General features: G+C 46.4%; 1 protein-coding gene and 3 long non-coding RNA genes across 8 annotated transcripts; 2 read left to right on the plus strand and 2 right to left on the minus strand.

Annotated features, from left to right (window-relative positions):
- Positions 1-56,030: 56,030 nt before the first annotated feature.
- LOC144133597 (putative small nuclear ribonucleoprotein E) lies at positions 56,031-74,881 on the minus strand. 2 transcript variants are annotated; one of them, XM_077666791.1, is made up of 6 exons: positions 74,500-74,871; positions 72,918-72,944; positions 67,004-67,117; positions 62,733-62,795; positions 58,034-58,112; positions 56,031-56,229 (listed from the first exon to the last, which is right to left on the minus strand). In XM_077666791.1, the coding sequence occupies exons 1-6, from the start codon at positions 74,554-74,556 to the stop codon at positions 56,171-56,173; spliced, it is 399 nt and encodes a 132-aa protein (XP_077522917.1). In that variant the 5' UTR covers positions 74,557-74,871; the 3' UTR covers positions 56,031-56,170. The 2 variants fall into 2 exon arrangements, with proteins under 2 accessions (XP_077522917.1, XP_077522918.1); XM_077666792.1 differs by lacking the exon at positions 67,004-67,117 and having other exon boundaries at positions 74,500-74,881.
- A 151-nt stretch (positions 74,882-75,032) lies between these two features.
- LOC144133598 (uncharacterized) lies at positions 75,033-80,599 on the plus strand. Of its 2 annotated transcripts, none has more exons than XR_013315080.1 (3): positions 75,033-77,181; positions 78,177-78,402; positions 78,642-80,599. It is a non-coding gene; the product is annotated as an uncharacterized LOC144133598 (long non-coding RNA). The 2 variants fall into 2 exon arrangements; XR_013315079.1 differs by lacking the exon at positions 78,642-80,599 and having other exon boundaries at positions 75,033-75,988; positions 76,387-77,181; positions 78,177-78,631.
- A 10,349-nt stretch (positions 80,600-90,948) lies between these two features.
- LOC144133599 (uncharacterized) lies at positions 90,949-100,475 on the minus strand. 2 transcript variants are annotated; one of them, XR_013315081.1, is made up of 3 exons: positions 100,336-100,475; positions 98,747-98,773; positions 90,949-92,947 (listed from the first exon to the last, which is right to left on the minus strand). It is a non-coding gene; the product is annotated as an uncharacterized LOC144133599 (long non-coding RNA). The 2 variants fall into 2 exon arrangements; XR_013315082.1 differs by lacking the exon at positions 90,949-92,947 and adding an exon at positions 92,957-93,498.
- A 393-nt stretch (positions 100,476-100,868) lies between these two features.
- On the plus strand, positions 100,869-106,435 carry LOC144133600 (uncharacterized). Of its 2 annotated transcripts, none has more exons than XR_013315084.1 (3): positions 100,869-103,017; positions 104,013-104,238; positions 104,478-106,435. It is a non-coding gene; the product is annotated as an uncharacterized LOC144133600 (long non-coding RNA). The 2 variants fall into 2 exon arrangements; XR_013315083.1 differs by lacking the exon at positions 104,478-106,435 and having other exon boundaries at positions 100,869-101,824; positions 102,223-103,017; positions 104,013-104,467.
- The last annotated feature ends 37,744 nt before the right edge of the window (positions 106,436-144,179 follow it).

The raw sequence follows: 144,179 nt of genomic DNA on the forward strand, positions 1-144,179 counted from the left end.
CAAGAATTTGAAACAAGTTTTGCACTTGATTGCAAAGGCTGGATTGAAGTTGAATGACAAATGCATTTTTAATGTGCAAGAAGTCGACTTCCTTGGTCACAGGATCAGTCACAAGGGAATACGCCCTTTACAAAGTAACATTGACGCCATCAAGGCTGTGCCAGCCCCAAGAAATGTCGGTACTCTGCGCTCATTCTTGGGCATGGTAGGCTACTACGCCAAATTTATACCTGACTATGCGGTGGTTGTCGAGCCTCTTCGAGAGTTGCTACGTAAGAATGCCACATTCACATGGAACCCTGCAAGACAAGCTTGTTTCGAGCAACTGAAATGTTCCCTGGCCACAAGATGTTTACAGCTATTTGATCCTGCGGGTGACATTATTGTCACTACGGATGCCTCATCCATTGGCTTGGGAGCAGTGTTGCAACAGACAAGGAATGATGAACTGGTGACGATTGCTTTTGCTTCTCGCAGGCTTACTTCACAGGAACAGAAGTATTCTGTAGGGGAATTGGAAGCCCTTGCTTGCTTGTGGGCATGCGAATATTGGAGAGTGTACCTTTGGGGTCGTTCATTTATATTACGCACCGATCACCAGGCTCTGGTCACACTCCTTAGTACAAAGGGAGTAGGTCGCCGACCGTTCCGGATTGCGAGGTGGCACGCCAGACTGTTGGCATACAACTTCACGATTGAATTTCACAAGGGTGACAAGAATACTGTTGCTGATGCTCTTTCAAGGATGCCCCTTCCAGGTCGTGTGGAGGAAGAGGAAGAAGAGACTGTTTGTGTTGTCTCAACATGCATTACTCATGAAGAGTTTGTCATTGAAACGATGCAGGGCCCGTTGCTGCAGCAGGTTATAAAGTGGGTGACATCGGCATGGCCCGCAGTGAAGATGTTGCCTGCCGAAGCAGTTCCGTTCTACCGGGTGCAAACTGAGCTCTCAGTCGTTGGAGACCTCCTGCTTCGTGGTGACAAATTTGTAGTACCTTCGTCCCTCGTAGCACGGCTTCTTGACGCAGCCCACGAGTCTCATCCGGGAATAACGAGGACAAAGCAGCGACTACGTGAGCAATACTGGTGGCCTGCTATGTGCAAGCAAGTAGAACAATTCATTGCATCCTGCGCGGTATGCCAATCTGTTGACAAGTCTGCAAAACCCGTGACACCACCTCTGCAGCCAGTTGCATTCCCATCTGCACCATGGCAGAAGCTAGGCATCGATATTGTGGGCCCTTTTTCCGAAGTGCCGGCAGATTGCCGTTTTGCCATTACAGCCATCGATTACTACAGCAAGTGGCCTGAGGTTTGTTTCTCAGCAAGGGTGACAACTGCAACAGTCATCTCCTTTCTGCGAAGCATCTTCAGCAGGGAAGGATATCCAGACGAGATTGTGAGTGATCATGGTGCTCAGTTGACAGCCTTGGAGTTTGACAGTTTCCTCAAAGAACGTGGCATCGCTCATACGTATTCGGCAGTCTATCATCCGCAAGCTAACGGGCAGGTAGAGAGGTTTAATCGAGTACTCAAAGAGTACGTTCAAGTCTGCGCACAAGAACATCGGCCTTTGAAGGAAGCTATCACCGAATACCTGGGAGTCTACCGTTTCACACCGCATGCGACCACAGGAGTGAAGCCTTCCGTCCTTCTTCACGGCCGTCATCCCAGAACAAAACTTGATCTTGTAGGAGCGCCAGGTAAAGAGTTTTTTCAAGATCCGCAGGCAGCGATGAAGTCCATCCACAGCAGAGTAGCACAAAGGCAACAAGCAAGTAAGACTTACACTGACCGTCGACGAGCTGCAAAGTACTCTCCATTAACAACAGGTCAACCGGTGAGAGTCAAGTTGCCTGGTCACGTGCTAAGGGCGCTCTGAGCTACTCGAGTCCATTCACCATTGTGGACCAATGTGGTCAAGATACCTACAAGCTCAATGATGGCCGCACATGGAATCGGAGTCGGCTGGTACCTTGCCCCCAACCAGTTCCACCACCTACAGTTCCGAAAAGTTGTTCGCCTGAATCAGCAAAACCACTTGGCGAACCACAGCAGGAGAACCACGACCCACCCCAGCAGCCATTTGTTCAGACGCCAGTTGAAAGGGACGTTCCAGGACTGAGGCATTCGACGAGACAAAGAAGACCACCAGTGTGGTTTAAAGACTATGAAAGACATTGAGTGTTTGTGTTTTTCCAGTGTTAGTTGCTAACTCTTTTGAGGGGGAATAATGTGGTATTGTATTCTGTAGTTATGTTTGTATAAACTAGGTGGCGCTAGGCATGCGCCCTATCTGGTCAGCTGACTCGCACATCTGTATATATATTCATCATTGAACTGGAATAAAAGGGGAGTTGGTCGAGGTATGTATGTGGCGGGTGCTTGACGTGGTGGTGCTCCGGCTGCTCCGGGCAGTCGGACCGGGCAGTTCCCCAACGGTACGGGATACAACAAACTGCACACGTTGCGTTGACTTCCCAAACGTGACATTGGCTGTTGCCACACCGTTAGGGCTGAAAGCTTGACCAGTCAGCGTCTTGAACCGTACTGAAGTTCCCTCCAGAGGCAGATGAGAGAGATGCGCTTCGTACGTGGTTCTTGGCACAAGAGAATACTTGGATCCAGTGTCCATCTCCATTTCCAATGTGTGCCCTTCGATCTGTGGCTTCAGCCAGATCGGACTGCTTTTGTTCCCAATGTCGACATGTGCCAGAAGTTCAAATGCATCACTGTCTTGTTCAATGGCATGCACTTGACTTTTTGAAGCCTGCCTATTCTTGTAAGTAAGGCTTGACCGGCGTGGTGCTCTATTGGCGTCGCTTGACTTGCTTTTACACGCGGTACTAATGTGGCCAACTTTATTGCACTTGTGGCAAACACTTGTGAGAAACTTGCATTTGGACGGTGTATGCCCCTTGCGGTCACACCTGTAACATCGTCGTGCTTCCTTCTCGACATGAGCCACGGAAGCCGGCACTTCTTCCCTGCTTTTGAATTCGGCGATGTCCTTCACGGCAAGTTCATGTGCTACTGCTTCGTCAAGGGCGTGCTCTAGCGTAACCTTTTTTGCGGTTAGCAATCTCTGCTGGACTTGCACGTAGCGAAGACCGCACACAAATTTATCCCGCAGTGCCTGGTCCAAAAATGACCCAAAGTTGCAGCTCTGTGAAAGCCGCCGCAGTTCTGCCATATATTCGTTAGCAGACTCGCCTTCTCTCTGAAGTCTCTTGTAGAACCGATGTCGCTCAGACATTTCAAGAGGCACAGGTGAAAAGTAGTCTCCCAGGTACTTTTTAATGTCTGCGTACGTTTTCTCTGAGGGTTTGTTCGGCGTGGTCAGCTTGCGAAGGATAGCGTAAGTTTTCGCTCCCATGCTTGTAATTATAGCCGCTACCTTCTTCTCTTCCGGTAAGCTGTTGAGCGCGAAGTATTCGTCCGCCCTTTCTATATACGACGACCAGTCTTCAACAGTGTCATCGAAACTGTCGAGCTTACCGATTAGCGCTGCTTGAGCTGCCATTGTTCTCCCGCCCAGCGTAGGGCTCGCAGAGTTAGGCCTGACACTTCGTGTTTGTCAATGCTCTTCTTGCGGCTGCCAGTTACTGTCGCTTGATGTGGTGATCTTCAGGCCGTTCTTGGAGCGTTCTTGATCCCATCCTCGTCGCCATTTGTTGTGTCTGCGCTTCATTTATTGCACAACTAAGAACATGGTACAATACTGACACACAACATTGAAGCCATGCCGCCGGCACCCACACACCACACACAGCGTCAATACGCACGCATGCAGCTTGTGTCCACGGTTGCCAACACACGCACGGTACGCCGCTGCTTTTGGCACACAACACAGCCAAAGGCAGCTCACGTGATACCGCGCAGCAAGAAACCCTTGCAGCTCCGATGCAGTGTACATGAAAGCTCTGCGATGTCTAGAAAATGTGCAGAAAATTGTAAATTGTGGGGCACGTTGTCGATGAGGGACGCCGTAGTGAAGGGCTCTGGATTAATTTCGACCACCTGAGAGTCTGATATTTCACAGCACATTCCTGTCTTAAATTTCGCCTTCATCGAAACGCGCGGCCGCGTTATTGAACCCGAGTCGTCGGCTCGGTCGCCTCGAGCGCTCTTAAGTACCACTGATCCGGCGCAACAGGTGTTTAAAAAGTACCGATATTCCTCCAAGGATTTGCATGATATAAGCTCTCTTCGCAGCCATTTACAAAAAGCGGTCGCTCGTAATGTTGGGCAGCCGGTGCTGGTACATCAAATATTCAGCTCCGCGCTGTAGCAACTCGCGCTGCGACAATATATAACAGGCCAACTTGCAGCGAGTGAATGAAGCGTCCTAAACCACTGCCCAAACTTAAGCGCGAACAGACGACGCACGCCGAAAAGTTCGCACTTGAATTTTTATTCAAGAATTACCCCGCATTGCCCGAAGGTGTTATAGCAGTATAGCATGGTCCCGGATTGGCAGAAAACACGTCTTCGTTTACAGCGCACACTAGGACCTCCGAAAGTCGATTCCACTGTTGCAAAGTTTCAACCAAAAATGAATTCGCGAACAAGTTCGTGACGGTACTCGCGAATTTTACAAGAATGGTCATGTCGTTTAGAAGCGGCAAGACTTTCCCACGTCAAGACATTATTCACTATCCCTGCGCCCGTACCTGCCCGAGACGAATCTTGCTGCCCTGTTGTGAATTTTCTCCAATGTGTCAATTAATAATTGCTGTGCAGGGTCCCTTACAATAGAGAGGCATATTAAATAAAGGGACGAACACAGGACAGAGAAAGTTTTCTTGAGGTTTGGCCGTGAAAATTCATTAGCGGGAATTGAAACAGCTTGACAGCGCCGTAATTACAAGCGCACATAACCGAAAGACCCGGAATACAGATTGAAGTACTTTTTTCAATCAATTGCGTTAACGCGTTTTGGCGGGCTAGTTGGTTAAGCATCTTGAATAAACAGAGCGAACAAAGACGACGTCTTTGTTCCCGCTGTTTATTCAAGACAATCAATTGCGCCAACATGAGTAACGGTTGCGTTTAATTTTGCGATTAGTTTTTTTTTTATAATGCAAATTAAAATGCAATTTTTGCGAGCACGTTGCTTCAGGGAATTTAGCATGTCATCTCTCTTGCATAAAAGCTTGTATAACAGGTGGAGAAACAAACCTAAATTACACGTTAGCAAGAAGTTGTAGCGTTGCAAGTGCCGCCTGTTAAACGATGCATAGGTACGAATTTTCTTTTTAATAAAATGTGCCAAACTAACTAATGTTTGTTTTTGTTTTGCTACTAGTTTAATTTACTTTAAATAAAATGGAATTTAAGTAGGCAAAATACGAGGGAAGCTTGGACTACTGCTGTAAGTACGGCTGCTTCAGACAATTGAAGTTGTCATCAATCTTGTATTTTACTTTGTAAAATACATGGAGAGACAAACATGACATAGCACATAGCAAGAAGTTGTTGCTTTGCAAGTGTCCTCTTTTGAAAGTTGCAAAGGTAAGTATTTTTTATATCAAATCCGCCAACGCAAATAATGTTTGCGTTTAGTTTGCTATTAATCGTTTTTTTTATTACTGCAAATAATTCGTGCCTTTCGGAGGTAGATTGCTTCAGGCAATTTGGCTTGCTATCTCTCTTGAAGAAAAATTTGTATAACATATGGAGAAACAAAACTAAAATAACCCTTCGTACGAAGTTGTAGTCCTGCTTGTGGCCTCTGATAAAAGTTGCAAAGGTACGTTTTACCGAAAATATTGTCTGTTTTTGTGTTGCTATTAGTTTGTTTTTACTTCTGGAAACAAAAATAGAATTTAAGCAGATAGATACGTGGGACGTTCGTACTTCTGCTGCTAGCAGGGTTGCTTCAGACAATTAAACATTTCATCTCTGTTGCATTCAACTTTATATACCAATGGAAAAACAAACACAACTTAGCAAATTGGAAGAAGTTGTTGCTTTCGAAGTGCCCTCTGTTCAAAGTTGCAAAGGTAAGTTCTCCTTAGATCAAATGCGCCAAAGTAAATAATGCTTGCGCTTCAAAGTGCTTTAACTTGAACGGCCTTTTGCAGCGAGAACTACACTGGGCTACCAGTCGAGCATTTTGCGGTACATGGGAGAGGCCAGTTGGGATTCAAAATTGCGGAGTCTCTTAAGTTGTATCCACCCGGCGCTGGTTTGAGGCTTGTTGTCGTGTTCCGCCATCTATCAGCGGGCAGCAAAACCGCGAGACTACTCGCGCAACGTCCGGAGCACAAGGCAAGCGGCGCCGTTGGTACACCTATCCTTACACCGTGCTCTCGGCCTTCACCGTGTGCTGTTACGTAATATTTATAACGCGTAATCTTTAAGCAGCGACACCACAAACTGTGTACGCTCAGTGCGCGCGGCTGTGATATTTTGTTGCAGTTGGTGCCATCCCATGTGGGAGTGCCAGGAAACGAAGCTGCTGACCGACTCGCCAAGGCAGCCCACTCCAACCCAGCAGCTCCAGTTTGTGAGGCTATCTCGGCCTTTGACGCAGCGCGTCACATACTGCGCCACAAGGTTGCACTTTGCCACCCAGACCCCCGCGTCGCATCCGGCAAGCTCCCAAGGCCTGTCCCATACCTTGCCTTCGGACGCGCGGCATACTCTTTACTCCTGCGCATCAGGATTGGTTGTGTCTTCACGGCAGACCGACGCCACCGCCTCATGGGAGAGGCCGACACAAACTGTATTGACTGCGCAGAGACAGAAACAGTTGAGCACCTGCTCTGTGAATGCCCCGCTCATGCTAACGTGCGCTCCATAATGTGCGCCGAATACAGCAAGCTCGGCCTGCCGTCTGCCACTGCCGGCGACCTAGTCTTCCCTGAGGCATCGCCACACAAAAGGAAAGCTGCCCTGTCCGCTCTCGTCTCCTTCGTCGATGAGGCATGCCTTCGCAGGCGCATCTAGTGTCACCCTAGTTCTTGGTGCTGCATGCTGTGAACACAAACCTGTGCATTGTGCTCCAGTGTGCTGAATTTTCACCATCGCGCGCTACATTGTGTGTGCCAGCAAACCCCTTTCAAGAGACTCTTTGGCGTCTCCACTTCCCCTCGTCCTGCATTTAGAAACATACTGTGATCAATGAGTGCATCGGCGTCTTCTGACTCACACCAGTGCGCGCTTCGCAATGTGTGCCCGCCCACTGTTTCTCGTGCCTGTGTATCGCGCTTTTCGTGCCGCATTCTACCGTGCACTTGCCGCCCTTTCCGCCTCCTGATCCGTCCTCTATTCTATCTCTTTAACTCCCCTCCCCCTACCCTGTGCAGTGCAGCGAAGGTGTTCTCGAAGAAACAGTTGCACGCCCTGCACACAAATTTTTCGCCAACAACCAGAACCACTTACGACAGTTAAAGACAGAGCCTGGTGACACTCCCGTGTCAGCGTGTCACCAGGCACTGCAGTGTTAAAAGTGTGGTGGAAGTAATGCCAAAATTTAGGCTTAGAAAGTCGGGCCATTAGCAAAGTTGTCGTTTTTGCTATGAAAAATTGGGCCACTAACAACAGCGTACTGCTTCATTATTGCAAAGGGCCCGGGAGCGGTGGGTGCGAGTAGCCCGAGTTTTTTTCTCGGTGGCGGCGAATGGGCTTTCGAGGTGTAGTGCTCGGCTTTGCCTTGCGCCTGAAAGTCGTCTCGCCTCGCAGCGGTACGCACTCATTGAGGATTACTTCTGGATGTGTCGAATCGCCGTTTAGCGGCAATTTTTCTCGTCAAAGTTAGTGCGGTGATGCGGAGCGATTGGGCTGTGCGGCACCGAGCCGTTGCTTTCTTCAGCAGCCTACTGCATCCTTTCGAACTATGCAGACGTGCAGAGGCTTTCAGCGTTTTCCACGTTGCCTTGCTGTGTGTCAAAAGCACGCTTTTGCGATCGTATTCCTCGGCGTCGGAAGGGCTGCCGGCGGCTCTACGCCCGTGCGAGGGAAACGACTGCGGCGGGTTGCGCGCTTTTGAGGCACCTTATTTCTCGAAGCCCTTAAAACAACGGTCGTCCGGCCACTGCAGCCCGCAACGGCTCAGCGCTCTGCACTTGATCCCATTGCATTCGCACGATCATCTGTGTCTGAAATGGATCGCCTTGCGCTTTGGTGTAAATACTAATTGCGCTGTACCGACTGCTGCAACGCTAAACGCTCACAGTAAAATGCTTGTCTCTGTTACGCTCGCTTATTCTCGCTGGAATTTCACTCGGAGATCGTATACGACAGTCAATACCAAGCTTATAAATCCGTGTCGTCCGGAGCGCAGGCGCCCCCCCCCCCCCCAAGTAGTATTCGCACAGTGCGCGTTTAGCACTGCGACACTATGTATATATAGATTAAGTGAAAAACCTCTCTGAATGCGCCGCTGCCATGAGCGCGAGACCACACGAGCCCTGTATAATACGCGCGCATGCAACTCGGCTTCAGTCGCATGGGGTTATTAATTGTTAACCCCATAGCTACACTGTCGGACCAAACCCAGCTCTGTCATGCAGTTATTCTGCAGCATAACCTCAATGGTGCTCACCTAGTCAGTATTCTCATTCAGCCGATAAATTTCAACTGGGCTAACATATATGCCTGTTCAGAATAAACGACACAGCGTAGCCGACAGACAGACAGACAGAAAAACTTTATTCAGCAAGTGAGTTTTAGACCCAGCTGGGTCCCTGGGCCACTGCGCGGTCCCGCACTGCATCAGGTAGGTCATGCCGGGACATGACGTCGGGAGCCCGAGTCACCGCAGCAAGCTGCGATGTCGGGTCTGCAGACATAAGCAGGACCTCACAGTCCTCCCAGCTCGAGATGGCGTGCTGTCCCCACGGGGGAGGGTCAGCAGGGCAGCCGAAAAGGATATGAGAGAGTGTGGCGTGGGGGTCACCACATAGGGAGCATGCAGGGGATGTGCCGCAATAGTGGGATAAAAGCTGAGGGGATGACAGAGAGCGGGTCTGGAGGCGTCTGAAGAGGATCTGTTGGGAGTGCGTAAGAGAGGGGTGGGGAGGAGGGTAAGTCCGACGGTCCAAACGGGGTATTTGCATGAGCTCTGCAAAGGTGTGCGCCCGCTCCCTCGAGAATCCTGGATCGAGACTGTCCTGGGCCCGGCAAATCAGACCTCGGGCCAATTTATCGGCAGCCTCGTTTCCAGGGTTCCCAGAGTGAGCCGGCACCCACTGAAGCTCTACCCTGCGCGGTAAATTTTGGGTAGGGATGTTCAACAATTGCCAGGCAGGGGCGTGAATCCTGCCCCTGGCAAAGTTGGACAGAGCCGTTTTGGAGTCGCTGAAGATGTATTGGGCGTCCAAATGTGCAAGGGCTAGGGCGATGGCGGTCTCCTCTGCCTCCTCGGGCGTAGAGCCCGAGGGAAGACGGTGAGTTAGGGGGTGAGGTAGGGTTGGATTGTGGGCATCTGCTGTACATGCGCTGTACATGCGGCATCTGCCCAAACGGCATCGTGGACTTGCCCATAGTACTTATGGAGGGCATTAGCGCGAGCTACACGGCGAGGGATGTGATATTGGGGATGGACGTTTCGAGGAAGGGGTTTCACGAGAGGTGTATGGATGTGTCGAGGGATGGGTATAAGGGTTGACTGGTTAGCGGGTATGTTGATGCGAAGGGAGGAGAGTATATGGCAGCCAGTGGCGCTCGTGGCAAGTCTAAGGTACTGTGTCTGAAGGTGCGCGTCAACTAGTTCCTGAATGGTGCTATGCATGCCTAGTGCAAGAAGTTTGGCTGTGCTAGTGCTACGAGGTAGGTTTAGGGCTGCCTTAGTCGCAAGGCGGATCATTGTGTTCACGCGTTCGGTTCAATTTGAGATATGGAGTTGCGTACAGAATGCGGCTAAGCGTAAATGCGTGCACTACTTTCATGTTGTCCGCTTCGTCTAAACCCTTTTTAAGGGAGGACACTCGGCGTAGAAGGTGCAACACGGATTGCGTGGAGGCCTTGAGCCTTTTGAGGGTATGTTCATTTCGTCCAGAATCCTGCAAGTGGAGGCCAAGGATGCGGAGGGTGGGTGTGATGGGGATAGGGGATCCTTTTAAATTGATTTGGATGGGCGAGTTAGCGCTAGATTTTGCCTAAATAGGAAGAGCGCGGACTTGGATGGGGAACATTCGAGCCCGATGGATGACGCGTGAGAGGAGATGGTGTCTGCTGCTAACTGAAGAGCTTCCTCAATTTCCCCGTCAGAGCCATGAGTGGCCCATGTGGTAATATCATCAGCGTACAGGGTATGCTTTAGGTGTGGGATTAGAGCCAGTTTGTGAGCTAGGGGGATGAGAGCAACGTTAAAGAAAAGGGGAGAAAGGACCGCCCCTTGAGGGGTTCCGAGCTCTCCGAGTGTATAAGAGGATGTGGTAATCTGATCTATGTGCAGGGAGGCAGTGCGGCCCGAGAGAAACGCGCGATCGTAATTGTAGGTACGACCTAGCTGTGCAACTTGCACCACCTTTCTCAACCTTGTTTACAAATCCCCAAGATATTGCTGCAGGAACTAATGTAGAAATGGTTCTTTTTGGTCATACCAGCAAGAGGCCCCGTTGACTTACCTTAATCTCCACCTCTTGTTGAAAGGATTTCATCACTTCGTGCTGGCCTGCAGGGCCTGTTTACACAAAGTTTAGTGCATGACCAAATGTATAATAGTGAAAGTAAAGCAGTGACACCATGTTGCATAGTCAGAAACATTTATTTGGGCTCTTGACCAACCAATACGGCCAGTAAGCAAATATAGGAGGCATTATTTACATTATCAGCATGCAATAAAACAATAGTTAAATATACATGGTAAATGCTATGCACAAAAATAAAGGGGGTTCAGGGTTTACTAACCAGTCATTGACGAGTGTGAGCTGAACAAAAAATTTATCCGCAAAAACTAGCAGAGGATTCAGACTGAGGAGTTATGACTATTGCAAGATTAAACTACTGGCCACAGTACATAGCCAGAACCCTCCTGATATGATAATAACCCCTTCCCCCTCTCTCCCACATGATGCTCCACTGGACATGCATTCCTTTGCCTCACAGTTTCGGAAAGAAACTTGTAGCTATATGCCCGCTACTGGCCCTTAAACTGGGTAAGCTTCCTAAAAATTTGTCGCACATTGCTATCCTGGAAGCTTTCTGTGACCTTCTTGCCTACGTGATAGAGCCTATGTTTAAAAAGCACCCTGCAACGCTCTGCACTAGAAGGACATAATGATCCTCAAGTGGAAACATGTGGTCATGAAGCTCCAGAAACAGATCTCTTTGCTGGAATGAAACCGAAACTTCATGCACAGGGTTAGTTAACAAAGTATTTGATGACAGGTTTTTACTGTGCGATGGCAATCGAACAAGAGAATCAGAATTACGACAGATTTTAATTACACTCTCTCTCTCTCTCTGATGGGCAGCTCAGCCATCCGCTACTTTTTCTCTGAATGAAAGAGTATGTGTTACCCTGTGGCCGAGATGCAAACAACGCTGCCGCGCACTGTTCACACATCGGCTTAGTATGCAACTTGTGTGAAACGTAACCAGCCAGGTACGTCACTACTCTGTATCCCCATTCAGTATTATGCTCTGGATGTGAGATATAGTCGTGATCTCTGGCTAATTGGTGCTGCGCAGCAGTGTCCGCATCCAAGATGCGCCTCCTGTCTTTTGACGCGTTTAGTGTCTCAGTTGCTGAAGCAATAATAGCACTACCGCAGGACAAGATTGCTGCAGTTTCTAAAGGTAAGCAGTTTCCTGTTGCTACATCAGCGAGCTCATTGTGAACTACTACTTTTCTGAAAGCAGCACGAAACTGTACAGTAGTTGGGTGGTCGTTGTGGCCTCCGTGGGACCTGACAAGTCTGAAAAAAAGTTCCAGCAGTCTTGACAAATTTTGTGTTCCGATGTATATTTGAGGACTTTCTTTTCCATGACAGTGATATTGTAGAGTGCAAGTAAGCTTTTCATACATCTGATGAAATCTAAAAATCCCGTTTTTTGTGCCGTCTCAATCATGCTGTGGCCACTGGTAGACTTCCTCAGTGATGACAGGTAATTGATGGAGGCTCTAAACATGGCTTCATCTTTGAAATTTCACTCATTTAAAACTTTCTTGAAACCCTTTTGCTGTATGCTCCTTCAATTTTACGCATCAAAGGTATTGTTAATGCACCTCAAAAATTCTTCACTTGGCTGTGAGTCGGCAAAACCTTCTACTTTGAGCACTCAACATTCAGCATGTGTTGTGGCTGCAGAAGTGCTCGTAGCTTGGGTCGCACGCCTGACCTTCCTCGGCTGCCCCTGCCATTCAATATGCGCTCTGTGCAGCTTGTTGGCCAAGTGAAGCCCTTCTTTTTGTTGCAAACTATGTAGCCGCTCAATATGCTGCCATGCCACCGTGTTTCCCTTGTTGATTTTTTGTGCGATAGAGCATTTGTGACAAGTTTTAACATACCGCTGGCTTTTGGGTGGCAGGATGAGAGATTGTCGTCTTCAGTTGGTCTACATTTTTGAAGCGGCAGCCCAGCTCCTGTGACATGGCTGTATTTGCTGGAGCTCCAGCGCATGTTAGAGCTACAACCATTGCCCCAGCATCGTGGGCAAGAAGCAGGCTTTGTGTATATCACTAAATTAGCTCACTGCTCGCCGACAAGACCATCTACAAAAAAGTATCCTGGCGGCAGCTTCCACCGTCCGTTAATGGCTATTGCCATTGCAACAAAATGCAGCTTTTGCCTGTGGCAGGCAGTCACCATCAACTCCTGTGCCCTTTTTCCACTGAACCTGCTGCCTGATTGACATTTCATCAGTGATCAGACTGCATGCAGTTTGGTGGCCTCGGCTGCTCATCTCGGTGCATTTCATTTTTACAGCATTGAATGCCTCAGTTAAAAAGCCAGCATTTACCACTCTTGCAGTGTTCTTTGGTGGGGCAAGCAGGTGTCGAAGACCTGTCTCGCGTAATTGTATGCTCGTGGCGGGTAGAAATTGAGTGCCAGCGCAAAGGCCCTGAGCTCAGGTGAAAATTGCCTCGGCACGTCCCGGCCAGAGCGCTTGGATATCTGTCTTTTAGGGAGGAGTTGATTGGCTATTCCAAGGGTGTCAAGCATGGCCACCTGATCCTTCAGCACGATGTTTTGCCTATGTATCATGTGAAGCACAGCCTTCAATTCAAGCGTTTTTTTTTTTTTTTTCTGCGGTCTTCTCCTAGACTGCTGCAGCCGCTTGATCTGCTTTCGAGTCTTTATGCGCTCCGAGGCAAACTTTGCTGCACGTGCTCTCAAGAAAGCTTTCTCCGGAGTGTCAACCTATAAAGCAGAATCAAAATTTAGTCACCTACAATCACAAGCTGCCCGGTTCCAGCCACATGTACTTTCTTCAGAGGGAACAAACATGCAGGAGGTTCGCACTGAGGTGTAGGAACAAAAATTTCCATTGCACTCGCCGTTGCTTGTGTTGCTGGACACCCATTTCCAAGCCGAGAGATCTGGCAGGGGCTCCCCCTCAGCTTGATGTGGAGGACACTCACACACTAAAAAATTGATTGGTTTATTGATAAAAAAAAAAGGCATACAAATGTTTTAAGTGTGTTAGCAAGAGTCATGGGTGTAAAATCAAGCTGATCCAGTCACTCCAGACCCCTTACCTATGCGCTGTAAATGGGTTGCAGGAATAAAAACATGCCAGAAATAAGCCATTCACACACACACATGTGAAAGCTCTGGTGTTGTATGTTGTTTTCAGGTTAACCTTGCCTGCCTGCCTTGCTTACCATCGCTTGTTTTCTCTTTTCTGGTGTTTGAACAGAACTCGAAGTTTGTGGAGGCAACATTCCCTGCACAAATTGATGTTAAAAGGGCATTATTTAATTGCAAAGATATCCTTTGCCAGATTAAGAGAAGTATACGGTATACAGAAGATCATTTTGTAGTGACAGCTTGTAATTTTGCTCACATCGTGTCCATTGTCTGAAGATTAATTTTCCTATTGAAGCTTACCTAACAGAAAAGAAATGTCACAGTATATCAGCCATAATCAGCACGCATATAATTTAAAGAATGGCAGTTAGCTTCCCCAGACAGCACATGGAAACCAAAAAAAAGATAATTCTGTTGGGGTACAAACAGCAATTACCCATGTGAAAAGGTTTTTTTACTTTAACAACATCTCAAACATTTTCAAACAAATTAATACCGTGGAAAAAAGAAGAATGTATAATTCACTGTGCAACTCACAAAACGATATTCTATTACCTCTGCAAGGGCCCTCTGCCTTGATGGGAAACAACATTGATATTACATTCTGAATCTACTGAATATTTCTAAGGACCCTATAAAACAAAGCATTTATTTTAGTACTTTCTTTTTTATCTACGAAATGTAGCAACCAGCATTGGGAAATCAAAAACAGGAATTCGTAACATTCGGAGCTGCAACGGATATACATATGGCATGCAATGTCCCGCACCACCATGCAGTCTCTGAAATGCATTGCAGTGCATATTTATGTTTGGTTAATTCTGCGTGTGTGTGAGCAAGGTTCTCATACATGCACCAAAGCTTCAGTAAGTGGACTTTGGCATAGTTGCTGTGTCACTTGCCCATAAGGCCCTGAACGCACATTAGTAGAGGTTTTCAGCCACATAGTCTCGGTGCATGCTTGCTAAGGCATAATATGTGCGTCAAAAAGAAAACAGTAGCACTGAAAATGCAAGACATTTGTCATGCTGTTGCATTTTTGTATTACAGCCGCATTGAAATTTAGTAGCTTGAGACAGTTGTTTAGCATGGAAGTTTCTGGAATAAATTATATGCCCTAAGCCATAGCAAATATTGAACAAAAGCAGTTAATTCTGACAGGGGCATGTACCGACAGGAAAGCAGACTGTGTGACTAGGAAAGGTTGTGAAGCTGGTAAGCACACAAAACTTTCTAGAGGAAGAACTCAACGTGCCGCATGTACCAATTTTAGCACAGAAACTAAAATGCAGTGTACCTTGCTTGCAGCCTGTTGTGTCTGCACTTCATTTATTGCACAACTAAGAACATGGTACAATACTGACACACAACGTTGAAGCCATGCCGCCGGCACCCACACACCACACACAGCGTCAATACGCACGCATGCAGCTTGTGTCCACGGTTGCCAACACACGCACGGTACGCCGCTGCTTTTGGCACACAACACTTCCTCCCTTGTAATTTTTTTTTACAAGTCCAGTTTCGATGGTGGTCGACGTACCCTCACTGGGCGACCTGTGATAGGATCAGGGAGGCTCACGGGAACTGCTACCCGAGGAGTATTAAGTTTGTCTTCTGGTGCACTCACACATGGATCACGTCGAGGTGATGCAGATTTGTTTTCATCTGGAACACAAGCAGGTGATGTCTCGCTGTCCGGGGAGGTTTGCATACTGGGTAGGAATTCAGGTTCCGGATCCAGATGGCGTTTGTCGTCGGTGTGACCCTTGCGCAGTTGATCAGTGTGACGTTTCCAGGTTGTTCCCCCAACTTCCACTTCATATGATAGAGGCCCTGTTCTGGTTGCGATTGTTCCGGGCACCCATTTACTTGTACCGGTATAGGAGCGCACAGAAACTTCTTCCCCCTCAGAAAAGGAGCGCTGAGGCTTACTTGGTTGAGATGACCCTTGTTTCTCATACGTACGTCCACCTGGTTGTGGGCGTAATAGTGCCAGTCGAGTGCGTAGCTCGCGCCCGAGATAAAGGTTTGCTGGTGTCTCACCAGTAGCACAGTGGGGTGTCGTACGGTATGCCAAAAGGAAGTTTGTCAACTTCTTGATGATGGATCCCTCTCCTTTCATGGCCTTCATACTGTGCTTGAAGGACTGCACGAACCTTTCTGCGAGACCGTTCGTCGCCGGGTGATATGGCGCGCTAAATGTGTGTCGCACACCATTCTGCATGAGAAAGGTCCGAAGCTCTTCCGATGTGAACTGAGGACCATTGTCCGTGACAATGCGTTCTGGAATGCCGTGAGATGCAAACATAACGCGCAGTGCATCCACGGTGCACTCTGCCGTAGTTGAACTCATCACATGTATTTCAGGCCATTTTGAGAATGAGTCAACAGCGATAAGAAACATTTTGCCCAGGAATGGCCCTGCAAAGTCTAAATGAACTCGGCGCCATGGTCCACTCGGCACTTCCCACGGGTGCAGAGAGACCTTTGGTGGCATGTTGCTCTCGCTGGAGCACCCTGCACATTTCTTAGTGATGGCTTCGATATCGGTGTCAACAGATGGCCACCACACAAACGAACGTGCAAGCGCTTTCATTTTCACAGTGCCTTGATGTCCAGAGTGCAGGTCGTTGAGGACTGTTTCTCGCAATACAGCTGGAATGACAGTTCTTATGCCCCAAACAATGATGCCGTGGTGTAAAGAGAGTTCATCTCTACGCCTGTAGAATGGAAGGATTTCGTTGTCTTGTTTGCACGAGTCCCACCCGTTCAAAACATGGTAGCGGACTCTCGATAGCAGACGGTCACGCTCTGTGGCTTGTCTGACTTGATGAGCTGTTACAGGTAGTTGCTCCATTTGGTTCAGGTAGAAAAGTTCAGCTTCATCTGGTTTGTCTTCAGGACTGTCTGGAAGAGGAAGGCGTGACAATGTATCTGCATTGGCATTATCCGATGACTTGCGGTACTGTATCTCGTAGTCGAGCCCAGCTAGAAACAAGGCATAACGTTGAATGCGTGCAGCTTGCATCGCAGGAACACTGCTGGTTGGGCCAAAGATATGTGTCAGAGGCTGATGATCTGTGATCAGCTTGAAGTGTCTTCCATACAGGTATGCATAGAACTTTTGTATACCCCAGACAATGGCTAGTGCTTCTTTATCTATCTGAGAGTACTGCTTTTCCGAAGCCTTCAAGGTTCGAGATGCAAATGCGATGGGTCTTTCACTCCCATTAGGCATTTTGTGCGAAAGGACTGCTCCGAGTCCGTGGGGGCCAGCATCACATGCTAGACGTAGTTCCAGGTTCGGGTTGTAGTACACAAGGACAGTTTCTGAGGCTATAATCTTCTTTGCTTGCTGAAATGCCACCTCACATTCTTTTGTCCACTTCCATGGTGATGATTTCTCCAGAAGTGCATGCAGTGGTCTGAGAAGATTAGCACTGTCTGGAATAAACTTCCCGTAATAGTTCACAAGGCCAAGGAATGACCTCAACTCAGACGTGGACTTGGGTGTAGGGGCACGTATCACTGCCTTGATCTTGTCCTCTGTCTTGTGTAACCCGGTTCCATCGAGCTTGTAACCACAGTATGTTACGGAGTCTTCAAAGAACGAACATTTCTGGAGGTTAGCTCTGAGCCCATACTCTTGCAGTCTTCTGAGCACTAGCTCTAGGTTCTTGAGATGAGAATCTTCTGACTCACCAGTGACAAGAATGTCATCTTGAGTAGCATGGCACATTGGGATTCCCTGCAGGATTTGGTCTATTGTTCTCTGCCACACAGCTGGTGCAGAAGAGATGCCAAAAATCATTCTGTTGTACTGATACAGCCCTTTTTCTGTGTTGATGGTCAAGAGCGGCTTGGACTCATCGTCTACTTCCATTCGTAGGTAGGCTTGTCTCAGATCTATCTTTGAAAACTTCTGTCCTCCTGCTAACTTTGCAAAGATGTCCTCAATGCGGGGTAAGGGATACTGGTCCACCACCAAGTGAGGGTTGATTGTGGTTTTGAAGTCTCCACATATGCGGACAGTTCCATTTGCTTTCACTACAGGCACTACGGGCGTGGCCCAATCACTGTGATTCACTTTTGTCAGGATGCCGACTGCTTCCAACCGTTCAAGCTCAGTGTTCACTTTCTCCTTCAAGGCATAAGGCACCTGTCGTGGCCTGCAGAACTTCGGTTGCACACCACTTTGAAGACGCAGTTTCAGTTTGTTGTGCTTGAGTTTTCCAATGCTATCATCGAAGACGTCCCTGTGTTCTGCGAGGATCTTGTTCAGTTGATCTGCACGTGGCCCCAGTTGGTTGTCGATCCTCAATACACTGCTCAGCTCGAGAAGGTTGAAACGATTAATCCAGTCTCTTCCAAAGAGCGGAGGTCCTGGAGTGTCAACTACAAAGAACTGTGTGGTATTGTATTCTGTAGTTATGTTTGTATAAACTAGGTGGCGCTAGGCATGCGCCCTATCTGGTCAGCTGACTCGCACATCTGTATATATATTCATCATTGAACTGGAATAAAAGGGGAGTTGGTCGAAGTATGTATGTGGCGGGTGCTTGACGTGGTGGTGCTCCGGCTGCTCCGGGCAGTTCCCCAACGGTACGGGATACAACAGTTGGCGACGAGTGGTGAAGTAACCGAACGCGGAAGCAATGAGCCTGCATCAACCGCCCGAGTTCCTGCCGACGCCCGGGAAGCCCGCCATTCCTTGGACGCAGTGGCACCGCCTTTTCAAGAACTATCTCCTGGCGTCCGGGAGCGACGCTCACCCACCTGCGCGCCGTAAAGCTTTGCTGCTACACTGTTTGGGTGTGGAAGGCCAACGCTTGTACTACGCGTTGCCGGAGGAGAAATCGTCGACGCCGCCTACAGAAGGAAAGGAAGGAAGCGGTACGAGCGACGAGTACGATGCAGCGGTGGCTACGTTGGACGCTTACTTCACTTCTAAAACGAACGTCGTCGTGGAGCGGCATCGGTTCGGACAACGCACCCAACTGCCCGGGGAGACTGCAACAGCGTTCGTCACGGCGTTGCGTGAGCTGGCATTAAGTTGCGACTTCGGTAAGCAGGCTGACGATTTTATTCGTGACCAACTTGTAGCGAAAACGTGCAACCCTGTTCTTCGGGAACGCTTACTGCTTGAAGGCACTTCGCTCACTCTTGAACGCGCACTGGCTATTGCAAACAGTATCGAAGAAGCCACGAAATACTCACTTGAGCTGCAGTCATCGGCTGCGAGCGTTCAAAAGGTCGAAAAACATCGGATGCCATGCCGCTCAGAAACGCAGTTACCGCGTTCGCAGCAGCCGAAGTCCTGTTTCCGTTGCGGGTCTTCAGGGCATCTTGCAGATTCCAAGACATGCAAGGCGCGGGGTAAAACTTGCAGCAAATGTGGCAAACGAGGACATTTTCAGCGTGTCTGTAGAAGCGGCATGCCTGACGAAAGGGCCCTTGCTGTCCGAGAAGTCGACACCTGCAGTGCATCCGGCGATCTCAACGTGTTGCTTCTCGACCGGCAGTGCAAAGGAGGGATACACACAGAAGTCTTCGTACAAGATGTTCCTATACGTTTCCTCGTAGACACGGGTTCTGCTGTCTCCATTCTGTCGAACGCCACGTATTCAAGGTTGAAACGCTTCCCTTTGCAGCCAACATCAGCGTCACTCTACGATTTCTCTCGCCGCAGAATAACCATCGAGGGGTGTTTCACGGCGCCAGTCATCTTCCAGGATCGGCAGGCCGACATTCTCTTCTACGTCGTCAAGGACGGTACTGACATTCTCGGCATCGACGCTGTCGAAACGCTGCGTCTGCAAATCAACGGTACGTCATTGCAATGCACCCATATTACGCAAGCGCCAGAAGGCCTTGACCGTGAACTGTTTTGCCAGTTTCCGCACTTGTTTGATGGCAAGTTAGGGCTTGCAACAAATTTTGTCCATAAGGTCAAGATAAGAGAAGGAATCACGCCTGTTGTTGCTAAGTTGCGGCGTTTGCCATTTTCAATGCGAGACCGAGTACGCGAAGAGCTGCAGCGCCTTGAGCAAGAAGATGTCATAGAAAAGATTGACACGTCTGAATGGGTGTCTCCAATCGTAGTAGTAGCAAAGAAAAACGGCAAGATAAGAATTTGTGTCGATCTGCGCGAACCAAACAAAGCGATTGTCGTTGACAAATTTCCACTGCCGCACACGGAAGAAATATTGCACAAACTTCATGGCGCAAATTACTTTTCAAAGATTGATTTAGCAGCTGCATATCACCAAGTTCTGCTAAGCCCTGAAAGCAGGGAACTGACTACCTTCATAACCGATAGTGGACTGTACAGATTCAAGCGCGTCTGTTTCGGTCTTGCATCAGCACCGTCTGCGTTTCAGAAAATGATGGCCACTATTTTGCAGAACTGCAAAAACACTTTGTGCTACATAGATGATGTCATTGTGTACGGAAGCACACGTGAAGAGCACTTCAAGAATTTGAAACAAGTTTTGCACTTGATTGCAAAGGCTGGATTGAAGTTGAATGACAAATGCATTTTTAATGTGCAAGAAGTCGACTTCCTTGGTCACAGGATCAGTCACAAGGGAATACGCCCTTTACAAAGTAACATTGACGCCATCAAGGCTGTGCCAGCCCCAAGAAATGTCGGTACTCTGCGCTCATTCTTGGGCATGGTAGGCTACTACGCCAAATTTATACCTGACTATGCGGTGGTTGTCGAGCCTCTTCGAGAGTTGCTACGTAAGAATGCCACATTCACATGGAACCCTGCAAGACAAGCTTGTTTCGAGCAACTGAAATGTTCCCTGGCCACAAGATGTTTACAGCTATTTGATCCTGCGGGTGACATTATTGTCACTACGGATGCCTCATCCATTGGCTTGGGAGCAGTGTTGCAACAGACAAGGAATGATGAACTGGTGACGATTGCTTTTGCTTCTCGCAGGCTTACTTCACAGGAACAGAAGTATTCTGTAGGGGAATTGGAAGCCCTTGCTTGCTTGTGGGCATGCGAATATTGGAGAGTGTACCTTTGGGGTCGTTCATTTATATTACGCACCGATCACCAGGCTCTGGTCACACTCCTTAGTACAAAGGGAGTAGGTCGCCGACCGTTCCGGATTGCGAGGTGGCACGCCAGACTGTTGGCATACAACTTCACGATTGAATTTCACAAGGGTGACAAGAATACTGTTGCTGATGCTCTTTCAAGGATGCCCCTTCCAGGTCGTGTGGAGGAAGAGGAAGAAGAGACTGTTTGTGTTGTCTCAACATGCATTACTCATGAAGAGTTTGTCATTGAAACGATGCAGGGCCCGTTGCTGCAGCAGGTTATAAAGTGGGTGACATCGGCATGGCCCGCAGTGAAGATGTTGCCTGCCGAAGCAGTTCCGTTCTACCGGGTGCAAACTGAGCTCTCAGTCGTTGGAGACCTCCTGCTTCGTGGTGACAAATTTGTAGTACCTTCGTCCCTCGTAGCACGGCTTCTTGACGCAGCCCACGAGTCTCATCCGGGAATAACGAGGACAAAGCAGCGACTACGTGAGCAATACTGGTGGCCTGCTATGTGCAAGCAAGTAGAACAATTCATTGCATCCTGCGCGGTATGCCAATCTGTTGACAAGTCTGCAAAACCCGTGACACCACCTCTGCAGCCAGTTGCATTCCCATCTGCACCATGGCAGAAGCTAGGCATCGATATTGTGGGCCCTTTTTCCGAAGTGCCGGCAGATTGCCGTTTTGCCATTACAGCCATCGATTACTACAGCAAGTGGCCTGAGGTTTGTTTCTCAGCAAGGGTGACAACTGCAACAGTCATCTCCTTTCTGCGAAGCATCTTCAGCAGGGAAGGATATCCAGACGAGATTGTGAGTGATCATGGTGCTCAGTTGACAGCCTTGGAGTTTGACAGTTTCCTCAAAGAACGTGGCATCGCTCATACGTATTCGGCAGTCTATCATCCGCAAGCTAACGGGCAGGTAGAGAGGTTTAATCGAGTACTCAAAGAGTACGTTCAAGTCTGCGCACAAGAACATCGGCCTTTGAAGGAAGCTATCACCGAATACCTGGGAGTCTACCGTTTCACACCGCATGCGACCACAGGAGTGAAGCCTTCCGTCCTTCTTCACGGCCGTCATCCCAGAACAAAACTTGATCTTGTAGGAGCGCCAGGTAAAGAGTTTTTTCAAGATCCGCAGGCAGCGATGAAGTCCATCCACAGCAGAGTAGCACAAAGGCAACAAGCAAGTAAGACTTACACTGACCGTCGACGAGCTGCAAAGTACTCTCCATTAACAACAGGTCAACCGGTGAGAGTCAAGTTGCCTGGTCACGTGCTAAGGGCGCTCTGAGCTACTCGAGTCCATTCACCATTGTGGACCAATGTGGTCAAGATACCTACAAGCTCAATGATGGCCGCACATGGAATCGGAGTCGGCTGGTACCTTGCCCCCAACCAGTTCCACCACCTACAGTTCCGAAAAGTTGTTCGCCTGAATCAGCAAAACCACTTGGCGAACCACAGCAGGAGAACCACGACCCACCCCAGCAGCCATTTGTTCAGACGCCAGTTGAAAGGGACGTTCCAGGACTGAGGCATTCGACGAGACAAAGAAGACCACCAGTGTGGTTTAAAGACTATGAAAGACATTGAGTGTTTGTGTTTTTCCAGTGTTAGTTGCTAACTCTTTTGAGGGGGAATAATGTGGTATTGTATTCTGTAGTTATGTTTGTATAAACTAGGTGGCGCTAGGCATGCGCCCTATCTGGTCAGCTGACTCGCACATCTGTATATATATTCATCATTGAACTGGAATAAAAGGGGAGTTGGTCGAGGTATGTATGTGGCGGGTGCTTGACGTGGTGGTGCTCCGGCTGCTCCGGGCAGTCGGACCGGGCAGTTCCCCAACGGTACGGGATACAACAAACTGCACACGTTGCGTTGACTTCCCAAACGTGACATTGGCTGTTGCCACACCGTTAGGGCTGAAAGCTTGACCAGTCAGCGTCTTGAACCGTACTGAAGTTCCCTCCAGAGGCAGATGAGAGAGATGCGCTTCGTACGTGGTTCTTGGCACAAGAGAATACTTGGATCCAGTGTCCATCTCCATTTCCAATGTGTGCCCTTCGATCTGTGGCTTCAGCCAGATCGGACTGCTTTTGTTCCCAATGTCGACATGTGCCAGAAGTTCAAATGCATCACTGTCTTGTTCAATGGCATGCACTTGACTTTTTGAAGCCTGCCTATTCTTGTAAGTAAGGCTTGACCGGCGTGGTGCTCTATTGGCGTCGCTTGACTTGCTTTTACACGCGGTACTAATGTGGCCAACTTTATTGCACTTGTGGCAAACACTTGTGAGAAACTTGCATTTGGACGGTGTATGCCCCTTGCGGTCACACCTGTAACATCGTCGTGCTTCCTTCTCGACATGAGCCACGGAAGCCGGCACTTCTTCCCTGCTTTTGAATTCGGCGATGTCCTTCACGGCAAGTTCATGTGCTACTGCTTCGTCAAGGGCGTGCTCTAGCGTAACCTTTTTTGCGGTTAGCAATCTCTGCTGGACTTGCACGTAGCGAAGACCGCACACAAATTTATCCCGCAGTGCCTGGTCCAAAAATGACCCAAAGTTGCAGCTCTGTGAAAGCCGCCGCAGTTCTGCCATATATTCGTTAGCAGACTCGCCTTCTCTCTGAAGTCTCTTGTAGAACCGATGTCGCTCAGACATTTCAAGAGGCACAGGTGAAAAGTAGTCTCCCAGGTACTTTTTAATGTCTGCGTACGTTTTCTCTGAGGGTTTGTTCGGCGTGGTCAGCTTGCGAAGGATAGCGTAAGTTTTCGCTCCCATGCTTGTAATTATAGCCGCTACCTTCTTCTCTTCCGGTAAGCTGTTGAGCGCGAAGTATTCGTCCGCCCTTTCTATATACGACGACCAGTCTTCAACAGTGTCATCGAAACTGTCGAGCTTACCGATTAGCGCTGCTTGAGCTGCCATTGTTCTCCCGCCCAGCGTAGGGCTCGCAGAGTTAGGCCTGACACTTCGTGTTTGTCAATGCTCTTCTTGCGGCTGCCAGTTACTGTCGCTTGATGTGGTGATCTTCAGGCCGTTCTTGGAGCGTTCTTGATCCCATCCTCGTCGCCATTTGTTGTGTCTGCGCTTCATTTATTGCACAACTAAGAACATGGTACAATACTGACACACAACATTGAAGCCATGCCGCCGGCACCCACACACCACACACAGCGTCAATACGCACGCATGCAGCTTGTGTCCACGGTTGCCAACACACGCACGGTACGCCGCTGCTTTTGGCACACAACACAGCCAAAGGCAGCTCACGTGATACCGCGCAGCAAGAAACCCTTGCAGCTCCGATGCAGTGTACATGAAAGCTCTGCGATGTCTAGAAAATGTGCAGAAAATTGTAAATTGTGGGGCACGTTGTCGATGAGGGACGCCGTAGTGAAGGGCTCTGGATTAATTTCGACCACCTGAGAGTCTGATATTTCACAGCACATTCCTGTCTTAAATTTCGCCTTCATCGAAACGCGCGGCCGCGTTATTGAACCCGAGTCGTCGGCTCGGTCGCCTCGAGCGCTCTTAAGTACCACTGATCCGGCGCAACAGGTGTTTAAAAAGTACCGATATTCCTCCAAGGATTTGCATGATATAAGCTCTCTTCGCAGCCATTTACAAAAAGCGGTCGCTCGTAATGTTGGGCAGCCGGTGCTGGTACATCAAATATTCAGCTCCGCGCTGTAGCAACTCGCGCTGCGACAATATATAACAGGCCAACTTGCAGCGAGTGAATGAAGCGTCCTAAACCACTGCCCAAACTTAAGCGCGAACAGACGACGCACGCCGAAAAGTTCGCACTTGAATTTTTATTCAAGAATTACCCCGCATTGCCCGAAGGTGTTATAGCAGTATAGCATGGTCCCGGATTGGCAGAAAACACGTCTTCGTTTACAGCGCACACTAGGACCTCCGAAAGTCGATTCCACTGTTGCAAAGTTTCAACCAAAAATGAATTCGCGAACAAGTTCGTGACGGTACTCGCGAATTTTACAAGAATGGTCATGTCGTTTAGAAGCGGCAAGACTTTCCCACGTCAAGACATTATTCACTATCCCTGCGCCCGTACCTGCCCGAGACGAATCTTGCTGCCCTGTTGTGAATTTTCTCCAATGTGTCAATTAATAATTGCTGTGCAGGGTCCCTTACAATAGAGAGGCATATTAAATAAAGGGACGAACACAGGACAGAGAAAGTTTTCTTGAGGTTTGGCCGTGAAAATTCATTAGCGGGAATTGAAACAGCTTGACAGCGCCGTAATTACAAGCGCACATAACCGAAAGACCCGGAATACAGATTGAAGTACTTTTTTCAATCAATTGCGTTAACGCGTTTTGGCGGGCTAGTTGGTTAAGCATCTTGAATAAACAGAGCGAACAAAGACGACGTCTTTGTTCCCGCTGTTTATTCAAGACAATCAATTGCGCCAACATGAGTAACGGTTGCGTTTAATTTTGCGATTAGTTTTTTTTTTATAATGCAAATTAAAATGCAATTTTTGCGAGCACGTTGCTTCAGGGAATTTAGCATGTCATCTCTCTTGCATAAAAGCTTGTATAACAGGTGGAGAAACAAACCTAAATTACACGTTAGCAAGAAGTTGTAGCGTTGCAAGTGCCGCCTGTTAAACGATGCATAGGTACGAATTTTCTTTTTAATAAAATGTGCCAAACTAACTAATGTTTGTTTTTGTTTTGCTACTAGTTTAATTTACTTTAAATAAAATGGAATTTAAGTAGGCAAAATACGAGGGAAGCTTGGACTACTGCTGTAAGTACGGCTGCTTCAGACAATTGAAGTTGTCATCAATCTTGTATTTTACTTTGTAAAATACATGGAGAGACAAACATGACATAGCACATAGCAAGAAGTTGTTGCTTTGCAAGTGTCCTCTTTTGAAAGTTGCAAAGGTAAGTATTTTTTATATCAAATCCGCCAACGCAAATAATGTTTGCGTTTAGTTTGCTATTAATCGTTTTTTTTATTACTGCAAATAATTCGTGCCTTTCGGAGGTAGATTGCTTCAGGCAATTTGGCTTGCTATCTCTCTTGAAGAAAAATTTGTATAACATATGGAGAAACAAAACTAAAATAACCCTTCGTACGAAGTTGTAGTCCTGCTTGTGGCCTCTGATAAAAGTTGCAAAGGTACGTTTTACCGAAAATATTGTCTGTTTTTGTGTTGCTATTAGTTTGTTTTTACTTCTGGAAACAAAAATAGAATTTAAGCAGATAGATACGTGGGACGTTCGTACTTCTGCTGCTAGCAGGGTTGCTTCAGACAATTAAACATTTCATCTCTGTTGCATTCAACTTTATATACCAATGGAAAAACAAACACAACTTAGCAAATTGGAAGAAGTTGTTGCTTTCGAAGTGCCCTCTGTTCAAAGTTGCAAAGGTAAGTTCTCCTTAGATCAAATGCGCCAAAGTAAATAATGCTTGCGCTTCAAAGTGCTTTAACTTGAACGGCCTTTTGCAGCGAGAACTACACTGGGCTACCAGTCGAGCATTTTGCGGTACATGGGAGAGGCCAGTTGGGATTCAAAATTGCGGAGTCTCTTAAGTTGTATCCACCCGGCGCTGGTTTGAGGCTTGTTGTCGTGTTCCGCCATCTATCAGCGGGCAGCAAAACCGCGAGACTACTCGCGCAACGTCCGGAGCACAAGGCAAGCGGCGCCGTTGGTACACCTATCCTTACACCGTGCTCTCGGCCTTCACCGTGTGCTGTTACGTAATATTTATAACGCGTAATCTTTAAGCAGCGACACCACAAACTGTGTACGCTCAGTGCGCGCGGCTGTGATATTTTGTTGCAGTTGGTGCCATCCCATGTGGGAGTGCCAGGAAACGAAGCTGCTGACCGACTCGCCAAGGCAGCCCACTCCAACCCAGCAGCTCCAGTTTGTGAGGCTATCTCGGCCTTTGACGCAGCGCGTCACATACTGCGCCACAAGGTTGCACTTTGCCACCCAGACCCCCGCGTCGCATCCGGCAAGCTCCCAAGGCCTGTCCCATACCTTGCCTTCGGACGCGCGGCATACTCTTTACTCCTGCGCATCAGGATTGGTTGTGTCTTCACGGCAGACCGACGCCACCGCCTCATGGGAGAGGCCGACACAAACTGTATTGACTGCGCAGAGACAGAAACAGTTGAGCACCTGCTCTGTGAATGCCCCGCTCATGCTAACGTGCGCTCCATAATGTGCGCCGAATACAGCAAGCTCGGCCTGCCGTCTGCCACTGCCGGCGACCTAGTCTTCCCTGAGGCATCGCCACACAAAAGGAAAGCTGCCCTGTCCGCTCTCGTCTCCTTCGTCGATGAGGCATGCCTTCGCAGGCGCATCTAGTGTCACCCTAGTTCTTGGTGCTGCATGCTGTGAACACAAACCTGTGCATTGTGCTCCAGTGTGCTGAATTTTCACCATCGCGCGCTACATTGTGTGTGCCAGCAAACCCCTTTCAAGAGACTCTTTGGCGTCTCCACTTCCCCTCGTCCTGCATTTAGAAACATACTGTGATCAATGAGTGCATCGGCGTCTTCTGACTCACACCAGTGCGCGCTTCGCAATGTGTGCCCGCCCACTGTTTCTCGTGCCTGTGTATCGCGCTTTTCGTGCCGCATTCTACCGTGCACTTGCCGCCCTTTCCGCCTCCTGATCCGTCCTCTATTCTATCTCTTTAACTCCCCTCCCCCTACCCTGTGCAGTGCAGCGAAGGTGTTCTCGAAGAAACAGTTGCACGCCCTGCACACAAATTTTTCGCCAACAACCAGAACCACTTACGACAGTTAAAGACAGAGCCTGGTGACACTCCCGTGTCAGCGTGTCACCAGGCACTGCAGTGTTAAAAGTGTGGTGGAAGTAATGCCAAAATTTAGGCTTAGAAAGTCGGGCCATTAGCAAAGTTGTCGTTTTTGCTATGAAAAATTGGGCCACTAACAACAGCGTACTGCTTCATTATTGCAAAGGGCCCGGGAGCGGTGGGTGCGAGTAGCCCGAGTTTTTTTCTCGGTGGCGGCGAATGGGCTTTCGAGGTGTAGTGCTCGGCTTTGCCTTGCGCCTGAAAGTCGTCTCGCCTCGCAGCGGTACGCACTCATTGAGGATTACTTCTGGATGTGTCGAATCGCCGTTTAGCGGCAATTTTTCTCGTCAAAGTTAGTGCGGTGATGCGGAGCGATTGGGCTGTGCGGCACCGAGCCGTTGCTTTCTTCAGCAGCCTACTGCATCCTTTCGAACTATGCAGACGTGCAGAGGCTTTCAGCGTTTTCCACGTTGCCTTGCTGTGTGTCAAAAGCACGCTTTTGCGATCGTATTCCTCGGCGTCGGAAGGGCTGCCGGCGGCTCTACGCCCGTGCGAGGGAAACGACTGCGGCGGGTTGCGCGCTTTTGAGGCACCTTATTTCTCGAAGCCCTTAAAACAACGGTCGTCCGGCCACTGCAGCCCGCAACGGCTCAGCGCTCTGCACTTGATCCCATTGCATTCGCACGATCATCTGTGTCTGAAATGGATCGCCTTGCGCTTTGGTGTAAATACTAATTGCGCTGTACCGACTGCTGCAACGCTAAACGCTCACAGTAAAATGCTTGTCTCTGTTACGCTCGCTTATTCTCGCTGGAATTTCACTCGGAGATCGTATACGACAGTCAATACCAAGCTTATAAATCCGTGTCGTCCGGAGCGCAGGCGCCCCCCCCCCCCCCAAGTAGTATTCGCACAGTGCGCGTTTAGCACTGCGACACTATGTATATATAGATTAAGTGAAAAACCTCTCTGAATGCGCCGCTGCCATGAGCGCGAGACCACACGAGCCCTGTATAATACGCGCGCATGCAACTCGGCTTCAGTCGCATGGGGTTATTAATTGTTAACCCCATAGCTACACTGTCGGACCAAACCCAGCTCTGTCATGCAGTTATTCTGCAGCATAACCTCAATGGTGCTCACCTAGTCAGTATTCTCATTCAGCCGATAAATTTCAACTGGGCTAACATATATGCCTGTTCAGAATAAACGACACAGCGTAGCCGACAGACAGACAGACAGAAAAACTTTATTCAGCAAGTGAGTTTTAGACCCAGCTGGGTCCCTGGGCCACTGCGCGGTCCCGCACTGCATCAGGTAGGTCATGCCGGGACATGACGTCGGGAGCCCGAGTCACCGCAGCAAGCTGCGATGTCGGGTCTGCAGACATAAGCAGGACCTCACAGTCCTCCCAGCTCGAGATGGCGTGCTGTCCCCACGGGGGAGGGTCAGCAGGGCAGCCGAAAAGGATATGAGAGAGTGTGGCGTGGGGGTCACCACATAGGGAGCATGCAGGGGATGTGCCGCAATAGTGGGATAAAAGCTGAGGGGATGACAGAGAGCGGGTCTGGAGGCGTCTGAAGAGGATCTGTTGGGAGTGCGTAAGAGAGGGGTGGGGAGGAGGGTAAGTCCGACGGTCCAAACGGGGTATTTGCATGAGCTCTGCAAAGGTGTGCGCCCGCTCCCTCGAGAATCCTGGATCGAGACTGTCCTGGGCCCGGCAAATCAGACCTCGGGCCAATTTATCGGCAGCCTCGTTTCCAGGGTTCCCAGAGTGAGCCGGCACCCACTGAAGCTCTACCCTGCGCGGTAAATTTTGGGTAGGGATGTTCAACAATTGCCAGGCAGGGGCGTGAATCCTGCCCCTGGCAAAGTTGGACAGAGCCGTTTTGGAGTCGCTGAAGATGTATTGGGCGTCCAAATGTGCAAGGGCTAGGGCGATGGCGGTCTCCTCTGCCTCCTCGGGCGTAGAGCCCGAGGGAAGACGGTGAGTTAGGGGGTGAGGTAGGGTTGGATTGTGGGCATCTGCTGTACATGCGCTGTACATGCGGCATCTGCCCAAACGGCATCGTGGACTTGCCCATAGTACTTATGGAGGGCATTAGCGCGAGCTACACGGCGAGGGATGTGATATTGGGGATGGACGTTTCGAGGAAGGGGTTTCACGAGAGGTGTATGGATGTGTCGAGGGATGGGTATAAGGGTTGACTGGTTAGCGGGTATGTTGATGCGAAGGGAGGAGAGTATATGGCAGCCAGTGGCGCTCGTGGCAAGTCTAAGGTACTGTGTCTGAAGGTGCGCGTCAACTAGTTCCTGAATGGTGCTATGCATGCCTAGTGCAAGAAGTTTGGCTGTGCTAGTGCTACGAGGTAGGTTTAGGGCTGCCTTAGTCGCAAGGCGGATCATTGTGTTCACGCGTTCGGTTCAATTTGAGATATGGAGTTGCGTACAGAATGCGGCTAAGCGTAAATGCGTGCACTACTTTCATGTTGTCCGCTTCGTCTAAACCCTTTTTAAGGGAGGACACTCGGCGTAGAAGGTGCAACACGGATTGCGTGGAGGCCTTGAGCCTTTTGAGGGTATGTTCATTTCGTCCAGAATCCTGCAAGTGGAGGCCAAGGATGCGGAGGGTGGGTGTGATGGGGATAGGGGATCCTTTTAAATTGATTTGGATGGGCGAGTTAGCGCTAGATTTTGCCTAAATAGGAAGAGCGCGGACTTGGATGGGGAACATTCGAGCCCGATGGATGACGCGTGAGAGGAGATGGTGTCTGCTGCTAACTGAAGAGCTTCCTCAATTTCCCCGTCAGAGCCATGAGTGGCCCATGTGGTAATATCATCAGCGTACAGGGTATGCTTTAGGTGTGGGATTAGAGCCAGTTTGTGAGCTAGGGGGATGAGAGCAACGTTAAAGAAAAGGGGAGAAAGGACCGCCCCTTGAGGGGTTCCGAGCTCTCCGAGTGTATAAGAGGATGTGGTAATCTGATCTATGTGCAGGGAGGCAGTGCGGCCCGAGAGAAACGCGCGATCGTAATTGTAGGTACGACCTAGCTGTGCAACTTGCACCACCTTTCTCAACCTTGTTTACAAATCCCCAAGATATTGCTGCAGGAACTAATGTAGAAATGGTTCTTTTTGGTCATACCAGCAAGAGGCCCCGTTGACTTACCTTAATCTCCACCTCTTGTTGAAAGGATTTCATCACTTCGTGCTGGCCTGCAGGGCCTGTTTACACAAAGTTTAGTGCATGACCAAATGTATAATAGTGAAAGTAAAGCAGTGACACCATGTTGCATAGTCAGAAACATTTATTTGGGCTCTTGACCAACCAATACGGCCAGTAAGCAAATATAGGAGGCATTATTTACATTATCAGCATGCAATAAAACAATAGTTAAATATACATGGTAAATGCTATGCACAAAAATAAAGGGGGTTCAGGGTTTACTAACCAGTCATTGACGAGTGTGAGCTGAACAAAAAATTTATCCGCAAAAACTAGCAGAGGATTCAGACTGAGGAGTTATGACTATTGCAAGATTAAACTACTGGCCACAGTACATAGCCAGAACCCTCCTGATATGATAATAACCCCTTCCCCCTCTCTCCCACATGATGCTCCACTGGACATGCATTCCTTTGCCTCACAGTTTCGGAAAGAAACTTGTAGCTATATGCCCGCTACTGGCCCTTAAACTGGGTAAGCTTCCTAAAAATTTGTCGCACATTGCTATCCTGGAAGCTTTCTGTGACCTTCTTGCCTACGTGATAGAGCCTATGTTTAAAAAGCACCCTGCAACGCTCTGCACTAGAAGGACATAATGATCCTCAAGTGGAAACATGTGGTCATGAAGCTCCAGAAACAGATCTCTTTGCTGGAATGAAACCGAAACTTCATGCACAGGGTTAGTTAACAAAGTATTTGATGACAGGTTTTTACTGTGCGATGGCAATCGAACAAGAGAATCAGAATTACGACAGATTTTAATTACACTCTCTCTCTCTCTCTGATGGGCAGCTCAGCCATCCGCTACTTTTTCTCTGAATGAAAGAGTATGTGTTACCCTGTGGCCGAGATGCAAACAACGCTGCCGCGCACTGTTCACACATCGGCTTAGTATGCAACTTGTGTGAAACGTAACCAGCCAGGTACGTCACTACTCTGTATCCCCATTCAGTATTATGCTCTGGATGTGAGATATAGTCGTGATCTCTGGCTAATTGGTGCTGCGCAGCAGTGTCCGCATCCAAGATGCGCCTCCTGTCTTTTGACGCGTTTAGTGTCTCAGTTGCTGAAGCAATAATAGCACTACCGCAGGACAAGATTGCTGCAGTTTCTAAAGGTAAGCAGTTTCCTGTTGCTACATCAGCGAGCTCATTGTGAACTACTACTTTTCTGAAAGCAGCACGAAACTGTACAGTAGTTGGGTGGTCGTTGTGGCCTCCGTGGGACCTGACAAGTCTGAAAAAAAGTTCCAGCAGTCTTGACAAATTTTGTGTTCCGATGTATATTTGAGGACTTTCTTTTCCATGACAGTGATATTGTAGAGTGCAAGTAAGCTTTTCATACATCTGATGAAATCTAAAAATCCCGTTTTTTGTGCCGTCTCAATCATGCTGTGGCCACTGGTAGACTTCCTCAGTGATGACAGGTAATTGATGGAGGCTCTAAACATGGCTTCATCTTTGAAATTTCACTCATTTAAAACTTTCTTGAAACCCTTTTGCTGTATGCTCCTTCAATTTTACGCATCAAAGGTATTGTTAATGCACCTCAAAAATTCTTCACTTGGCTGTGAGTCGGCAAAACCTTCTACTTTGAGCACTCAACATTCAGCATGTGTTGTGGCTGCAGAAGTGCTCGTAGCTTGGGTCGCACGCCTGACCTTCCTCGGCTGCCCCTGCCATTCAATATGCGCTCTGTGCAGCTTGTTGGCCAAGTGAAGCCCTTCTTTTTGTTGCAAACTATGTAGCCGCTCAATATGCTGCCATGCCACCGTGTTTCCCTTGTTGATTTTTTGTGCGATAGAGCATTTGTGACAAGTTTTAACATACCGCTGGCTTTTGGGTGGCAGGATGAGAGATTGTCGTCTTCAGTTGGTCTACATTTTTGAAGCGGCAGCCCAGCTCCTGTGACATGGCTGTATTTGCTGGAGCTCCAGCGCATGTTAGAGCTACAACCATTGCCCCAGCATCGTGGGCAAGAAGCAGGCTTTGTGTATATCACTAAATTAGCTCACTGCTCGCCGACAAGACTATCTACAAAAAAGTATCCTGGCGGCAGCTTCCACCGTCCGTTAATGGCTATTGCCATTGCAACAAAATGCAGCTTTTGCCTGTGGCAGGCAGTCACCATCAACTCCTGTGCCCTTTTTCCACTGAACCTGCTGCCTGATTGACATTTCATCAGTGATCAGACTGCATGCAGTTTGGTGGCCTCGGCTGCTCATCTCGGTGCATTTCATTTTTACAGCATTGAATGCCTCAGTTAAAAAGCCAGCATTTACCACTCTTGCAGTGTTCTTTGGTGGGGCAAGCAGGTGTCGAAGACCTGTCTCGCGTAATTGTATGCTCGTGGCGGGTAGAAATTGAGTGCCAGCGCAAAGGCCCTGAGCTCAGGTGAAAATTGCCTCGGCACGTCCCGGCCAGAGCGCTTGGATATCTGTCTTTTAGGGAGGAGTTGATTGGCTATTCCAAGGGTGTCAAGCATGGCCACCTGATCCTTCAGCACGATGTTTTGCCTATGTATCATGTGAAGCACAGCCTTCAATTCAAGCGTTTTTTTTTTTTTTTTCTGCGGTCTTCTCCTAGACTGCTGCAGCCGCTTGATCTGCTTTCGAGTCTTTATGCGCTCCGAGGCAAACTTTGCTGCACGTGCTCTCAAGAAAGCTTTCTCCGGAGTGTCAACCTATAAAGCAGAATCAAAATTTAGTCACCTACAATCACAAGCTGCCCGGTTCCAGCCACATGTACTTTCTTCAGAGGGAACAAACATGCAGGAGGTTCGCACTGAGGTGTAGGAACAAAAATTTCCATTGCACTCGCCGTTGCTTGTGTTGCTGGACACCCATTTCCAAGCCGAGAGATCTGGCAGGGGCTCCCCCTCAGCTTGATGTGGAGGACACTCACACACTAAAAAATTGATTGGTTTATTGATAAAAAAAAAAGGCATACAAATGTTTTAAGTGTGTTAGCAAGAGTCATGGGTGTAAAATCAAGCTGATCCAGTCACTCCAGACCCCTTACCTATGCGCTGTAAATGGGTTGCAGGAATAAAAACATGCCAGAAATAAGCCATTCACACACACACATGTGAAAGCTCTGGTGTTGTATGTTGTTTTCAGGTTAACCTTGCCTGCCTGCCTTGCTTACCATCGCTTGTTTTCTCTTTTCTGGTGTTTGAACAGAACTCGAAGTTTGTGGAGGCAACATTCCCTGCACAAATTGATGTTAAAAGGGCATTATTTAATTGCAAAGATATCCTTTGCCAGATTAAGAGAAGTATACGGTATACAGAAGATCATTTTGTAGTGACAGCTTGTAATTTTGCTCACATCGTGTCCATTGTCTGAAGATTAATTTTCCTATTGAAGCTTACCTAACAGAAAAGAAATGTCACAGTATATCAGCCATAATCAGCACGCATATAATTTAAAGAATGGCAGTTAGCTTCCCCAGACAGCACATGGAAACCAAAAAAAAGATAATTCTGTTGGGGTACAAACAGCAATTACCCATGTGAAAAGGTTTTTTTACTTTAACAACATCTCAAACATTTTCAAACAAATTAATACCGTGGAAAAAAGAAGAATGTATAATTCACTGTGCAACTCACAAAACGATATTCTATTACCTCTGCAAGGGCCCTCTGCCTTGATGGGAAACAACATTGATATTACATTCTGAATCTACTGAATATTTCTAAGGACCCTATAAAACAAAGCATTTATTTTAGTACTTTCTTTTTTATCTACGAAATGTAGCAACCAGCATTGGGAAATCAAAAACAGGAATTCGTAACATTCGGAGCTGCAACGGATATACATATGGCATGCAATGTCCCGCACCACCATGCAGTCTCTGAAATGCATTGCAGTGCATATTTATGTTTGGTTAATTCTGCGTGTGTGTGAGCAAGGTTCTCATACATGCACCAAAGCTTCAGTAAGTGGACTTTGGCATAGTTGCTGTGTCACTTGCCCATAAGGCCCTGAACGCACATTAGTAGAGGTTTTCAGCCACATAGTCTCGGTGCATGCTTGCTAAGGCATAATATGTGCGTCAAAAAGAAAACAGTAGCACTGAAAATGCAAGACATTTGTCATGCTGTTGCATTTTTGTATTACAGCCGCATTGAAATTTAGTAGCTTGAGACAGTTGTTTAGCATGGAAGTTTCTGGAATAAATTATATGCCCTAAGCCATAGCAAATATTGAACAAAAGCAGTTAATTCTGACAGGGGCATGTACCGACAGGAAAGCAGACTGTGTGACTAGGAAAGGTTGTGAAGCTGGTAAGCACACAAAACTTTCTAGAGGAAGAACTCAACGTGCCGCATGTACCAATTTTAGCACAGAAACTAAAATGCGGTGTACCTTACTTGCAGCCAAAGGCAGCTCACGTGATACCGCGCAGCAAGAAACCCTTGCAGCTCCGATGCGGTGTACATGAAAGCTCTGCGATGTCTAGAAAATGTGCAAAAAATTGTAAATTGTGGGGCACGTTGTCGATGAGGGACGCCGTAGTGAAGGGCTCTGGATTAATTTCGACCACCTGAGAGTCTGATATTTCACAGCACATTCCTGTCTTAAATTTCGCCTTCATCGAAACGCGCGGCCGCGTTATTGAACCCGAGTCGTCGGCTCGGTCGCCTCGAGCGCTCTTAAGTACCACTGATCCGGCGCAACAGGTGTTTAAAAAGTACCGATATTCCTCCAAGGATTTGCATGATATAAGCTCTCTTCGCAGCCATTTACAAAAAGCGGTCGCTCGTAATGTTGGGCAGCCGGTGCTGGTACATCAAATATTCAGCTCCGCGCTGTAGCAACTCGCGCTGCGACAATATATAACAGGCCAACTTGCAGCGAGTGAATGAAGCGTCCTAAACCACTGCCCAAACTTAAGCGCGAACAGACGACGCACGCAGAAAAGTTCGCACTTGAATTTTTATTCAAGAATTACCCCGCATTGCCCGAAGGTGTTATAGCAGTATAGCACGGTCCCGGATTCACGGATTGGCAGAAAACACGTCTTCGTTTACAGCGCACACTTGGACCTCCGAAAGTCGATTCCACTGTTGCAAAGTTTCAACAAAAAATGAATTCGCGAACAAGTTCGTGACGGTACTCGCGAATTTTACAAGAATGGTCTTGTCGTTTAGAAGCAGCAAGACTTTCCCACGTCAAGACATTATTCACTATCCCTGCGCCCGTGCCTGCCCGAGACGAATCTTGCTGCCCTGTTGTGAATTTTCTCCAATGTGTCAATTAATAATTGCTGTGCAGGGTCCCTTACAATCGAGAGGCATATTAAATAAAGGGACGAACACAGGACAGAGAATGTTTTCTTGAGGTTTGGCCGTGAAAATTCATTAGCGGGAATTGAAACAGCTTGACAGCGCCGTAATTACAAGCGCACATAACCGAAAGACCCGGAATACAGATTGAAGTACTTTTTTCAATCAATTGCGCCAACATGAGTAATGGTTGCGTTTAATTTTGCGATTAGTTTTTTGTTATAATGCAAATTAAAATGCAATTTTTGCGAGCACGTTGCTTCAGGGAATTTAGCATGTCATCTCTCTTGCATAAAAGCTTGTATAACAGGTGGAGAAACAAACCTAAAATACACGTTAGCAAGAAGTTGTAGCGTTGCTAGTGCCCCTTGTTAAACGTTGCATAGGTACGAATTTTCTTTTTAATAAATTGTGCCAAACTAACTAATGTTTGTTTTTGTTTGGCTATTAGTTTAATTTACTCCAAATAAAATAGAATTTAAGTAGGCAGAATACGAGGGAAGCTTGGACTGCTGCTGTAGGTACGGCTGCTTCAGACAATGGAAGTTGTCATCAATCTTGTATAATACTTTGTAAAATACATGGAGAGACAAACGTGACATAGCACTTAGCAAGAAGTTGTTGCTTTGCGATTGCCCTCTTTTGAAAGTTGCAAAGGTAAGTATTTTTTATAACAAATCCGCCAACGCAAATAATGTTTGCGTTTAGTTTGCTATTAATCGTTTTTTTTATTACTGCAAATAAATCGTGCCTTTCGGAGGTAGATTGCTTCAGGCAATTTGGCTTGTTATCTCTCTTGAAGAAAAATTTGTATAACATATGGAGAAACAAAACTAAAATAACCCTTCGTACGAAGTTGTAGTCCTGCTTGTGGCCTCTGATAAAAGTTGCAAAGGTACGTATTACCGAAAATATTGTCTGTTTTTGTGTTGCTATTAGTTTGTTTTTACTTCTGGAAACAAAAATAGAATTTAAGCAGATAGATACGTGGGACGTTCGTACTTCTGCTGCTAGCAGGGTTGCTTCAGACAATTAAACATTTCATCTCTCTTGCATTCAACTTTATATAACAATGGAAAAACAAACACAACTTAGCAAATTGCAAGAAGTTGTTGCTTTCGAAGTGCCCTCTGTTCAAAGTTGCAAAGGTAAGTTTTCCTTAGATCAAATGCGCCAAAGTAAATAATGCTTGCGCTTCAAAGTGCTTTAACTTGAACGGCCTTTTGCAACGAGAACTACACTGGGCTACCAGTCGAGCATTTTGCGGTACATGGGAGAGGCCAATTGGGATTCAAAATGGCGGAGTCTCTTAAGTTGTATCCACCCGGCGCTGGTTTGAGGCTTGTTGTCGTATTCCGCCATCTATCAGCGGGCAGCAAAACTGCGAGACTCCTCGCGCAACGTCCGGAGCACAAGGCAAGCGGCGCCGTTGGTACACCTATCCTTACACCGTGCTCTCGGCCTTCACCGTGTGCTGTTACGTAATATTTATAACGCGTAATCTTTAAACAGCGACACCACAAACTGTGTACGCTCAGTGCGCGCGGCTGTGATATTTTGTTGCAATTGGTGCCATACCATGTGGAAGTGCCTGGAAACGAAGCTGCTGACCGACTCGCCAAGGCAGCCCACTCCAACCCAGCAGCTCCAGTTTGTGAGGCTATCTCGGCCTTTGACGCAGCGCGTCACATACTGCGCCACAAGGTTGCACTTTGCCACCCAGACCCCCGCGTCGCATCCGGCAAGATCCCAAGGCCTGTGCCATACCTTGCCTTCGGACGCGCGGCATACTCTTTACTCCTACGCATCAGGATTGGTTGTGTCTTCACGGCAGACCGACGCCACCGCCTCATGGGAGAGGCCGACACAAACTGTATTGACTGCGCAGAGACAGAAACAGTTGAGCACCTGCTCTGTGAATGCCCCGCTCGTGCTAACGTGCGCTCCATAATGCGCGCCGAATACAGCAAGCTCGGCCTGCCGTCTGCAACTGCCGGCGACCTAGTCTTCCCTGAGGCATCGCCACACAAAAGGAAAGCTGCCCTGTCCGCTCTCGTCTCCTTCGTCGATGAGGCATGCCTTCGCAGGCGCATCTAGTGTCACCCTAGTTCTTGGTGCTGCATGCTGTGAACACAAACCTGTGCATTGTGCTCCAGTGTGCTGAATTTTCACCATCGCGCGCTACATTGTGTGTGCCAGCAAACCCCTTTCCAGAGACTCTTTGGCGTCTCCACTTCCCCTCGTCCTGCATTTAGAAACATACTGTGATCAATGAGTGCATGGGGGTCTTCTGACTCACACCAGTGCGCGCTTCGCAATGTGTGCCCGCCCACTGTTTCTCGTGCCTGTGTATCGCGCTTTTCGTGCCGCATTCTACCGTGCACTTGCCGCCCTTTCCGCCTCCTGATCCGTCCTCTATTCTATCTCTTTAACTCCCCTCCCCCTACCCTGTGCAGTGCAGCGAAGGTGTTCTCGAAGAAACAGTTGCACGCCCTGCACACAAATTTTTCGCCAACAACCAGAACCACTTACGACAGTTAAAGGCAGAGCCTGGTGACACTCCCGTGTCAGCGTGTCACCAGGCACTGCAGTGTTAAAAATGTGGTGGAAGCAATGCCAAAATTTAGGCTTAGAAAGTCGGGCCATTAGCAAAGTTGTCGTTTTTGCTATGAAAAATTGGGCCACTAACAACAGCGTACTGCGTCATTATTGCAAAGGGCCCGGGAGCGGTGGGTGCGAGTACCCCGAGTTTTTTTCTCGGTGGCGGCGAGTGGGCTTTCGAGGTGATGTGCTCGGCTTTGCCTTGCGCCTGAAAGTCGTCTCGCGTCGCAGCGGTACGCACTCATTGAGGATTACTTCTGGATGTGTCGAATCGCCGTTTAGCGGCAATTTTTCTCGTCAAAGCTAGTGCGGTGATGCGGAGCGATTGGGCTGTGCGGCACCGAGCCGTTGCTTTCTTCAGCAGCCTACTGCATCCTTTCGAACTATGCAGACGTGCAGAGGCTTTCAGCGTTTTCCACGTTGCCTTGCTGTGTGTCAAAAGCACGCTTTTGCGATCGTATTCCTCGGCGTCGGAAGGGCTGCCGGCGGCTCTACGCCCGTGCGAGGGAAACGACTGCGGCGGGCTGCGCGCTTTCGAGGCACCTTATTTCTCGAAGCCCTTAAAACAACGGTCGTCCGGCCACTGCAGCCCGCAACGGCTCAGCGCTCTGCACTTGATCCCATTGCATTCGCACGATCATCTGTGTCTGATATGGATCGCCTTGCGCTTTGGTGTAAATACTAATTGCGCTTTACCGACTGCTGCAACGCTAAACGCTCACAGTAAAATGCTTGTCTCTGTTACGCTCGCTTATTCTCGCTGGAATTTCACTCGGAGATGGTATACGACAGTCAATACCAAGCTTATGAATCCGTGTCGTCCGGAGCGCAGGCGACCCCCCCCCCCCCCCCCAAGTAGTATTCTCACAGTGCGCGTGTAGCACTGCGACACTATGTATATATAGACAGTGAAAAACCTCTCTGAATGCGCCGCTGCCATGCGCGCGAGACCACACGAGCCCTGTATAATACGCGCGCATGCAACTCGGCTTCAGTCGCATGGGGTTATTAATTGTTAACCCCACAGCTACACTGTCGGAACAAACCTAGCTCTGTCATACAGTTATTCTGCAGCATAACTTCAATGGTGCTCACGTAGTCAGTATTCTCATTCAGCCGATAAATTTCAACTGGGCTAACATATATGCATGTTCATAATAAACGACACAGCGTAGCCGACAGACAGACAGACAGAAAAACTTTATTCAGCAAGTGAGTTTTAGACCCAGCTGGGTCCCTGGGCCACTGCGCGGTCCCGCACTGCATCAAGTAGGTCATGCCGGGACATGACGTCGGCAGCCCGAGTCACCGCAGCAAGCTGCAATGTCGGGTCTGCAGACATAAGCAGGACCTCCCAGTCCTCCCAGCTCGAGATGGCGTGCTGTCCCCGCGGGGGAGGGTCAGCAGGGCAGCCGAAAAGGATATGAGAGAGTGTGGCGTGGGGGTCACCACATAGGGAGCATGCAGGGGATGTGTCGCAATAGTGGGATAAAAGCTGAGGGGATGACAGAGAGCGGGTTTGGAGGCGTCTGAAGAGCATCTGTTGGGAGTGCGTAAGAGAGGGGTGGGGAGGAGGGTAAGTCCGACGGTCCAAACGGGGTATTTGCGTGAGCTCCGCAAAGGTGTGCGCGCGCGCTCCCTCGAGAATCCTGGATCGAGACTGTCCTGGGCCCGGCAAATCAGACCTCGGGCCAATTTATCGGCAGCCTCGTTTCCAGGGTTCCCAGAGTGAGCCGGCACCCACTGAAGCTCTACCCTGCGCGGTAAATTTTGGGTAGGGGTGTTCAACAATTGCCAGGCAGGGGCGTGAATCCTGCCCCTGGCAAAGTTGGACAGAGCCGTTTTGGAGTCGCTGAAGATGTATTGGGCGTCCAAATGTGCAAGGGCTAGGGCGATGGCGGTCTCCTCTGCCTCCTCAGGCGTAGAGGCCGAGGGAAGACGGTGAGTTAGGGGGTAAGGTAGGGTTGGATTGTGGGCATCTGCTACCGCTTCATGCGCTGTACATGCGGCATCTGCCCAAACGGCATCGTGGACTTGCCCATATTACTTATGGAGGGCATTAGCGCGAGCTACGCGGCCAGGGATGTGATATTGGGGATGGACGTTTCGAGGAAGGGGTTTCACAACGAGAGGTGTATGGATGTGTCGAGGGATGGGTATAAGGGTTGACTGGTTAGCGGGTATGTTGATGCGAAGGGAGGAGAGTATATGGCAGCCAGTGGCGCTCGTGGCAAGTCTAAGGTACTGTGTCTGAAGGTGCGCGTCAACTAGTTCCTGAATGGTGCTATGCATGCCTAGTGCAAGAAGTTTGGCTGTGCTAGTGCTACGAGGTAGGTTTAGGGCTGCCTTAGTCGAAAGGCGGATCATTGTGTTCACGCGTTCGGTTTCCGTGCGGTTCAATTTGAGATATGGAGTTGCGTACAGAATGCGGCTAACCGTAAATGCGTGCACTACTTTCATGTTGTCCGCTTCGTCTAAACCCTTGTTAAGGGAGGACACTCGGCGTAGAAGGTGCAACACGGATTGCGTGGAGGCCTCGAGCCTTTTAAGGGTATGTTCATTTCGTCCAGAATCCTGCAAGTGGAGGCCAAGGATGCGGAGGGTGGGTGTGATGGGGATAGGGGATCCTGTTAAATTGATTTGGATGGGCGAGTTAGCGCTAGATTTTGGCCTAAATAGGAAGAGCGCGGACTTAGATGGGGAACATTCGAGCCCGATGGATGACGCGTGAGAGGAGATGGTGTCTGCTGCTAACTGAAGAGCTTCCTCAATTTCCCCGTCAGAGCCATGAGTGGCCCATGTGGTAATATCATCAGTGTACAGGGTATGCTTTAGGTGTGGGATTAGAGCCAGTTTGTGAGCTAGGGGGATGAGAGCAACGTTAAAGAAAAGGGGAGAAAGGACCGCCCCTTGAGGGGTTCCGAGCTCTCCGAGTGTATAAGGGGATGTGGTAATCTGATCTATGTGCAGGGAGGCAGTGCAGCCCGATAGAAACGCGCGATCGTAATTGTAGGTACGACCTAGCTGTGCAACTTGCACCACCTTTCTCAACCTTGTTTACAAATCCCCAAGATATTGCTGCAGGAACTAGTGTAGAAATGGTTCTTTTTGGTCATACAAGCAAGAGGCCCCGTTGACTTACCTTAATCTCCACCTCTTGTTGAAAGGATTTCATCACTTCGTGCTGGCCTGCAGGGCCTGTTTACACAAAGTTTAGTGCATGACCAAATGTAAAATAGTGAAAGTAAAGCAGTGACACCATGTTGCATAGTCAGAAACATTTATTTGGGCTCTTGACCAACCAATACGGCCAGTAAGCAAATATAGGAGGCATTATTTACATTATCAGCATGCAATAAAACAATAGTTAAATATACATGGTAAATGCTATGCACAAAAATAAAGGGGATTCAGGGTTTACTAACCAGTCATTGACGAGTGTGAGCTGAACAAAAAATTTATCCGCAAAAACTAGCAGAGGATTCAGACTGAGGAGTTATGACTATTGCAAGATTAAACTACTGGCCACAGTACATAGCCAGAACCCTCCTGATATGATGATAACCCCTTCCCCCTCTCTCCCACATGATGCTGCATTCCTTTGCCTCAGTTTCGGAAAGAAACTTGTAGCTATATGCCCGCTACTGGCCCTTAAACTGGGTAAGCTTCCTAAAAATTTGTCGCACATTGCTATCCTGGAAGCTTTCTGTGACCTTCTTTACCTACGTGATAGAGCCTATGTTTAAAAAGCACCCTGCAACGCTCTGCACTAGAAGGACATAATGATCCTCAAGCGGAAACATGCGGTCACGAAGCTCCAGAAACAGATCTCTTTGCTGGAATGAAACCGAAACTTCATGCACAGGGTTAGTTAACAAAGTATTTGATGACAGGTTTTTACTGTGCGATGGCAATCGAACAAGAGACTCAGAATTACGACAGATATTAATTACACTCTCTCTCTCTCTGATGGGCAGCTCAGCCATCCGTTACTTTTTCTCTGAATGAAAGAGTATGTGTTACCCTGTGGCCGAGATGCAAACAACGCTGCCGCGCACTGTTCACACATCGGCTTAGTATGCAACTTGTGTGAAACGTAACCAGCCAGGTACGTCACTACTCTTACCTTACCTAACAGAACCCATCCCAGCCTAAACTAACCTAACCAAACCCAACCTACCCAACCTCATCTAACCCAACTCTATCTAACCTAACCCAACCACACCTCACCTAACCTAAACCAACCGAAACACACCAAACCTAATCTAAGCTTACCTAACCCAACAAAACCAAACCCAACCTAACCTAACCCAACCTAAGCTAACCTAACCCAACCCAACCACACCTAACCTAACCCATCCCAACCAAACCTAATCTATCAACCTAACCTAACCAAACCGAATCCGACCCAACCTAACCTAGCCCAACCAAACCTAACCCAAACCAACTTAACCCAACCCAAGCTAAGCTAACCTTAACTGAAGTAACTTAACCCAAACCAACCTAACCCAACATAACTACCCCAACCCAACCTAACCTAACGCAACCTAACCGAACCTGACTTAACCTTAACCCTTACAACCTAACCTATTCCAACTTAACCGAACCTAACCTTTTCGAACCCAACGTAACCTAAACTAACCCAAACCAACCAATCACAACCTAAGTGCAACCTAACCCAACCCAGCCTTACCTAACCAACCCAATCATACCTAACCAACCTAACCTAACATATCCCAACCCAACCCAACCTTACCGAACCTAACTTAACCAAACCTAACCTTAATCCTTACAACCTAACCTAACCCAATGCAACCGAAACACCTTTTCCAGCCTAATGTAATCTAAACTACCCCATACCACCTCATCACAGCCTAAGTGCAACCTAACCTAACCCAACCGAACCCAACCAAACCTATCTTAACACAACACAACCTTGCCTAAGCTAACCCAACCCAACCTCACCTAACCCAACCTAACTCAACCTTGCCCAACCCAACATAACCCAACCTAGCCCAACCGAACCCAATGCAACCTAACCCAACCTAACCCATGCCAACCTAAACCAACCTAATCTATCCTAACCGCAACCAAAAAAGCGTGGTTACACAGCTGGAGAATCTTTTGAATATTCCAAAAGCATCATAATTACTCGCATCGTTCACGAACGTTTTTGAATTTCTTACGTTGACATTTGAGGCACTGTTCATAAATCACATTGCGTCATCACCAATGCTGGCCCTCGCATTGCTTTGTTTTAATTAGACACTCGGACTCCCCTGTCCGTGCCAGTTCTATGTTGGCTGTTTTCTGCCGGCCGTAGGAAGAACCTTGGGCGTGAAGGCCCCGGAACAAGCGCAGCTGTGGCTTTCCACAGGAAGGCCCCGACGCTATTCCGGGCTCGGCTGCACCGCTTTTCCCGGCGGCGACCCTCGAACATTCCCAGTGCAGTGCCATTCCTGCTTCTGGACCCCAGTCCGACTGGCGTAGCCCTCAGAGCCAATCCTGCTTCTGGACCCCAGTCCGACTGGCGTAGCCCTCAGAGCCAATCCTTTTCACAAAGTTACTGATCCGTTTTGCCGACTTTCCTTATCTTCATTTGTCTAGAGACTGTTCACATTGGAGAACTGCTGCAGATATGGGTATGATCTGGGATGAAAATCACATTCCATCACTCGGAATTCCCAGGGCTGCCAAGAGCGCGCCGGACAGCGCAAGAGCCGCAATGCTCTACGAAGCCACCGTCCCCTACCTAACCCAACACAATCTCACCGAACCTAACTTAAATTAACCTAACCTTAACCCTTACAACCTAACCTAACCCAACGAAACCCTACCCAACGTAACATAAACTAACCCAAACCAACCAATCATAACCTATTTAAACGCAGTGTAACCTAACCTAACCCAACCCAACGTAACCTATCCCAACCTAAAAAACCTAATCTAACCTAGCCTAGACAAACCTAACTTAACCCAACCCGACCCAAAACAGCCCAACCCAACCCAGCATAACTTAACCTAACCCAACCCAACAAAACCTAACCTAACCTAACCCAAACCAACTTAACCCAACTCAACCTAACCTAATCTAAACTAACCTAACCCAACCAAACTAACCCAGCCTAACTAACCCAACCAAACATATCCCAAATAATGCCAACCTAACCTAATTTTACCTAACCTTAACCCTTACAACCTAACCGAAACTAACCTTATCCAAACCAACGTAACGTAGACTACCTCGAACCAACCCATCACAACCTAAGTGCGACCTAAACCAAACCCACCTAACTTAATGCTACCCAACCTAATCCAACCGAACTGAACCTATCTTGACCCAACACAGCCTAGCCTAAGTTAACCCAACCTAACCTAACCTAACCCAACTTAACCGTACATAACATTTTCCAACCTAACCTACCCAACTTAATTTGACCTAACCTCACCTAACCTAACCCAACCTAAACTAACCCAACCCAACATAACCTAACTGAACCCAACCCAACCTAAGCTCAATTAACCAACTTAAGCAACCCAACCTAAGCTAAGCTAACCTAATCTAACCTTAACTAAGCTAACCTAACCCAGCCTAATCTCACCTATCCCAACCCAACCTCACCGAACTTAACCCTTAAAACCTAACCTAATCCAACGTAACACGACCTAAGCTTTTCTAATCCAACGTAACCTGAACAAACCCAAACCAACAAAACAAAACCTATCTAAATTCAATGTAACCTTACCTAACCTAACCGAACAAAACCCAACCTAGCCTAAACCAACCCAACCTAACCTAACCCAAACTAAACTAACCCAATCCTTCCCCAACTAATCTATCCGAACCTAACCTAATATAACCTAACCTAAACTAACCTAACCCAACCAAACTAAACCCAACCTAACATATCCCTACCCAACCCAACCTAACATAACGCAACCTCACCGAACCTAACTTATCCTAACCTAACCTTACAACTAACCTAACTCAATGTAACCGAACCTAACCTTTTACAACTCAACGTAACCTAAACTACCCCATAGCAACCCATCACAACCTAAGTGCAACCTAACCAAACCCAACCCAACCTAACGCAACCTAACCGAACTGAACCTACCCTAAAGCAACACAACCTAGTCTAAGCTAACCCAACCCTACCTCACATAACCCAACCCCACATAGCCTAACCGAACCCAACCTTGCAAAATCCGATGTAACCTAACACAACCCAACCGAACCCAATGAAACCTAACCTAACCCATTCCACCTATTCTATCCTAACCGCAACCAAAAATGTGTGGTTAAACAGCTAGAGAATCTTGAATATTACAAAAGCGTCATAGTTACTCTCTTCGTTCACGCACGCGTTTTTGAATTTTTACGTTGACATTTGAGGCACTGGGCATAAATCACATTGCGTCAGCACCAATGCTGGCCCACGGAATGCTTTGTTTTAATTACAGTCGGATTCTCCTGTCCGTGCCAGTTCTAAATTGGCTGTTTTCTGCAGGCCGCAGGAAGAACCTTGGGCGTGAAGGCCCCGGAACAAGCACAGCTGTGGCTCTCCACAGGAAGGTCCCGACGCTGGTCCGTGCTCGGCCGCACCGCTTTTGACGGCGGCGAGCCCCGCCCAGTCCCATTCCTGCTTCTGGACCCCAGCCGGACTGGCTTAGCCCTCAGAGCCATCCTTTTCACGAATTTACAGATCCGTTTTGCCGACATTCATTATACATTTGTCTAGAGGCTGTTCACCTAATCTAACCCAAACCAACCCAGCTTAATCTAACCCAACCCAACAAAACCTAACACAACCCAAACCAACTTAACCCAACCTAACCTAACATAACCCGACCAATCTCAACCTAACCCAACGCAACCTCATCAAACAACTTTACCTAACCTTAACCCTTACAGCCTAACCTAACCCAATGTAACCGAACCTAACCTTTACCAAACCAATGTAAATTAAACTACCCCAAACCAACTCATCACAACCTATTTAAGTACAACCTAACCTAACCCAACCCCATCGATCTTAATGAAACCCAACCTAACCCAATCGAACTGAACCTATCCTAACCCAACACAACCTAGCCTAAGCTAACCCAACCTCACCTAACCCAAACTAACCTTACCCAACTTAACCGAACCTAATGTAAACCAACCAAACCTAACCTACCCAACCTCACCGAACCTAACTTAACCTTATACCTTACAACCTAACATAACCCAATGTAACCGAACTTCACCTTTTCCAACTCAATGTGACCTAAACTACCCCATTCCACCCCATCACAACCTATGTACAACCTAACCCAACCTAACTTAATGCAACCCAACCGAACTGAATCTATCCTAACCAAACACAACCTAGCCTAACCTAACCCAACCGAACCCAATGCAACCTAACCTAACCCATGCCAACCTAAACCAACCTAATCTATCCTAACCGCAACCAAAAAAGCGTGGTTAAACAGCTGGAGAATCTTGAATATTACAAAAGCGTCATAGTTACTGTCATCGATCACGCACGGGTTTTTGAATTTTTTACGTTGACAATTGAGGCACTGGGCATAAATCACATTGCGTCAGCATCAATGCTGGCCCTCGGAATGCTGTTTTAATTACAGTCGGATTCTCCTGTCCATGCCAATTCTAATTTGGCTCTTTTCTGCCAGCCGCAGGAGGAACCTCGGGGCGTGAAGGCCCCGGAACAAGTACAGCTGTGGCTTTCCACGGGGTCCCGATGCTGGTCCGGGCTCGGCCGCACCGCTTTTGACGGCGGCGTCTCGCCCAGTCCCAGTGCAGTGCCATTCCTGCTTCTGGACCCCACCCCACTGGCTTAGCCCTCAGAGCCAATCCTTTTCGCAAACTTAGATCCGTTTTGCCGACTTTCCTTACCTACATGTCTAGACTGTTCACCTTGGAGAACTGCAGATATGGGCATGGTCTGGCAGGAAAACCACTCCCTCACTCGGAATTTCCAGGGCTGGCAGGAGCGCACCGGACAGCGCAAGAGCAGCAAATCTCTACGGAGCCACCGTCCCCTACCTAACCCAACACCTCACAGAACCTAACTTAACCTAACCTTAACCCTCACAACCTAACCCAACATAATGTAAAACTATCCCAAACCAACCAATCACAACCTATTTAAATGCAACGTAACCTAACCTACCCCAACCTAAAGTAACTACACCTAACCTAACTAACCCAACCTCACCGAACCTTAACCCTTACAGCCTAACCTAACCCAACGTAACCGAACCTTTTCCAAACCGTAACTTAAACTACCCCAAACCAACCTAAGTGCAACCTAACCAAACCCTACCTAACTTAATGCAACCCAACCTAACCCAATCGAACTGAACCTATCGTAACCCAACACAACCTAGCCTAAGTTAACCCAACTCAAGCGAACCTAACCTAAACCAACCCAACCCAGCCTTACCTAACCTAACTGAACCCAACCCTACCCACAATTTAAGGGCACAGGGTAAGCCCTATACTTCCCATGCATTTTAGGCCATGTTGAGGTACATGTTTCTCACTAACTAATAACAGTAGCCTAATAATACATATATCATTGTTTGCCAAATTTTGTGCTGTTTTTACTGAACTAGAATATTTGAAATGTGTTGAAAATTCGATTTTTAATAAAATTTTTTCCGGTAGTACACAAATCTGGCCTTTCTTTGCGCATTTCAAAATTCATAACAGAATAACAGCTCAGTGAAATTGCTTAATTCTAGTTCAGTAGTTGGCAACACTTATGTAGATGATTGCAAAAAAAATCAGCCGTCTGTCTTGAAAGGCATTGGAAATAATGGTACCTTTGTAAGAAAAAAACACTGTTTTGAGATAATAGAGCGTAAAGAAAAAAAAGATGTGAAAAACCATTTTTTATTCGCAGAAACGCCTCCATAGTAATTGGTTTAATAGCCCCCTGCTTCGTAGTCACTGTCGCCGTCATTATTTCGCTTTTCGGCTTGTCGTTTTGACTGTCGGGCCTCTTTTGTAAGCTGTCGTGTTGCTCGGTCCGCAAAGTACGTGCGCTTATGGTCAGCTTCCCTCAGCCACTCGATGGTGTTGCTCCCTGGGTTCAATCCACACGCCTTCAAAACGTTGGCCCGTGCGATGCTACCATCATTAAATGAAAGAACAGCATCCAGTGTTGCCATCCGTAGGGTCCGAAGCCTAACAAACACATTCTTTGGCGCGCGTTCCCAAACAACATGGTTGACCGACTCATTTGCATTTTGAGTTCGCCCATGCAGGCACTTCTCTAGGAGCTCAGCCTTCGATAGCTCCCTATAAATGGGTTTGATAGCCTCCAAGACAGATGCAGGCAAACTCTCCTTGTGGAAAAATGGCTTGCCCTCTGACTGACTTCTGTTGAAGGCACACCACGTATCAGGTCCCTTTGGGCAAAGTCCATGGCATGGGTCATCGTCTGTGGCCGATAAGTGGAAGAAGGTTGCCCAAACGGCCTTTCGCATTTCATCCAGGTTTCCTACATTTCTTCTGATGGCCAAACCATATACGTCTGGAGCTTGTCTATTACTGCATCAGTCAGTCGGCCTCGGCCCGAGAGGCTTTCCATCAGAGAGTTTTCCTGCTTTGTTTCCTTTTTTTAACCTTCGTAACCTTGTGCCCATCCTTTTTTGCACGTGCCCTATGCACTCAACCTTGGATATTTCAACGGAATCACCATATGGCATTTGTGCCTTCACAGCCATAAAAGCCTTGCTGTCACCATCCCCAAGGTATTTGACGTATCGAACGCCGTGAAGCTCCTCACTCCTGCCGAAAATTTTCAGTGCTCCTGCGACTTCCATTCCACCGCTGGTGCCTTGGTAGTTGCTTTGGCACACCTCTCTATGAAGGGGGTCACTGTTTGTACCCTTGATGCTGCACTTTGGACAACGTTTAGACAAAACCTCCACATCCAGCACTTTCCCAGAGTCTACACTGGTCGCAGAGACTATGCCGTTATTGGAAGTATGGCCCCGCTTCTGCCAGCTTCCATCAAGAGCAACTGCGATGTCTTTATCCCCCTCATTCAGCTGCACAGCTTCTTCGTCAGCTGCCCTTTTCATCGACTCCTGAGCAGCAGCTTCGATGTGACCTAGAAGCTCTTGATTGTATTTCGCAAACTTTGTCGGCGGCTTAGGAAGGTTTAGCATAGCACAGAGTATATTTCCTGCAGCCATTCCCTTACCAATGGACCTCAAGGCATACACTAACCTGAGGCTGGCTTCATAGAGGCCAGAAGTAGTTTTCTTCGACGTCTCAAATCGTTGTGCGGCACTACACACTTCACAGTTCAAACTGTAAACGCTTGCAACACCTACCCGTTTTGTCACAATTGCGGCACAAATGCCGTCCATGTCCATTAAGGCATATTGGCTGCTGCTCTGTAGCACATCCTCTTCCTGGAAGCACAGAGAAAATCTTGAAAGCTTCGATGTCGAGGAGCTGGCGCGTTCGGCGTCTCATTCGGTCGTGGACATCCTTTTGCTTTTTCACGATGAGCGTAGCGGTTGCCGTGAAATTCACGCCTGACGAAGGCCTTCCTTGCCCTGGGCATCTCAACTTATCTGCAGCAACCAACACCGGCACAATTTACAATACTGATCGAAAGGGATAGCACTCGGACGCAGCTGCATGAAGGTTGCAGAAACGTGGAAAAAACGTGCAAAGCGTCTCAGGATTGTCTTGGCTAAAAAAGGAGCTGTACCATAGTTGCCAGACAATTTTTTATATGTAGCTGATTTTAGACAAGTTTTGAAATCAGGTGGAGGACTTTTTGGTTGAGAAAATTGACGTTAATCCTGAAAGGGGGCGTGGCCGCTCACTACTTGGTTTCGGAAAAAGCGTTTTTCAGCCGTAAATATGGCTTTCTGAGGAAAGTGCAATCATGGAACATGTGTAGAAAGAATTGAACTTCTAAAATTCCAAAAGAAAAAAAAAACGATTTTTTTCTAATTTTACCTTACCCTGTGCCCTTAAGCAGCCCAACCTAAGTTAACCTAACCTTAACTAATCTAACCTATCCCAACTTCACCGAACCTAACTTAACCCTGAAAACCTCATCCAACATAACCTAAACTAACCCAAACCAATAAATCACAACCTAACCCAATGTAACCGAACCTCTTTTCCAACTCAACGTAACCTAAACTACCCCATACCACCCCATCACAACCTAACCTTAACCCAAACCAACCTAACTTAACGCAACCCATCCTAACCCAACACCTCCCCTAACCTATCCCGACATAACCCAACCGAACCCAATGCAACCTAACCCAACCTTACCCATTCCAACCTAATCTATCCTAACTGCAACCAAAAAAGCGTGACTAAATAGCTGGAGAATCAACTACAAAAGCGTCATAGTTACTCTCATCGTTCACGCACGCGTTTTTGAATTTTTTGACGTTGACATTTAAGGCACTGGGCATAAATCACATTGCATCAGCACCAATGCTGGCCCTCGGAATGCTTTGTTTTAATTACAGTCGGATTCTCCCGTCCGTGCCAGCTCTAAGTTGGCTGTTTTCTTCCGGCCGCAGGAAGAACCTCGGACGTGAAGGCCCCGCACAAGCACAGCTGTGGCTTTCCACAGGAAGGTCCCGATGCTGGTCCGGGCTCGGCCGCACCGCTTTTGACGGCGGCGAGCCTCGCCGTCCCAGTGCAAAGCCATTCCTGCTTCTCGAGCCCTGCCCGACTGGCTTAGCCCTCAGAGCCGATCCTTTTCACAAATTTACATCTCCGTTTTGCCGACTTTCCTTATACATTTGTCTAGAGGCTGCTCACCTTGGAGAACTGCGGCGGATATGGGTATGGCCTGGCAGGAAAATCACTCCCTCACTCGGAATTTCCAGGGCTGGCACGAGCGTACCGGACAGCGCAAGAGCCGCAATGCTCTATGGAGCCACTGTCCCCTACCTCAGGGTGAATCCATTCCAGGGAGTCGATCAACTTTCAGAGAAAATTCTTCCCGGGGCTCCCATCGGCATCTTTTAGCTGGTTTTCATTGCCGCACTGGGCCCCAAAGGACCGATCTCCGTAGCCATGTTCGGAACTGTTAACCCGATTTCCTTTCATTTGCAGCGCGGTGTCTCCGATTCGATAGATAGAGGTGGACAAACGCTCCCGCTTCTGAAAGGATTTCTCCTTTTCATAAGGACCAGCTGACCCATGTTCAGCTGCTGTTCACATGGACTCCTCTTCACTTATAAACCTAACCTAACGTAACCCAACCTATCCTCACCGAACTTAACCCTTACAACCTAACCTAAACAAACCCATCACAACCTAACCCAACATACCTTAACCTGTCCTAACCCAACATAACCAAGCCCAACCTAACTGAATTTATCGTAACCCAACCTAATCTAACCTAACCCAGCCTCACCTTACCAAACCAAATACAACACAACCCAACATACCTAAACCTATCATAACCCAATGCAACCAAGCGTAACCCAACCTAAACTAACCTGACCCAGACCAACCCAACCTCACCTAACCTTACCCAACCTGACCTAACCCAACAAAGCCAAACAACCTAATCTAACCTAACTCAACCCAACCTAACCCAAACCAACTTTACCCAATCTAAGCTAACCGAACTAGTCTAACCTTACGCAACCTTCCTAACTCAACCCAACTTAACCTTAACTTACCTAACCTATCCCAACCTCACCAAACCTAACCTAGCCCTGCCGAACCTAACTTTTCCCAACCCAACCACACCTAACCTAACCCAAACTAACTTAACCTAACCAAACCCAACCTATCCCAACCCATCCCAAACTAACCCAACTCAACCTCACCGAACCTAACTTAACCTAAACCCTTACAACGTAATCTAACCCAACCTAACCTTTCCCAACCCAACGTAACCCAAACCAACCAATCACAACCTATCTAAATGCAACCGAACCCAACCTAACCTAACCAAACCAGCATAAGACGGGGACGAAGGAACACAGAACAAAGACAAACATCCGCACCTTCTTGCGCTGGTAATACACCATGGAAAACGAACTAGCCCATCCGTTGATGCAGCTCTTGGTTGCTGGAATAGTATTATGGCCCAATTTCATCAAATACCACCAATTTGTAGCAGCAAACAGCTGGTTTAATGCAGTGGCATAGGTTGGCGCAATTGGCACAGCATTCCCAACACTGACATCACCAGCATTTTACCATAGGTCAACAGGAGGATACCACCTGACCAAAAAAGGTGGTTTCAACCTCGCACCATGGAGCGCCTGCCATATGATTTTGCACGCATTCAACTTAAAACTCTTGGCTCATCCTTGTCTGATTCAGCAATTTCTGACAGCTTTCTGCCTCCAGTTTAAGCACGCTAGCACTTATAGTGGCCATTCCCCGCATTTGGGCATTGTTTGTCTGAAGCCACTTTTGTGGCAGGCGGCTCAACAGCCCACTAGATCAAGTGGCAGCCCATTTAATCACGAGAGGTGCTCGTGAAGAGCAACCTGGGCCGCAACGCAACCCAAGTGCCACTGATTGCAACTGCCACAGCATCTGCATTGTGCCACTCCTCCCTCACCAGGTACACCAAACAAAAAACACCAAGCTTCAATTTAGAGAATACAAGGATGACACGACTACAGGATGATGAATAAACTAAATGTTGCAGAACAGTGTTTCTTTGCAAGACATGCAGCAAGCACCATGGAATTCGACCAAGGAGGAGAATACTTTAGGTTCATCTATGCAAGGTAAAACAACATTGTTCAAATACAGTAGCCGACAGGTAATTCGGACTTGCAGAATATTTCGGACCTCGATGAGCACTGTCAGTCACTCCATAGAAGCGCATACATATTCGCGACGGATATTTCGGAGTACAAAAGTCCGAAAGTTCGATTTTTAGGACTAATTTCAGATGCCTGCGGGCCAAAATAGGCCATCTTATCGGCTTTTCGCTGGCGCAAAAGGCGCCATCTTGGATTGAGGTGGATTTACACTGCAGTTGGATAATGGATTGCCTTGACATACTTTCAGTACCTCATTTTTGTCAGCAGAGGTCCCTGCCATTTCAGACATTTCAAGGCGGCAGTTGAATAGTCATCACCATCAACTTGCTTTTGTAACCGGCGCTAGGTAGAGTCACTAAAATAAATAAAGACTTTATTTAGTGACTCTAGCATTAGGGTGTTGTTGCGGGCAGTTATCGCCTGTCCCATATGTTGAAAATTGATTGTTGGAGGAAGGAAATTGCGCAGTAGCTATCTCACAACTTGGCGGACACCTGAACCGCGCTTAAGGAAAGGGATAAAAGAGGGACTGAGAGAAGGAAGAGGTGCCGTAGAGAGCTCCGGAATAATTTCCGGACCACCTGGGGATTTTTAACATGCACTGACATCACACAGCACACGGGCACCTTTGCATTTCGCCTCCATCGAAACGCGGCCACTGCAGTCAGGTTCGAACCCGGGTACTCCAGATCAATACCCGAGCGCCCTAACCACTGAGCCACCGCGGCGGGTCTCACACGTTTGGCATTCGCCGCTTCGTCACTTGGGTTTCTCTGACTGCGTCGACCGAGTGGCGCTCGGTCTTCAAGAAGTTACATCCGTTCGCCGTTTTGTGATTGCGCCCGGCGGTTCCACCGCCTTGAACGAAAAGTGCGTTGTCTTTGCGCGTTTCACGAGCGGTGTGGCGCACACTCGTGTTGTGGACATGGCCCCGCCGGTGCCGCCGGGTCCATCAAAGAAGCGTGGGAAGTATTCAACTAAATGCCGTGAGCTTGCTGTCTAGCGTGTACAATGAAAGCACAACTTTGGCACAAATCGTCGCCAAGAGAAATTTTCAGCAAGGTAAAATCAGTGAATATTTAAGCCAATTTCATCTCAATAAAGTGTTTTTTGTACTTCACGGATTTTTCAGGCTGTGATTATTCTGACGATTTTTCGGGTCCGAAAAATCTGTACCATAACATGCAGAGGATGCAAAAAAACAAATGTTTCATTAAGAATTTGTGCACAACAGTAGTGCTCTTTTGCAATTACTGATATTCACAAAAGATTATTACATACTTGAACTATTGTGAAAGAAAGGTGCATGCATTACTGGAAGAACTGTCATTTTTTGTCACGTGCACAACTCCGATTTCCCTCTTACAAGAGCACACACTTGAATACCTGCACAAAGCAGGCCCACTTGGAGCACATAGAAGCAAAGGGCTGCTTCTCGGCACTCCCAACCTCTGGCCTATCTGGACACCATCCTTCTTTCCCAGCACCCCACCTCCAGTCACAATGTCACTTTTAATACTTAGCCGCCGCGGTGGCTGAGTGGTTATGGCGCTCGGCTGCCGGCCCGAAAGACGCGGGTTCGATCCACGCCGTGGCGGTCAAATTTCGATGGAGACGAAATTCTAGAGGCCCGTGTGCTGTGCGATGTCAGTGCACGTAAAAGAACCCCAGGTGGTCGAAATTTCCGGAGTCCTTCACTATGGCATCCCTCATAGCCTGAGTCGCTTTGGGACGTTAAATCCCCCATAAACCATAAACCAAACTTTTAATACTTACTTCTGCTTGCACACTATGGGGGTCCCATGAACAGCTCATTCTATAGTTCCTGACCATAATGGCCACGAAGAGGGTAAAACTTCATAACTTCAAAGGATTAAGCCTCAAACTGCATACCTTAGCTGTGAAGAAGTTCAATTTTTTTACTTTCCCTGCTCTACGCTATACAGAATATCTCAATTAGATGATCATTCCTGAAACGACTTACGTGGCAGCACTTAGAGAATAGATGAAAACCGAAAACATGAGGAAACGTGGAACGTCAACACTATCAAGAGCTTTGCTGACAAGGACGACAACATACTTAATGTCAATAACGCTGTTGATAGTGTCAGCGCTGTCCTATGTTTCTTCACGTGTTTTTGTCTGTTCTCAAGCTGATGCCACTCAAGCTATCCAAGCTATACATCAATTGGCTGACTTCAAACCAATCCTGAAATGACCTGATTCTTTTACCTGAGCACACAAATGAAAGACATTTTGAAATATAAGCACAGCTATATGCAAGTTGCATGCTTCAGCATTTCAGGGCTAAGCACAAGACTGCAAAGCAGCCAGCTTAGACCAAACTATAGTTGAAAAGGATACTGAATGACAACCATCCAACATGAATACATTCAAAGCACACTCAAATGCAGCATCCATGCAGCAACAAAAAAAGCTACGAGCTTTCAATGAAGCAATGAAGTCTGGTCAACAATGAACACAGTCTCAAATGGCTTGTCACTGGGATTAAAACAAGCTCTACACAGTTCCAATGGATTTAATGAAATCTGATTACATGCAGTGACAACAATTTGATATTCTGAACAGGAGACAGTAAGGACAGAACAAAAAATGCAGGGAAAAAAAATGTCCAGTAGTAAGTACAACAAAAACTTGACATTTTACATGCTCTGAGTGCTCATAATAAGTGTGATATTTTCTCCCTTTAGAAGGATCCGCCCTAGAAGATAAGAAAAAATTTATGCACATCACTGCATGACTTCCAAAAAACAGGTAGCATGCTAATTCAGCCATTTTGTATTGTACAGCAATTATCATCAGGCAAACTAACATTAAAAAATGTTGAAAAACAATTATACCCACCACATAGATGCCCAATGTCATTCGAAAATGACTAACATTAGTGTCTAACATCATTAATTAACCACTACACAGGGGTATTTACCATCATTAAGTTTAAATAACATTTACAACTGAATGAGTTTGGAAAACCTATCCACATTTGATTTTGAAGAGAATGCTTACTCTCCACCCTGGGCCAGCAGTGAAAACATTTCACAATCATAACCTGTACACCATAAAAGAATAAGTAATTTCAGACATTTAATAACACCCATGTTACTAATGGCAAAAAGCTGTCCTTATTTTAGGCTACTGAGTTACAATAGCACACAGGCACTTCTGTGCGTGTTGCACCCTTTCAGTTCTCTCCCAGCTGCTTGGAAATGGTAATAATGTTCCCGTAATACTGGGCACGTTTATGGCTCTACCTACTAAGCAGAAGCCTTCACCTCATAAATGTCAGCCCCAAGAATTTTTAGCTGCTTCATGCTGCCGTCCTCCTCCACCATGCTCTTTGTTTACACTTAACCAATGGATGCTTCACTTGTTTTGGTGATGGATAGGTGCTCCTGATGTAGCAATTTGAAACAGAATTATTTCTTAAGTTAATATCAAAACATATGCATAGTTTGACAGCATTAGATTCTAGTTTCACACTCTGCATGTACAACGTATGTTTTACCTGTCTTGTTTCTAATGCGATTGCCATAACGGTCAACCTCAGAAATTTTTTTTTTACAGAGTAGCACTAAAAGAGGGCAAATGACATTCTATGTACCAAGGTTAATTTCCATTAAGTGGCATTAAATTTTATTAAAAGGGAATAAGCAATTGGCCTAATTTATATATCAAATGACCAATATAACAAACTATTTCAATTAAGTTCAATACATTTGGGATTGATTGCAGTACTGAAGTCCAACATAGCGCTGGCAAAAATCTGTGCAGTGCAAGCTCCATTGTGCTATAGTCGGATACAACTTAAGTCTGCAGTGAAGCTCTGCCCACATTCAGAGCCACCGCACAGAATTCCTCCATGACAAAAAAGTAGTTGATTCTTAAAACTTTTCTTGTTACCTAAACAAGAAGCTAATCAGATGATAAAAATGATAAGCTCCACAATTTTGATACCTGGCTTGTTTAATAAAGTCATAAATTAAAAAGCTGATTACGTTTACTGTTGCGATTGCCTAGCGCAGTAATACAGGATGCCGCAGACATGGGCCAGTGTTAAGAACTGCTGTTTTCTTAATTTGTATCCTACTATAGCAGCAAGCCAAGCTAACCTCGGCCCAGCGACAACAGACGCTAAAGAAATGGCGCACAAATTGATGCACAGTAGAATAAGAAAGAGGCGGGTGTATCTTCGCTACCTGTAAGACTCCTTGAAGGTAGAGTAAGCAGCACCAAAAAAGTGCCTACTATAAGTCATATGTAGCCAGTGCATGGTGATATGGGGTACAACATGAAGATGGGCATGATTGGTGCATATAAGTGCGATCCTTGTGCTAATAATTCAATGAGACCGCTGGTAGCACAAGACAGAAACAAAAGCTAAAGAGTCTGAAGCACTCCTTCATTTGCCATAGTTTTGGAAAAGTGTCCCCGCAGTTGTAATCTTCCTTAGGTGTTCCTTCTCATCTTTTTATTACGCCTCGAACCAACATTCTTTGAGTACTTACCAACTTGTTTCCGTTGTTTCGTCTTGGTGTAGATTTCCTCTGCATCATCCAGCACCAGGTTCATGTATTCATCAAAGCCCTGAAAGAAAGTGCATTTAAACTGCCTTATTTAACATAATACTCTGACACAATATGCCACCAGAGAACTCAGCATCTCAATAACTATGGTGCATCACGCTTTAGTTTGGTTTGGTTTATAAGGATTTAACGTCCCAAAGCAACTCAGGCTATGAGACGCCGTAGTGAAGGGCTCCGGAAATTTCTACCACCTGGGGTTCTTAACGTGCACTGATATCGCACAGTACACGGGCCTCTAGAATTTCGCCTCCATCGAAATTTGACCGCCACGGCCGGGATCGAACCCACATTTTTCGGGCTGACAGCCGAGCGCCATAACCACTCAGCCACCGCGGCGGCTGCATCATGCTTTGCTTGAAACACCATTGTAAGACCCTGCTACCTGAACCGGAGGGCAGGGAACTATAGCAGCACACAACTAGTGGAACCTTCACTTTCTGCAGAGACAGTGGACCTGCAAGCATGCTAAAATAGAAAAAATGAATCAGGCAAATGATAAATAGCATAGCACATGTCCTGTGCAGACATGAGTGGACCAGAACAAGAATCTAAATAGGTCTCTTTTTGTGTTGTGTGTGTGTACAAAAACAAATTCTGCAATAAAAAATCATAGGTGTAACAAACAGATGACTCATAGGAAGACACAACATTCCATGCTAATTCTGCCATTTGCTTATGACCAGAATGACGAACCAATAAAACTTTCGGCCTTCCAGTCATAGCTGTGCCTTGAATGTTAGTAAAGTGGCTGAAGCATAAATGTCAAAATTCAGGATATAACAGGAGGAGGGAGAAGCATGCATAATTTGCGCACTCCCAAATTTTTACCCAGATTTTGGGGGAAAAAACAAACAAACTTTTATTCGCATATTTTGCACTCTGCTGCACCAGACCACCAGCATGCACGCGGGTGCGAGCAAGGCAGGCTTGGGAAGATAGGCGCAGCCGCGTCACCGTGTGCGGTTGCAAAAAGGGCGAATGGTGAGGGCAAGAATTGTGCGCCATTTACACGGCTCGCTCATGCTGGTGGTCGCTTTGCCAGACAAACAGTTGTGCGTGTGCCCAAATCCCAAGGCTACCGTTTGTCGCTAGTCAGCTGGGATGCAGGCAATGCATGGAGAGGGCGCCATTTTATCACCCGTTATCTCCTTTGCCTCCCACTGCTGGGTTCACAAATGCATCGTTGCGTCTATTGCTTTGAGCTGTGCACATGCCGTAATGCCATCCCGCAGGGAACTGCAGAACATGGGGCAGGATGGGAGGGGGTATGCGCCTTATATTTGGAGTCAACTTCTTGCCCAGCAAGGGGTGTGAGACGGGGGTCTACATAAAGGCGGCAATATAGTATACAGGGTGTCCCAGCTAACATTAGCCAGGATTTAAAAATGCGTTGAGGCACTCCAAGATGACATGACCAAATGCATGCTGCTGGTTACTGTATAGAGCAAGTCACACTATTTTTTGTATTGTGCTTAAATTGCATAATTAGTGGAGATTAATTAACCAACTTCGCAAACAACGAAGATAGGAGAAAAAGGTCGATGAGAAAGTTGTAGAACGGTCCGCAAAATGTCCGAATGAACAATTTCTCATTTTCCACATATTACGTATCAGCTTTTTTCCGTTCACTGCAGATGCCCGCGAAATACAAAAAAATACCATGTGACATGCCCGCTTGAGCGCCATGATTGCAGTGCTCTCAAACGTTCCGTGTAAGAGCAAAAATATCCATTTATCCTGGTGTGCTGCCGCTTAAAAGGAGACAGGGCAACTATGCAGCAGCTGGTTGTGTGATTTACGTCAGCAGTATGCTTACCTTGCGGCGCTTGATGATAGCGACCAGCAGACACAGTCCTTATCAGTTGCGCTCGCGTACTCTCGCAGCCCTGCCACCTTTTAAGCAGCAGCACACCTGGCTAAATGAGCTGTTTGTTGGTTGGGTGGAACGTTTGAGAGCATTACCATCGTGCAACGCAAGCGGAAATCTCACATGGTATTTTTGTATTTCGTGGGCATCAGCACAAAGCAAAAAAAAGCTGACGTAATATAGACGAAAAGTCAGAAACTGTTTAGTGGGACGTTTCATGGACCGTTCTACAACTTTCTCATTGGACTTTTTTGCCTATCTTCATTGTTTGCGTTGGTTATTAATCTTGACTAACAAATGATAGTGACAAGCACATGATTCAGCCTGACCTTAACGCTATCTCAACATGGTGCAAAACTTGGAATATGACTTTAAATGCTGAAAAGTGCAGTTACGCGCATTTCTTGTGTTAATAGTGAACTGCCCGTATATACTCTTAATGATGTTACTTGACCCAGTTACAAGATATAAGTACCTTGGAATTCATATTACGTCTAACCTTAGCTACCATGCACACATTGACCACATCACTAACAAAGCTAACCGCATGCTCGGATATCTGAGACTAACTTTCATAAAGCCTCAACTAACATCAAACTTCTACTCTATACCACACTCGTACGTTCACAACTAGAATACGCTTCATCAATCTGGAACCCTGGAATTGATCGACCTACTGGAGATGGTAAAACACAAATCAGCGTGGTTTATTCTCTCTGACTTTCAGCGTACATCAAGCATAACCACTATGAAGACTACCCTGGGCCTAACTTCACTTGCATCACGACGCAAAATTGCACGCCTGTGCCTTTTTCACAAAATATTTCATCATGAGTCTATTCGCTACGAGTTACTTCTTCCCCCTTCATATATTTCACGACACACAGATCACATAAATAAGGCAGGCATTTCTACATGCAAAACTAAAGCATTCTCGGATTCTTTTATTCCTCACACGTCATATGACTGGAACCACCTTCCTTCCTCAGTTGCCACAATTCCTGACCCTGAATTGTTTCAGTCTGCTGTTACCGCTTCTATTGGATGATATATTGTGTTGGTCACTTATTCTAACTTACCTATGTTTTTGCAATCTATTGTTCTCTGCTGTTTGTACTTTCAGTGTTATGTATTACCCACTCCCCTCTGTAATGCTTTGCCCTGAGGGTAAAATAAATAAATAAATATGCAATTAAGTCCAATATAAAAAACAGTCCAAGTTGCTTCATACAATAGCCAGAAACCTGCATTTGGTCGCGTTGTGTTCGAGTGCCGCAGCATATTTCTAAACCCTGGCTAAAGTTAGCTGGGACACCCTGTATATTGCGTGTTGTGACCTTTGTAGTTTTTTGGGACATGTTCAGAATATTTTCACGTAATTTTTGCGCCCCTTTTTTGAAGCCTTAATTTAGAGAAGTGGGCAAATTACGTGCGTAAATACGGTATTGCATGTTACGCTCTTTGTAGAGTTTCTTTAGGACGTGTTAGCAAAATCTCCGCGTTACTTGTGCACCTCCTTTTTGGTTTGGTTTAATGGGGTTTAACGTCCCAAAGTGACTCGGGCTATGAGGGACACCGGAGTAGAGGGCTCAGGAAAATTCGACTGACTGGGGTTCTTTAATATGCACTGACATTGCACAGTACACTGACCTCTAACTTTTCGGCTCCATCGAAATGCGACTGCCACGGCCGGAATCGAACCCGCATCTTTCGGGCCAGTAGCCAGGTACCATAACCCCGAGCCACACGACGGCTACCCCCATTTTGAGGCATTAATTTAAAGAAAAAAGTGCACATATTACAAGAGTGAATATGGCAACTACAAACATAAAAAAGCCATCGATAATTTTCAAAGAAACAAGGTCGTGTTTGTACAATCGGTATGTTCAGCTGAAACTCGGGGTGCTCCCGGGCAATTTGGGTGAATTGGCAGGTATGCTAAGGCGAGTGGCTTTGCCAAGAGAGCATGAAGACACTTTGATTTGAATTTTGATCTCTTTCAGGCTATACATGGCTAATATTTTGCAGACACAATCATAAGAGCCCAATCCATGCACTGCGTTTGATTATAACACAATTTGTTTATAACCTCAATACCACAATAAGGCAAAACCAGTGCATCTGCACAAGGATGAGAAAAGATAAGAGAAGACAGTGCTGACATACAAATGAAGAACTTATTGACAGCACCACTAAGTAAAAAACCTGGATAATAACACGGGTAAAACAAGGCAAAACATGTTGCTTATTCACAGATTCTAGGAGGATTCGAGATTATCACATTCTTTTTTTGAGATAGTGATGGAAGGAGTGCTAACACTAAAAAAAATTGTTCTAAAAAAACATTATTATCTCGAGTCATCCTAGAATCTGTGAATAAACGTTTTGTCTTCAGCTGCAAATCAGCGCTGTGTCTTGTCTCATCTTAGCTAGTCCTTGAGCAGGTGCAGTTTCAGCCTTATTATGTCATACCAACTTGCCCATCAGTCTGCATTGTTGCTCAATACCACAATGATCAATTTGCAACTTTTAAACCCCAGATGTATTAAATTACTGCGAAAGAATTTTTGAGCAACAATCAGAAAAGGTTGCATGCCTAATATACCATACCTAAGTCAATGGGAAATGGCATAACAGAATGCAGTTTATGCGTCAGAATCCAGTTGCATAAAGTGCCTCCTTTCAACATAAATTACTTTTTTGCAACATGTCTGCCAAATGACTCCCTGATGTTTGCAAATGTGTCACACTCACAATAATGTGGCCTTCAATCCTCAAGGCAACGTTCTCATACAGCCAAACTTGGATCCGTGCTCTCTGTAAGCAAAACAGCAACACTGTTAGAATGACATGGAAAAAAAAAAAGGTTAACGTTTCATCCTTCTTTGCCACAAAAACGTGATAACACCTGTACCGTGCCCCGCTGAGAATATCCACTGCAAGGCCTACATGAATTCCATGACCACATGGGGTACAATCTCGAAAGCACCTACCAGACAGCAGGTGGATGTGGGAGTTTTTTTTTTAAAGACTACAGACATCTAATCTTAGTTGCATATTTTCTTCTATGTAACAATTCATAAGGCATTATAAAAGATGCATCACCATGTGGTATTCACTTACGACTGCTAAACGATATAGAATTCAATTTCTTTTTTCATGCTGTTTCGGTTTCATTGAGCGAACAATAGCTGTGACATAAGAAGTGTTTAGGTCATGTGAGGCATGGAAAAAATCGCAATATAACTGCTGATATATTGTTTGTTGCCATTTCAACTCTTGAAGCAGGCTACTTAAGAGTTGTGAATTAAAAATATTTATCAGCAATTATAGCTTTTTTTTTTTCATGCCTCACATGAACTAAACACGCCCAAAACGTCCCAGCCATCACTTGGTTGATGAAGCTGCAACAGCATCAAGAAGAAATTCCACTATAAATTATTCAGTTGTCGTAGGGGAATACCACAGGGCGATCCATGTATACTAATGTCCAACACATCATTTGAAAGAAGAAAAAAAAATATGGTGTGTATACTCCTTTAAGATGCTACATATGTTGGCAACAATGGCAGGCAGGCCCCACAAACAGCTCCCTCTGCAAAACTGCATACACATCAAGTGAGCGCCCGTGTGCCATTACATACCGTAAATACAAGGAAACTACTAGTAGCTTGGCAAGATAATATAGGAGAAATTAACTAAAATGTTTACTACCTCTGCTTGACCTGTCTTATTCCACTAAAAGCAGGGAACAGCACCAGAATTCCACACAGGGGTATATGTTTTACACTACTTAAAGGGAAGCTGAAGCACTTTTAAAAAAAAAATGAGTTCTCTACGTCATTTTATAGCTTTTAGTCCGCTGAAAAAGAATATCTCATTCAAAAAGAGTGGAAATAAACACAAAAAGTTGTTTTTTAGAAGAAAACGCGCCACATCGCCTCAGGGTGCCGAGCGAACGCCGCTCTTGCCCACGATTGGCCGGGACCATCACGACGTCATCCACGGGGATCTCCGGTAGGCACCGACGGCGTTGCTGCGTAGCACGTTGCTTCAGCTGGCTTTTAAGGAGTATGTTTTGGAAATTATGGATAATTCAAGCAGTGCTGAACAGTTTGGACTTTAGCCATACATGTTCGAGCCATTAGCAGCTTCAGAAAACGGCGGAACCAACGACGCCGCGTAGTGCGCCAGCAGCGAAAGTCAAGTCGCGACATTTTCACGTGTTGGAAATCTCGAATGGATCGATGGGTGGATGACAGCTTTTATTTCCACCGGAAATGAAGACCCCTTACTACTCACCACCCCCGGCACGCAGGCCCGGAGGGCGGGGGCCCGAGCCTTCGTGACTAAAGGTTAACAAAGAGATTTTATCTCTCCGCGGCATCAGCCGCCAGGCAGATTGGCTTGTTCCTGCCGAGCGGGTTCTTCGCTGCGCAGCACGGCTTCCCAGCTTTCTCTGCTGTCAATATCTTCGTCGACTCCAGGGTAGTCGGCGCATTCCCATATTCTCTGCTTCCGGGTAACTGCGGAACCGCCAGACTGTCCGAACCTGAACGAGCGCGTGCAAACCTATTCTGAAATCGTTGAGAACTATACGGACTAGACAGAAAACTGGTGCCACCGCCTGATAAAAAGCTAAGTACTAGAGAAGCGACCGCATGGCGGTGCCTGCAAGCCGTAAATTTCGTTAACCCAGTATGGGCCTTTCACGTCCTACCATGGTAACACGAAAACCAAATCTCGACTGATATGTATGTTTTGCGTAGTTGCATGCGCGTGCATATCTTTTGTGTAGGTGCAAATGGCAATAAAAAAAAGTAATCGCGTCGAAACGTTTTTGTGTACCGCTGCTGCATAAAACCTGGCCACCAACTTCTTGTAATGCCTCTAAACATGATCTAATTCAGATCACCTGCAAGCTTACACGAGTCACGCGAGGTAAAGCATTTGTTTGTTCATTTATTTATAGTTACTTGCCTAATTACTCCCGAACGCCTTTTAGAACTACAAAAGAATGCCAAACTGGATGAGTTGGAGTGGGTTCACTGCTGTACTGCAGCGCGAAGAGACGAGGCGACCGGGAGGAAGCTCCCGTGTGCGCTTTCCTTCTCTTCTGTCGCATGTTCGGGCTGCTACTGTTCAACCATGACTCTTCTGTACTTGCCCCCGTACGTTGTTTTTTTTTGCATGCTGAACACGCTTTTGAGCAATAATTATGGCTGCGTTTCGGAGCTCGCAGTGCTGCTCATTAAAACTAGTGTGCTGCGAGATATAGTTGCTGGTGTTGCTTGTCGAGATAACCGGCCGAATTGCTTGTGGCAGATATATGCGTACCGCGGCTCGACAACTTTGCCGTTCTGACTCAACAAATTTGCATGAATTCTGGCGCCATTGCTGATCGTCAGCCATGACCAAGCGCTCATGAATGCAAATGTTTGCTTTGCTCAAGTATACTAGGCTTATACAATCGGTTTTTTGTTCAGTTAGGTGCAGCTGCATGTGCTCCGCGCTGATGAAAGATTAAGAGAATTGCTTGTGCTGCCACGAGGTGCAAGCAATAAGGAAAAAGCCAAAAGGCACACAGTGCGTAACGAGCTCAAAAGAGTTTAAGACTGTGTACTTCAAAGACAGTGCTGGAAGTGGCCTTAGCTCAGCATGGATGTCAACCAGCTGGAAAAGGCAAAGCGTTTACAAACAGGTAAGAAAGTAATATAACGAAAAGAGAAATATTGATGCACATATTTTGTGCAGGCAGCTTCGACATGCTGCGTACCTCCAGATTGTCTGGTTAACGTGGGAGAGGCTTGGGGAGAAAAACCGACGGATTCTACCACACTGTGTGCTGAGCGCTGTTCGAAAGAAGTACCATGCCAAAACTGGTTAATATACAGGCTTGAAGCATAACACGGAACGCCTGAACGAGAGAAAGTAAACGGTACTGGCAGAAGATTACATTGATGTGTGGTTCCGTAAAGCGCGGGCCGCAGCGAAGCAAGCGCAGCCGGACGGCCGGCCGACTCTCCGTGAATGGCGTCACTTCCTCCAGTTCTCCCTCTCTGCCGTCCCCCCCACCCGGCGCTTCCGGAAGCGACGAGGGCGTGCTGGCGAAGGGTTTTTAAGAAGCGATTGCAGCTCTGTTAGCAGATAGAATCGGGAAAAAATTTACACACATGATTTTCAAGGTCCTTTCTTCCCAACCACAGCGTTTCATGCGATTTCAAAACCGTTTCAGCTTCCCTTTAAAGAGACAGTGAGGACAAGCTGGAATTGGCCTAAATCAATTGTTTACTTTGTTTCCAATAACAAAGAGGTTCCTTAAACCAGAATTTTCATAATCCAGAAAAGACCAGAAAACCAATACAGGTATTGCTGTCAAATGTCTTTTTTGAAAGCAACCAATGATATCAATGCCATTTTGGTTTGCAGATCTCCAAGGCCAGACCACACTACTGACTTTCAGTCAATGATTAGTCATTTTCAACATGAGTTTTAATTGAATTCAAGGGAAAAAAATGTTCCATTTTCAACTGCAATTTTTGCACAAATAAATTTCTCTTTTCCTCCTGAACCTACAACAATGGATTCACAAAAGGTCAAACCACTGATTTTTACCAACAAAAAGGATGGAGTTGTCTAGTGTCCCGTTAAAACCCTTTCTAAGGCGCAAGCTGTGTGCATGTCTAACATGTATACAAATGGTAAAATTTCACTCAGAATGTCCCTAGGAATTGCATGACATCACTTTCAAGCCGTTTCCACCACTAATTTTGTAAAAGGGACACTCAGTTATACCAATGACTTCGTAACAAGACCTCAAATGTGCTACGTATCTGTATCTCAGTCTTTTGAACTTATGAGAACAAAATTGAGGATTGCTTCAAACGGTATTATGAGGCATTTGACTAACAGAAAAGACTCACAAGTTGACAAATTTTTCAAAAATTTTTTTCCCCACCAAGATGGGTCTCGTTAAACTGTACACCCGCCCTAGTAAAAACACAGAACATAAGGAGGCCTAGTACCAAAATATAAGAACGCAGTCTGGTAGTACTTGGCAAGCAAAAATATGGCATGTAGATGCACCGTTTCCAGTTTGGCAGCCCTTGAGGCAAGTTGGACACACATGTCCTGCTCCCCTAGGAAGGGTTAATTGTAAACATGAGCACACTGCACGGGCTCCCAAGTTAGAAAGCCCTTGGTACACATGTACGATGGGTGAAGTTTTCAGCACTTATTGAGAAATGGTAAAAAAGATCAGCTGATCCAAGCTCTTGAATTGTTAACTGTTGCAATTTTTACCTTCTGGTTGTCTAATTTATTAAAAATCATGGTAGCTCTCCGCATTTCAAACTCTACTATAAAGCCTTCATATGGAATGCAGTTGTGCATCATGGGCTACAAGTAGTTCGAATCTTGATGAAATAGAGCGATATGTCATGTTTATGGCTATGATGAACTACGTATGTTCTCATGCAGCGGCTGAGCAATTTCGGCTGCTACAAAGGATGCATGAACACAAAGCAGGCGTGCCTCCGCTCTTGGAACAGCGGTACCCACGAACTACGCACACCTAGAATGCGCTGGCTGCACAGAGAGACATGCACTGTCATGTGCCCCAAGGTCAATTCACAAGGGTCGCGAAGGTGGGGCTTGAATGCGGTCTAGAACAAAGCGCCAGCGACGTGATCTGGAGGAAGTGGGCCCCAAAATGAGATAGATGAGTGGACAAACACGAATAAGAAAAAAAAAAAACTGGTTACACATCTGTGGTTCATAACCATTGAAAATACCATTCTAGTTACTGGTTTAAAAATTTAGCTATGTACATTTTTGTCGGGAAGTACAATGCTTTTTTAATAAAGAAAAATTTATGTTCGCATCCTCTCACAGCAGCAGGCAGCGGCTCATATGCCGTCCACCATGACTTTTTTCTGCTTGCTTGCTGCTAGCTGCCAGCCTCAACCGGCATGTACAGGTCTGGTCACCGCGTGACTTCGTGGCGTGCAGCTGCCCGCCTTTTATCAGCGTTAATTTAAAGTGCTTGGTTATTCTGTCTTCGGGGCTACATTCTCGTCGGCTACGTGCTCAGACTTGTTTTCTTGCCATACCAGCCATAGTTCCAGTCTTGCAGTTTGATGCTGCTGCCTTCAGAAAGACTTGATATGGTTCGAGATGAAGAGTGCACAGCACACAAATAACTGGTGCTTCATAGGAAAGCGTCAAAGTGAGAACTGCTTCATTCGTATCACAGTAAGATGGTAGGGTGTTACATTCGCTTTGGTACTGTGGTATGCCATTGTCACTGAGTGCCTACCTATGACAGCCAGAAAGGTCTATAACGCCTGTGTAGGAGGTGTCAGATGGAACTTTGTTGATAGCTTGGTAGTTTGTAGGAAAGAGCATGTTTCATTCTGAATTCTGTTAATTTCTGCATGATTACTGCATGAGGACTGCAAGATTACACACTATGTTCACTGTACTGAGTGAAATAATGAAAGAAAATTATTTGTGTTCCCGGTGACACCACGATCAATGTACTTCCTCGATGGAGAGAAACGCGAACAACCCGACGCCAACACGCTCCGCTGTTTCAATTTCTTTTCACTGCGCTTTTACTTCGGTGACAGCAAAAAGGCCCTAGACTCGTCCATGATACCTTCTAGGACGACTCTAACGTCTTTTTCGTACCACCCAGGTAAAAGCGCAATGAAAACAAATTCCAACAGCGGGGCATGTTGGCGCCGGGTTGTTCGCATTTCTTTCCATCGAGGTAGTACACTTGGCAGTGCTCCAATGCCCAAAATATGATCCAGATGTCTTGCGTGCAGAATTTGGTGATTTAAAGTATACATATGCTTTATATCTCTCTAAATGTTTGGAATCGCTTTGGATCTCTATACATTTAATGTTTACACTCCTTACTGGTGACAGAGCGCTGGAAACTGCGACTGAAGAGGTTTTTGTTCACAGCGAGTTTTGTAGATGTTGTGTTGTCATGATACTGCACTTTATTTTGCCTTATTATCACAGATCAGAGAAGAGAGTGTTGTATGTCAGGTGCCATGTTCTGCTCCCTTAGCTGAATCTCAGTGCTCAGATGCTGCTTCTATTTGTGCATTAGGCAGAGCTGTCTTGAATGAGATAAGGTGTTTCACTGAAATGTTCCGAGGTAATCTCTTGGAACAAGTGTTTGCTTGAACGTTTCCTATGAGAACAAGCTCACTATTCGCATTTGCTCATTCTCCTGTACCTTCATTTGCTCCCCATTTGTACGGGTGCTTGATTATATGTTCCATTTGGTCTGTGTAGCTTTGGTCCTATTAATGAAAGTGTCTGTCCACAATTGTTCTATAAAGCAAGCCTAACTGCACCAGGAAAGCGCAGCACTATTTACAGCATTCATGCGATTTATCCACAGCAGGCAACTCGCTTATCACACTATGCAAGTGTAGATTTTAAAACTTGTCTCATGGGCTAGATCAGCAACCTATTGTAGCGTCACCACTCCGAGTCTGAGTTGTGTGTTGTGGCTTTCAAATAATAGATATTGACGTTTAAAAAAATGTGCGCTGTTACTTCTATTTGTTGAGCAAAACTAAACAAAATTCTGTCTAAGCCCATTGCTCTCACATGGTGGAAAACAGCGAGCCTTATTTCTTAGAACTGTACCTCTTAGGCACTAAGACAAATAGCCGGCCCTGTTCGTAGGTTAACACCTTGAAAATCAGTGCAACGCGAGGGAAGGAAAAAGACGAGAACTGACTCAAAAAATGGTGTTGGTAGTCAGCACTCATCATGTCTTCCTTCTTCGTCCTTGTCTTGTGAGTCGCACTGAACCCCCAAGACGTTCAGACTTATTTTTCCCACCACACAACATGTATCTATGCTAAAGGGGCCATTACAGCCTATTTTCATGCATACCCCGCTTATCGCATTTCATTCTCAACTTGTTAAATTAAAATTCCCCCAAGTTTCAGTTGATTTTGTGTGGTAAATATTTTTTAAACGAATTTTTTCCGTTTCTTTTGCGAACTGCTTGCTGCATGCACAGTAGACGGCAGTCGCTCAAAAAGTGTTTTTTTTTTTAGCTTATCGAAATCAAATGCATTTTCAGTGTTTTCTTTTCGGAAGCAGTCAGCTTAGTACGCGACCTGAGTGATCCTTAAAAAAGCGGACTTGCTCGTGGCACCCCTTTTCTGATTGTTAAGGAAACCGAAATCGATGCACCCCTACTTCATTATTTACACCCATAAACATGCTATTTTTATGTTATGAGTGTGGTTTCTTTTGAGCAGTCAAGTGCTCCCGTATGTGAAAAGCGGCACGTGCCATGCATGCCTTCACCAATGTGCGCTGTAGCTGGCTACCAATTTCTTGTCCGCTACTCATCGGCTCTATAATTAAACTCAAATTATCACAAGGTGGCACTAGAGTAACCTTGAGGCAAAGAAAAAAGCAGAGAAAAGTGCCGAATGAGACAACCTCCCCGTTGCATGTGTGCATGTGTAAGTCGAACATACATACCCTTTGGCTCGTAGAACCGTTTTGCAGGAACCAAACCGCTTGCAAAACCCTACGCGACTCGAATGCTTTCACTGCCCACACCGATGAATAGTCAGCCCCGTCTAAATGAGTGCTTGAAAATAATAGCACATCATTTAGCGTTTACTGTGCGTGCGCATTGTGGCCTAGGAATGCGACTATCACGACAACTGCAGCCCTGCCCTGGGGTTGTTTACATAGCTGTGCGCAAACAGTACTGTTTGTTTGCTTGGCATAAAACGCAAGGTCGGCTCTCCTTATCTTAAATATCACGTAGTATTGCTCACAAATTTTAATTTTACTCACTCACACACTATGATAACGCTGCAATAAGCGCCGCTGATGCTATATCGCCTACTTGGGAAACGGTTAGCGTAGGTCCGGCGCTTCCTGCTAATTGTAACTGCTTCGTCTTATGTCATCAGTATTTGATTTTAAAGCGCATTAGCTAAAAATACGTTCGGACAATGAAACAATGAAAACGACCAGATTTGTTGTCCACAGTCGACGCCGACGGCTGCTGCCGGCTGGCTGCCTTCAGCACATGCTGTGCATACCGGGTCACATATCGGCACTTCCCCCTTATTGTACTCGCAGCCTGCGATGTAAGCAGTCGTCGCTTTGAGGGCACCGTGGCCAAAACTACGCTCGACAGCTATTTTCAGGCGCTAAAACTTGTGAATTCGCTCTCCACAATCGCCGAAATTGCACACACGAATCCTGCATACTCACTAGGCCTCGTCACGAAAAAGGCTGAAATTCGTCGGCTGAAATTCGAGCATCTGGCAAGAGTTCCCCACTGATTAGTAAGAAAGTGTGAAGATATGAAATGCAACCGCTCCTTTTGCTTTTTTCGACAAGGATAAGGTACACAAGCGCAGTTTTTCGGGCCTTCTATTGACCGGGCGTGAAGCTTTCGCTCGGCCGCATAAGCCCCTGCGACGAGCGGCACCATCGTGCGGCATTTTCTGCCCGTGTCGCTCAATTGCCTCGCCGATAGGTTCTATGCGCAGGCACCGAATGAAAGCACATCTTCGTTGGTGCACGCACATTGCGTATGTCGCCGTGGCTAACATCAGGTACAATAAGTTTTAAAATTCTGAAGTTTATAGAATGTCATACCAACTAGTCCTCCACCACACTCAGCCAGCTCCCACTAAGTTCACTCTTTACACTACTGCGATACGGGGTCGTTGGTCGTGCTGGCGTCGTCGTCGGTCTAACCTGACTGACCAGTGCGTCAGTGATGGCATTTGCATACCGACCAGCCAACCGACCGCCGATCGCCCTCCCATCAGCCTAGTGTAACCGAACCCTATACATATACCGAAGAATAACTACGTTACTATTATTAACGCTTTTGCGGCACCAGTCACTCATATATGAGGGACGACTGCTACTTCGATCGCCTGTGGAAGTACAGGGGACAAGAGACCTCGCTGCACACAATGCAGCAACGAGAGCAGACGACGGTGCTCCGTGTATGCCCTGGTGACGTCACGAGAGCATTCAATACGGCGGCCACTGCCGGTGGGAGGAGTTTCCCGTTCTCAATTTCGATCACATCCAGGGCAGCCAAATTGTGGAAATTGAATCATAAGCTCTTGTATTAGTTACTGAAGCACAAAACTGCAAGACGAAGAACGGCCATGTCATGGCCCCTTTAATGTTCAGTTGTCTCTCCACTTCAAATGTGGTGCCAGTTCCATAATACAGGGCACCATGTTTTAAATGTATGGGCTTCTACGGAATTGCATTAAGACGTTTTGGTGGGCTAGTTGGTTCTATAGCATCATGAAGCAAACAGTGCGATCTGAGATAGACACGGTAGCACAAAGAAACAGACGACCACATTGTAAGGTGTCTCGGATCACTATATTCACTTCCTGGTACTTCTATGGAAGTCGTGCTACCACACTGCATCTACCTTATGTTCCCTTTCATAAACCTTTTCACAGTACATCTCATACTGGAAATGGTGAACATGTAAGGCAGCTGCACATGGCACGCACGCCTTAGTTCCTGCGTTTGGAGAAACCATACTGCCACTGCGCATGAAATCCCATGTGACACTGCTAGCAGCTTTCTCAAGCGGCCTGTAACAGGTAACCGTTAACTTCTGTAAAATTGTGTGCCCTGCAGAGCAATTCGCATTATCTGTCGCTTCCATGTTGACACCGTCAAACCAAAAAATCCCGCTAAATCACAGCGCAGCATGTGACCGTAGAAAATATGAACTTTCATCGGGCTAATTTCTGGAAACAAGCCATCACAGACACTAAAACTATAACTCAGGGCAATGAATGCCCGCTGTCGGCCACAGCGTGTGCCGTCGTACTGGTGTTATACACATTAAATGCGATCTCAAGTAAACGGTCTCAACCCGATACTCACGTTTTGCAGATATCTGAAGATCAGGTTCTGAAACAAAACTGTCAAGGAAAAAAGAACCACTCGCTGCGCGAGATACGCGCACACTCGAAAACATGCAGCATTGTGTCCTCTGGAAACAGTTTAAACAGACAGGCTTTGTTCAAAACGCGTTACACAAAATGAGCTAACAGGTTCAAACATGTGAGTGGGTTTGCGCTCAGTAAATAATGGTTGTTGCATTGCGCATCACGAAGATTTCGCCGGGTTTCCGCTCAAGAAACAATGAGAGTGGGCAAAGACGGCAAACTCAAAGACTCGGTCTGTGCGCACGACGTCGTGATCTTGAACCGGAAAAGGTATGCACACGACGCGACCTTGGCGCCCTCAGCGGCGGTGGCGGCGGCGCGCGCTCGAAGAATGTTGGGCTCGGTCGCCGCGACTACTCGATTAAAATCGGCGGCTGGACGTACTACTGCTTGGCGCGCCGTCGTGAGCTGCTGCTGGCGTTGCAATCTGTAAATAAAGCGATGTGCGGTGGCAATTCTTTTCCGCGTTTACGGGGGTACCCGAATTGCTGGCAGCGAGATTCGTGACAGTTGCGCTGAAAAGCACAATGCCGTGCTCGTGCCGTATTGCCCGAATCAGAATTAATTGACGTCCCTTTGCTGTTGAAGAATGTTTGGCTCGGCCGCTGCAACGCCGTCTTACAACAGTAATATACCCCGACCCTAATCGTCGTCGGGCTGACTCGCGCGCGGAACTCGATCTTAGGTTGGTGCTCCTTATCACGTTTAACAGCAGTCATAGACTGTACGACAGCAGCTTATAACCGTTTTTCTAGCAGTGCTACATTCTCTGTTCGGTGAAGTGGCTGCCTGCCTGGAATCGTGGAGCCGTGTGAAGTACTGCTACTTTAAGTTTTGAAGACTGTCACATAAGTTCTAGTAGTTCGCTATGAAAAAGCATAGGCATGCGAGGAAACAGTGGTAAAGTAGAACTACAATTTTCCGGAAAATTATCAGAAGGAACAGTAATAATTATTTCTTTTCATTAAGTAAAAGTGCAGTGTGTGGCATAATAAGTCGTAACCGAAACTCCTGTACGTGCCCGGGGGGGTCCAAACTCAATTTGCATGTATCCGGCTTTCGTAAGTCCGCTGCTGCTGCGGCCGATTATGTTTGCAAAGAAAAATTCGATGTGCACAAGGAAGCGGGCGACCATAACAGCGCTGACCGCACCCGCGATCGATCAGTATATATCGCCAGCATGGGCAGCGGTAGCGGCACACAACGCCGAGCCGTCCGGCCGCCGATTTGAGTAACGTGACTGCGACGAGAAAGCAGTCTCCGCGACCGTCCGTGAGCCATGTTTGGCGCCGGAGTAGGGGGCACGGGCTCGACAGCCGGCAGCCGAACCCGAACAGCCTTCGTCGAGCCAACACCACCTAGACTTTTTGGTCGAGCACGCGCCGCCACCGCCGCTGATGGCACTAAGGTCGCGTCGTGCGCATACCCTTTCCGGATCAAGATCACGACGTCGTGCGCACAGACCGAGTCTTTCGACTCCAAAACATGCGCTTTGTCTTCAAACAGGAAAAGGATACAATAGGCTGCACCATAACCTTCTGGACTTTCTGTCCTGGGCCTCCTTTGAACGCCATTTTGGCTAATATTTAAGCAAAGATGCCTGCAAAAGAAAGTTCGAAAATCTTCACGCAAGCGCCACGAGCCACACAAAAGCCCAAAAACGCCAACTTCGCGATTAGGTGTGCTCTCGATGTCTGTAGCACTCATAGCCATTGATGACACGAGTTCTCTGGAAACATGTTTGAATTTTTGACACTGTGTGCTAAATAAATGTTGTCAAAAGCAAGTATTTTGTTGATATTAAATAATATTTTGCTACATGTTAGGGCACGAAAATAAATTTAATTTCTTTGTCCAGTTTGTTCGAACAGCGGCCGAATCGGAAAAATGGCGTCGCCGGCAATACATAATATTCTTCCGCCGACGCAGCCAAGGCTACGGTGCCTGTTTGCGATCCTCGTCCGCATCATAATATAGTGCGTTAAAAATAAAAAAAGAAATGAATTGACAAGCAAAGTGAACAGTAGTTGATATTATAGTAGACCGATGGAAGTGTTTTATTTTGCAAATAGATTGATTTTTCTTTTATGTTTTCCAGAACCGAGTGACGCAGATTTTTCGTTTTCTCAGGCGCCGGCTGTATCAGGTTTTCGCAGCTGAGCCGGCAGGTCTGTTTGTGAAAATGGCGTCGCTGTCACCTGCTCGCTTGTTTTCTTCCCCCGCTTCGACTTCGAAAACATCTCCTGTTCGCCTCTTTTCCAAGGTGAAGTCTCCAAAGTTTTCTAAAGACTGCAAGGCGGTGATAGTTAATGTCTACGCAAGCATAAGGAAGCTCCACCCCGAGAAGACTGTGCGTGACGTTCTCGCAATTGTGGGCGAGATGACCGGAGTGAGCCCTCGGACAGTTGTGAGGTTTAAGAAAGAAGGTCTTTCTGGCGGAGTAAAATAATTGAAGCCACACTGAATTCTATCACCCCACAATTAATGATTCATTGTGTGCAGCATGCGAAAAAATCCGTGAACACCGAAAAACAGCGCCTCTCAGCACGTCCGTTGCCAACTCTCACTTCACTTTCGTTTCCCTGCGGAAAAAGTTAACAGCACGCTTCTTATTAAAGAAGTAATTTCATTTTGATAACAAAAAAGGCCACTTATATATGGTTCGCATTTAGACTTTCTATCTAGAGATTCGCCGAAAAAAGAAAAAAAAATAACAAACCTACGCTGAGGATCGAACCTGGGCCCCCTCACAAAATGAACAAACATGCCCGCGCTTCGTACCACTCAGCCACGACGCGAGGCGGAGTGACACATTTTGTTAGTTTTTTTTTTTGACGGACTGCTTCCGTACCTTTGGCTGTGTAGACAGCTATGTATGAAACGGAGTATAGGTTGGCTGCAGTTCCGAACGTGTACACTACAAAGCCGCGAATCTCTAATAGCACTCCATAGGTGTTCTGTTCAGTGCTTTAATTAAATGGAATAGCAACCAGAGACGACTTATTGGTATGTGGTGTACCTTCTGCAGCACATTCGATTGAGCATGATATCCAAAACAGCTTCTCAAGCGCATCGCAAGGGTCTTTGGCTGCAAAACGTAACTGAAAGCAGCAATGTTGTTGTTGTTGTTAGCCTATCAAAAGATGGCACATACCCACACTGGGGGATTGGCCAAGAATCGGGTGGCTGTTCACCTGAACGCAGTTAACAAAAAGGAAAAGCACGTGGGAGCAATGTGGTATACACGCAGCAATGTGCTGTGCTGCGTGTAACCTAGCCGCAGCGCCGAATTTCCTTCTCTTTTTCTTTCCAAAGCATAGCTTGCGTGGTAAAAATAACGCATGTATATTACGGCTAAGTTTGTGTAGCCGTCGCCCTTGAGTGTTCAGTGTTCTCCCTTACAGCGCACGGACGCGGCCTATTTTGAAATGTTATACCGGCCTGTTGGTGTAATGACGTGGTGATTAGTAGCAGTTACGCAGTCCCGTAAGTTGCCTTTCAGTTTTTATCGCATTTTCTATTGCCTTCATATCAGACACATTTGCTTTTATTCCCTGGTTCGTTGCCATTCGCAACTAGTTCGCTGCCGTTATCAACCACAAAATTGCAAGGTAAATCAGTTTTCCGTAATTGTTAAAATAAAAATAAAAACTAATTTGCCAAACCATGGAAAAATCAAATAACCGCCAGCCGTTAAGTATTGACTGATTTAGCAAATCTGCAAAAATAGTTATTTGCTAGCCGGAATGTGCAGTAGTACAGTACCAGCAACCGCTGCCAAACATTACGAGCGACCGCTTTTTGTAGCAGAATGGCTGCGAAGAGAGCTTATATCATGCAAATCCTTGGAGGAATATCGGTACTTTTTAACACCTGTTGGGCCGGTTCAGTGGTACTTAAGAGCGCTCGAGGCGACTGAGCCGACGACTCGGGTTCAATTACGCGGCCGCGCCTTTCTATGAAGGCGAAAGGCAGGATTGTGCTGTGAAATATCAGACTCTCAAGTGGTCGACATTAATCCAGAACCCTTCACTACGGCGTCCCTCACCGACAATGTGTCGCTTCGTGACGTGCCCCACAATTTAAAATTTTTTTCACTTTTTCTAGTCGTTGCAGAGCTTTCATGTGCACTGCATCGGAGCTGCAAGGGTTTCTTGCCGCGCGGTATCACGTGAGCTGCCTTTGGCTGCAAGCAATTGGTACACCGCATTTTAGTTTCTGTGCTAAAATCGGCACATGCGGCACGTTGAGTTCTTCCTCTAAAAAGTTTTGTGTGCTTACCAGCTTCACGACCTTTCCTAGGCACACAGTCTGCATTCCTGTCGGTACATGCCCCTGTCAGAATTAACTGCTTTTGTTCAATATTTGCTATGGCTTAGGGCATATTTATTCCAGAAACTTCCATGCTAAACAACTGTCTCAAGCTACTAAATTTCAATGCAGCTGTAATACAAAAATGCAACTGCATGACAAATGTCTTGCATTTTCAGTGCTACTGTTTTCTTTTTGACGCACATATTATGCCTTAGCAAGCATGCACCGAGACTATGTGGCTGAAATCCTCTACTAATGTGCGTTCAGGGCCTTATGGGCAAGTGACACAGCAACTATGCCAAAGTCCACTTACTAAAGCTTTGGTGCATGTATGAGAACCTTGCTCACACACACACGCAGAATTAACCAAACATAAATATGCACTGCAATGCATTTCAGAGACTGCATGGTGGTGCGGGACATTGCATGCCATATGTATATCCGTTGCAGCTCTGAATGTTACGAATTCCTGTTTTTGATTTCCCAATGCTGGTTGCTACATTTCGTAGATAAAAAAGAAAGTACTAAAATAAATGCTTTGTTTTATAGGGTCTTTAGAAATATTCAGTAGATTCAGAATGTAATATCAATGTTGCTTCCCATCAAGGCAGAGGGCCCTTGCAGAGGTAATAGAATATCGTTTTGCGAGTTGCACAGTGAATTATACATTCTTCTTTTTTCCACGGTATTAATTTGTTTGAAAATGTTTGAGATGTTGTTAAAGTAAAAAAACCTTTTCACATGGGTAATTGCTGATTGTACCCCAACAGAATTATCTCTTTTTGGTTTCCATGTGCTGTCTGGGGAAGCTAACTGCCATTCTTTAAATTATATGCGTGCTGATTATGGCTGATATACTGTGACATTTCTTTTCTGTTAGGTCAGCTTCAGTAGGAAAATGAATCTTCGGACAATGGACACGATGGGAGCAAAATTACAAGCTGTCACTACAAAATGATCTTCTGTATACCGTATACTTCTCTTAATCTAGCAAAGGATATCTTCGCAATTAAATAATGCCCTTTTAACATCAATTTGTGCAGGGAATGTTGCCTCCACAAACTTCGAGTTCTGTTCAAACACCAGAAAAGAGAAAACAAGCGATGGTAAGCAAGGCAGGCAGGCAAGGTTAACCTGAAAACAACATACAACACCAGAGCTTTCACATGTGTGTGTGTGAATGGCTTATTTCTGGCATGTTTTTATTCCTGCAACCCATTTACAGCGCATAGGTAAGGGGTCTGGAGTGACTGGATCAGCTTGATTTTACACCCATGACTCTTGCTAACACACTTAAAACATTTGTATGCCTTTTTTTTTATCAATAAACCAATCAATTTTTTAGTGTGTGAGTGTCCTCCACATCAAGCTGAGGGGGAGCCCCTGCCAGATCTCTCGGCTTGGAAATGGGTGTCCAGCAACACAAGCAACGGCGAGTGCAATGGAAATTTTTGTTCCTACACCTCAGTGCGAACCTCCTGCATGTTTGTTCCCTCTGAAGAAAGTACATGTGGCTGGAACTGGGCAGCTTGTGATTGTAGGTGACTAAATATTGATTCTGCTTTATAGGTTGACACTCCGGAGAAAGCTTTCTTGAGAGCACGTGCAGCAAAGTTTGCCTCGGAGCGCATAAAGACTCGAAAGCAGATCAAGCGGCTGCAGCAGTCTAGGAGAAGACCGCAGAAAAAAAAAAAAAAGCTTGAATTGAAGGCTGTGCTTCACATGATACATAGGCAAAACATCGTGCTGAAGGATCAGGTGGCCATGCTTGACACCCTTGGAATAGCCAATCAACACCTCCCTAAAAGACAGATATCCAAGCGCTCTGGCCGGGACGTGCCGAGGCAATTTTCACCTGAGCTCAGGGCTTTTGCGCTGGCACTCAATTTCTACTCGCCACGAGCATACAATTACGCTAGACAGGTCTTCGACACCTGCTTGCCCCACCAAAGAACAATGCAAGAGTGGTAAATGCTGGCTTTTTAACTGAGGCATTCAATGCTGTAAAAATGAAATGCACCGAGATGAGCAGCCGAGGCCACCAAACTGTATGCAGTCTGATCACTGATGAAATGTCAATCAGGCAGCAGGTTCAGTGGAAAAAGGGCACAGGAGTTGATGGTGACTGCCTGCCACAGGCAAAAGCTGCTTTTTGTTGCAATGGCAGTAGCCATTAACTGACGGTGGAAGCTGCCGCCCGGATACTTTTTTGTAGATGGTCTTGTCGGCGAGCAGTGAGCTAATTTAGTGATATACACAAAGCCTGCTTCTTGCCCACGATGCTGGGGCAATGGTTGTAGCTCTAACATGCGATGAAGCTCCAGCAAATACAGCCATGTCACAGGAGCTGGGCTGCCGCTTCAAAAATGTAGACCAACTGAAGACGACAATCTCTCATCCTGCCACCCAAAAACCAGCGGTATGTTAAAACTTGTCACAAATGCTCTACCGCACAAAAAATCAACAAAGGAAACACGGTGGCATGGCAGCATATTGAGCGGCTACATAGTTTGCAACAAAAAGAAGGGCTTCACTTGGCCAACAAGCTGCACAGAGCGCATATTGAATGGCAGGGGCAGCCGAGGAAGGTCAGGCGTGCGACCCAAGCTATGAGCACTTCTGCAGCCACAGCACTTGCTGAATGTTGAGTGCTCAAAGTAGAAGGTTTTGCCGACTCACAGCCAAGTGAAGAATTTTTGAGGTGCATTAACAATACCTTTGATGCGTAAAATTTAAGGAGCATATAGCAAAAGGGTTTCAAGAAAGTTTTAAATGAGTGAAATTTCAAAGATGTTGAAGCCATGTTTAGAGCCTCCATCATTTACCTGTCATCACTGAGGAAGTCTACCAGTGGCCACAGCATGATTGAGACGGCACAAAAAACGGGATTTTTAGATTTGATCAGATGTATGAAAAGCTTACTTGCACTCTACAATATCACTGTCATGGAAAAGAAAGTCCTCAAATATACAACGGAACACAAAATTTGTCAAGACTGCCGGAACTTTTTTTCAGACTTGTCAGGTCCCACGGAGGCCACAACGACCACCCAACTACTGTACAGTTTCGTGCTGCTTTCAGAAAAGTAGTAGTTCACAATGAGCTCGCTGATGTAGCAACAGGGAACTGCTTACCTTTAGAAACTGCAGCAATCTTGTCCTGCGGTAGTGCTATTATTGCTTCAGCAACTGAGACACTAAACGCGTCAAAAGACAGGAGGCGCATCTTGGATGCGGACACTGCTGCGCAGCACCAATTAGCCAGAGATCACGACTATATCTCACATCCAGAGCATAATACTGAATGGGGATAGAGTAGTGACGTACCTGGCTGGTTACGTTTCACACAAGTTGCATACTAAGCCGATGTGTGAACAGTGCGCGGCAGCGTTGTTTGCATCTCGGCCACAGGGTAACACATACTCTTTCATTCAGAGAAAAAGTAGCGGATGGCTGAGCTGCCCATCAGAGAGAGAGAGAGAGTGTAAATAAAATCTGTCGTAATTCTGAGTCTCTTGTTCGATTGCCATCGCACAGTAAAAACCTGTCATCAAATACTTTGTTAACTAACCCTGTGCATGAAGTTTCGGTTTCATTACAGCAAAGAGATCTGTTTCTGGAGCTTCATGACCACATGTTTCCACTTGAGGATCATTATGTCCTTCTAGTGCAGAGCGTTGCAGGGTGCTTTTTAAACATAGGCTCTATCACGTAGGCAAGAAGGTCACAGAAAGCTTCCAGGATAGCAATGTGCGACAAATTTTTAGGAAGCTTACCCAGTTTAAGGGCCAGTAGCGGGCATATAGCTACAAGTTTCTTTCCGAAACTGTGAGGCAAAGGAATGCATGTCCAGTGGAGCATCATGTCGGAGAGAGGGGGAAGGGGTTATCATCATATCAGGAGGGTTCTGGCTATGTACTGTGGCCAGTAGTTTAATCTTGCAATAGTCATAACTCCTCAGTCTGAATCCTCTGCTAGTTTTTGCGGATAAATTTTTTGTTCAGCTCACACTCGTCAATGACTGGTTAGTAAACCCTGAACCCCCTTTATTTTTGTGCATAGCATTTACCATGTATATTTAACTATTGTTTTATTGCATGCTGATAATGTAAATAATGCCTCCTATATTTGCTTACTGGCCGTATTGGTTGGTCAAGAGCCCAAATAAATGTTTCTGACTATGCAACATGGTGTCACTGCTTTACTTTCACTATTATACATTTGGTCATGCACTAAACTTTGTGTAAACAGGCCCTGCAGGCCAGCACGAAGTGATGAAATCCTTTCAACAAGAGGTGGAGATTAAGGTAAGTCAACGCGGCCTCTTGCTTGTATGACCAAAAAGAACCATTTCTACATTAGTTCCTGCTGCAATATCTTGGGGATTTGTAAACAAGGTTGAGAAAGGTGGTGCAAGTTGCACAGCTAGGTCGTACCTACAATTACGATCGCGCGTTTCTCTCGGGCCGCACTGCCTCCCTGCACATAGATCAGATTACCACATCCCCTTATACACTCGGAGAGCTCGGAACCCCTCAAGGGGCGGTCCTTTCTCCCCTTTTCTTTAACGTTGCTCTCATCCCCCTAGCTCACAAACTGGCTCTAATCCCACACCTAAAGCATACCCTGTACGCTGCTGATATTACCACATGGGCCACTCATGGCTCTGACGGGGAAATTGAGGAAGCTTTTCAGTTAGCAGCAGACACCATCTCCTCTCACGCGTCATCCATCAGGCTCGAATGTTCCCCATCTAAGTCCGCGCTCTTCCTATTTAGGCCAAAATCTAGCGCTAACTCGCCCATCCAAATCAATTTAAAAGGATCCCCTATCCCCATCACACCCACCCTCCGCATCCTTGGCCTCCACTTGCAGGATTCTGGACGAAATGAACATACCCTTAAAAGGCTCAAGGCCTCCACACAATCCGTGTTGCACCTTCTACGTCGAGTGTCCTCCCTTAAAAAGGGTTTAGACGAAGCGGACATGAAAGTAGTGCACGCATTTACGCTTAGCCGCATTCTGTACGCAACTCCATATCTCAAATTGAACCGAACGCGTGAACACAATGATCCGCCTTGCGACTAAGGCAGCCCTAAACCTACCTCGTAGCACTAGCACAGCCAAACTTCTTGCACTAGGCATGCATAACACCATTCAGGAACTAGTTGACGCGCACCTTCAGACACAGTACCTTAGACTTGCCACGAGCGCCACTGGCCGCCATATACTCTCCTCCCTTTGCATCAACATACCCGCTAACCAGTCAACCCTTATACCCATCCCTCGACACATCCATACACCTCTCGTTGTGAAACCCCTTCCTCGAAACGTCCATCCCCAATATCACATCCCTCGCTGCCGCGTAGCTCGCGCTAATGCCCTCCATAAGTACTATGGGCAAGTCCACGATGCCGTTTGGGCAGATGCCGCATGTACAGCGCATGAAGCGGTAGCAGCTGCCCACAATCCAACCCTACCTCACCCCCTAACTCACCGTCTTCCCTCGGGCTCTACGCCTGAGGAGGCAGAGGAGACTGCCATCGCCCTAGCCCTTGCACATTTGGACGCCCAATACATCTTCAGCGACTCCAAAACGGCTCTGTCCAACTTTGCCAGGGGCAGGATTCACGCCCCTGCCTGGCAATTGTTGAACACCCCTACCCAAAATTTACCGCGCAGGGTAGAGCTTCAGTGGGTGCCGGCTCACTCTGGGAACCCTGGAAACGAGGCTGCCGATAAATTGGCCCGAGGTCTGATTTGCCGGGCCCAGGACAGTCTCGATCCAGGATTCTCGAGGGAGCGGGCGCACACCTTTGCGGAGCTCACGCAAATACCCCGTTTGGACCGTCGGACTTACCCTCCTCCCCACCCCTCTCTTACGCACTCCCAACAGATGCTCTTCAGACGCCTCCAAACCCGCTCTCTGTCATCCCCTCAGCTTTTATCCCACTATTGCGGCACATCCCCTGCATGCTCCCTATGTGGTGACCCCCACGCCACACTCTCTCATATCCTTTTCGGCTGCCCTGCTGACCCTCCCCCGCGGGGACAGCACGCCATCTCGAGCTGGGAGGACTGGGTGGTCCTGCTTATGTCTGCAGACCCGACATTGCAGCTTGCTGCGGTGACTCGGGCTGCCGACGTCATGTCCCGGCATGACCTACTTGATGCAGTGCGGGACCGCGCAGTGGCCCAGGGACCCAGCTGGGTCTAAAACTCACTTGCTGAATAAAGTTTTTCTGTCTGTCTGTCTGTCGGCTACGCTGTGTCGTTTATCCTGAACATGCATATATGTTAGCCCAGTTGAAATTTATCGGCTGAATGAGAATACTGACTACGTGAGCACCATTGAAGTTATGCTGCAGAATAACTGTATGACAGAGCTAGGTTTGTTCCGAGAGTGTAGCTGTGGGGTTAACAATTAATAACCCCATGCGACTGAAGCCGAGTTGCATGCGCGCGTATTATACAGGGCTCGTGTGGTCTCGCGCGCATGGCAGCGGCGCATTCAGAGAGGTTTTTCACTTAGTCTATATATACATAGTGTCGCAGTGCTACACGCGCACTGTACGAATACTACATGGGGGGGGGGGGCGGGGCCTGCGCTCCGGACGACACGGATTTATAAGCTTGGTATTGACTGTCGTATACCATCTCCGAGTGAAATTCCAGCGAGAATAAGCGAGCGTAACAGAGACAAGCATTTTACTATGAGCGTTTAGCGTTGCAGCAGTCGGTACAGCGCAATTAGTATTTACACCAAAGCGCAAGGCGATCCATTTCAGACACAGATGATCGTGCGAATGCAATGGGATCAAGTGCAGAGCGCTGAGCCGTTGCGGGCTGCAGTGGCCGGACGACCGTTGTTTTAAGGGCTTCGAGAAATAAGGTGCCTCGAAAGCGCGCAGCCCGCCGCAGTCGTTTCCCTCGCACGGGCGTAGAGCCGCCGGCAGCCCTTCCGACGCCGAGGAATACGATCGCAAAAGCGTGCTTTTGACACACAGCAAGGCAACGTGGAAAACGCTGAAAGCCTCTGCACGTCTGCATAGTTCGAAAGGATGCAGTAGGCTGCTGAAGAAAGCAACGGCTCAGTGCCGCACAGCCCAATCGCTCCGCATCACCGCACTAGCTTTGACGAGAAAAATTGCCGCTAAACGGCGATTCGACACATCCACAAGTAATCCTCAATGAGTGCGTACCGCTGCGAGGCGAGACGACTTTCAGGCGCAAGGCAAAGCCGAGCACATCACCTCGAAAGCCCACTCGCCGCCACCGAGAAAAAAACTCGGGCTACTCGCACCCACCGCTCCCGGGCCCTTTGCAATAATGACGCAGTACGCTGTTGTTAGTGGCCCAATTTTTCATAGCAAAAACGACAACTTTGCTAATGGCCCGACTTTCTAAGCCTAAATTTTGGCATTACTTCCACCACACTTTTAACACTGCAGTGCCTGGTGACACGCTGACACGGGAGTGTCACCAGGCTCTGCCTTTAACGGTCGTAAGTGGTTCTGGTTGCTGGCGAAAAATTTGTGTGCAGGGCGTGCAACTGTTTCTTCGAGAACACCTTCGCTGCACTGCACAGGGTAGGGGGAGGGGAGTTAAAGAGATAGAATAGAGGACGGACCAGGAGGCGGAAAGGGCGGCAGGTGCACGGTAGAATGCGGCACGAAAAGCGCGATACACAGGCACGAGAAACAGTGGGCGGGCACACATTGCGAAGCGCGCACTGGTGTGAGTCAGAAGACGCCCATGCACTCATTGATCACAGTATGTTTCTGAGTGCAGGACGAGGGGAAGTGGAGACGCCAAAGAGTCTCTGGAAAGGGGTTTGCTGGCACACACAATGTAGCGCGCGATGGTGAAAATTCAGCACACTGGAGCACAATGCACAGGTTTGTGTTCACAGCATGCAGCACAAAGAACTAGGGTGACACTAGATGCGCCTGCGAAGGCATGCCTCATCGACGAAGGAGGCGAGAGCGTACAGGGCAGCTTTCCTTTTGTGTGGCGATGCCTCAGGGAAGACTAGGTCGCCGGCAGTGGCAGACGGCAGGCCGAGCTTGCTGTATTCGGCGCGCATTATGGAGCGCACGTTAGCATGAGCGGGGCATTCACAGAGCAGGTGCTCAACTGTTTCTGTCTCTGCGCAGTCAATACAGTTTGTGTCGGCCTCTCCCATGAGGCGGTGGCGTCGGTCTGCCGTGAAGACACAACCAATCCTGATGCGCAGGAGTAAAGAGTATGCCGCGCGTCCGAAGGCAAGGTATGGGACAGGCCTTGGGAGCTTGCCGGATGCGATGCGGGGGTCTGGGTGGCAAAGTGCAACCTTGTGGCGCAGTATGTGACGCGCTGCGTCAAAGGCCGAGATAGCCTCACAAACTGGAGCTGCTGGGTTGGAGTGGGCTGCCTTGGCGAGTCGGTCAGCAGCTTCGTTTCCTGGCACTCCCACATGGGATGGCACCAATTGCAACAAAATATCACAGCCGCGCGCACTGAGCGTACACAGTTTGTGGTGTCGCTGCTTAAAGATTACGCGTTATAAATATTACGCAACAGCACACGGTGAAGGCCGAGAGCACGGTGTAAGGATAGGTGTACCAACGGCGCCGCTTGCCTTGTGCTCCGGACGTTGCGCGAGGAGTCTCGCAGTTTTGCTGCCCGCTGATAGATGGCGGAACACGACATTAAGCCTCAAACCAGCGCTGGGTGGATACAACTTAAGAGACTCCGCCATTTTGAATCCCAACTGGCCTCGCCCATGTACCGCAAAATGCTCGACTGGTAGCCCAGTGTAGCTCTCGTTGCAAAAAGGCCGTTCAAGTTAAAGCACTTTGAAGCGCAAGCATTATTTACTTTGGCACATTTGATCTAAGGAAAACTTACCTTTGCAACTTTGAACAGAGGGCACTTCGAAAGCAACAACTTCTTGCAATTTGCTAAGTTGTGTTTGTTTTTCCATTGGTATATAAAGTTGAATGCAAGAGAGATGAAATGTTTAATTGTCTGAAGCAACCCTGCTAGCAGCAGAAGTACGAACGTCCCACGTATCTATCTGCTTAAATTCTATTTTTGTTTCCAGAAGTAAAAACAAACTAATAGCAACACAAAAACAGACAATATTTTCGGTAAAACGTACCTTTGCAACTTTTATCAGAGGCCACAAGCAGGACTACAACTTCGTACGAAGGGTTATTTTAGTTTTGTTTCTCCATATGTTATACAAATTTTTCTTCAAGAGAGATAACAAGCCAAATTGCCTGAAGCAATCTACCTCCGAAAGGCACGATTTATTTGCAGTAATAAAAAAAACGAATAATAGCAAACTAAACGCAAACATTATTTGCGTTGGCGGATTTGATATAAAAAATACTTACCTTTGCAACTTTCAAAAGAGGGCACTCGCAAAGCAACAACTTCTTGCTAAGTGCTATGTCACGTTTGTCTCTCCATGTATTTTACAAAGTATTATACAAGATTGATGACAACTTCAATTGTCTGAAGCAGCCGTACTTACAGCAGTAGTCCAAGCTTCCCTCGTATTCTGCCTACTTAAATTCTATTTTATTTGGAGTAAATTAAACTAATAGCCAAATAAAAAACAAACATTAGTTAGTATGGCACATTTTATTAAAAAGAAAATTCGTACCTATGCAACGTTTAACAAGGGGCACTAGCAACGCTACAACTTCTTGCTAACGTGTATTTTAGGTTTGTTTCTCCACTTGTTATACAAGCTTTTATGCAAGAGAGATGACATGCTAAATTCCCTGAAGCAACGTGCTCGCAAAAATTTCATTTTAATTTGCATTATAACAAAAAACTAATCGCAAAATTAAACGCAACCATTACTCATGTTGGCGCAATTGATTGAAAAAAGTACTTCAATCTGTATTCCGGGTCTTTCGGTTATGTGCGCTTGTAATTACGGCGCTGTCAAGCTGTTTCAATTCCCGCTAATGAATTTTCACGGCCAAACCTCGAGAAAACTTTCTCTGTCCTGTGTTCGTCCCTTTATTTAATATGCCTCTCGATTGTAAGGGACCCTGCACAGCAATTATTAATTGACACATTGGAAAAAATTCACAACAGGGCAGCAAGATTCGTCTCGGGCAGGCACGGGCGCAGGGATAGTGAATAATGTCTTGACGTGGGAAAGTTGCTGCTTCTAAACGACAAGACCATTCTTGTAAAATTCGCGAGTACCGTCACGAACTTGTTCGCGAATTCATTTTTTGTTGAAACTTTGCAACAGTGGAATCGACTTTCGGAGGTCCAAGTGTGCGCTGTAAACGAAGACGTGTTTTCTGCCAATCCGTGAATCCGGGACCGTGCTATACTGCTATAACACCTTCGGGCAATGCGGGGTAATTCTTGAATAAAAATTCAAGTGCGAACTTTTCGGCGTGCGTCGTCTGTTCGCGCTTAAGTTTGGGCAGTGGTTTAGGACGGTTCATTCACTCGCTGCAAGTTGGCCTGTTATATATTGTCGCAGCGCGAGTTGCTACAGCGCGGAGCTGAATATTTGATGTACCAGCACCGGCTGCCCAACATTACGAGCGACCGCTTTTTGTAAATGGCTGCGAAGAGAGCTTATATCATGCAAATCCTTGGAGGAATATCGGTACTTTTTCAACACCTGTTGCGCCGGATCAGTGGTACTTAAGAGCGCTCGAGGCGACCGAGCCGACGACTCGGGTTCAATAACGCGGCCGCGCGTTTCGATGAAGGCGAAATTTAAGACAGGAGTGTGCTGTGAAATATCAGACTCTCAGGTGGTCGAAATTAATCCAGAGCCCTTCACTACGGCGTCCCTCACCGAAAACGTGCCCCACAATTTACAATTTTTTGCACATTTTCTAGACATCGCAGAGCTTTCATGTACTGTACACTGCATCGGAGCTGCAAGGGTTTCTTGCTGCGCGGTATCACGTGAGCTGCCTTTCGCTGCAAGCAAGGTACACCGCATTTTAGTTTCTGTGCTAAAATTGGTACATGCGGCACGTTGAGTTCTTCCTCTAGAAATTTTTGTGTGCTTACCAGCTTCACAACCTTTCCTAGTCACACAGTCTGCTTTCCTGTCGGTACATGCCCCTGTCAGAATTAACTGCTTTTGTTCAATATTTGCTATGGCTTAGGGCATATTTATTCCTGAAACTTCCATGCTAAACAACTGTCTCAAGCTACTAAATTTCAATGCGGCTGTAATACAAAAATGCAACTGCATGACAAATGTCTTGCATTTTCAGTGCTACTGTTTTCTTTTTGACGCACATATTATGCCTTAGCAAGCATGCACCGAGACTATGCGGCTGAAAACCTCTACTAATGTGCGTTCAGGGCCTTATGGGCAAGTGACACAGCAACTATGCCAAAGTCCACTTACTAAAGCTTTGGTGCATGTATGAGAACCTTGCTCACACACACGCAGAATTAACCAAACATAAATATGCACTGCAATGCATTTCAGAGACTGCATGGTGGTGCGGGACATTGCATGCCATATGTATATCCGTTGCAGCTCTGAATGTTACGAATTCCTGTTTTTGATTTCCCAATGCTGGTTGCTACATTTCGTAGATAAAAAAGAAAGTACTAAAATAAATGCTTTGTTTTATAGGGTCTTTAGAAATATTCAGTAGATTCAGAATGTAATATCAATGTTGCTTCCCATCAAGGCAGAGGGCCCTTGCAGAGGTAATAGAATATCGTTTTGTGAGCTGCACAGTGAATTATACATTCTTCTTTTTTCCACGGTATTAATTTGTTTGAAAATGTTTGAGATGTTGTTATAGTAAAAAAACCTTTTCACATGGGTAATTGCTGTTTGTACCCCAACAGAATTATCTCTTTTTGGTTTCCATGTGCTGTCTGGGGAAGCTAACTGCCATTCTTTAAATTATATGCGTGCTGATTAATTTATGGCTGATATACTGTGACATTTCTTTTCTGTTAGGTCAGCTTCAGTAGGAAAATGAATCTTCGGACAATGGACACGATGTGAGCAAAATTACAAGCTGTCACTACAAAATGATCTTCTGTATACCGTATACTTCTCTTAATCTAGCAAAGGATATCTTCGCAATTAAATAATGCCCTTTTAACATCAATTTGTGCAGGGAATGTTGCCTCCACAAACTTCGAGTTCTGTTCAAACACCAGAAAAGAGAAAACAAGCGATGGTAAGCAAAGCAGGCAGGCAAGGTTAACCTGAAAACAACATACAACACCAGAGCTTTCACATGTGTGTGTGTGAATGGCTTATTTCTGGCATGTTTTTATTCCTGCAACCCATTTACAGCGCATAGGTAAGGGGTCTGGAGTGACTGGATCAGCTTGATTTTACACCCATGACTCTTGCTAACACACTTAAAACATTTGTATGCCTTTTTTTTTATCAATAAACCAATCAATTTTTTAGTGTGTGAGTGTCCTCCACATCAAGCTGAGGGGGAGCCCCTGCCAGATCTCTCGGCTTGGAAATGGGTGTCCAGCAACACAAGCAACGGCGAGTGCAAAGGAAATTTTTGTTCCTACACCTCAGTGCGAACCTCCTGCATGTTTGTTCCCTCTGAAGAAAGTACATGTGGCTGGAACCGGGCAGCTTGTGATTGTAGGTGACTAAATTTTGATTCTGCTTTATAGGTTGACACTCCGGAGAAAGCTTTCTTGAGAGCACGTGCAGCAAAGTTTGCCTCGGAGCGCATAAAGACTCGAAAGCAGATCAAGCGGCTGCAGCAGTCTAGGAGAAGACCGCAGAAAAAAAAAAAAAACGCTTGAATTGAAGGCTGTGCTTCACATGATACATAGGCAAAACATCGTGCTGAAGGATCAGGTGGCCATGCTTGACACCCTTGGAATAGCCAATCAACACCTCCCTAAAAGACAGATATCCAATCGCTCTGGCCGGGACGTGCCGAGGCAATTTTCACCCGAGCTCAGGGCCTTTGCGCTGGCACTCAATTTCTACTCGCCACGAGCATACAATTACGCGAGACAGGTCTTCGACACCTGCTTGCCCCACCAAAGAACACTGCAAGAGTGGTAAATGCTGGCTTTTTAACTGAGGCATTCAATGCTGTAAAAATGAAATGCACCGAGATGAGCAGCCGAGGCCACCAAACTGTATGCAGTCTGATCACTGATGAAATGTCAATCAGGCAGCAGGTTCAGTGGAAAAAGGGCACAGGAGTTGATGGTGACTGCCTGCCACAGGCAAAAGCTGCTTTTTGTTGCAATGGCAGTAGCCATTAACTGACGGTGGAAGCTGCCGCCCGGATACTTTTTTGTAGATGGTCTTGTCGGCGAGCAGTGAGCTAATTTAGTGATATACACAAAGCCTGCTTCTTGCCCACGATGCTGGGGCAATGGTTGTAGCTCTAACATGCGCTGGAGCTCCAGCAAATACAGCCATGTCACAGGAGCTGGGCTGCCGCTTCAAAAATGTAGACCAACTGAAGACGACAATCTCTCATCCTGCCACCCAAAAACCAGCGGTATGTTAAAACTTGTCACAAATGCTCTACCGCACAAAAAATCAACAAGGGAAACACGGTGGCATGGCAGCATATTGAACGGCTACATAGTTTGCAACAAAAAGAAGGGCTTCACTTGGCCAACAAGCTGCACAGAGCGCATATTGAATGGCAGGGGCAGGCGAGGAAGGTCAGGCGTGCGACCCGTACGTTGTTTTTTTTTGCATGCTGAACACGCTTTTGAGCAATAATTATGGCTGCGTTTCGGAGCTCGCAGTGCTGCTCATTAAAACTAGTGTGCTGCGAGATATAGTTGCTGGTGTTGCTTGTCGAGATAACCGGCCGAATTGCTTGTGGCAGATATATGCGTACCGCGGCTCGACAACTTTGCCGTTCTGACTCAACAAATTTGCATGAATTCTGGCGCCATTGCTGATCGTCAGCCATGACCAAGCGCTCATGAATGCAAATGTTTGCTTTGCTCAAGTATACTAGGCTTATACAATCGGTTTTTTGTTCAGTTAGGTGCAGCTGCATGTGCTCCGCGCTGATGAAAGATTAAGAGAATTGCTTGTGCTGCCACGAGGTGCAAGCAATAAGGAAAAAGCCAAAAGGCACACAGTGCGTAACGAGCTCAAAAGAGTTTAAGACTGTGTACTTCAAAGACAGTGCTGGAAGTGGCCTTAGCTCAGCATGGATGTCAACCAGCTGGAAAAGGCAAAGCGTTTACAAACAGGTAAGAAAGTAATATAACGAAAAGAGAAATATTGATGCACATATTTTGTGCAGGCAGCTTCGACATGCTGCGTACCTCCAGATTGTCTGGTTAACGTGGGAGAGGCTTGGGGAGAAAAACCGACGGATTCTACCACACTGTGTGCTGAGCGCTGTTCGAAAGAAGTACCATGCCAAAACTGGTTAATATACAGGCTTGAAGCATAACACGGAACGCCTGAACGAGAGAAAGTAAACGGTACTGGCAGAAGATTACATTGATGTGTGGTTCCGTAAAGCGCGGGCCGCAGCGAAGCAAGCGCAGCCGGACGGCCGGCCGACTCTCCGTGAATGGCGTCACTTCCTCCAGTTCTCCCTCTCTGCCGTCCCCCCCACCCGGCGCTTCCGGAAGCGACGAGGGCGTGCTGGCGAAGGGTTTTTAAGAAGCGATTGCAGCTCTGTTAGCAGATAGAATCGGGAAAAAATTTACACACATGATTTTCAAGGTCCTTTCTTCCCAACCACAGCGTTTCATGCGATTTCAAAACCGTTTCAGCTTCCCTTTAAAGAGACAGTGAGGACAAGCTGGAATTGGCCTAAATCAATTGTTTACTTTGTTTCCAATAACAAAGAGGTTCCTTAAACCAGAATTTTCATAATCCAGAAAAGACCAGAAAACCAATACAGGTATTGCTGTCAAATGTCTTTTTTGAAAGCAACCAATGATATCAATGCCATTTTGGTTTGCAGATCTCCAAGGCCAGACCACACTACTGACTTTCAGTCAATGATTAGTCATTTTCAACATGAGTTTTAATTGAATTCAAGGGAAAAAAATGTTCCATTTTCAACTGCAATTTTTGCACAAATAAATTTCTCTTTTCCTCCTGAACCTACAACAATGGATTCACAAAAGGTCAAACCACTGATTTTTACCAACAAAAAGGATGGAGTTGTCTAGTGTCCCGTTAAAACCCTTTCTAAGGCGCAAGCTGTGTGCATGTCTAACATGTATACAAATGGTAAAATTTCACTCAGAATGTCCCTAGGAATTGCATGACATCACTTTCAAGCCGTTTCCACCACTAATTTTGTAAAAGGGACACTCAGTTATACCAATGACTTCGTAACAAGACCTCAAATGTGCTACGTATCTGTATCTCAGTCTTTTGAACTTATGAGAACAAAATTGAGGATTGCTTCAAACGGTATTATGAGGCATTTGACTAACAGAAAAGACTCACAAGTTGACAAATTTTTCAAAAATTTTTTTCCCCACCAAGATGGGTCTCGTTAAACTGTACACCCGCCCTAGTAAAAACACAGAACATAAGGAGGCCTAGTACCAAAATATAAGAACGCAGTCTGGTAGTACTTGGCAAGCAAAAATATGGCATGTAGATGCACCGTTTCCAGTTTGGCAGCCCTTGAGGCAAGTTGGACACACATGTCCTGCTCCCCTAGGAAGGGTTAATTGTAAACATGAGCACACTGCACGGGCTCCCAAGTTAGAAAGCCCTTGGTACACATGTACGATGGGTGAAGTTTTCAGCACTTATTGAGAAATGGTAAAAAAGATCAGCTGATCCAAGCTCTTGAATTGTTAACTGTTGCAATTTTTACCTTCTGGTTGTCTAATTTATTAAAAATCATGGTAGCTCTCCGCATTTCAAACTCTACTATAAAGCCTTCATATGGAATGCAGTTGTGCATCATGGGCTACAAGTAGTTCGAATCTTGATGAAATAGAGCGATATGTCATGTTTATGGCTATGATGAACTACGTATGTTCTCATGCAGCGGCTGAGCAATTTCGGCTGCTACAAAGGATGCATGAACACAAAGCAGGCGTGCCTCCGCTCTTGGAACAGCGGTACCCACGAACTACGCACACCTAGAATGCGCTGGCTGCACAGAGAGACATGCACTGTCATGTGCCCCAAGGTCAATTCACAAGGGTCGCGAAGGTGGGGCTTGAATGCGGTCTAGAACAAAGCGCCAGCGACGTGATCTGGAGGAAGTGGGCCCCAAAATGAGATAGATGAGTGGACAAACACGAATAAGAAAAAAAAAAACTGGTTACACATCTGTGGTTCATAACCATTGAAAATACCATTCTAGTTACTGGTTTAAAAATTTAGCTATGTACATTTTTGTCGGGAAGTACAATGCTTTTTTAATAAAGAAAAATTTATGTTCGCATCCTCTCACAGCAGCAGGCAGCGGCTCATATGCCGTCCACCATGACTTTTTTCTGCTTGCTTGCTGCTAGCTGCCAGCCTCAACCGGCATGTACAGGTCTGGTCACCGCGTGACTTCGTGGCGTGCAGCTGCCCGCCTTTTATCAGCGTTAATTTAAAGTGCTTGGTTATTCTGTCTTCGGGGCTACATTCTCGTCGGCTACGTGCTCAGACTTGTTTTCTTGCCATACCAGCCATAGTTCCAGTCTTGCAGTTTGATGCTGCTGCCTTCAGAAAGACTTGATATGGTTCGAGATGAAGAGTGCACAGCACACAAATAACTGGTGCTTCATAGGAAAGCGTCAAAGTGAGAACTGCTTCATTCGTATCACAGTAAGATGGTAGGGTGTTACATTCGCTTTGGTACTGTGGTATGCCATTGTCACTGAGTGCCTACCTATGACAGCCAGAAAGGTCTATAACGCCTGTGTAGGAGGTGTCAGATGGAACTTTGTTGATAGCTTGGTAGTTTGTAGGAAAGAGCATGTTTCATTCTGAATTCTGTTAATTTCTGCATGATTACTGCATGAGGACTGCAAGATTACACACTATGTTCACTGTACTGAGTGAAATAATGAAAGAAAATTATTTGTGTTCCCGGTGACACCACGATCAATGTACTTCCTCGATGGAGAGAAACGCGAACAACCCGACGCCAACACGCTCCGCTGTTTCAATTTCTTTTCACTGCGCTTTTACTTCGGTGACAGCAAAAAGGCCCTAGACTCGTCCATGATACCTTCTAGGACGACTCTAACGTCTTTTTCGTACCACCCAGGTAAAAGCGCAATGAAAACAAATTCCAACAGCGGGGCATGTTGGCGCCGGGTTGTTCGCATTTCTTTCCATCGAGGTAGTACACTTGGCAGTGCTCCAATGCCCAAAATATGATCCAGATGTCTTGCGTGCAGAATTTGGTGATTTAAAGTATACATATGCTTTATATCTCTCTAAATGTTTGGAATCGCTTTGGATCTCTATACATTTAATGTTTACACTCCTTACTGGTGACAGAGCGCTGGAAACTGCGACTGAAGAGGTTTTTGTTCACAGCGAGTTTTGTAGATGTTGTGTTGTCATGATACTGCACTTTATTTTGCCTTATTATCACAGATCAGAGAAGAGAGTGTTGTATGTCAGGTGCCATGTTCTGCTCCCTTAGCTGAATCTCAGTGCTCAGATGCTGCTTCTATTTGTGCATTAGGCAGAGCTGTCTTGAATGAGATAAGGTGTTTCACTGAAATGTTCCGAGGTAATCTCTTGGAACAAGTGTTTGCTTGAACGTTTCCTATGAGAACAAGCTCACTATTCGCATTTGCTCATTCTCCTGTACCTTCATTTGCTCCCCATTTGTACGGGTGCTTGATTATATGTTCCATTTGGTCTGTGTAGCTTTGGTCCTATTAATGAAAGTGTCTGTCCACAATTGTTCTATAAAGCAAGCCTAACTGCACCAGGAAAGCGCAGCACTATTTACAGCATTCATGCGATTTATCCACAGCAGGCAACTCGCTTATCACACTATGCAAGTGTAGATTTTAAAACTTGTCTCATGGGCTAGATCAGCAACCTATTGTAGCGTCACCACTCCGAGTCTGAGTTGTGTGTTGTGGCTTTCAAATAATAGATATTGACGTTTAAAAAAATGTGCGCTGTTACTTCTATTTGTTGAGCAAAACTAAACAAAATTCTGTCTAAGCCCATTGCTCTCACATGGTGGAAAACAGCGAGCCTTATTTCTTAGAACTGTACCTCTTAGGCACTAAGACAAATAGCCGGCCCTGTTCGTAGGTTAACACCTTGAAAATCAGTGCAACGCGAGGGAAGGAAAAAGACGAGAACTGACTCAAAAAATGGTGTTGGTAGTCAGCACTCATCATGTCTTCCTTCTTCGTCCTTGTCTTGTGAGTCGCACTGAACCCCCAAGACGTTCAGACTTATTTTTCCCACCACACAACATGTATCTATGCTAAAGGGGCCATTACAGCCTATTTTCATGCATACCCCGCTTATCGCATTTCATTCTCAACTTGTTAAATTAAAATTCCCCCAAGTTTCAGTTGATTTTGTGTGGTAAATATTTTTTAAACGAATTTTTTCCGTTTCTTTTGCGAACTGCTTGCTGCATGCACAGTAGACGGCAGTCGCTCAAAAAGTGTTTTTTTTTTTAGCTTATCGAAATCAAATGCATTTTCAGTGTTTTCTTTTCGGAAGCAGTCAGCTTAGTACGCGACCTGAGTGATCCTTAAAAAAGCGGACTTGCTCGTGGCACCCCTTTTCTGATTGTTAAGGAAACCGAAATCGATGCACCCCTACTTCATTATTTACACCCATAAACATGCTATTTTTATGTTATGAGTGTGGTTTCTTTTGAGCAGTCAAGTGCTCCCGTATGTGAAAAGCGGCACGTGCCATGCATGCCTTCACCAATGTGCGCTGTAGCTGGCTACCAATTTCTTGTCCGCTACTCATCGGCTCTATAATTAAACTCAAATTATCACAAGGTGGCACTAGAGTAACCTTGAGGCAAAGAAAAAAGCAGAGAAAAGTGCCGAATGAGACAACCTCCCCGTTGCATGTGTGCATGTGTAAGTCGAACATACATACCCTTTGGCTCGTAGAACCGTTTTGCAGGAACCAAACCGCTTGCAAAACCCTACGCGACTCGAATGCTTTCACTGCCCACACCGATGAATAGTCAGCCCCGTCTAAATGAGTGCTTGAAAATAATAGCACATCATTTAGCGTTTACTGTGCGTGCGCATTGTGGCCTAGGAATGCGACTATCACGACAACTGCAGCCCTGCCCTGGGGTTGTTTACATAGCTGTGCGCAAACAGTACTGTTTGTTTGCTTGGCATAAAACGCAAGGTCGGCTCTCCTTATCTTAAATATCACGTAGTATTGCTCACAAATTTTAATTTTACTCACTCACACACTATGATAACGCTGCAATAAGCGCCGCTGATGCTATATCGCCTACTTGGGAAACGGTTAGCGTAGGTCCGGCGCTTCCTGCTAATTGTAACTGCTTCGTCTTATGTCATCAGTATTTGATTTTAAAGCGCATTAGCTAAAAATACGTTCGGACAATGAAACAATGAAAACGACCAGATTTGTTGTCCACAGTCGACGCCGACGGCTGCTGCCGGCTGGCTGCCTTCAGCACATGCTGTGCATACCGGGTCACATATCGGCACTTCCCCCTTATTGTACTCGCAGCCTGCGATGTAAGCAGTCGTCGCTTTGAGGGCACCGTGGCCAAAACTACGCTCGACAGCTATTTTCAGGCGCTAAAACTTGTGAATTCGCTCTCCACAATCGCCGAAATTGCACACACGAATCCTGCATACTCACTAGGCCTCGTCACGAAAAAGGCTGAAATTCGTCGGCTGAAATTCGAGCATCTGGCAAGAGTTCCCCACTGATTAGTAAGAAAGTGTGAAGATATGAAATGCAACCGCTCCTTTTGCTTTTTTCGACAAGGATAAGGTACACAAGCGCAGTTTTTCGGGCCTTCTATTGACCGGGCGTGAAGCTTTCGCTCGGCCGCATAAGCCCCTGCGACGAGCGGCACCATCGTGCGGCATTTTCTGCCCGTGTCGCTCAATTGCCTCGCCGATAGGTTCTATGCGCAGGCACCGAATGAAAGCACATCTTCGTTGGTGCACGCACATTGCGTATGTCGCCGTGGCTAACATCAGGTACAATAAGTTTTAAAATTCTGAAGTTTATAGAATGTCATACCAACTAGTCCTCCACCACACTCAGCCAGCTCCCACTAAGTTCACTCTTTACACTACTGCGATACGGGGTCGTTGGTCGTGCTGGCGTCGTCGTCGGTCTAACCTGACTGACCAGTGCGTCAGTGATGGCATTTGCATACCGACCAGCCAACCGACCGCCGATCGCCCTCCCATCAGCCTAGTGTAACCGAACCCTATACATATACCGAAGAATAACTACGTTACTATTATTAACGCTTTTGCGGCACCAGTCACTCATATATGAGGGACGACTGCTACTTCGATCGCCTGTGGAAGTACAGGGGACAAGAGACCTCGCTGCACACAATGCAGCAACGAGAGCAGACGACGGTGCTCCGTGTATGCCCTGGTGACGTCACGAGAGCATTCAATACGGCGGCCACTGCCGGTGGGAGGAGTTTCCCGTTCTCAATTTCGATCACATCCAGGGCAGCCAAATTGTGGAAATTGAATCATAAGCTCTTGTATTAGTTACTGAAGCACAAAACTGCAAGACGAAGAACGGCCATGTCATGGCCCCTTTAATGTTCAGTTGTCTCTCCACTTCAAATGTGGTGCCAGTTCCATAATACAGGGCACCATGTTTTAAATGTATGGGCTTCTACGGAATTGCATTAAGACGTTTTGGTGGGCTAGTTGGTTCTATAGCATCATGAAGCAAACAGTGCGATCTGAGATAGACACGGTAGCACAAAGAAACAGACGACCACATTGTAAGGTGTCTCGGATCACTATATTCACTTCCTGGTACTTCTATGGAAGTCGTGCTACCACACTGCATCTACCTTATGTTCCCTTTCATAAACCTTTTCACAGTACATCTCATACTGGAAATGGTGAACATGTAAGGCAGCTGCACATGGCACGCACGCCTTAGTTCCTGCGTTTGGAGAAACCATACTGCCACTGCGCATGAAATCCCATGTGACACTGCTAGCAGCTTTCTCAAGCGGCCTGTAACAGGTAACCGTTAACTTCTGTAAAATTGTGTGCCCTGCAGAGCAATTCGCATTATCTGTCGCTTCCATGTTGACACCGTCAAACCAAAAAATCCCGCTAAATCACAGCGCAGCATGTGACCGTAGAAAATATGAACTTTCATCGGGCTAATTTCTGGAAACAAGCCATCACAGACACTAAAACTATAACTCAGGGCAATGAATGCCCGCTGTCGGCCACAGCGTGTGCCGTCGTACTGGTGTTATACACATTAAATGCGATCTCAAGTAAACGGTCTCAACCCGATACTCACGTTTTGCAGATATCTGAAGATCAGGTTCTGAAACAAAACTGTCAAGGAAAAAAGAACCACTCGCTGCGCGAGATACGCGCACACTCGAAAACATGCAGCATTGTGTCCTCTGGAAACAGTTTAAACAGACAGGCTTTGTTCAAAACGCGTTACACAAAATGAGCTAACAGGTTCAAACATGTGAGTGGGTTTGCGCTCAGTAAATAATGGTTGTTGCATTGCGCATCACGAAGATTTCGCCGGGTTTCCGCTCAAGAAACAATGAGAGTGGGCAAAGACGGCAAACTCAAAGACTCGGTCTGTGCGCACGACGTCGTGATCTTGAACCGGAAAAGGTATGCACACGACGCGACCTTGGCGCCCTCAGCGGCGGTGGCGGCGGCGCGCGCTCGAAGAATGTTGGGCTCGGTCGCCGGCCGCCGCGACTACTCGATTAAAATCGGCGGCTGGACGTACTACTGCTTGGCGCGCCGTCGTGAGCTGCTGCTGGCGTTGCAATCTGTAAATAAAGCGATGTGCGGTGGCAATTCTTTTCCGCGTTTACGGGGGTACCCGAATTGCTGGCAGCGAGATTCGTGACAGTTGCGCTGAAAAGCACAATGCCGTGCTCGTGCCGTATTGCCCGAATCAGAATTAATTGACGTCCCTTTGCTGTTGAAGAATGTTTGGCTCGGCCGCTGCAACGCCGTCTTACAACAGTAATATACCCCGACCCTAATCGTCGTCGGGCTGACTCGCGCGCGGAACTCGATCTTAGGTTGGTGCTCCTTATCACGTTTAACAGCAGTCATAGACTGTACGACAGCAGCTTATAACCGTTTTTCTAGCAGTGCTACATTCTCTGTTCGGTGAAGTGGCTGCCTGCCTGGAATCGTGGAGCCGTGTGAAGTACTGCTACTTTAAGTTTTGAAGACTGTCACATAAGTTCTAGTAGTTCGCTATGAAAAAGCATAGGCATGCGAGGAAACAGTGGTAAAGTAGAACTACAATTTTCCGGAAAATTATCAGAAGGAACAGTAATAATTATTTCTTTTCATTAAGTAAAAGTGCAGTGTGTGGCATAATAAGTCGTAACCGAAACTCCTGTACGTGCCCGGGGGGGTCCAAACTCAATTTGCATGTATCCGGCTTTCGTAAGTCCGCTGCTGCTGCGGCCGATTATGTTTGCAAAGAAAAATTCGATGTGCACAAGGAAGCGGGCGACCATAACAGCGCTGACCGCACCCGCGATCGATCAGTATATATCGCCAGCATGGGCAGCGGTAGCGGCACACAACGCCGAGCCGTCCGGCCGCCGATTTGAGTAACGTGACTGCGACGAGAAAGCAGTCTCCGCGACCGTCCGTGAGCCATGTTTGGCGCCGGAGTAGGGGGCACGGGCTCGACAGCCGGCAGCCGAACCCGAACAGCCTTCGTCGAGCCAACACCACCTAGACTTTTTGGTCGAGCACGCGCCGCCACCGCCGCTGATGGCACTAAGGTCGCGTCGTGCGCATACCCTTTCCGGATCAAGATCACGACGTCGTGCGCACAGACCGAGTCTTTCGACTCCAAAACATGCGCTTTGTCTTCAAACAGGAAAAGGATACAATAGGCTGCACCATAACCTTCTGGACTTTCTGTCCTGGGCCTCCTTTGAACGCCATTTTGGCTAATATTTAAGCAAAGATGCCTGCAAAAGAAAGTTCGAAAATCTTCACGCAAGCGCCACGAGCCACACAAAAGCCCAAAAACGCCAACTTCGCGATTAGGTGTGCTCTCGATGTCTGTAGCACTCATAGCCATTGATGACACGAGTTCTCTGGAAACATGTTTGAATTTTTGACACTGTGTGCTAAATAAATGTTGTCAAAAGCAAGTATTTTGTTGATATTAAATAATATTTTGCTACATGTTAGGGCACGAAAATAAATTTAATTTCTTTGTCCAGTTTGTTCGAACAGCGGCCGAATCGGAAAAATGGCGTCGCCGGCAATACATAATATTCTTCCGCCGACGCAGCCAAGGCTACGGTGCCTGTTTGCGATCCTCGTCCGCATCATAATATAGTGCGTTAAAAATAAAAAAAGAAATGAATTGACAAGCAAAGTGAACAGTAGTTGATATTATAGTAGACCGATGGAAGTGTTTTATTTTGCAAATAGATTGATTTTTCTTTTATGTTTTCCAGAACCGAGTGACGCAGATTTTTCGTTTTCTCAGGCGCCGGCTGTATCAGGTTTTCGCAGCTGAGCCGGCAGGTCTGTTTGTGAAAATGGCGTCGCTGTCACCTGCTCGCTTGTTTTCTTCCCCCGCTTCGACTTCGAAAACATCTCCTGTTCGCCTCTTTTCCAAGGTGAAGTCTCCAAAGTTTTCTAAAGACTGCAAGGCGGTGATAGTTAATGTCTACGCAAGCATAAGGAAGCTCCACCCCGAGAAGACTGTGCGTGACGTTCTCGCAATTGTGGGCGAGATGACCGGAGTGAGCCCTCGGACAGTTGTGAGGTTTAAGAAAGAAGGTCTTTCTGGCGGAGTAAAATAATTGAAGCCACACTGAATTCTATCACCCCACAATTAATGATTCATTGTGTGCAGCATGCGAAAAAATCCGTGAACACCGAAAAACAGCGCCTCTCAGCACGTCCGTTGCCAACTCTCACTTCACTTTCGTTTCCCTGCGGAAAAAGTTAACAGCACGCTTCTTATTAAAGAAGTAATTTCATTTTGATAACAAAAAAGGCCACTTATATATGGTTCGCATTTAGACTTTCTATCTAGAGATTCGCCGAAAAAAGAAAAAAAAATAACAAACCTACGCTGAGGATCGAACCTGGGCCCCCTCACAAAATGAACAAACATGCCCGCGCTTCGTACCACTCAGCCACGACGCGAGGCGGAGTGACACATTTTGTTAGTTTTTTTTTTTGACGGACTGCTTCCGTACCTTTGGCTGTGTAGACAGCTATGTATGAAACGGAGTATAGGTTGGCTGCAGTTCCGAACGTGTACACTACAAAGCCGCGAATCTCTAATAGCACTCCATAGGTGTTCTGTTCAGTGCTTTAATTAAATGGAATAGCAACCAGAGACGACTTATTGGTATGTGGTGTACCTTCTGCAGCACATTCGATTGAGCATGATATCCAAAACAGCTTCTCAAGCGCATCGCAAGGGTCTTTGGCTGCAAAACGTAACTGAAAGCAGCAATGTTGTTGTTGTTGTTAGCCTATCAAAAGATGGCACATACCCACACTGGGGGATTGGCCAAGAATCGGGTGGCTGTTCACCTGAACGCAGTTAACAAAAAGGAAAAGCACGTGGGAGCAATGTGGTATACACGCAGCAATGTGCTGTGCTGCGTGTAACCTAGCCGCAGCGCCGAATTTCCTTCTCTTTTTCTTTCCAAAGCATAGCTTGCGTGGTAAAAATAACGCATGTATATTACGGCTAAGTTTGTGTAGCCGTCGCCCTTGAGTGTTCAGTGTTCTCCCTTACAGCGCACGGACGCGGCCTATTTTGAAATGTTATACCGGCCTGTTGGTGTAATGACGTGGTGATTAGTAGCAGTTACGCAGTCCCGTAAGTTGCCTTTCAGTTTTTATCGCATTTTCTATTGCCTTCATATCAGACACATTTGCTTTTATTCCCTGGTTCGTTGCCATTCGCAACTAGTTCGCTGCCGTTATCAACCACAAAATTGCAAGGTAAATCAGTTTTCCGTAATTGTTAAAATAAAAATAAAAACTAATTTGCCAAACCATGGAAAAATCAAATAACCGCCAGCCGTTAAGTATTGACTGATTTAGCAAATCTGCAAAAATAGTTATTTGCTAGCCGGAATGTGCAGTAGTACAGTACCAGCAACCGCTGCCAAACATTACGAGCGACCGCTTTTTGTAGCAGAATGGCTGCGAAGAGAGCTTATATCATGCAAATCCTTGGAGGAATATCGGTACTTTTTAACACCTGTTGGGCCGGTTCAGTGGTACTTAAGAGCGCTCGAGGCGACTGAGCCGACGACTCGGGTTCAATTACGCGGCCGCGCCTTTCTATGAAGGCGAAAGGCAGGATTGTGCTGTGAAATATCAGACTCTCAAGTGGTCGACATTAATCCAGAACCCTTCACTACGGCGTCCCTCACCGACAATGTGTCGCTTCGTGACGTGCCCCACAATTTAAAATTTTTTTCACTTTTTCTAGTCGTTGCAGAGCTTTCATGTGCACTGCATCGGAGCTGCAAGGGTTTCTTGCCGCGCGGTATCACGTGAGCTGCCTTTGGCTGCAAGCAATTGGTACACCGCATTTTAGTTTCTGTGCTAAAATCGGCACATGCGGCACGTTGAGTTCTTCCTCTAAAAAGTTTTGTGTGCTTACCAGCTTCACGACCTTTCCTAGGCACACAGTCTGCATTCCTGTCGGTACATGCCCCTGTCAGAATTAACTGCTTTTGTTCAATATTTGCTATGGCTTAGGGCATATTTATTCCAGAAACTTCCATGCTAAACAACTGTCTCAAGCTACTAAATTTCAATGCAGCTGTAATACAAAAATGCAACTGCATGACAAATGTCTTGCATTTTCAGTGCTACTGTTTTCTTTTTGACGCACATATTATGCCTTAGCAAGCATGCACCGAGACTATGTGGCTGAAATCCTCTACTAATGTGCGTTCAGGGCCTTATGGGCAAGTGACACAGCAACTATGCCAAAGTCCACTTACTAAAGCTTTGGTGCATGTATGAGAACCTTGCTCACACACACACGCAGAATTAACCAAACATAAATATGCACTGCAATGCATTTCAGAGACTGCATGGTGGTGCGGGACATTGCATGCCATATGTATATCCGTTGCAGCTCTGAATGTTACGAATTCCTGTTTTTGATTTCCCAATGCTGGTTGCTACATTTCGTAGATAAAAAAGAAAGTACTAAAATAAATGCTTTGTTTTATAGGGTCTTTAGAAATATTCAGTAGATTCAGAATGTAATATCAATGTTGCTTCCCATCAAGGCAGAGGGCCCTTGCAGAGGTAATAGAATATCGTTTTGCGAGTTGCACAGTGAATTATACATTCTTCTTTTTTCCACGGTATTAATTTGTTTGAAAATGTTTGAGATGTTGTTAAAGTAAAAAAACCTTTTCACATGGGTAATTGCTGATTGTACCCCAACAGAATTATCTCTTTTTGGTTTCCATGTGCTGTCTGGGGAAGCTAACTGCCATTCTTTAAATTATATGCGTGCTGATTATGGCTGATATACTGTGACATTTCTTTTCTGTTAGGTCAGCTTCAGTAGGAAAATGAATCTTCGGACAATGGACACGATGGGAGCAAAATTACAAGCTGTCACTACAAAATGATCTTCTGTATACCGTATACTTCTCTTAATCTAGCAAAGGATATCTTCGCAATTAAATAATGCCCTTTTAACATCAATTTGTGCAGGGAATGTTGCCTCCACAAACTTCGAGTTCTGTTCAAACACCAGAAAAGAGAAAACAAGCGATGGTAAGCAAGGCAGGCAGGCAAGGTTAACCTGAAAACAACATACAACACCAGAGCTTTCACATGTGTGTGTGTGAATGGCTTATTTCTGGCATGTTTTTATTCCTGCAACCCATTTACAGCGCATAGGTAAGGGGTCTGGAGTGACTGGATCAGCTTGATTTTACACCCATGACTCTTGCTAACACACTTAAAACATTTGTATGCCTTTTTTTTTATCAATAAACCAATCAATTTTTTAGTGTGTGAGTGTCCTCCACATCAAGCTGAGGGGGAGCCCCTGCCAGATCTCTCGGCTTGGAAATGGGTGTCCAGCAACACAAGCAACGGCGAGTGCAATGGAAATTTTTGTTCCTACACCTCAGTGCGAACCTCCTGCATGTTTGTTCCCTCTGAAGAAAGTACATGTGGCTGGAACTGGGCAGCTTGTGATTGTAGGTGACTAAATATTGATTCTGCTTTATAGGTTGACACTCCGGAGAAAGCTTTCTTGAGAGCACGTGCAGCAAAGTTTGCCTCGGAGCGCATAAAGACTCGAAAGCAGATCAAGCGGCTGCAGCAGTCTAGGAGAAGACCGCAGAAAAAAAAAAAAAAGCTTGAATTGAAGGCTGTGCTTCACATGATACATAGGCAAAACATCGTGCTGAAGGATCAGGTGGCCATGCTTGACACCCTTGGAATAGCCAATCAACACCTCCCTAAAAGACAGATATCCAAGCGCTCTGGCCGGGACGTGCCGAGGCAATTTTCACCTGAGCTCAGGGCTTTTGCGCTGGCACTCAATTTCTACTCGCCACGAGCATACAATTACGCTAGACAGGTCTTCGACACCTGCTTGCCCCACCAAAGAACAATGCAAGAGTGGTAAATGCTGGCTTTTTAACTGAGGCATTCAATGCTGTAAAAATGAAATGCACCGAGATGAGCAGCCGAGGCCACCAAACTGTATGCAGTCTGATCACTGATGAAATGTCAATCAGGCAGCAGGTTCAGTGGAAAAAGGGCACAGGAGTTGATGGTGACTGCCTGCCACAGGCAAAAGCTGCTTTTTGTTGCAATGGCAGTAGCCATTAACTGACGGTGGAAGCTGCCGCCCGGATACTTTTTTGTAGATGGTCTTGTCGGCGAGCAGTGAGCTAATTTAGTGATATACACAAAGCCTGCTTCTTGCCCACGATGCTGGGGCAATGGTTGTAGCTCTAACATGCGATGAAGCTCCAGCAAATACAGCCATGTCACAGGAGCTGGGCTGCCGCTTCAAAAATGTAGACCAACTGAAGACGACAATCTCTCATCCTGCCACCCAAAAACCAGCGGTATGTTAAAACTTGTCACAAATGCTCTACCGCACAAAAAATCAACAAAGGAAACACGGTGGCATGGCAGCATATTGAGCGGCTACATAGTTTGCAACAAAAAGAAGGGCTTCACTTGGCCAACAAGCTGCACAGAGCGCATATTGAATGGCAGGGGCAGCCGAGGAAGGTCAGGCGTGCGACCCAAGCTATGAGCACTTCTGCAGCCACAGCACTTGCTGAATGTTGAGTGCTCAAAGTAGAAGGTTTTGCCGACTCACAGCCAAGTGAAGAATTTTTGAGGTGCATTAACAATACCTTTGATGCGTAAAATTTAAGGAGCATATAGCAAAAGGGTTTCAAGAAAGTTTTAAATGAGTGAAATTTCAAAGATGTTGAAGCCATGTTTAGAGCCTCCATCATTTACCTGTCACCACTGAGGAAGTCTACCAGTGGCCACAGCATGATTGAGACGGCACAAAAAACGGGATTTTTAGATTTGATCAGATGTATGAAAAGCTTACTTGCACTCTACAATATCACTGTCATGGAAAAGAAAGTCCTCAAATATACAACGGAACACAAAATTTGTCAAGACTGCCGGAACTTTTTTTCAGACTTGTCAGGTCCCACGGAGGCCACAACGACCACCCAACTACTGTACAGTTTCGTGCTGCTTTCAGAAAAGTAGTAGTTCACAATGAGCTCGCTGATGTAGCAACAGGGAACTGCTTACCTTTAGAAACTGCAGCAATCTTGTCCTGCGGTAGTGCTATTATTGCTTCAGCAACTGAGACACTAAACGCGTCAAAAGACAGGAGGCGCATCTTGGATGCGGACACTGCTGCGCAGCACCAATTAGCCAGAGATCACGACTATATCTCACATCCAGAGCATAATACTGAATGGGGATAGAGTAGTGACGTACCTGGCTGGTTACGTTTCACACAAGTTGCATACTAAGCCGATGTGTGAACAGTGCGCGGCAGCGTTGTTTGCATCTCGGCCACAGGGTAACACATACTCTTTCATTCAGAGAAAAAGTAGCGGATGGCTGAGCTGCCCATCAGAGAGAGAGAGAGAGTGTAAATAAAATCTGTCGTAATTCTGAGTCTCTTGTTCGATTGCCATCGCACAGTAAAAACCTGTCATCAAATACTTTGTTAACTAACCCTGTGCATGAAGTTTCGGTTTCATTACAGCAAAGAGATCTGTTTCTGGAGCTTCATGACCACATGTTTCCACTTGAGGATCATTATGTCCTTCTAGTGCAGAGCGTTGCAGGGTGCTTTTTAAACATAGGCTCTATCACGTAGGCAAGAAGGTCACAGAAAGCTTCCAGGATAGCAATGTGCGACAAATTTTTAGGAAGCTTACCCAGTTTAAGGGCCAGTAGCGGGCATATAGCTACAAGTTTCTTTCCGAAACTGTGAGGCAAAGGAATGCATGTCCAGTGGAGCATCATGTCGGAGAGAGGGGGAAGGGGTTATCATCATATCAGGAGGGTTCTGGCTATGTACTGTGGCCAGTAGTTTAATCTTGCAATAGTCATAACTCCTCAGTCTGAATCCTCTGCTAGTTTTTGCGGATAAATTTTTTGTTCAGCTCACACTCGTCAATGACTGGTTAGTAAACCCTGAACCCCCTTTATTTTTGTGCATAGCATTTACCATGTATATTTAACTATTGTTTTATTGCATGCTGATAATGTAAATAATGCCTCCTATATTTGCTTACTGGCCGTATTGGTTGGTCAAGAGCCCAAATAAATGTTTCTGACTATGCAACATGGTGTCACTGCTTTACTTTCACTATTATACATTTGGTCATGCACTAAACTTTGTGTAAACAGGCCCTGCAGGCCAGCACGAAGTGATGAAATCCTTTCAACAAGAGGTGGAGATTAAGGTAAGTCAACGCGGCCTCTTGCTTGTATGACCAAAAAGAACCATTTCTACATTAGTTCCTGCTGCAATATCTTGGGGATTTGTAAACAAGGTTGAGAAAGGTGGTGCAAGTTGCACAGCTAGGTCGTACCTACAATTACGATCGCGCGTTTCTCTCGGGCCGCACTGCCTCCCTGCACATAGATCAGATTACCACATCCCCTTATACACTCGGAGAGCTCGGAACCCCTCAAGGGGCGGTCCTTTCTCCCCTTTTCTTTAACGTTGCTCTCATCCCCCTAGCTCACAAACTGGCTCTAATCCCACACCTAAAGCATACCCTGTACGCTGCTGATATTACCACATGGGCCACTCATGGCTCTGACGGGGAAATTGAGGAAGCTTTTCAGTTAGCAGCAGACACCATCTCCTCTCACGCGTCATCCATCAGGCTCGAATGTTCCCCATCTAAGTCCGCGCTCTTCCTATTTAGGCCAAAATCTAGCGCTAACTCGCCCATCCAAATCAATTTAAAAGGATCCCCTATCCCCATCACACCCACCCTCCGCATCCTTGGCCTCCACTTGCAGGATTCTGGACGAAATGAACATACCCTTAAAAGGCTCAAGGCCTCCACACAATCCGTGTTGCACCTTCTACGTCGAGTGTCCTCCCTTAAAAAGGGTTTAGACGAAGCGGACATGAAAGTAGTGCACGCATTTACGCTTAGCCGCATTCTGTACGCAACTCCATATCTCAAATTGAACCGAACGCGTGAACACAATGATCCGCCTTGCGACTAAGGCAGCCCTAAACCTACCTCGTAGCACTAGCACAGCCAAACTTCTTGCACTAGGCATGCATAACACCATTCAGGAACTAGTTGACGCGCACCTTCAGACACAGTACCTTAGACTTGCCACGAGCGCCACTGGCCGCCATATACTCTCCTCCCTTTGCATCAACATACCCGCTAACCAGTCAACCCTTATACCCATCCCTCGACACATCCATACACCTCTCGTTGTGAAACCCCTTCCTCGAAACGTCCATCCCCAATATCACATCCCTCGCTGCCGCGTAGCTCGCGCTAATGCCCTCCATAAGTACTATGGGCAAGTCCACGATGCCGTTTGGGCAGATGCCGCATGTACAGCGCATGAAGCGGTAGCAGCTGCCCACAATCCAACCCTACCTCACCCCCTAACTCACCGTCTTCCCTCGGGCTCTACGCCTGAGGAGGCAGAGGAGACTGCCATCGCCCTAGCCCTTGCACATTTGGACGCCCAATACATCTTCAGCGACTCCAAAACGGCTCTGTCCAACTTTGCCAGGGGCAGGATTCACGCCCCTGCCTGGCAATTGTTGAACACCCCTACCCAAAATTTACCGCGCAGGGTAGAGCTTCAGTGGGTGCCGGCTCACTCTGGGAACCCTGGAAACGAGGCTGCCGATAAATTGGCCCGAGGTCTGATTTGCCGGGCCCAGGACAGTCTCGATCCAGGATTCTCGAGGGAGCGGGCGCACACCTTTGCGGAGCTCACGCAAATACCCCGTTTGGACCGTCGGACTTACCCTCCTCCCCACCCCTCTCTTACGCACTCCCAACAGATGCTCTTCAGACGCCTCCAAACCCGCTCTCTGTCATCCCCTCAGCTTTTATCCCACTATTGCGGCACATCCCCTGCATGCTCCCTATGTGGTGACCCCCACGCCACACTCTCTCATATCCTTTTCGGCTGCCCTGCTGACCCTCCCCCGCGGGGACAGCACGCCATCTCGAGCTGGGAGGACTGGGTGGTCCTGCTTATGTCTGCAGACCCGACATTGCAGCTTGCTGCGGTGACTCGGGCTGCCGACGTCATGTCCCGGCATGACCTACTTGATGCAGTGCGGGACCGCGCAGTGGCCCAGGGACCCAGCTGGGTCTAAAACTCACTTGCTGAATAAAGTTTTTCTGTCTGTCTGTCTGTCGGCTACGCTGTGTCGTTTATCCTGAACATGCATATATGTTAGCCCAGTTGAAATTTATCGGCTGAATGAGAATACTGACTACGTGAGCACCATTGAAGTTATGCTGCAGAATAACTGTATGACAGAGCTAGGTTTGTTCCGAGAGTGTAGCTGTGGGGTTAACAATTAATAACCCCATGCGACTGAAGCCGAGTTGCATGCGCGCGTATTATACAGGGCTCGTGTGGTCTCGCGCGCATGGCAGCGGCGCATTCAGAGAGGTTTTTCACTTAGTCTATATATACATAGTGTCGCAGTGCTACACGCGCACTGTACGAATACTACATGGGGGGGGGGGCGGGGCCTGCGCTCCGGACGACACGGATTTATAAGCTTGGTATTGACTGTCGTATACCATCTCCGAGTGAAATTCCAGCGAGAATAAGCGAGCGTAACAGAGACAAGCATTTTACTATGAGCGTTTAGCGTTGCAGCAGTCGGTACAGCGCAATTAGTATTTACACCAAAGCGCAAGGCGATCCATTTCAGACACAGATGATCGTGCGAATGCAATGGGATCAAGTGCAGAGCGCTGAGCCGTTGCGGGCTGCAGTGGCCGGACGACCGTTGTTTTAAGGGCTTCGAGAAATAAGGTGCCTCGAAAGCGCGCAGCCCGCCGCAGTCGTTTCCCTCGCACGGGCGTAGAGCCGCCGGCAGCCCTTCCGACGCCGAGGAATACGATCGCAAAAGCGTGCTTTTGACACACAGCAAGGCAACGTGGAAAACGCTGAAAGCCTCTGCACGTCTGCATAGTTCGAAAGGATGCAGTAGGCTGCTGAAGAAAGCAACGGCTCAGTGCCGCACAGCCCAATCGCTCCGCATCACCGCACTAGCTTTGACGAGAAAAATTGCCGCTAAACGGCGATTCGACACATCCACAAGTAATCCTCAATGAGTGCGTACCGCTGCGAGGCGAGACGACTTTCAGGCGCAAGGCAAAGCCGAGCACATCACCTCGAAAGCCCACTCGCCGCCACCGAGAAAAAAACTCGGGCTACTCGCACCCACCGCTCCCGGGCCCTTTGCAATAATGACGCAGTACGCTGTTGTTAGTGGCCCAATTTTTCATAGCAAAAACGACAACTTTGCTAATGGCCCGACTTTCTAAGCCTAAATTTTGGCATTACTTCCACCACACTTTTAACACTGCAGTGCCTGGTGACACGCTGACACGGGAGTGTCACCAGGCTCTGCCTTTAACGGTCGTAAGTGGTTCTGGTTGCTGGCGAAAAATTTGTGTGCAGGGCGTGCAACTGTTTCTTCGAGAACACCTTCGCTGCACTGCACAGGGTAGGGGGAGGGGAGTTAAAGAGATAGAATAGAGGACGGACCAGGAGGCGGAAAGGGCGGCAGGTGCACGGTAGAATGCGGCACGAAAAGCGCGATACACAGGCACGAGAAACAGTGGGCGGGCACACATTGCGAAGCGCGCACTGGTGTGAGTCAGAAGACGCCCATGCACTCATTGATCACAGTATGTTTCTGAGTGCAGGACGAGGGGAAGTGGAGACGCCAAAGAGTCTCTGGAAAGGGGTTTGCTGGCACACACAATGTAGCGCGCGATGGTGAAAATTCAGCACACTGGAGCACAATGCACAGGTTTGTGTTCACAGCATGCAGCACAAAGAACTAGGGTGACACTAGATGCGCCTGCGAAGGCATGCCTCATCGACGAAGGAGGCGAGAGCGTACAGGGCAGCTTTCCTTTTGTGTGGCGATGCCTCAGGGAAGACTAGGTCGCCGGCAGTGGCAGACGGCAGGCCGAGCTTGCTGTATTCGGCGCGCATTATGGAGCGCACGTTAGCATGAGCGGGGCATTCACAGAGCAGGTGCTCAACTGTTTCTGTCTCTGCGCAGTCAATACAGTTTGTGTCGGCCTCTCCCATGAGGCGGTGGCGTCGGTCTGCCGTGAAGACACAACCAATCCTGATGCGCAGGAGTAAAGAGTATGCCGCGCGTCCGAAGGCAAGGTATGGGACAGGCCTTGGGAGCTTGCCGGATGCGATGCGGGGGTCTGGGTGGCAAAGTGCAACCTTGTGGCGCAGTATGTGACGCGCTGCGTCAAAGGCCGAGATAGCCTCACAAACTGGAGCTGCTGGGTTGGAGTGGGCTGCCTTGGCGAGTCGGTCAGCAGCTTCGTTTCCTGGCACTCCCACATGGGATGGCACCAATTGCAACAAAATATCACAGCCGCGCGCACTGAGCGTACACAGTTTGTGGTGTCGCTGCTTAAAGATTACGCGTTATAAATATTACGCAACAGCACACGGTGAAGGCCGAGAGCACGGTGTAAGGATAGGTGTACCAACGGCGCCGCTTGCCTTGTGCTCCGGACGTTGCGCGAGGAGTCTCGCAGTTTTGCTGCCCGCTGATAGATGGCGGAACACGACATTAAGCCTCAAACCAGCGCTGGGTGGATACAACTTAAGAGACTCCGCCATTTTGAATCCCAACTGGCCTCGCCCATGTACCGCAAAATGCTCGACTGGTAGCCCAGTGTAGCTCTCGTTGCAAAAAGGCCGTTCAAGTTAAAGCACTTTGAAGCGCAAGCATTATTTACTTTGGCACATTTGATCTAAGGAAAACTTACCTTTGCAACTTTGAACAGAGGGCACTTCGAAAGCAACAACTTCTTGCAATTTGCTAAGTTGTGTTTGTTTTTCCATTGGTATATAAAGTTGAATGCAAGAGAGATGAAATGTTTAATTGTCTGAAGCAACCCTGCTAGCAGCAGAAGTACGAACGTCCCACGTATCTATCTGCTTAAATTCTATTTTTGTTTCCAGAAGTAAAAACAAACTAATAGCAACACAAAAACAGACAATATTTTCGGTAAAACGTACCTTTGCAACTTTTATCAGAGGCCACAAGCAGGACTACAACTTCGTACGAAGGGTTATTTTAGTTTTGTTTCTCCATATGTTATACAAATTTTTCTTCAAGAGAGATAACAAGCCAAATTGCCTGAAGCAATCTACCTCCGAAAGGCACGATTTATTTGCAGTAATAAAAAAAACGAATAATAGCAAACTAAACGCAAACATTATTTGCGTTGGCGGATTTGATATAAAAAATACTTACCTTTGCAACTTTCAAAAGAGGGCACTCGCAAAGCAACAACTTCTTGCTAAGTGCTATGTCACGTTTGTCTCTCCATGTATTTTACAAAGTATTATACAAGATTGATGACAACTTCAATTGTCTGAAGCAGCCGTACTTACAGCAGTAGTCCAAGCTTCCCTCGTATTCTGCCTACTTAAATTCTATTTTATTTGGAGTAAATTAAACTAATAGCCAAATAAAAAACAAACATTAGTTAGTATGGCACATTTTATTAAAAAGAAAATTCGTACCTATGCAACGTTTAACAAGGGGCACTAGCAACGCTACAACTTCTTGCTAACGTGTATTTTAGGTTTGTTTCTCCACTTGTTATACAAGCTTTTATGCAAGAGAGATGACATGCTAAATTCCCTGAAGCAACTTGCTCGCAAAAATTTCATTTTAATTTGCATTATAACAAAAAACTAATCGCAAAATTAAACGCAACCATTACTCATGTTGGCGCAATTGATTGAAAAAAGTACTTCAATCTGTATTCCGGGTCTTTCGGTTATGTGCGCTTGTAATTACGGCGCTGTCAAGCTGTTTCAATTCCCGCTAATGAATTTTCACGGCCAAACCTCGAGAAAACTTTCTCTGTCCTGTGTTCGTCCCTTTATTTAATATGCCTCTCGATTGTAAGGGACCCTGCACAGCAATTATTAATTGACACATTGGAAAAAATTCACAACAGGGCAGCAAGATTCGTCTCGGGCAGGCACGGGCGCAGGGATAGTGAATAATGTCTTGACGTGGGAAAGTTGCTGCTTCTAAACGACAAGACCATTCTTGTAAAATTCGCGAGTACCGTCACGAACTTGTTCGCGAATTCATTTTTTGTTGAAACTTTGCAACAGTGGAATCGACTTTCGGAGGTCCAAGTGTGCGCTGTAAACGAAGACGTGTTTTCTGCCAATCCGTGAATCCGGGACCGTGCTATACTGCTATAACACCTTCGGGCAATGCGGGGTAATTCTTGAATAAAAATTCAAGTGCGAACTTTTCGGCGTGCGTCGTCTGTTCGCGCTTAAGTTTGGGCAGTGGTTTAGGACGGTTCATTCACTCGCTGCAAGTTGGCCTGTTATATATTGTCGCAGCGCGAGTTGCTACAGCGCGGAGCTGAATATTTGATGTACCAGCACCGGCTGCCCAACATTACGAGCGACCGCTTTTTGTAAATGGCTGCGAAGAGAGCTTATATCATGCAAATCCTTGGAGGAATATCGGTACTTTTTCAACACCTGTTGCGCCGGATCAGTGGTACTTAAGAGCGCTCGAGGCGACCGAGCCGACGACTCGGGTTCAATAACGCGGCCGCGCGTTTCGATGAAGGCGAAATTTAAGACAGGAGTGTGCTGTGAAATATCAGACTCTCAGGTGGTCGAAATTAATCCAGAGCCCTTCACTACGGCGTCCCTCACCGAAAACGTGCCCCACAATTTACAATTTTTTGCACATTTTCTAGACATCGCAGAGCTTTCATGTACTGTACACTGCATCGGAGCTGCAAGGGTTTCTTGCTGCGCGGTATCACGTGAGCTGCCTTTCGCTGCAAGCAAGGTACACCGCATTTTAGTTTCTGTGCTAAAATTGGTACATGCGGCACGTTGAGTTCTTCCTCTAGAAATTTTTGTGTGCTTACCAGCTTCACAACCTTTCCTAGTCACACAGTCTGCTTTCCTGTCGGTACATGCCCCTGTCAGAATTAACTGCTTTTGTTCAATATTTGCTATGGCTTAGGGCATATTTATTCCTGAAACTTCCATGCTAAACAACTGTCTCAAGCTACTAAATTTCAATGCGGCTGTAATACAAAAATGCAACTGCATGACAAATGTCTTGCATTTTCAGTGCTACTGTTTTCTTTTTGACGCACATATTATGCCTTAGCAAGCATGCACCGAGACTATGCGGCTGAAAACCTCTACTAATGTGCGTTCAGGGCCTTATGGGCAAGTGACACAGCAACTATGCCAAAGTCCACTTACTAAAGCTTTGGTGCATGTATGAGAACCTTGCTCACACACACGCAGAATTAACCAAACATAAATATGCACTGCAATGCATTTCAGAGACTGCATGGTGGTGCGGGACATTGCATGCCATATGTATATCCGTTGCAGCTCTGAATGTTACGAATTCCTGTTTTTGATTTCCCAATGCTGGTTGCTACATTTCGTAGATAAAAAAGAAAGTACTAAAATAAATGCTTTGTTTTATAGGGTCTTTAGAAATATTCAGTAGATTCAGAATGTAATATCAATGTTGCTTCCCATCAAGGCAGAGGGCCCTTGCAGAGGTAATAGAATATCGTTTTGTGAGCTGCACAGTGAATTATACATTCTTCTTTTTTCCACGGTATTAATTTGTTTGAAAATGTTTGAGATGTTGTTATAGTAAAAAAACCTTTTCACATGGGTAATTGCTGTTTGTACCCCAACAGAATTATCTCTTTTTGGTTTCCATGTGCTGTCTGGGGAAGCTAACTGCCATTCTTTAAATTATATGCGTGCTGATTAATTTATGGCTGATATACTGTGACATTTCTTTTCTGTTAGGTCAGCTTCAGTAGGAAAATGAATCTTCGGACAATGGACACGATGTGAGCAAAATTACAAGCTGTCACTACAAAATGATCTTCTGTATACCGTATACTTCTCTTAATCTAGCAAAGGATATCTTCGCAATTAAATAATGCCCTTTTAACATCAATTTGTGCAGGGAATGTTGCCTCCACAAACTTCGAGTTCTGTTCAAACACCAGAAAAGAGAAAACAAGCGATGGTAAGCAAAGCAGGCAGGCAAGGTTAACCTGAAAACAACATACAACACCAGAGCTTTCACATGTGTGTGTGTGAATGGCTTATTTCTGGCATGTTTTTATTCCTGCAACCCATTTACAGCGCATAGGTAAGGGGTCTGGAGTGACTGGATCAGCTTGATTTTACACCCATGACTCTTGCTAACACACTTAAAACATTTGTATGCCTTTTTTTTTATCAATAAACCAATCAATTTTTTAGTGTGTGAGTGTCCTCCACATCAAGCTGAGGGGGAGCCCCTGCCAGATCTCTCGGCTTGGAAATGGGTGTCCAGCAACACAAGCAACGGCGAGTGCAAAGGAAATTTTTGTTCCTACACCTCAGTGCGAACCTCCTGCATGTTTGTTCCCTCTGAAGAAAGTACATGTGGCTGGAACCGGGCAGCTTGTGATTGTAGGTGACTAAATTTTGATTCTGCTTTATAGGTTGACACTCCGGAGAAAGCTTTCTTGAGAGCACGTGCAGCAAAGTTTGCCTCGGAGCGCATAAAGACTCGAAAGCAGATCAAGCGGCTGCAGCAGTCTAGGAGAAGACCGCAGAAAAAAAAAAAAAACGCTTGAATTGAAGGCTGTGCTTCACATGATACATAGGCAAAACATCGTGCTGAAGGATCAGGTGGCCATGCTTGACACCCTTGGAATAGCCAATCAACACCTCCCTAAAAGACAGATATCCAATCGCTCTGGCCGGGACGTGCCGAGGCAATTTTCACCCGAGCTCAGGGCCTTTGCGCTGGCACTCAATTTCTACTCGCCACGAGCATACAATTACGCGAGACAGGTCTTCGACACCTGCTTGCCCCACCAAAGAACACTGCAAGAGTGGTAAATGCTGGCTTTTTAACTGAGGCATTCAATGCTGTAAAAATGAAATGCACCGAGATGAGCAGCCGAGGCCACCAAACTGTATGCAGTCTGATCACTGATGAAATGTCAATCAGGCAGCAGGTTCAGTGGAAAAAGGGCACAGGAGTTGATGGTGACTGCCTGCCACAGGCAAAAGCTGCTTTTTGTTGCAATGGCAGTAGCCATTAACTGACGGTGGAAGCTGCCGCCCGGATACTTTTTTGTAGATGGTCTTGTCGGCGAGCAGTGAGCTAATTTAGTGATATACACAAAGCCTGCTTCTTGCCCACGATGCTGGGGCAATGGTTGTAGCTCTAACATGCGCTGGAGCTCCAGCAAATACAGCCATGTCACAGGAGCTGGGCTGCCGCTTCAAAAATGTAGACCAACTGAAGACGACAATCTCTCATCCTGCCACCCAAAAACCAGCGGTATGTTAAAACTTGTCACAAATGCTCTACCGCACAAAAAATCAACAAGGGAAACACGGTGGCATGGCAGCATATTGAACGGCTACATAGTTTGCAACAAAAAGAAGGGCTTCACTTGGCCAACAAGCTGCACAGAGCGCATATTGAATGGCAGGGGCAGGCGAGGAAGGTCAGGCGTGCGACCCAAGCTATGAGCACTTCTGCAGCCACAGCACTTGCTGAATGTTGAGTGCTCAAAGTAGAAGGTTTTGCCGACTCACAGCCAAGTGAAGAATTTTTGAGGTGCATTAACAATACCTTTGATGCGTAAAATTGAAGAAGCATACAGCAAAAGGGTTTCAAGAAAGTTTTAAATGAGTGAATTTCAAAGATGTTGATGCCATGTTTAGAGCCTCCATCATTTACCTGTCATCACTGAGGAAGTCTGCCAGTGGCCACAGCATGATTGAGACGGCACAAAAAACGGGATTTTTAGATTTCATCAGATGTATGAAAAGCTTACCTGCACTCTACAATATCACTGTCATGGAAAAGAAAGTCCTCAAATATACATCGGAACACAAAATTTGTCAAGACTGCCGGAACTTTTTTTCAGACTTGTCAGGTCCCACGGAGGCCACAACGACCACCCAACTACTGTACATTTTCGTGCTGCTTTCAGAAAAGTAGTAGTTCACAATGAGCTCGCTGATGTAGCAACAGGGAACTGCTTACCTTTAGAAACTGCAGCAATCTTGTCCTGCGGTAGTGCTATTATTGCTTCAGCAACTGAGACACTAAACGCGTCAAAAGACAGGAGGCGCATCTTGGATGCGGACACTGCTGCGCAGCACCAATTAGCCAGAGATCACGACTATATCTCACATCCAGAGCATAATACTGAATGGGGATACAGAGTAGTGACGTACCTGGCTGGTTACGTTTCACACAAGTTGCATACTAAGCCGATGTGTGAACAGTGCGCGGCAGCGTTGTTTGCATCTCGGCCACAGGGTAACACATACTCTTTCATTCAGAGAAAAAGTAGCGGATGGCTGAGCTGCCCATCAGAGAGAGAGAGAGTGTAATTAAAATCTGTCGTAATTCTGAGTCTCTTGTTCGATTGCCATCGCACAGTAAAAATCTGTCATCAAATACTTTGTTAACTAACCCTGTGCATGAAGTTTTGGTTTCATTCCAGCAAAGAGATCTGTTTCTGGAGCTTCATGACCACATGTTTCCGCTTGAGGATCATTATGTCCTTCTAGTGCAGAGCGTTGCAGGGTGCTTTTTAAACATAGGCTCTATCACGTAGGCAAGAAGGTCACGGAAAGCTTCCAGGATAGCAATGTGCGAAAAATTTTTAGGAAGCTTACCCAGTTTAAGGGCCAGTAGCGGGCATATAGCTACAAGTTTCTTTCCGAAACTGTGAGGCAAAGGAATGCATGTCCAGTGGAGCATCATGAGGGAGAGAGGGGGAAGGGGTTATCATCATATCAGGAGGGTTCTGGCTATGTACTGTGGCCAGTAGTTTAATCTTGCAATAGTCATAACTCCTCAGTCTGAATCCTCTGCTAGTTTTTGCGGATAAATTTTTTGTTCAGCTCACACTCGTCAATGACTGGTTAGTAAACCCTGAATCCCCTTTATTTTTGTGCATAGCATTTACCATGTATATTTAACTATTGTTTTATTGCATGCTGATAATGTAAATAATGCCTCCTATATTTGCTTACTGGCCGTATTGGTTGGTCAAGAGCCCAAATAAATGTTTCTGACTATGCAACATGGTGTCACTGCTTTACTTTCACTATTATACATTTGGTCATGCACTAAACTTTGTGTAAACAGGCCCTGTAGGCCAGCACGAAGTGATGAAATCCTTTCAACAAGAGGTGGAGATTAAGGTAAGTCAACGGGGCCTCTTGCTTGTATGACCAAGAAGAACCATTTCTTCATTTTGTTTCATTTATTTCATTTATTTCTCCTTAAGGGCCCGAGGGCATTACATAAGGGGGGGCGAATTAACATGATGTACAAAATCTTGAACGTGGAAAAATGTGAAGAGCAAATTACAATGAAGGCAAGCAAAAACAAAAGCAAGGAAAAAATACAGTAAAAAATGCAGACATACATCTAAGTCAAATAACAGCAAACAAGCAAGCGCAAAAGAAAATTACACCAAGGCGCAGAAATGGAACCAAACTAAGTAACAAAAGAGTACAAAGGGGACAGTCTATTCAGGATGGCTGAAGTTATAGTTTATTGCGGAATTGTTTTCTGTCTGTGCATTCGGCTATGTTATCGGGTAAGGAATTCCATAAGACTATTGCATGGGGGAAAAAGGAGGTACTCATTGCAAAGGTACGGGTGGAAATTCGTGCTAGAGACTGGCTGTGGCTTAAACGGGAAGATCTTCTTAGTGGTGTTGTTAGTAGCTCATGTCTGGACCGTGGGTGATAATAGAATGTGTGAAGAAGGCACAAACGAGATATGATGCGGCGTGATGCGAGGGACGGCAAGTCGAGGTCTCTTTTCATTGAGGTGACGCTGGAATTTCTTGAATAGTTCGAGGTGATAAATCGTGCTGCGCGGTTTTGAATGGCTTCGAGATTAGCGGCGAGGTATGATTGTTACGGGTTCCAGATGGCTGATGCGTATTCAAGCTTTGGTCTGACGAATGTGAGATATGCTAGTTTTTTAATGTCTGAGGATGAGTCGGAGAGACTACGCCGCATGTAGCCGAGAACGCGTGAGGCTTCGGAGCAAATGGTTTCAATATGTGTAACCCATGATAGCGATGGTGTCATGTGCAGGCCAAGATATTTGTATGATGATGTGTAGGCAATGGGTGTAGAGTTGAGGTAGTAGGGTGTCTTAATCTGGTTGCGAAGGCGGGAAAATGTCATGACTTTACATTTGGTCGTGTTTAAAGTCATGAGCCATGTTTCACACCAAAGTGAGATAGCATTTAGGTCTTGTTGGAGGGTGTACGTGTCGTCTTGGTTAGTTATGGCGCGGTATACGATGCAATCATCGGCGAACAACCTCAGTTTAGATTTGATGTTAGAGGGCAGATCATTGATGTAAATTAAGAACAGTAATGGGGACAACACGGCGCCCTGAGGAACACCGGATGTCACGCTCGAGAAAGGAGATGTGTAATTGTTAGCGCATGTGCACTGAACACGTCCTTTCAAGTAGTGCTCTAACCATGATAACAGTTTTTGTGTTAAACCAAGGCCGGACAACTTTAGCAACAAGTGATTATGAGGGACACGATCAAACGCCTTCGAAAAATCTAAAAAGATGGAATCGATCTGGTAATGGTCATCCATGTACTGCAATATATCATGGGTAAATTCGGCTAGTTGCGTTTCGCATGAATATTTCCTGAAACCATGCTGTTGAGGATAGAAGAAGTTAATTGATTCAAGGTGTGCCATAAGGTTAGATGCTATAATGTGTTCAAAGAGTTTTGAAGGAATACTAGTCAGGGATATTGGGCGATAGTTAAATGGGCTTGAACGGTCACCTGATTTAAAAACCGGTATTATTCTGGCTTTTTTCCAGTCGTCAGGTATGTTCCCAGAGTCCAGTGATTGGGAAAAGATTAGGCAGAGTATGTGGCTCGACAATGATGCAGTGTTTTTTAACAATTTGCTGTTGATTTCGTCGCAGCCACCTGATACTGACAGCGGAAGTGAGCTAATGAGGTTTGATATGCCCTGTGGATTAATTTCTATTTCTGTCATGGGGTGCGAACGAATGATAGGTGTGTGATTGACAGGGGTGATGTTAGCGGGCGTGAAAACAGAAACAAAGTAGTCGTTTAGTGCGGATGCGCATATCTCAGGGTCAAGAGTGTCGCCACCGGGATCTGCGAGTTTGATTTGGCTAGGACGGGATTTGTTCGATAGAAGACGCCAGAATTTGTTCGGGTTGGATCTCAGAATTAAAAGCAAGTCAGATGTTTGGAATTTCTTCTTAGCCTCAGTTAGCTCCTTTAGGTACTGTTTTACGCATAAGTGGTACTGGTTCCATTTTTCAGGATTGTTATTCTCCTTTGCAGTCCTGTAAAGTCGTTTTTTTCGATTTAGTAGTGATTTGAGGCGTTTATTAAACCAGGGGTTGTTATTGTCAGATTTTACCAGAATTGTAGGAATGTATTGGTTTTTTAAGTTGACTAATGTGTTCTTAAACAACTCCCAATTAGCATTTACCGCGCGAGATAAATAAGAACTGTGGAAAGTTTCCAAAAACTCATCAAGTCCGTGATTAATGCTTTCAAAGTTTGCTCTTTTGTAATCCGTGATTAGTTTTCTTGCGGGTGATCGTTTTTTGATAGCTAATGAAATGGTAATGTGAAGCAGGTTGTGATCGCTGATACCGGGCAGGAGATTTATACCTGTTACACTATCGGGGGATGACGTGAGCAGGAGGTCTAGAGTGTTATCGCCTCTAGTAGGCCATGATACCATTTGCTGGAGGTAATGATCTAGCACTAGGTCGATAAATTGTCTGGAGTCGGCTGACGAACCATTTGAGGTAGACATGAGAGACCAATTGATATTAGGGTAATTGAAATCGCCAAATAAAAAGATAGGTATGCCAGGAAATGTTTTTTCAATATCGGTTAGGGCCTGATCTAATAGATCACAGAAGGACGGGATGAAGTCAGGTGGCCGATAACATATGCCAAAGATCGCCTTGGGAGGCGCATTGCCGATACGTATCCATGTAAGTTCTAAGTTTCCGTCATGACGTATGAGTGAAGATGATAAACAATTTTTAACTGCCACGAGAACTCCCCCTCCCCTCCGATAGTTCCTATCTCGTCGGTATAATGTGTAATTTGTGTTATAAGAAAAAACTTCATTGTCACTAATGTTGTCGTTCAGCCAGGTTTCTGTTAAGAGTAGGATGTCAGCATCAATATCTTCAACGAAGCTGAGCAGCTGATTTCGCTTAGGTATGATGCTGCGTATGTTGGTGAATCCGATGTTAAGACTTGTGCATGACGGTGGTTGGTGCCGGGATGGGAATACGGTAAGCCGAACTGATCGTCAGTTATTGATATGCGGAGAAGTAGCGCTAGTAGAACTGCTTTCGGGAGTGATTGCAGTGATCTCGGTGATATCTATCACGCTGTTAGAAATGGAGTCGAAAGCGTAACATTTGTCACCAACGTGAAGCTTGTCGAATCGAAGTTTGAAGGGGCATTTCTGTGGTCGGATAAACTGCAATTATTTTGAACGTGCCATCCGCGTGGGAGCCGCAAAGTCTTCCCTGATTGCAATTTTGGTGCCTTTTAGTTTAGTTCCACATGCCAGGATGTTTTCCTTAGTTTTGAAATGAGTGAATTTAACTATTATCGGGCGATGCTTCGATTCCGAGAATTTACCTATGCGATGCGCACGCTCAATGGTTCTGGAATCAAGATGAAGATTCAGTTTGTCCGCACACAGTGTTATTATTCCTTGTTCTGAATCTTGCCATGTCTCGTCTTTGGTGTCATTTAAGCCAAAGAAAATAAGATTATTTCTGCGTAGCCTGTTGCTTGTATCAGTGCTTGCTGCTTTAAGAACGGCAATATCTTTCTTGATCTGAGCGGTAGAGCTATGTTCAGAGGTAGGTGTTGGGGAATGTGTTGCTTCTAGTGCCGCAACGCGGTTTGTTACGGACACTAGTAATTCGTTGTGGGAGGATTGTGCGGTTTTAAGCTGTTGAATTTCATGCAGTATAGTTGACTGACTTTCTTGTAATTGTTTTATTGTTTCCATCAAAGATTCGAATTCGGCTGAACTGGGAGGGCCCGGATTAAGCTCGACATCACCAGAAATCAACAGCACCAGTTCAAGGAGTGCGGCGAGCATTTCTGCACCGCAACAAGCACGAGTAAACAACCTTCGCCACATCAAGCTGTCGGGGCACGACACCGAAATCAAGCAACGATTACTGCTGCGATATTCTTTAGAGAGGCTTAAATAACTAACCTGAAACGTGAGAAGGGCGTTCAACATTGTTCTTTGAGCGGTGTCGCGCCCCAACTGGCCCATGTCGGCGAGTGGCTTAAGTAGGGAGCGCCTGCCGAGTCCCGTGACCGATGACGTAATTGAAGATTGTTGCCAGGAGAAGTGGGATCCGAGCGCCAGATCGGGAATGCAGTGCCACGGCAAGAAGTCGGATGCCGTTCGGGGAATATGGTGCGCCGGTTCGGAAGCGGGAAAGAGGCATGCGGGCGTTGATAGGTTCCGGGAAGGGCATGCGCTGACAGGTAGCCAGCATGACAGCGCCTGAAACGTGAGAAGGGCGTTCAACATTGTTCTTTGAGTGGTGTCGCGCCCCCTTAGTTCCTGCAGCAATATCTTGGGGATTTGTAAACAAGGTTGAAAAAGGTGGTGCAAGTTGCACAGCTAGGTCGTACCTACAATTACGATCGCGCGTTTCTCTCGGGCCGCACTGCCTCCCTGCACATAGATCAGATTACCACATCCCCTTATACACTCGGAGAGCTCGGTACCCCTCAAGGGGCGGTCCTTTCTCCCCTTTTCTTTAACGTTGCTCTCATCCCCCTAGCTCACAATCTGGCTCTAATCCCACACGTAAAGCATACCCTGTACGGTGATGATATTACCACATGGGCCACTCATGGCTCTGACGGGGAAATTGAGGAAACTCTTCGGTTAGCAGCAGACACCATCTCCTCTCACGCGTCATCCATCGGGCTCGAATGTTCCCCATCTAAGTCCGCGCTCTTCCTATTTAGGCCAAAATCTAGCGCTAACTCGCCCATCCAAATCAATTTAACAGGATCCCCTATCCCCATCACACCCACCCTCCGCATCCTTGGCCTCCACTTGCAGGATTCTGGACGAAATGAACATACCCTTAAAAGGCTCAAGGCCTCCACGCAATCCGTGTTGCACCTTCTACGCCTAGTGTCCTCCCTTAACAAGGGTTTAGACGAAGCGGACAACATGAAAGTAGTGCACGCATTTACGCTTAGCCGCATTCTGTACGCAACTCCATATCTCAAATTGAACCGCACGGAAACCGAACGCGTGAACACAATGATCCGCCTTCCGACTAAGGCAGCCCTAAACCTACCTTGTAGCACTAGCAGAGCCAAACTTCTTGCACTAGGCATGCATAACACCATTCAGGAACTAGTTGACGCGCACCTTCAGACACAGTACCTTAGACTTGCCACGAGCGCCACTGGCCGCCATATACTCTCCTCCCTTTGCATCAACATACCCGCTAACCAGTCAACCCTTATACCCATCCCTCGACACATCCATACACCTCTCGTTGTGAAACCCCTTCCTCGAAACGTCCATCCCCAATATCACATCCCTCGCCGCCGCGTAGCTCGCGCTAATGCCCTCCATAAGTACTATGGGCAAGTCCACGATGCTGTTTGGGCAGATGCCGCATGTACAGCGCATGAAGCGGTAGCAGCTGCCCACAATCCAACCCTACCTCACCCCCTAACTCACCGTCTTCCCTCGGGCTCTACGCCTGAGGAGGCAGAGGAGACCGCCATCGCCCTAGCCCTTGCACATTTGGACGCCCAATACATCTTCAGCGACTCCAAAACGGCTCTGTCCAACTTTGCCAGGGGCAGGATTCACGCCCCTGCCTGGCAATTGTTGAACACCCCTACCCAAAATTTACCGCGCAGGGTAGAGCTTCAGTGGGTGCCGGCTCACTCTGGGAACCCTGGAAACGAGGCTGCCGATAAATTGGCCCGAGGTCTGATTTGCCGGGCCCAGGACAGTCTCGATCCAGGATTCTCGAGGGAGCGGGCGCACACCTTTGCGGAGCTCACGCAAATACCCCGTTTGGACCGTCGGACTTACCCTCCTCCCCACCCCTCTCTTACGCACTCCCAACAGATGCTCTTCAGACGCCTCCAAACCCGCTCTCTGTCATCCCCTCAGCTTTTATCCCACTATTGCGGCACATCCCCTGCATGCTCCCTATGTGGTGACCCCCACGCCACACTCTCTCATATCCTTTTCGGCTGCCCTGCTGACCCTCCCCCGCGGGGACAGCACGCCATCTCGAGCTGGGAGGACTGGGAGGTCCTGCTTACGTCTGCAGACCCGACATTGCAGCTTGCTGCGGTGACTCGGGCTGCCGACGTCATGTCCCGGCATGACCTACTTGATGCAGTGCGGGACCGCACAGTGGCCCAGGGACCCAGCTGGGTCTAAAACTCACTTGCTGAATAAAGTTTTTCTGTCTGTCTGTCTGTCGGCTACGCTGTGTCGTTTATTCTGAACATGCATATATGTTAGCCCAGTTGAAATTTATCGGCTGAATGAGAATACTGACTACGTGAGCACCATTGAAGTTATGCTGCAGAATAACTGTATGACAGAGCTAGGTTTGTTCCGAGAGTGTAGCTGTGGGGTTAACAATTAATAACCCCATGCGACTGAAGCCGAGTTGCATGCGCGCGTATTATACAGGGCTCGTGTGGTCTCGCGCGCATGGCAGCGGCGCATTCAGAGAGGTTTTTCACTTAGTCTATATATACATAGTGTCGCAGTGCTACACGCGCACTGTGCGGATACTACTTGGGGGGGGGGGGGGGCGGGGCCTGCGCTCCGGACGACACGGATTTATAAGCTTGGTATTGACTGTCGTATACCATCTCCGAGTGAAATTCCAGCGAGAATAAGCGAGCGTAACAGAGACAAGCATTTTACTATGAGCGTTTAGCGTTGCAGCAGTCGGTACAGCGCAATTAGTATTTACACCAAAGCGCAAGGCGATCCATTTCAGACACAGATGATCGTGCGAATGCAATGGGATCAAGTGCAGAGCGCTGAGCCGTTGCGGGCTGCAGTGGCCGGACGACCGTTGTTTTAAGGGCTTCGAGAAATAAGGTGCCTCGAAAGCGCGCAGCCCGCCGCAGTCGTTTCCCTCGCACGGGCGTAGAGCCGCCGGCAGCCCTTCCGACGCCGAGGAATACGATCGCAAAAGCGTGCTTTTGACACACAGCAAGGCAACGTGGAAAACGCTGAAAGCCTCTGCACGTCTGCATAGTTCGAAAGGATGCAGTAGGCTGCTGAAGAAAGCAACGGCTCGGTGCTGCACAGCCCAATCGCTCCGCATCACCGCACTAGCTTTGACGAGAAAAATTGCCGCTAAACGGCGATTCGACACATCCACAAGTAATCCTCAATGAGTGCGTACCGCTGCGAGGCGAGACGACTTTCAGGCGCAAGGCAAAGCCGAGCACATCACCTCGAAAGCCCACTCGCCGCCACCGAGAAAATAACTCGGGCTACTCGCACCCACCGCTCCCGGGCCCTTTGCAATAATGACGCAGTACGCTGTTGTTAGTGGCCCAATTTTTCATAGCAAAAACGACAACTTTGCTAATGGCCCGACTTTCTAAGCCTAAATTTTGGCATTACTTCCACCACACTTTTAACACTGCAGTGCCTGGTGACACGCTGACACGGGAGTGTCACCAGGCTCTGCCTTTAACGGTCGTAAGTGGTTCTGGTTGTTGGCGAAAAATTTGTGTGCAGGGCGTGCAACTGTTTCTTCGAGAACACCTTCGCTGCACTGCACAGGGTAGGGGGAGGGGAGTTAAAGAGATAGAATAGAGGACGGACCAGGAGGCGGAAAGGGCGGCAGGTGCACGGTAGAATGCGGCACGAAAAGCGCGATACACAGGCACGAGAAACAGTGGGCGGGCACACATTGCGAAGCGCGCACTGGTGTGAGTCAGAAGACGCCCATGCACTCATTGATCACAGTATGTTTCTGAGTGCAGGACGAGGGGAAGTGGAGACGCCAAAGAGTCTCTGGAAAGGGGTTTGCTGGCACACACAATGTAGCGCGCGATGGTGAAAATTCAGCACACTGGAGCACAATGCACAGGTTTGTGTTCACAGTATGCAGCACAAAGAACTAGGGTGACACTAGATGCGCCTGCGAAGGCATGCCTCATCGACGAAGGAGACGAGAGCGGACAGGGCAGCTTTCCTTTTGTGTGGCGATGCCTCAGGGAAGACTAGGTCGCCGGCAGTGGCAGACGGCAGGCCGAGCTTGCTGTATTCGGCGCGCATTATGGAGCGCACGTTAGCATGAGCGGGGCATTCACAGAGCAGGTGCTCAACTGTTTCTGTCTCTGCGCAGTCAATACAGTTTGTGTCGGCCTCTCCCATGAGGCGGTGGCGTCGGTCTGCCGTGAAGACACAACCAATCCTGATGCGCAGGAGTAAAGAGTATGCCGCGCGTCCGAAGGCAAGGTATGGGACAGGCCTTGGGAGCTTGCCGGATGCGACGCGGGGGTCTGGGTGGCAAAGTGCAACCTTGTGGCGCAGTATGTGACGCGCTGCGTCAAAGGCCGAGATAGCCTCACAAACTGGAGCTGCTGGGTTGGAGTGGGCTGCCTTGGCGAGTCGGTCAGCAGCTTCGTTTCCTGGCACTCCCACATGGGATGGCACCAACTGCGACAAAATATCACAGCCGCGCGCACTGAGCGTACACAGTTTGTGGTGTCGCTGCTTAAAGATTACGCGTTATAAATATTACGTAACAGCACACGGTGAAGGCCGAGAGCACGGTGTAAGGATAGGTGTACCAACGGCGCCGCTTGCCTTGTGCTCCGGACGTTGCGCGAGGAGTCTCGCAGTTTTGCTGCCCGCTGATAGATGGCGGAATACGACAACAAGCCTCAAACCAGCGCCGGGTGGATACAACTTAAGAGACTCCGCCATTTTGAATCCCAATTGGCCTCGACTGGTAGCCCAGTGTAGTTCTCGTTGCAAAAGGCCGTTCAAGTTAAAGCACTTTGAAGCGCAAGCATTATTTACTTTGGCGCATTTGATCTAAGGAAAACTTACCTTTGCAACTTTGAACAGAGGGCACTTCGAAAGCAACAACTTCTTGCAATTTGCTAAGTTGTGTTTGTTTTTCCATTGTTATATAAAGTTGAATGCAAGAGAGATGAAATGTTTAATTGTCTGAAGCAACCCTGCTAGCAGCAGAAGTACGAACGTCCCACGTATCTATCTGCTTAAATTCTATTTTTGTTTCCAGAAGTAAAAACAAACTAATAGCAACACAAAAACAGACAATATTTTCGGTAATACGTACCTTTGCAACTTTTATCAGAGGCCACAAGCAGGACTACAACTTCGTACGAAGGGTTATTTTGGTTTTGTTTCTCCATATGTTATACAAATTTTTCTTCAAGAGAGATAACAAGCCAAATTGCCTGAAGCAATCTACCTCCGAAAGGCACGATTTATTTGCAGTAATAAAAAAACGATTAATAGCAAACTAAACGCAAACATTATTTGCGTTGGCGGATTTGATATAAAAAATACTTACCTTTGCAACTTTCAAAAGAGGGCATTTGCAAAGCAACAACTTCTTGCTATGTGCTAAGTCATGTTTGTCTCTCCATGTATTTTACAAAGTAGTATACAAGATTGATGACAACTTCAATTGTCTGAAGCAGCCGTACTTACAGCTGTAGTCCAAGCTTACCTCGTATTCTGCCTACTTAAATTCCATTTTATTTGGAGTAAATTAAACTAATAGCCAAATAAAAAACAAACATTAGTTAGTTTGGGACATTTTATTAAAAAGAAAATTCGTACCTATGCAACGTTTAACAGGAGGCAATAGCAACGCTACAACTTCTTGCTAACGTGTATTTTAGGTTTGTTTCTCCACCTGTTATACAAGCTTTTATGCAAGAGAGATGACATGCTAAATTCCCTGAAGCAACGTGCTCGCAATAATAATTGGTTTTTGGGGGAAAGGAAATGGCGCAGTATCTGTCTCATATATCTTTGGACACCTGAACCGCGCCGTAAGGGAAGGGATAAAGGAGGGAGTGAAAGAAGAAAGGAAGAATAGGTGCCGTAGTGGAGGGCTGCGGAATAATTTCGACCACCTGGGGATCTTTAACGTGCACTGACATCGCACAGCACACGGGCGCCTTAGCGTTTTTCCTCCATAAAAACGCAGCCGCCGCGGTCGGGTTCGAACCCGGGAACTCCGGATCAGTAGTCGAGCGCCCTAACCACTGAGCCACCGCGGCGGGGCCAACGTGCTCGCAAAAATTGCATTTTAATTTGCATTATAAAAAAAAACTAATCGCAAAATTAAACGCAACCATTACTCATGTTGGCGCAATTGATTGAAAAAAGTACTTCAATCTGTATTTCGGGTCTTTCGGTTATGTGCGCTTGTAATTACGGCGCTGTCAAGCTGTTTCAATTCCCGCTAATGAATTTTCACGGCCAAACCTCAAGAAAACTTTCTCTGTCCTGTGTTCGTCCCTTTATTTAATATGCCTCTCGATTGTAAGGGGCCCTGCACAGCAATTATTAATTGACACATTGGAGAAAATTCACAACAGGGCAGCAAGATTCGTCTCGGGCAGGCACGGGCGCAGGGATAGTGAATAATGTCTTGACGTGGGAAAGTCTTGCTGCTTCTAAATGACAAGACCATTCTTGTAAAATTCGCGAGTACCGTCACGAACTTGTTCGCGGATTCATTTTTTGTTGAAACTTTGCAACAGTGGAATCGACTTTCGGAGGTCCAATTGTGCGCTGTAAACGAAGACGTGTTTTCTGCCAATCCGTGAATCCGGGACCGTGCTATACTGCTATAACACCTTCGGGCAATGCGGGGTAATTCTTGAATAAAAATTCAAGTGCGAACTTTTCGGCGTGCGTCGTCTGTTCGCGCTTAAGTTTGGGCAGTGGTTTAGGACGGTTCATTCACTCGCTGCAAGTTGGCCTGTTATATATTGTCGCAGCGCGAGTTGCTACAGCGCGGAGCTGAATATTTGATGTACCAGCACCGGCTGCCCAACATTACGAGCGACCGCTTTTTGTAAATGGCTGCGAAGAGAGCTTATATCATGCAAATCCTTGGAGGAATATCGGTACTTTTTCAACACCTGTTGCGCCGGATCAGTGGTACTTAAGAGCGCTCGAGGCGGTAAACCAGGGTTCGATTCCCGCTGAACAAACAACTTTTTTGTTTTAAATTGTTCATTCCATAAAAATAAAAGAGCCCAATGCGAAACAGTGGGAGAGCCTGCTCACCATCAGTGTGCTGGCGGTCCAAAAAGGACTGGTCCAGCATGCGTATGAGGTAGCAAGACTAAGACTCGAAACTTATACATGAAGACACCCGGGTTCCGCTGAATCGACCAATTTTTGGCGCCAATAAAGTTTTTTTCTCTCTCTCTTATTTTAAATCACAGTTTGTGTTAGTGCAAACAAGCCTTGGTAGCAAACAAACAGCAAAACGAAACCGAAACTGAAGTTTGTGAAGCGTCGCCTTGCTGCTGCCGTCAAAATATTACGGCCCCAGAATCTCCGTGCCACCTGCAGCGCCAACTTTGAATGCCCGCTTAGAGCACACCCGACGTTACTCTCCAAGCTCCGATCTGTGCTTTTAGCAGATGGGTACGACAAACACTCCTTTCAAACAGTGCTGGGAATTGTTTCGCTCAGCTTGACGTCTGCAAGCTGCACAGAGTGCACCACGAAGAAGTACGCTGTCAATGACGGCCAGCTGTGGGGCTCGCTTAGTCACATTTCACTTTTCAAGCATTTGCTGTAATATACTCACCAACGTCATTACTGTTTATAGCTGCCAGGAAGTAAAGGGTAAAATTTTTTAAAAATATAAGAAAGCTTCTTCGAACAAGGAACAGAAAATCGCTTTAGGCTTTCGAAACCGAACCTAATTGTCTGATATCAGCGTCCTCTGGTAGCCACATTAACCAGTTGGAAGCGTTTATTACATTGTAGAATAAATAATAAATATATCCTGTATTTAGCAAACTAACCAAATCTTTATAGACAGATGAAACAGTATGATCAATCTGAGCACACAACAAAATTTTATATTTCGAAAAAGAAACTGGTGGCTTCTAGCAGTCTTTGTTGATCACGTTTCACTTTTCAAGCAATTCCTGTAATATAAAGTACTCATCAACGTGCTTGCTGTTTATAGCTGCCAAGAAGTAAAGGTTAAAAGCTTTTAAAAGTATGAGAAAGCTCCTTCGAACAATAATAATAATAATAATTGGTTTTTTTGGGGGGAAAGGAAATTGCGCAGTATCTGTCTAATATATCGTTGGACACCTGAACCGCGCCGTAAGGAAAGGGATAATGGAGGGAGTGAAAGAAGAAAGAGGTGCCGTAGTGGAGGGCTCCGGAATAATTTCGACCATCTGGGGATCTTTAACGTGCACTGACATCGCACAGCACACGGGCGCCTTAGCGTTTTTCCTCCATAAAAACGCAGCCGCCGCGGTCGGGTTCGAACCCGGGAACTCCGGATCAGTAGTCGAGCGCCCTAACCACTGAGCCACCGCGGCGGGTATCGAACAAGGAACAGAAAACCGCTTTTAGCTTTCGAAACCGAAGCTGAATGTCTGATTTCAGTGCCGTCTGGTAGCCGCATTACCCATTTGAAAGCGTTTATATCCTTGCGAAATAAATTTAAACATATCCCTTATTTAGCAAAATAAAAGTTGCGACCAAAAGTTCGATTAACAGACGGAACAGTAAGATCATTCTGAGCACACAACACGCTTTAAAGGGACACTGAGGAGAACTCTATCAAATTTTTTTGTTAGCTAAATCTGATAGTTCGGCATTTCATGGCTTTGTTGCCGCTTGTCCGGGAGCAAAAGATGCATTTATTTCAAAGAAATTTGGATCGAAAGTTGAAAAAGTTTTTCCCGCCGCTCTGATTCAAACTCGAAAACTCTTATGACGTCACGGAGAATTCTTATGACGCCATAGGACTGAGCGACGTGAAATGTGACGTAAACGCAGACTCCGTGATTTCCGCGGCTAGCGGTGCGGTCTAGCAGCTGCCGAAATGAAAGCTACCGCCGTCGCACGTCGAAGGCATCTATCGGGGGTCGCTACCGTCGCTTCGTTTACGTTTGCATTGGCGTCTTGTCAGCGTTACGATGAATCCAGTTCCCGAACCCGACGACGTAGTTCTCGCAAAAACTCCGGCATACATTTCAGCGACCTCAGCCCCACAACAAGCGCGCGATGCTTTTGAGGGAGCACGGTTAGGTTAGGCGCCGGCGGGTCGTTTCCCCCTTGCTCAGTGAGCAGCCGTTGCAAACTAAATATCATAACTCCAGTGCGGGGAGCCGCGAGAGGCCAGGACAAGATCGTCGCGTTGCGCCCCCCGGAGGCTGGCCGGGGCTTTGGGGCCAACGAATTGTGATTCCTTGAACAGCGTGGTTGTACGGTGCAGCAGGCGGCGTCGAGGTCTCCTACGGTTGCAAGGGCCAGGTTATTTATTTTTTTGCCACAAAAAACGGATGGGTGCTTAAGGGCGGTCGCGTTTAAAGCTGGCGGCTTGAAACTAAACACGGCGCACGACGCTTCAAGGGCTTCCGCTAGATCCAGCGGGTCCACTGTATCGGGCTCTCTCGCCCACTTGCATGTACCTTCAGATGCGTTCTGTGAATGGATTAAATTAACCGAGAGCTCGAAAAGAACAGCTCCGCTCAACTGCCGAAGCTATTGAATTACGTCAAAACGCGCACCTCGCCGCGGAGCCGAAAGTCTGGCCAGGCCGGCGGCGGCTGGCGCACTCGGCGCGAAATAGACATACTCCAAGTCTCCGCCAGTGCGGTGAAAGTGCGCCGAAGCCGCCGAACGCGTCGGCGGTCAAGCGCAGTTGGACTACAGAGGGTCTCGATTTGGTCGACGGGACGTCGCTGTGCGGCGCGAACGCGCGCGTTACGCCGAAGCATAAGCCCGCTTAATCAGAGCCTGCTCTTCTAACCAAGGTATTCGGTGGCGGCATCTATGGGAGCCACTGAAACCCCCCGCCCACTCACTGAATAAAAACAAAATCCTGTGCGGAGACTCGGAATCGAACCAGGGCGATTCGCGTTTGAGGCGGAGACGCTACCACTGTGCTACGCCACTCACATTAGAACCATTAATAAAGGCGTATCTAGTGAATTCACTCTTCCGCGCTTTCGCTACGCATTTCCTGGCCTAACAGAGCTAGGCCATCAGCAATTTTTCTTAACTGCCTTGTCTCCCGTCCCTAATAAACGATTTCGTTTAAGTAGTTTGAAGTTGACTTGAACAGCCGAGAATGATTCGCCGGGAGAGCGTGCGAAGACACAAGTGTCTTTATACTGCGAACTGCCTTGTACAATCACCTACCATCGTGCCATCACAGTTTTTCAGCGACCGTAGCGATCATCTGACAAGCCTTAACAGGCTCCTTCGAAGATTAACTAGCACTTAAGCGACACTTAAAGTCCCTCGGCTGTTCGGCGCTTGTAAATCGAGGCGCGTCAAAAACAAAACCACGGGGCACGCAAAGCTCATAGACGCGAAGCGCCATAAAAATAAACTCTCTCCTGGCCACCTGTGGCGCCGCCTAGCATCGGTTTTCTCTGCTTCCAACATTCTCTTTCGTCCGTCTGCACAGTGTGACAAAAGTTCACTATCGGTTTCAAAACGAAACTTACTTCAATACTGAACCGCGCAACCTTCCTCTGTCAGCCTCAGAGATTCGCGTTGATTTAGGAAGGAAATTTCCTCCAAAGTGGTCTTTCTTGTCCTATGATGTCACCACGCTTGTCACTTTTCAATCATTTGCTGTAATATAAAGTACTGATCAACGTACTTGCTTAAAAATATGACAAAGCTTCTCGGACAAGGAAGAGAAAACCACTTTTAGCTTTCGAAACCGAACCTAATCGTCTGATATTAGAGCCCTCTGGTAGCCAAATTATTCTTTTGAAAGCGATTCTAAAACAGTAGAATAATTTCAAAACTACATCCCGTATTTAGCAAACTAAAGGTTGTTACCAAATCTCAGTATACAGGTAAACATTCAAGATAAAACTGAGCACACAACACACTTTTTAGATCTCGAAACCGAAACTGGTGGTCTGTTCTAGCAGCATTTTTTAGTCACATTTCACTTTTCAAGTATTTGCTGTAATATAATGTACTCACCAACGTACTTGCTGTTTATAGCTGCCAAGAAGTAAAAGTTAAAAGCTAAATTTGAGAAAGCAATTTCGAACAAGGGTTCGAACCCGACCGCGACGGCTGCGTTTTTATGGAGGAAAAACGCTAAGGCGCCCGTGTGCTGTGCGATGTCAGTGCACGTTAAAGATCCCCAGGTGGTCGAAATTATTCCGGAGCCCTCCACTACGGACCTATTTGTTCCTCTCTTCTTTCACTCCCTCCTTTATTCCTTCCCCTTACGGCGCGGTTCAGGTGTCCAACGATATATGAGACAGATACTGCGCCATTTCCTTTCCACCAAAAACCAATTATTATTATTAACAGAAAAGCGCTTTTAGCTTTCGAAACCGAACCTGGATCTCTGACTTTAGCGTCCTCTGGTAGCCACATTACACATTTGAAAGCGTTTGTAGCATTGCAGAATAAATAAAATATATATCCCTTATTTAGCAAACTAAAAGTTGCGGTAAAAACTCGATAGAAAGACGAAACAGTAAGATCAATCTGAGCACACAGCTTTAAGATCTAGAAACCGAGACTGGTGGTCTGTTCTAGCGGTCTTTTTTTCATTTCACTTCTCAACCATTTGCTGTAATATAAAGTACTCACCAACGTACCTGCTTTTTATAGCTGCCAATAAGTAAAGGTTAAAAATTTTTAAAATTATGAGAAACTTCAAGAAGGAACAGAAAACCGCTTTTAGCTTTCGAAACCTTACCCGCCGCGGTGGCTCAGTGGTTAGGGCGCTCGACTACTGATCCGGAGTTCCCGTGTTCGAACCCGACCGCCGTGGCTACGTTTTTATGGAGTAAAAACTCTAAGGCGCCCGTGTGCTGTGCGATGTCAGTGCACGTTAAAGATCCCCAGGTGGTCGAAATTACACCGAGACCTCCACTACGGCACGCCTTCTTCCTTTCTTCTTTCACTCCCTCCTTTATCCCTTCCCTTACGGTGCGGTTTGTGTCCAACGATGTATGAGACAGATACTGCGCCATTTCCTTTGCATAAAAAACCAATTATTATTATTAATTATTATTATTTCGAAACCGTACCTAACCATCTGATATCAGCGCCCTCTGGTAGCCAGATTACTCTTTTGAAAGCGATTGTAACGCTGTAAAATAATATATATATATATATATATATATATATATATATATATATATCCCTTATTTAGCAAACTAAAAGTTGCAACCAAACTTCGTTACACAGTTAAACATTCATGATTAAACTGAGCACACAGCACACTTTTAGATCCCGATACTGAAACTGGTGGCTTATTCTAGCAGTCTTTGTTCATCACGTTTCACTTTTAAAGCGTTTGCTTTAATATAAAATACTCATCCACGTACTTGTCGTTTATAGCTGCCAAGAAGTAAAGGTTAAAATTTTTTAAAATTATCAAAAAGTTTCTTCAAACGCGGAACAAAAAACCTCTTTTAGCTTTCGAAACCGAACCTGATTGTCTGATTTCAGCGCCCTCTGATAGCCACATTACCCATTTGCAAGCGTTTACAACACTGTTGAATAAACAAAAATATATCCATTATTTAGCCATTTAAAAGTTGCGACTAAAATTTTTGATTGATAGACGAAACAGTAAGATCAATCTGAGCACACAACACGCTTTAAGATCTCGAAACCGAAACTGGTGGTCTGTTCTAACAGTCTTTTTAGCCACATTTCATTTTTCCAGCATTAGCTTTAATGTAAAATACTCCACACCGTACTTGCTGTTTAAAGCTGCCAAGAAGTAAAGATTAAAAGCTTTTCAAAGTATGACAAAGCTCCTTCGAACAAGGAACAGAAAACCGCTTTTAGCTTTCAAAACCAAACCTGAATGTCTGATTACAGTTCCCTCTGGTAACCACATTACACATTTGAAAGCGATTATAACATTGTAGAATAAATAAAAAAATATCCCTTATTTATCAAACTAAAAGTTGCGACCAAAAACTCGATACGCAGATGAAACAGTATGATCAAACTGAGCACACACCACACAATTAGATCTCGAAACCGAATCTGATGGCTCTCTTCTAGCAGTCTTTGTTGGTCAGATTTCACTTTTCAAGCATTTGATGTCATAAAAAGTATTCACAAACATATTTCCTGTTTATAACAACCAAGAAGTAAAGGTTAGATGTTCTTAAAATGATTAGAAACCTTCTTCGAGTGGGGAACAAAAATGCGCTTTCAGCTTTCGAAACCGAACCTATACGTCTGATATCAGCGCTCTCTGGAAGCCACATTACCCATTTGAAAGCGTTAGTAACAATGTAGAATAAATAATTATTATATCCCGTATTTATCAAGGTAAACTTTGTGACCAGAAGGTCGATAGGCAGACTAAACTTACAGCATGATTAAACTGAGAACACAACACGCGTTTAGATCTTGAAACCGAAACTGCTGGATTTTTTTTTAGCACTCACGGTCACATCCAATTTGTTTAACTTTATTGCAATGAAATGTATTTCTGAACGAAATTCTTTTACAAAAACTAAGAAATATAGAGAGGCATGGAGGAAGAAAAAGCCAGGGGACAGGCCCTTAAATAACTTATTTTGAAGACGGAAACGAGCTCGCCGCCATGTTGCCCGGGCGCGCGTTTCAAACCTTGCGAAAGAGCTGGACGAAAGAGACTGATGTACGACTCGTACTTGGTTCCTGGCCGTTGTTCATGTACAGGAGACCTCGGAAATATTCGTGCGATACATTCGGCTGGTTGCACTGCGTCGTCTCCGCGTCATCTCCGTTCTCTGGTTCGAGCGAAACTGTCCGACCTTGCATGGTCATAATCAAGTAGCACTCGGCGAAGGCGCTTATCGCAATTAACTGCGGTAAGCACGGGAATGAACTATCGCTTTCACTTATTGTGGTGGCCCACCATGGTACGCAGTGTCTTTCGCCGCTTTTGGCTGCGTCACTTTGCGACGGCGGGAGCATGTGTCCCTGGTTTCCTTTGCAGGCTGTACTTTGCGAAATGTACTGGTATACACCTACACCCGGTTCATCATAGGCTCGTGTTAATCGCAAAGCTAGAAAGCCAATTTCGCCAGATGAGGTGAAGGGAACAAAATATTAGTTCAGTAAAAATGCGTATAAATGCGCAGCTGCTGCCAAAATATAGCAGAAGAACACAAAACCGAATCTTGCATATATTATACACGTTGAAGAGCATGCTTGCTTGTGTTCTTTCTCTTTTTTCTGATGTAAACTGTTTAACATGCCACTGAACTGTTTAACGTGCCACTGAAATAGAACTTGCTAGTCTGTCCCATGTATCGTCTTTCATTCTTTTTTTATGTTGTGTGCTTTGGATCGCGCTGTGCATTTCATGATACTTCTGAACCAACTATCTCGCCTTAATGCAGTGTAAAGTATTGCCTTTAAATTTAGGCTTCCTGAAAAGTACATGGCTACCCTGGAAGCTTTCAGTGTCCAGCTTGCTGGCGCGGTTGCTATATCTAAATGGCCCTCTCCAACACTTTGTATTTGAGAACATCACGATTTTTAAGTGGACAGCTGTCAGATTATATCTTATGAGGTTGTAAAGAAATCTTTCTTTGCCAGCATGAATTTAGAGCTTGATGCCCGAGATCCCTGAGCAAAGTTTTTGATGTAGGGTTGTTTGTATGTTGTGCTTGCATAAAAGCGGTCCACATATTGGGCACACTTCAATCACGCTCTCTGCATGGTGGTTAGCACACACTCTTGGAACATTTATGCTGAATGAGCGTGTACGTGCCTGCTTTTGGCTAAGTCGTGAACAACGCTGCCATGCATGGTCACACCCCAGCTTTGTGTTCAACCTGTCTTTGAATGCTGCTCTTGTTGCTGAATATTGCAATCTCAATATTGCATTATTGCATATGTTTGGGCAGCTGGCTGTGTCAATAATGCTTTCTCCTGCAGCAGTGAGGGCAAAAAAAAATCCTGCAGTGTTTTGGTTTTGGTCATGAATATTGCATTTATCTTCATAACAATATTTCGTGTGGCTAGTCATGCCTGAAATGCTTTCTCACACAGCAGTGAGGATGGGCAAAAATACTAAGAAGTCTTATTTGTTGACCCTGAATGCAAAACTTAGTATTTTAATATGTTCATAATGATGGCCTTGCCAAGAATGACCTTCGATTCAAAACTCAAAGAGCCCCTGATAAAGGTGACAGAAACGGAGAGGGCCGACAGTTCCTATAGTAGCACGGCAGGGGAGGGTTCATGGGGAAGGGGATGTCACTCCCATCCCAGAGCCTGAAATTTTACTTAGGAAAACCATGCCAAACCCTTTTTCCTCACCAAGAAATACATGTTTCAAATGAGACCCCCCCTTTAAGAATGATCCATAAATCCACCCTTGTAGCACTTTAAGGTGGCATGTTTTACATGAAGTTGGAGATTATTCTCAGTTTCCTCATACGGAAACTAAACCAAAGTAAATAATGTTTGCGTTCAATATTGCGATTACTTCGTTTTTTTTTTACTGCAAATAAAATACATCTTTCTCAGGTAGATTGCATCAGGCATTTGGCTGGTCATCTCTCTTGGATATAAGTTTGTATAACATGTGGAGAAACAAAACTAAAATAACCCTTAGTATGAAGTAGTAGTCATGCTAGTGACCTCTGTTAAAAGTTGCAAAGGTGCGTTTTTTTCGAGAGAATAGAATGCGCCACCATAAATACATTTTGTCTTTAATTTTGCTATTTGTTTGTTTTTGTATCTGGAAACTAAATTAGAACTTAAACAGTGCGGCACAGAGCCGTCGTTTTCTGCAGCAGCCTACTGCATCCTTTCGAACTAAGGAGATGCGCAGAGGCTTTCAGCGTTTTCCATGTTGCTCTGCTGTGTGTCAAAAGCAAGTTCGCGTAGCAGGCGTAGAATAACACCGAGCGGCACGCTTTTGCGATCGTATTCCTCGGCGTCGGAAGGGCTGCCCGTGGCTCTACGCCCGTGCGAGGGGAACGACTGCGGCGGGCTGCGCGCTTTCGAGGCACCTTATTTCTCGAAGCCCTTAAAACAACGGTCGTCCGGCCACTGCAGCCCGCAACGGCTCAGCGGTCTGCATTTGATCCCATTGCATTCGCTCGACCATCTGTGTCTGAAATGGATCGCCTTGAGCTTTAATGTATATATTAATTGCGCTGCACCGACTGCTGCAACGCTAAATGCTCACCGTAAACCGTAAAATGCTTCTCTTTGTTACGCTCGCTTATTCTCGCTGGAATTTCACTCAGAGATGGTATACTACAGTCAATACCAAGCTTATAAATCCGCGTCGTCCGCAGCGCAGGCGAACCCCCCCCCAAAGTGGTATTCGCACAGTGCGCGTTTGGCACTGCAACAGTATGCATATATAGATTAAGTGAAAAACCTTTCTGAATGCGCCGCTGGCACGCGCGAGAGACCACATGAACCCTGTATAATGCGCGCGAATGCAACTCAGCTGCAGTCGCGTGTGGTTATTGTTAACCCCGCAGCTACGCGGTCGAACCAAACCTAGCTCTGTCATACAGTTATTCTGCAGCATAACTGCAACTGTGCTCACCTAGACAGTATTCTCAGTCAGCCGATAAATTTCAACTTGGCTAACATATATGCATGTTCAGAATTAACGACACAGCGTAGCTGATACGACCTAGATGTGCAACTTGCACCACCTTTCTCAACCTTGTTTACAAATTCCCAAGATATTGCTGCAGGAACTAAGGTGGAAATGGTTCTTCTTGGTCATATAAGCAAAAGGCCGCGTTGACCTACCTTAATCCCCACCTCTTGTTCAAAGGATTTCATCACTTCGTGCTGGCCTGCAGGGCCTGTTTACACAAAGTTTTCTGCATGATGAACTGTATAATAGTGAAAGTAAAGCAGTGACGCCTTGTTGCATAGTCAGAAACATTTATTTGGGCTCTTGACCAACCAATACGGCCAGTAAGCAAATATAGGAGGCATTATTTACATTATCAGCATGCAATCAAACAATAGTTAAATATACATAAAAAATGCTATGCACAAAAAAGAAAGGGATTCAGGTTTCACAAACCAGTACGTCATTGACGAGTGAGGTGAACAAAAAATTTATTCGCAAAAACTAGCAGAGGATTCAGACTGAGGACTTCTGGCTATTGCAAGATTAAACTACTGGCCACAATACAGAGCCAGAAACCTCCTGAAATGATGATAACCCTTTCCCCCTCTCTCCCAAATGATGCTCAAGTGGTCATGCATTCCTTTTCCTCACAGTTTCGGAAAGAAACTCGTAGCTATATGCCCGCTACTGGCCCTTAGACTAGGTAAGCTTCCTAAATATTTGTCGCACATGGCTATCCTGAAAGCTTTCTGTGACCTTCTTGCCTACCTGATAGAGCCTATGCTTAGAAAGCACCCTGCAACGCTCTGCACTAGAAGGACATAATAATCCTCAAGCGGAAACATGTGGTCATGAAGCTCCAGAAACAGATCTCTTTGCTGGAATGAAACCAAAACTTCATGCACGAGGTTAGTTAAAAAAGTTCTTGACGACAGGTTTTTACTGTGCAACGGCAATCGAACAAGAGACTCAGATTTACGACAGATTTTAATTAAACTCTCTCTGATGGGTAGCTCAGCCCTCCGCTACTTTCTTTCTGAATGAAAGACTATGTGTTACCCTGTGGCCGAGATGCAAACAACGCTGCCGCGCACTGTTCACACGTCAGCTTAGTATGCAACTTGTGTGAAACGTAACCAGCCATGTACGTCACTGCTCTGTCTCCCCATTCAGTAATATGCTCTGGATGTGAGATATAGTCGTGATCGCTGGCTACTTGGTGCTGCGCCGCAGTGTCCGCATCCAAAATGCGTCTCCTGTCTTTTGACACGTTTAGTGTCTCAGTTGCTGAAGCAATAATAGCACTACCGCAGGACAAGATTGCTGCAGTTTCTAAAGGCAAGCAGTTCCCTGTTGCTACATCAGCGAGCTCATTGTGAACTACTACTTTTCTGAAAGCAGCACGAAATTGTACAGTAGTTGGGTGGTCGTTGTGGCCTCCGTGGGACCTGATAAGTCCGCAAAAAAGTTCCAGTTGGTCTTGACAAATTTTGTGGGCTGATATATATTTGAGGACTTTCTTTTCCATGACAGTGAAATTGTAGAGTGCAAGTCACCTTTTCATACTTCTGATGAAATCTAAAAATCTCGTTTTTCGTGCCGTCTCAATCATTCTGTGGCCACTGGTAGACTTCCTCAGTAATGACAGGTAAATGTTGAAGGCAATAAAAATGGCTTCATCATCACTGAAATTTCGCTCATTTAAAACTTTCTTGAAACCCTTTTGCTGTATGGTCCTTCAATTTAACGCATCAAAGGTATTGTTAATTTATTTATTTTATTTATTTATACATACTGCAGCGCAATTATATGCGCTATGGCAGGAGTGGGAAAACACAAAAATGCAAGGAAACAAAATGCAGCAAAATGTACAAAGTGAGCACTACAAAAAGTTAAAATCACAAATGAAATATCAAACAAGAAAGGAACTGTTAACGACAGGGTAAGAATACACAGCTATTATGCGTCTTCAATGGCAGTAACAAAGTTTTGAAATGGACAAGAACGAATGGACCCGGGTAAAGAATTCCAGGCTTCTATTGAACGGGGAAAAAAACTGAATTTGAACAAATTAGCATGCGCAAAATACGGTAACAAATTAAGCTCGTGATGACTTCTTGTAGATGATAATGGTGCAAAGTTAATGTAGTGGTTAGCTGACAGCCTTACTGAGGAATTGACGACACAATGTAAGAATTTTAATGATTCAGTGTGGCGACGGACAGACAGCGTGGTTAAATTCAATGAGAGAAGTGTAGAAGAGGGTGAGAAATCGCGATCATAACGATGACATAAAACGCACAGCTTTCTTCTGGACTGCTTCTAACATGTTAATTACGAATTGCTTGTACGGGTTCCACACTACAGCTGCGTAATCAAGAACAGGGCGGATTAGAGATTTATACAACAGTAGCTTTGTGTCTTTTGGTGAATTGGGTAGCGTGCGTCGTAGATAACCTAGTTTTTTTAGTGCTTTATTACATACGTAATCAATGTGTTTAGACCAAGACATGTTATGCGTGAATATGACACCAAGATATTTGTACTGCGAGACCCTATCCACCACACGGCCATTGAAAGAGTAACTAAAATGGGAAACGGAAGATTTGTTACAAAAGGACATGAGGACGGTTTTGTCGAAATTAATTCTCATTTGCCAGGTACTACACCAACTACAAAACATAGCAAATGACTCTTGGAGGTGACGATGATCATTAGGGCCATTAATTACTTCGTATAAAACGCAGTCATCAGCGTAAAGACGAATGTTAGAAGAAATGTTATGTGGCAAGTCATTTATATATATTAAAAAGAGTAGTGGTCCAAGGACGGAGCCTTCAGGCACACCTGACGTTACATCAACAGCAGTAGAATGAGAAGAATTATAGGATACGAACTGGGAACGAGATGAGAGAAAGCTAGAAATCCAATCAACCAAGTGAGGATTGTTTAGTATAGCATTTAGTTTAGCAAGAAGCTTGGAATGTAGAACAGTATCGAATGCTTTCGAGAAGTCTATAAAAATGGCATCAACTTGGTTACCGACATCGAGGTTATGTAATATATCATGAGCAAATTCTGTTAATTGTGTTACCGTACTAAAACCGCGCCTAAACCCATGCTGAAAGTTAGATAGCAAATTATTGGATTCAAGAAAAAGCATGATGTGTTTATGAATGATGTGTTCCAACATTTTGCATGACTGTGATGTCAATGAAATCGGTCTGTAGTTCGACAAGCACTGTCTATCACCAGATTTGAAAAGAGGGAGCACTTTGGCTAATTTCCAAGAAGAAGGAACTGTAGCGGATGATAAGGACTTGTTGAATATGATGGTCAGATATTGCGAAGACCACATGGAGTAACGAACCAGGAACGCATTATGTATTCCATCTGGGTCGGTACATTTCTTAACGTCGAGGTTTAATACAAGATTTAGGATGCCATCAGTGTTTATGACAGCATCACTGATTGCTGGAGAAGAAATTATATTAGTGAGTGGAGGGATGGCGTTGTTATCCGGAACGAACACCGAGTGAAAATATTTGTTGAAAGCATCAGATATTACAGCAGGCTCACTGATGACGTCATTATCTAATCTGAACGAAGTGGATGAAGTGTCACGAGGTAAGATGGATGACCAAAATTTTCGGGGGTTAGTTCTTAACAGATCGCGCAGGTGGACACGAAAAAAGAAATCCTTGGCCATGCGCAACTTAAGATTAAGTTCTTTTTTTGCCTTGTGAAATCTGTCTAAGGTTATGGGATCGTTGCTTCTTCTCGAACGCCTTAGCCTACGAAGGCGACGAGATAAATGCAAAATGTCTCGAGTCATCCAAGGAACATTAGTATTTCTTTTCTTAGTTTTAATAGGAACAAAGCGTTGGACACAATTCTTGACAAGACATTCAAAGTAATTAGTAAGAAAATTTACGTCGTGGCTTGCTGAGAAAGCAGAGAATGTATCGAAACGATCAGCTAAAACCTCAATAATGGAATGGTCGTCAGCACGAGTGAAGTCAGGAAAAGTAGTAAACAAATAGGGTGATTTGGAGACTGGACAAGAGAGTGAAACTAACACGCCTTTATGGTCTGAGAGCCCATCAATTACTTCACAAGAGAAGTCATTTTGGGCCAAAGTAGAGTTTAGAAAAACTAAGTCGAGGATGGAAATAAGCCTAGTAGCACTAGAAACAACCTGAGTTAGTCCAAACAATAAGGAAATGTTTATTAGTTCTTTACAAATTGTAATGTCACGACCAAATGCAGACAACGATGGCCAGTGGATGCCAGGAGTGTTGAAGTCTCCCAAACAGATAAATCTTGAAGTAATGTTGATCTTAGTCATGAAATTTGCGACAGCGTGAAGGACATCAACGGAAGAACCAGGTGGACGATAAATAACACTGATTAGAATACTATAATTGTTTAGATAAACTTTGCACCACAAGGATTCTGTATTAGGGGGAGAAGGCAAAACTGAGAATCGTAAATCCGATCTGATAAGCAATGCCACACCGCCACCGATACTGCAACTTCTGTCTAAGCGCACAGTAACAAAACCTGGTGGGGTGAATTCGGAGTCATAAATTCCACTATGCAGCCAAGTCTCCGTTATGCCAATAATATGGGGGGAGTGAACAGAAATAAGGGACAGTAAATCTGGAAGTTTTTTAACAATGCTGCGAGCGTTAATATTTAGAACAACTAGCTTATCAGGACGGCCAGAGCTAAATCAGGGAGTCGATGATGCGGCAGTCAAGGACACAGGCGCAGAACAAGCAGGATCATTGTATGCTTTTACCAACGAGCTAGAACTTTCATCACAATTGTAACGAACCTTGTCAATGAAGGCATGATCGAAACTTAACCTCACGATAGAACCGTTGTCACGAAAAGACACTGATGCGTCCCATATTTTTTTCCGAATGGACCTAACCCT

The sequence above is a fragment of the Amblyomma americanum genome, chromosome 5, assembly GCF_052857255.1.
Source record: "Amblyomma americanum isolate KBUSLIRL-KWMA chromosome 5, ASM5285725v1, whole genome shotgun sequence".
Lineage (NCBI taxonomy): Eukaryota > Metazoa > Arthropoda > Arachnida > Ixodida > Ixodidae > Amblyomma > Amblyomma americanum.

Excerpts from the sequence above, each read along its gene's own strand:
- LOC144133597 (XM_077666791.1), bottom strand. The coding sequence starts at position 74,556 with ATGGCGTTCAAAGGAGGCCCAGGACAGAAAGTCCAGAAGGTTATGGTG. Across the intron at positions 72,945-74,499 it reads AGGTTATGGTGCAGCCTATT|AACCTGATCTTCAGATATCT; the intron begins GTATCCTTTTCC and ends GTTTTGTTTCAG. Across the intron at positions 56,230-58,033 it reads GAAACAACGGAAACAAGTTG|GGCGGATCCTTCTAAAGGGA; the intron begins GTAAGTACTCAA and ends CTTATCTTCTAG.